Raw genomic sequence first — 144,179 nt, forward strand, 5'->3', positions numbered from 1 at the left:
GGGGAGGCAAGCATGCTAATGGCCCCCATAGGTGACATGTTGATGATAATTAAATATTTCATTGTTGAAAATTTTAGGTGTAATGGTTGTCATAAAGCTAAAGACTCAGAACCTCTTGCTTAGAGCAAGGATTTTCACAGTCTGTTGAGATGATAATAAAAGGAAATGCTGATTCCCCATTTTTTGTATTACAAAATCTGTTTTCACCCTATGTAAAATTCAGAGATCCCTGAGTGTTCTAATGCTTCGAAGAACACACATTTTTGTAATTTTGAAAGAATGATGGAGCAGAAGCATCTGTTTTTCTATAAAAAATGGCATCACAGACACTTGAAAGGACATGGTACTAATGTTAAACTTGGCTACTGTTAGTTGATATCATAAGTAATACATAACATGCCTAAACATGCCTAATAAATATGCCTAAATATACGGGCATAAACACTAAATGCTGACATGCATTTAATGATCAATAATTACCGTGATGAATTGACAGAGAAATTATCTGACAAACTTTCCCCACCCTGGCCCCACCCAGTGATTTTGGGTCTGCAAAATCCAGAATTCTGTCTCAACATATTAGGAAGTCACCAGATTGGGAAAGTTGGGTTTAACATATATTATTAGGCTATAATCCTATATAAATTTATATTTGATATATAATAATAAATCATAAAATCATAAAATATTTGATGTGGATTTGATGACAACAAAATACATACATCAAGGCTTCTTAAGCTTTGCAATACTCTGCCCCCGTGAATAAAATGAATGATTTCCTTGGGTTGAAGATTGGCCAAGAAATAAATATGCCATTGACTCAGAAAACACAGCTGATCCAGAATGTAGCTGCATGAATAGTTATGAGTGTACTCTACAACTATGTACTCAGTACACCCACGTGATACCTCTGCTGTGCAAGCTACAGTGGTTACCACTTGGTTTCTGGATGCAATTCAAGATGTTGGTGATCATCTACGGAGCTTATTTATGGAACCACCTTTCCCCAGTCATCTCTACCTGTCTTGTAAGGGTCATGATGGCTATGCTGTAGGTCCTGTCAATTAAACAGTGCCATCCTGTGGGACCCTGGAGGTGTGCCTTCTCTGTTGTCATTTCTGCCCCCAGAATACCATTCCTAATTTGTTTTTGGTTTTTTTTCACCCCAACTTTGCTGTCTTGTAGAAAACCTTTGAAAGCTTGCCTTTTCAAAAGGCTGGAGCAGGGCAATTTGTGATCCTACTGGATGGATGGTGCATGGCTGGAATGTTCTTGTTTGTATATTTCCCCAATATACTACTTTTCTATTATTGTGATGTTTTCAACTGTATGCTACCTTCAGGTTTTTGATATGGCAGACATAAACATTTAATAAATTATTATTAATAGTATTGGTATGGGCTTTGAAAAAGAATACAGTTGACTGAGCTCACATAACAAACTACAGAGCACAATGGCTGGATTTGCACTGTAGACCAACCAAAAGCCAAACAAGCTACAATATTGCTTAGTGCAGTTCCCAAGCAGTGATAACTATTGCTACTGGAAAAGGAAAAGTACTTGGAGCTGGTCAATGGCTCTTTTTCTATGGACGGTAAACACTTAGTGTTTGCTTCTCAATTTCTGCCTTCTGTCCTCAGCAACTTTTGGCAAAACTTACAGTATAACTATAATTTATGGTTTCTGAGAGTTTTGGCTTCTAGCTATTTACATTCATTATGTGCTAAATACCACAGGAGGTTGAAATGTTAATAAAAAAGCTAATTGTCCTTCACTAATCTAATGGAACAACAAAATGTCAGACATGTAAACTTTTCCGCAGGAAGCCTGTAAAAATTGAGAATTCCAAGAGTGATGTGGCAAAGCTTATGGAGAGTTCTGTGTATTTATGACCCATTTCAATCAAATAGAAGATTAAAAAAGAATATAAATATCACTGTTTGTAATGTTGGGGTACAAGCTGGGGGACTAGCACAGCTGAGCATGAATACAGGGGAGATTATTCAGTGCTCCTGTTTGAAATAGCTAATGCAAATGTTAAGAATTATTGACTTAGATTTTTTCACTTACAATAACATACGTGTTTGTTTAAATGCAGCATAGCTTTGCTCCTATGGTTTAAAGTGTGCCCTTCCAACCCATTATTATTTTTGGGTAACAAACACTTCAGTTTCCCAAAAATATACTTCCTTTCCCAAAAGTATACTTCCTCTTCTTCAATCTGATAGAAGTTTAGAAAATTGTTTTTGTTGGCTGACTTTATTTTATATCACTTGTATGTGCCCTTTTCACCAGGCTCCAAGTTGCTTACAACAATGCCTTTATCACTTATGGTGTGGAAGGATGCCAATCCCCACCCCACCCCAGGCTACATCTCCTTTAAGTCCCTGGCTGTCTGTTTCCTCATCTGAAAAAGTCTAACTTCAAGGGAGGAATTCAATCCATCTGTCTTCCTTTGGGATTTAACTGAAACGTGAATCTGTATGAACATACGATTCGATACTAAAAGAACAATAAAACATGTATTTGTCCATGTCTTAACTGTGCTAAGTTTATTACAATCCATGAATCTTTTTTAGAGTTTTAATTTGAGATGGATCACTTTGAACAGATAGTAATTCAGTCTGTAAAATCTAGACCACCATGTCCAAAGATGTCTGTGAATGTTACATGTCACTTAACAATCTTTGGCACTGAAGATTTCATACTGAAAGACAATCTACATAGATTCCTATATCTGCAAATATAAGTTGACTGAGATTCAGAGAGAGGCTGTCAATGTAACCTGCATGCCCGAGTGAAGATTCACAATCTTCATCCCCATGAGTGAGAGGTGGCCCTTCTTCATGAATACAGATCATCTTGTTCTTCTCTCTGTTGGATACTACAAAGATTTTATATTTTTTAAAACAAAGGAAGAAAGTCCATGGGAAAAGGCTGGGTATCTATCTGCCAATGGCATCTAATAAGTGGTTAGAATCTCCCAGAAACTACAGAAGTCCAGAAAACTGAAGTAGGAAGCTTCTGTTTCTATAACACTAGGTAAATACATGAAAGCCAGTTTGGTGTAATAGTTAAGGCACAAGGCTAGAAACCAGGAGAGTGTGAGTTCTAGTCCTCCCTTAGACATGCAGGCAGCTTGGTGACCTTGGGCCAGTCACTCACTGTCTTTGCCATAGGAACTGGAGGCAGTGGCAAACCACTTCTGAAAATCTTGCCAACAAAACTGCAGGGACGAGTCCTGGTAATCAAGACTGGCTTGAAGAGCACATACACACAAAAAACGGTATATACATTTGAGCTATGTGTCTCATTTCTGTTTGTTTTGTGGTGATATGTTTCATCTTCTTTATCTATAAGTACAATTTATGAGATTGGACATTTAATTTCAGACTTCCTTCATACTTAAACTGCATCCATGGAGAGAGAGAGAGAGAGCACGAGAGAGAGAGGGAGGGAGAGAGGGAGAGAGAGAGAGAGATCCTTTAAAAACCGGTGACTTGTAATATTTTGAACTTTCTATTATTTTAGAGGTTTTGGCCAGAGAGCTTTTCATCTGTAGCAGCTCAGTGCCACACTATGGTCTATCTTGTACATTGTATTTTCTTTGGGATTGATCTGACATGATCTGATATGTGCTTTGTAATTATCTCCTTCACATTGCATGTCTGAATTTATTAATTTTAATACTTAAAATTTTAAAAAGGTGCTTTTTATCTTATTTAAATTATAAAGTTTGATTTTGTTTACCTCTTGTGAGATAGAATTAACTCTCAAGAGATAAAGAGGGGAAGGAAGGACAAAATCCTCTAGTTACCGTGACTCTGCTCCATATAGTGGCAGTATTGAAATTATTTCACCTTTTGCATTTTGATATTTTGATCATCAGAAAGAGAGCCCTAATCTCTCTTGCATATTGGGGTTAGAGACTGGATGCCTGGTGAGGGCCTCCTGAGGACAGGTGGTAGCAATAAGAACTACCAAGCCACTACAAAAGTAGGAGATGGACCTGAAGATATGAAAACCATAGATCTTCTGTGAGAGGATATTTGTGAGCAAGTATTCACAGAGATTCAGAGATGGGCTAAATCTTTGTGTAACTTATTGGTTCTGGCTTATTGTGTGATATAGTTATTGCTCACTATGGCTTGTTTAGTAAATCATAGTTAAACAATGGGTTAGTAGAATATGCTAATCAGCATTCCTGTCCTCATTGATTTAAACTATGTACTACTAAAACTCTCATGTCTGTAACCTTCACCTGGGTGAAACAGTGCGTCATAGGGCAACAATTTTTGAACCAAGGTATCTCAAATGGGCTAACTTACAGAATGTGTCCAAAATCTGGGATCCATTACTCCCATCAGATTGAAATTTGGGAAATTTGTTGCCACTTCAGTACTACTGTGGTGCTGTACTGCTGTGGACAGCCCACATCACATGATCATCATGGGCGTATCCCCAACCTCTTTCCCACCTCTCTCTGTCCCCTGCACCGAATCAGCTGGTGGTAAGGCCCAACAGACAAGTAGCAATTGGCTGCTTTGGAAACAAGTCAGAAATCTGAAATCTCTTAACTGTGGTTAGCATTGAGGGAAGGAGAAGGGAGTGACTTGGATGCCTGCTGGTGGGGTAGGGCTGGCTGGGGGATGCTGGCAGTCAGTAGATGAGCCCTCTTCCTCCCTCAAGGGAGGGGGCCCTTGGGGACACGCCGAAATGGGGAGCAGGGGTACAGTTGTCCTCACAGTCTGCAGTCCGTTTGTTCCAACTCCCCCCAGCAAAGTAGCAGGCAGTTCTTCAGGTCAGCCAAGGAGGAGGAAGAGGCTTCATTGGGGCTCTCCTGAGGGTCATAAGGGGAGGGCAAATGGCACAAGCCTATATTATATGTAGGAAGGAAGGGAAGGAGGGTTCTGACATTCCTTGCCAGCTTCCCACAAGCCAAGTCAATAGGGAAGCCGGCAGCAAGTTGTAAGTTGCTCACACTCTCACTGCTTTTTTGTCCTTGGTCATTCTGTTTTGCTGTTTAGGTAAGGAAATATCTCTGAAACAATGACTCAGTGGGTCATAGGTTATCTAGTACATTCTAAGATCTTTGCTCACCAGTATTCCCCATCAAGGGGGAAAAAAAAATTCTGTGACAATGATTCTTAAGATAGATGAATTTAATTGAAATATTTTTTCTTGGTGGTATGTACTGTACCTTACTTTAGAAAGAGGGTTTGAATGTCTTCAGTCTCAGCTAGCTCTCCCTAATATTTTTACCCTTAATAATATCCTTATTATTTTTCCTTAAAATTCTTAAGGAAAAGCATGTTTTGGTGTTGTAAATCAATTGTTTTTAATGTTTTTAATGATTTTAACAGTTTTGCTTTCTCACTTTTAAAAACAAATATCATCTAAGAGCCTCATATTTGTATAGCCTTCTTAGAACAAACGCCATATAATCTATTTTCTAAATCTTGCTAGTAGCGCCTGTCGTACCCCATAATTATTTATTCAGTCAGCAGATGGTCGTTCATCTTCCTTGAGCTTGCTTTGTATTTCATATGAAACATGCTTTTGTTGTTGTTGTAACAAATTTTATTAATCAGTAAAATTGGAGTAGCTTCCAGATATTCTGTTGTGCCCCCATTCTCTGTAACAGTATCCCCCCCCCCCAGAGATAAGGATGGTGCTCTCTCTCTTGGGGTTCTGGAAAGCTTTGAAAACCTTGCTTTGGTCCCAGGCCTGGGGTTGATGTTTCTTATTTGTATTAGGCCCATTTTGTTTTGTCAATCTTGTTGTTTATTAGATCATTTTAGTCTGGGTTGTCCATCTGATTTAATGTTTTTAGCTGTTTTTATGTGTTTTTCTAGTTTTGTATGCTACCCAGAGTCCATTGGAGTTGGGTAACTAATAAATTTAAATAAACAGTAATAATATTGATGGCAGGGATTGGAACAAGAAAGTTCCCCTTTATTTAGTAAGGGAGATAAGATGAGCCAGCTGAAGGATCTTAACCAAAAGATTCTCCCAAAGTAACTCATACAATCAACAAAGTCATATGCCAGTGCCTTATGGTTTTAGGAAGAAAAAAAAAATCAACATCTGTGTTTAAGTTAAAACATGTGCCCTAATCCCGTAATTTTCTTGTCCTTGTTCAGACAAATCTTGATCTCATTTTGTTCTTTGGAAAAATAGTGGTGACAACTTTAAAATAATTGGCAGTTTCTGAAGTTTCCTGTCTTTTCTTGGGAGTCTCAAGCAGTTAAATCTTAAATATGGAGCTGGTATATTTGAACTCTAGTACACTTGCAAGCAGCTGGACATTAACTCAAACTGCTGTATCCCTTTGTTGCTTCATGAATGTGCTTGAGTTTGCCACATGCTGCCATAAATATATTCAGGATAAACATTCTGTTAGCCACTTTAAGAATTTGGTTTGTTTGTTTAAAGAGAAGGAACTGAATGTTAGGGTCAGTTCTCTTTCAGAAACCAGTGCAGCTCAGTAGATTCAGTGTATGAAGCAGTCAAAGTTAAACACTTGCCAATTTCTGAGATTCCAACGAACACCCTTTATTTAAATCAACTACTTTGATAACTTTGGTTGTAGAAAAGACTCCTATACAAATAGTTCAGCTGCAGCCACATGCTGAATGTCTTAGTCCTCATGGAAAGACATTTTGCCTATCTTTTTTGACTTCAGGTTAAAAATTAAGCACAACACATACTATAAAGACAGACTGTATGTTTAATGTAGCATTTCTCTACACCTGCTTGATCCTGGTCCACGGGAAGGCTTTAAACTTTGGTCAGATTCTGCGCCACACAATCTCTTCTTGTGGGAAGGTGCTTTAGCACAATATGGCAATTGCTATGTTTGTGGCATTCAAAGGCAGCACACCTGGTACAGTTAAACAAGGTAGCAGCAGTAAGAAAATGTGCAATGGCTAACTTTAAAAATAGAACACTATAAATTAGACTTTTGACATTGCATCTTTGAAATATTTTTAAAAGGCTGACTGTACATTTATAACAGCAATAAAAGGCAATGACTTGGTTCATCAGAATATAATTGCCAGCAAGCCAGAACTTGTTTACTAGCAGTCTTTCTCTTTCAGACTTACCTGATCACCCATGCTTTTAAAATAGAATTAAGGTCTTTCTTAAATCCAATCAACATGAACCAGATATTAAAACTGCCACTTGAGGGAGCCAGATGTTGATCTTTGAGTCTCCTGCAATGAATTACTTGCCCCAAGACAACTTGCATGTCGGTTATAAGTTCTGACTTTTAGCTTTTTGCTGTCTATCCTTGGAAAACAGGAACTTCTTCATAAAGAATCTCCTGTTTCTTCTGTAAAAGAACAGGCTGAAACTTAATTAAAGAGACCATCCCCCAATCCATGATAATACCTACCCGTAATGATCAAGTGTTTTAAAAAAGGAGGGATATGACTATAAAATGGTAATCATTTGCCTGGAATGTGCTCATGTTTTCCAAAGTATGTATGCATGTATACACATATATATGCACATATTGCTTGCAACACTGAATATATATGTATGTATGTATGTACATGTATGTATGTATAGATAGAACACACACACATGGATCTTGTAAGCTGGTAACAAGCTTGAGAGAATTCTGAATTCTTATTTTTGTTTGTATTTGATACTGGGCTTCTTTGCAAACATAATAGCCTGCTCACTCATAACACTGAGTTTTTAAAACCATGGTATATTGAATAAACCACTATTTCTGGCTGTGTGTATGTGTTGCTAAAACCCTCATTGTGTTTTATGTGTTTGTCTGTTCATACCTTCAGGTTAGCCCAAACAGTGCATTATACTGCAACAGTTTTTGAATTAAGGTACCTAAAATCCACTAACTTAAAGAATGCATAAAAAATCCAGGACCATTACTCCTGTGGAATTGAAATTTCCATGATGTTCACACTGGTTTTATTCTCAAAGTTGGCCATTGCAGTGTCCCTGTGGTCGTGTGGTCATGATTTCTGATGCTCCCTGACAACTTCTCACAAGCAATGTCAATGGGGAAGCCAGCAGGAAGTCGCCCACCTATGGTCATTCTGTTTATCTATTTAGGTAAGTAAATATTGCCTTATTACTGAAGTTCATTTGCCACAATAATTTTTCTGTTTGTGATATATACTCTTAGATGAACATGGGACCGTCCAGCACTGGGATAAAAAAAATATGGTTAACCTAAAATTTAATGTTCATTCTGGTCACATCAGACTGCACTACCTTCCTGTCAAAGAATGTGTGTGTGTATATATATCCACATGCATATGTGCATATATATCTATATGCAGATATAGGTGTGTGTGTGTGTGTATGTGTAATAAAAACTGTAGTGGGGATAACAATAATTAACAATAATTAAGCCTGAACAGCCACAATATGTTTTAGTGTAAAGTGTGAATCCAGTTAATACAATGTCACTTCCAAAAGCATGGGGGACTTATTTTTTGTGCAAATCACCACTTGATTACTTCACTGATGTTCAAACTGTTTAGCCTTGATTAAATCTCTCATGTCACATTTCTGGATCATCTCAAAGGGCATCCCACATACAAACTAAAAGATACCAGTGCATAGATAACTGCATCTATGTTCTATATGTCCAAGCAGACAGAGATGTAGCAGGGAAACAACATAAACTAGCAAAAAGAAAGAAGTCCTTTGAACTTTTAATAGTGGTGGTGGATCCAAGAGCATCTCTAAGCTATAAACTTGTTCCTTCAGTGGCTGAGCATTCTTTCCTTGTCACTTACCAATAGTAAGAGTCACTTACTATCAGTATTTTTGTCTGATCTAAACTGAGCTTTAGCTTGTAAGTTGTCAGAAAATCAAGTATTATGGAAAGTAACAGTGTAGGAAGGCACCATATGATTTTGCTCATTAGTTTCATGCATACATTGAACAATTTAGGGATCAGGAGGAAATCCTGAAGGACTTGAAGTAGAAGATACAATACAGTCACTTCCTGGAAATAGCTATCTGAGTATGAGTGAAATCACTGTAATTTCATTCATGATCAATTTGGACAGCTGTTCCAGAGGTTTACCCTGGTAACATAAACTACAAGGACACCGACAAGATGGAACTCCTCCTACTCCTCTCCCAACATTCCACAATGTGACAGAGCTGTTTGGTTTTCAAATTGAGGCCAATTGAAAAGACCCAGAAGCTCAGAGTCATTCAAAAGAGATTGCTTCTTTTAAGAGATTCTTTGTTACATACTTGAGCACCTTACTCAAGGGGGAAACATTCACCACTAACATGTACCTGTTGATCTCTCCAGGTTTAGTAAAAAGTTTTATGGAGGCTGGACCACTTCCTCTGTTTTTAAAAAGAGGACTTTGTCTTGGATTCATGCAGAATAAGGACTGAATGTGTTGACATATCAGCCTAAATCCTACTAAGTTTCTTGTCCTTAACTGAATGAAAATAGCCTTTCCAATTTGAGGATTTCCAAAACAGCAACAAAAGATGCACTTCTGTCCTATTACCATTATTCTTATTATTTTTGGTGGGGGAACCACAAAACGACAACATTTGAAAACAGTTGCTGCAATCGTTTTTGTAAACAGGAAAGAATCTTCAATACTTTTAAGGGGGTTTCATTCGCTTCTCCTTTTGGAAATTTGTTTTTTGGGGGAGGGATGGGAAGTTACAATTTTGTATGAAGAAGGAATAAATCCCAAAGATTCCTAGGCAAAAAGCCTGCAGAGTTTTAGAAAGCTAGGTACAGAGGACAAAGAGTCACAATGAATGAAAAACCAGACAACTTTGTTGATGCCTGCTCCTGGAGGGGCCAAAATCATAGAAAGTTCATTCCAACAGAAACAGAGTGGATATAGGGTTTATGTTGGTAGATATGAACCCACAGTAACAAGCAAGATGCAGAATGACTTGGCTACCCAACTTTTTAAAACAAGCATTTTATCTCCCTTTTCAGATTTCATCCTGTTGTTGTGTTGCTGTTGTGTGCCTTTTCTGCTCCTGTGAGAATAACCTAACAAAGATGACTGAATAGTCCTGCATTATATTCCTTCAATCTCATTCACCCTCCCAAAATGCTGTCCTTGCCCAGATTAGCAGTTGACAGAAACATTTAAATTTCTCTTCAGTATAATATTGGCAGTTCTTCCCCCTGGAGTGTTTAATGCATCATTTTAATGATCTCATTCTCTAGCTTTTGCTAGACCATGGACTAAATGTTGAGCAAATAAGTCTTTCTGGACATAAGAATAGCCTTCCAGTCAATCCTATTGGAAAACGTTTGCTGCAAAAACTACATTCTATATTTGCATCCTTCTTTTTACAGTTTGCAAACAGTGCTTATGCAAGACATATTTTACTGCTTCTCCATACCATTGTTATATAGTATATTCCAGAGAAAGAGATCTTGAACTTTGGTTAGTCAAGAAAAGCTGACAAGACATTTAAAGAAATATCTTGGTAGGTGCAGAGGTAACAGAAATCAAACTGTTCCTCTACGGTAGCTTTTGGATCTCCAGATGTTGTTGGATTACAATTCCCTTCATAATCTAGGGACTGAAGATTGGAAAAGGCAGATCTCAGTTATTGAACGTTCTTACAGGTTGTCTGATAGCAAGCTACAGTATATTATACAATTTGAGATGCTATCAGACTACACTGATCAATGAAACACAGTAAAGTGTATAACTGAGTTGTACAGACATAAAACAAGAGCTAAGAATGTAGTCAGGACAAGTAACCCAAGCCACTGATTACATACAGGCATATTTAAAATAGACAGATGTAAGCAGTTCATAAATTATTATTTTTTAAATTCTAAAACATTTCTCCACTTTACAGAAATGAGATACTGAGGTAGAATCTAGTGCCAAGGACAATGCCTTTCATTCACTTGTAGATCATTCAGGGATGTGATACAAGCTATAGAAGCAACTTGCATATGCATTAAACTTTCAAGGAATTAAGTATGTTAGAAATGGTATGGACACATTTGTTCCAGTAGGCACAAACACTGAAGGAAACCAGAGTTACACCCACACATATTCAAAACTGCAGGGCTTTGGTGACCAGCTGTTACTATTCCTTAATGCAGTTAGTAACTTCTCTTCCTCCAGGCACCCACCACACTCCTCCTCCTCCTCTTTCTCATAGCAATTCTTTGGACCTCTCAGGTGGGCTGATGAGTAAACAAATTAACTGGCCACTTGGCTCAGGCAGAGAAGTCTGGCTTGAATTTTGTGGTGTTGTTACATCTCACTCAAGTGGCCTTTCCTGGTGATCAACTGGAACAGCCAGACTCATTCAAGGCATTTTGCTGACTGAAATACAAATGGTGCCCTCTTCCTTGGCAGATTATATGGATACAGAAGACAAAAGATTCTATGGACACTGCTTTCCCCTCTTTGGCAGATTGCTACTTAACATCTTTTGTCTGAGATGACTACTCTATTCTGCCTAATGCCACCCCCTGACTGTCTCCTCCTCCTCACTATCCCTACTTACCATCATCTCACTGGAAGCAGGTAGGCAAGGACTAAGCACTAACATAGGCCATTACCATTTCTTTTCAATTCTGCGTGTCTAAAATACACTTATGGTTTCATAGCCCAGTCCATGATACATGAGAGCATATGTACACATTTAAAAAAAAAAAAAAAGCAGTGTTCTTGGGTTATTCTCCCTTTCACTCTTATCTCTTTTCATCTATCTTCTCAGAGATAGCACAGATTGACTTACTGGTGTTAATGACTGTAACTGTTTCCTTTGCAGGCATTTTAATCTTCTGGCACTTAGATGAGTCTGGGTGCAACCTGATCCAGAGAAATCTCAAAATTCCTAGCAAAGACTAGACTAGACTAGATGTCCTGGGAATATTCCATTAGATAAAGCGATACCAGCAACAGCAGCCTGCAAATGCAGCTAAAAAAATCACAACTCTTTTTCCTTTGCCATTCTTCACTATTCCTTACTATTCTTTATGACTCATCATTCTCTGCAACCAGCACCTAACCTGAACTGCAGAGATCTTCATTTTAATTTCTATTGTATTGTAAGTCTGCCACCTCTCAGCTAGTGCTCGCTATAAAATAGTAAATGTTTTGGATTGTCAGAAAACATTGCAATGGTATGAGAAGCTGCCTATTAAATGGGATTAAAATATATATTTCTCATGAGAACAGACTGAGCAACATTGCAATAGGTCCTTTCATCTAAAAGGTCTGCTCTTGTTCAGGTTTTCAGGTGGTTGCTCTCTTGAAGTAGAGCATTCTTCCCATGCTTTCATTCTCCTTCTCCTTTTATATCATACAGTATTCCATGTTTACTTTGGGAAAAGATCCACCTCAAAAAACAAAAAAATTAAAAAAAAACTTTTTTCTGCATTCTTTGGAGTTCCAGTGAAGAATATTGATGGCTAATACCCAAACCTTATTTTTCAGTGGATCTATCTTTCTACTGACAGCTTTTAGGGTTGATTAATAGGGAAAGGAACTAGAAGGAGTGGAGAAAAATGGGCTTCTCCAACTTCCATTCAACAGTTAAAGGAACTAGAGGTTAAAAAAGGAAAGACACACTTGATCAGCTTGGCCAAAACTCAGTTGGCTGACAAATCTCCTCTTACTGAAGATTGAGAATAGACTTGTATGACTTGCGAGGTGTGAAGCCCAAGGCAACATTGCAAAGAAGTTTCGTAGCCTACAGCAGAGTGTCAGTTCTACAGAGTTTGTGACCTGCCTGATAAAGTAAAAAGCAACCCAAACAGCTGGATTCTGCCAAGCCCTTGACAAGCTGTAGATGGCAGGTGGAGTGCATTTAGCTTGATCATTCACACAAAGCTTCTAATTTGACTAATGGAGCATGCGAGGGGAGCAAAAAAAGTGTTTCCGGCCATTTAATTTTTTAAAAGGCCTTTTTAGGAAGCAAAATATGTATGCTGTTATTCTTTAACTGTAATACAAGCCCCAGGAAAGCCAAACAGGATAATCTGAAAATTAATGGTCTGTGCTATAATTAATAAAGTGCAAAGGGGCTACTTAAAGTCATACAAGGTTATTCATATTATTTGTGAAATAAATATCCGGTGATAAAAATCTGTTGGAAACTTTTCCTTTATAGAATATTGGGTTTTATCATTCTCTCCCCACCTAAAGGTTTGATGAATGAAAATGGTGTCCCCGCCTAGATATTAAGGTTCACATTTAATTGTGCTGGTACCCATATACAGAATTAGCCTGGACATATCAGGATTTGGGACAGGTATCCACTTAACATTGCTAGATTCAGTTTGGCAAGTAGTACAAGTACACTAGAAGAGCTTAGGTTGGAATCATTGTCTCCCCTCCGACCCTCAAGAAATATTTACAAAAAAGAAGGAACTGAATAGTATTCCCTTCTCAGCACTGGACTAACACATGTGACCTTCTGACTACTAATAAGAGCAATCCAGCAATAGAAAATACAGAAAGTTTGTCTAGTAAGGAAATGCCAGATATTTGGAGACATATCCACAAATAGCGTACTGGGGCAGAACAGATATACTTTGAACAATACCAAGAGGAAGTATGCATGTCAGACGAAGAGGGAAGCAGAACATTTTGTATTTTGCATGTTCAAAATCACTCAGAAGAGAGTAATGGATACCCAGGTATTGGTCATGAATTCATAATTAGGCAATCATCCCAATCTTGTTCATTCTGATTACCAGCAAAATATAGAGAAAAAAGGCTTAGGATGATGATGAGAAATTAATGGCAAGCTAAAGCATTATTAGATTTCTGGGAACCAGGGTCTGGTTATTGCTATGCAATCTTCTGTGACGGCTTGAATGTCTCTTCCCAATCACTAATGTTTCGTGAGAGCCTGAAATTTTACAGTCTCATACAAGCACTTTCTGGGTGTGCAAGCCAATATAAGGAAAAGAGGAGAGCTTTGGGTCTAGAAGTATGGAATTGGTCAGGATGGGGGAATAGTGTTAGGAGGGGATCACAAACAAAAGTCAAAGCATTAAATTCCAAAGTGTAAGTATTTTCAGACTACTTTCTATTTTGAAGTAATCCACAGACAGTTTGCAGCAAAGCATGGCCTGTTTCTATCTTCTTTGTTCTTCCCTGAAGGTCTTCCCTCTGGAACAAGAGAGTTGAGTATCCAGTTTCCAAGCAAGTACATGTAAATCATTCTAAGTGCTGTTTCTTCAGTCTACTTTGTTGTACCTTTTCTACATTCCTCTAAAAATTAAGACCTAAAAGAACCATGGATGTTTTGAGCCTCAGTGATATTACATGATAATATTACATTGAATGTATTACCACTGCTATTTTACTTCATCTGATAGCTTTCTGTCAATGGCTGGGTGGGTTTTCCAGCCAAAATAAAAAGGTAAACTCTCCCTCAAGTCACACTTGACTCGATGATCTCATGGATGTGTTCATGTAGCTCTCTTGGCAACATATGAAAATAGTTTGTCACTGCCTTCTTCTGAGATGTCTTTTCAAATTCCCAATCTAGCCTATGGCTCCGGGATTTGTTGGTGCCCTTCATCTAAGTACTGGGCTTTGGGGAGTCAGTCAGGGTCATCTAGAAGCTGCCACATACAGCAAAATCATACTGGTGTATGTGGCAGTGTACATACACTTATGAAAAGTGTAGGTTAATTGTCCCATCTGATCTTCCCTTTCTGCTCAAATCTCACACTCAGTTACATAGTGAAGCCTTGTGCACCATTAGTTTGCATGCAGATCACCTATTCATATATTGCACTCAAATTCCAGCAAAGCATTATATTACTATATCTTCTTCAACTGAACCCAACTTGCTTTATTTGTGGGATAGAGAATTATGGATGCAATAGTTTAAAGGATTGAAACTCCATGGCATCAGTAGTTGAGCTTTGCTTCATGCTTTGCTTCATGTTTCTCTGTGGTTATTGATTAAATCACAGTGGCTGATTTCATGTTGCTCACTAAAACATATGCTGCGGTCTACAATCTACAGAATGGAATAATGATACAATAATTGGGTTCACACGATGTGTTAAGATTAAACCAAACAATGCATCTTAACATGATGGGAAACAAAGATTCCCCGTCAATTTTATTAGGGAATAAAGTACGTATACAGTATGAACAACCTTCATTTTACTTCATATTGCAGAACTGTTTAGAACACTGCATCACTTTCTCTGGAAAAAGCCTGTAAATATGCAACCTTGTCTTCAGTAAGTAACTTAAACAATCACGCAAGCAAGCTTTCCTTTCTGAAATTCATGCTGAATATGACAGCAAGCAGAGAATTTCCGTATTCCTTTCAAATGCCTGAAGGAAGCCTGTAGTCATCCCTAAAACCATTCAAGTACAAATTTTATTCTCCAAAATGTTTTGTTCTCCTTTCTGATCCCAGGCCTCATTTTCCCCCATGTTGCTCCTAACCCTCAATTCTGAAGTACGATTTATAAGGCTTGGTTCTCATAGCTTAGCAGGATCCAGTGCCTATGTCCAAACAAACCATGTAGTGGATTAAGGCAATGTCCCAATAACACGCTAAACTGTACAAACTACTCAATCCCATTTTAGCGTCTTCTAACATATTGTGTGTCACAGAAAGTGGCAGTCATTAGGTGATTCGAGCTAATCTCAAGCAAGGAAACAAACAGCACTGAAACCTGGCTATTGCTTGGATTGGAGACTATCAGGAAATCCCTGAGCAAAAGGTTAGACAGAATAAAATAAGATAAAATAAAATAACCTCCCAGAAGGCAGACAAAAAGATCTAAAAACTCTAGGAAAACTTTGCATAAACTTAAATTCAATAGCTATTAGGAATATTCAGGGATTTCCCCACATAGACAGTTTATAAAGGATACTGCCATTTTTCCAAGTCAGTGAATTTATTACATCAATAAATATTTAATCCAAAATGAGGGCCATATGCTCAACAGAAGACATTTCTTGTGTTTTGCCTTTCAGATACATGTTATACAACTAAACCCATCTGTTCCTTTTGAAAGAAGTGAGTCAGAGCAGGAATCAGCTGATGGTTGTGGTTGCTTAATCCTTTTCCTACCCACCACGTTATTGGCACAACTGGTTGCATAATATACGAATAGAATAGGCATATGTGAATGCAAACCAATATCGTAGTGACCCCGGGCTTCACTGGGAAGGGGAGGAAGTATGTGCCCTGGCAGTTTTACGGTCTTCCTGAGAGTGGCAAAGGTCAACTTGTGACATAAATCAGAATTGCTTAAGACCCTGTTATGCATGAGGGAACTTGGTCTAGTTCTCACACTGAGAGGTGGCTTTGGGCCAGTTGTGCTGACACTGTAATGGGAAATCCCCAGTTTGTTGCTTAGACCAGCATTAAGACATCCATGCGGTCTTGAGCAACTTAATCCCAGTCAAGTCTGTAAAAACTTAAAAGGCAAATGAGGTCCACAGTGTGGCACTGGACTCAGAAATCGTGGATCATAAAAGAAATCATGGATGACTCTTAATCCAGTGTTATTATATTCATATTGTTGAGAAGATCTGTCAGACACTACAGGTTTTTTAAGTGGTGGCCCCATCACTAATGCAATTCCCTCCTTCAGGAAGTACATCTGACTTGCTCAAAAGTATGCATAAAGATGGAAAGATTTGGCATAACCCACAATGGAGGAATGGTTGGTGAATATGATGGAACTTGCTGAGACGACCAAATTGGCTTCTTTGATCAGAGAAAAGACAATATCTATGTTCATTGTTGACTGGAAACCCCTTGTGTACTTTTTGTGTAAAACAGAAAAAAAGTGAACTTATGATTTATGGTTTTGATGATTAGACAGGATAGATTATAGAAAGAAGAGAGTCATGTTGTAATTATAGAGTATGAGGTAAATTTATAATTGTACTTATGATCCTGTAAAGAAGATTGGAAACTACATCTTTGCATTTTTCTTTCTTTTCTATTTTTCCTTTACTTTTTTTCCTTTTCTTGCACTTTTTGCTTTCCTTCTGATTTCTTTCCCTTTCTTTTCTTCTTCTTACTTTATATGAGCTTGTATTAGTTTTTGTCTTCCTTTTTAAGATGTTTAATAACATTTAATAAAATTACATTTTAAAAAAAGTACATCTGACTTGCTCATTGTCTGCTTTTAAATGGAAGACTTGGTTAAAAGAGTGAAATAAGGAAGTGCACTAGCAACACTGTTATTCAGTTTATTTATCAGTGATACTGTCTAAGCCTTGAGCAGAGAAAACTTTTTCCTAGTGAAGGTGGGAAAAAGGAATTTATCAGTACTTCTTTATTATACACGTCTTTGTAGATTGTTATGGGCATTAGACAGTTATGGATCTACAAATTCCTTAATTTTAAATGCTGAAAAGATAACTGTGGTGGTAACTGGGGAGAAAATTACATAAATGGAGAGTAGGGGAACATGCTATAGAACAGGTTCACTCATATCAACACATGGGAATTCTTTTTATGGCTTCAACTGATTGGTATTCTCATTATAGGCTCTCCCAAATAAAAAATTTATTGATTGTTGGTTGGAATAATACAGTTTTGGCATACAAGTTTTGGCATCAAATCCCTCCAGTTGTAACTCTTGAAAAACAAGCCAGTTCCTTATTTTTTGCATGCAAAAGAGATATGGGGGACTTCTACCTCTTATGACTTGAACTTTTCCAAAACAAGCTTCTTAGAGCTATTTTATTTTAACCTTGGGTAAAATACTCATTTTACCAGATATTTTTCCCAGACCTAATTTTGTTTTTCAAATGATGTTGGTTTCTATTGAGAATAAGGTATTAAACAACTGACATAGACAAGTAATGAATTATATATGGTCCAATAAAAGGTCAGGGATTAAAGTCATGAACCTGCAGGATTCAAAGAAATGAGGTGGCCTAATGGCTCCGAAACTCAGATTGTATTATCATGCCAGATGTCTACCATGGATTTCAGTATGGATTGTATTTCCTTATCATTCCATCACCACAATGGAAAGGGCAGGCCTTTCAGAGGAGCTGCATAGATCTATTTGGGTTAATACCAGTGGTGTGCTTAAGCTGGCTTGCACCTGCTCATGAGAGCCAATTGTTAAATTTTCTGGGATTTTGTGCTGTATGGCTGACAGCAGAGGTGAGCCTCTACGCCTAGTGCACCAATCAGCTGTTCTGCAGCTAGTGGAGAGATGCGGCAGCGACAATGGAGCTGGCAGAGCCAGTACTTGATCATTTAGCAGCACATCATTGGTTGATAGGCACAGAAATAAACAATTTTTCAAAAGACTACGTAATATTAAGTAACTTATGGAATGTTTAGGATCAATGCAGGAAAAGAATAAGTCCAGATTTTTCCTCTCTTGCATTATTACTGAATGTCTGTTTTTATGACAAGGAAGCAACCAAGAAATGTGCTCATTGGAGAGACAACAAGTTGTTCACATTACAAGACTGTATTATTAACAGGACAAAATTAAATTCTTCTGAGTCTCTTTTTACACAGTGCCCTTCCACACTTAATTGGTTTCAATACTTTCAAATAACCAGCACAATAACAAAAGAATTTTGGAAACAAGGGGGAATATTGAGAAACTTCACTAAAATTGAAATCTTGTAATTCATAATACTGAACATTTGATGGGTACAATTTATAAGTTATTAGTAAAGTATAACTCAGAACCTAAACAAGTCAAAAATTATATGATCAAATGGATATAGAATTTAAATATAGTTATAGGGATGTACCAGTTCAATTTACATTGAACGTTATACTTAGAATTGATATAAAATGTTTTATTACTGGTACATTATTCTAGTAATTGCTAAAATGAGTAGTTCATTTTCTGCAAAATACTGGAAACGCAATGAGCTGGTTTCTACTTCCATATGTGGTGGCAATGTTGCAAAGCTCAGAAATACTGGAAAATAATTAACCATAGAATGGAACAAAATTTGAAAGTTCACAATTCCATTTCATTCTGAGATCTTTTTTATTAAACTTCACTAAACCTTTTTCAAAATATAATGAACTGGCATGATATATGTTAACAGTTGCAGGAATTCTATTTACTTTCTGTAGAAATGATCTTTGATCCTCCCTATGAAAAAATACTCAACAAAATTGTGGGAATATGCTTCAATGTCTTAAATAATGTTATATTTAAAAAGGAAATGTGGTGTACAATTCAATCTTATTCAGAAACCATTTTTAGACTACAGCTTTACAGATGGAATTGTGCCACATCCAAAATTTGAGTTCTAGAGTTTATACTTTAATTTGATACATAATATACATATTATCTACATTATTCTCTTAATGTAGTATTCATTACTATAGTTTTTTCTTTTCTTCTCTTATTGACTTCAATTGTATTAACCAAATATTTTAAAAATTCAGTAGAGGCATGTTTTGACTAGAAATTTGGTATGAAATGCCTTATAGCACTTCAAGTTTTTATATGTGTAGAAGAATATATTAACCATGCGCTATTTTATATTTGTTGGTTATTTATGATTTGATGGATATCTGCTCTATTTCGTTGTATATTTTTTTAAGTACATGTATCATTTGATTTTTTGTATATTTTTAAACTTTAAATTGTATTAGTACTATAACTTTTTCCTTTCACTTTGAATATCATAATATCTAGTTTGTAAAAATAAATAAAATAAAATGGAAAAAAAAACTATTTTAGGTGTACCTAAGGACACACCTATCTCCTTTCTGCATGCAGAAACTGATACATACCCAGTTAAAGCCAAAATAATTGTTAGGGTCTTTAATCATTGGGTTAGGCTTCTTTCATTACCTGATTCCCAATGTGCCTTTGGGAACAAATGAGATCCCTCATTTCATCTTATACTTGTTGGTTTACAAACTTTACCAATCCTTTGGCTTTTTACCATATTTTCTTCTGAATTCAAATAACAAAAATGATAATCATCTATTTTAAAACAGGATTTTGGATGGTTTTCCTCAAAGGAATCTTTCTACAGTTTCACAAAATAACATAGCCTCTGGGTCTGTACTCAATAAAACTGGAATCAAATGTACTATTCAAGGTGTATAATAGAGAGGTACTCACCAGACTATGGTTTCAACAAATGTTGTCAGCTACAACAGAGAGCTGATTCCTTAAAATACTATATAATATGCATTTCTGCCCATGCTCCAATTAAAACTATAGAAAATCTTTCATGCTCTTGAATGAAAAGTAATGCTTCCAATATTTTAAGTCACCAACTAATGGCAGTACTGATGTGCTAGCTCTGATCTATTCTTTATCATCTATTTTTTCACTTCATTTGGTAGGAAATTGCTGTGAGGAAATGTTGTATTGCTATTGTTTATGAAATGGAAGTCTGCAGTGAGTACTCAGTGAGCTTTAAGTAACATTTGAAATTTTGACTGCCAATGGAGTCTCTCCATTTGAAATTCACCATTGAATGCAGGTTGTTTATGGTGCTGACTGTGCAGACGTGAATACTGTACATCGATGGCCAAAAAATGTAAAGACGATTAACCATGAAGAACTGATTTGTGTGACTGAGAACAAAGTGGACTGCCTGTGACAACAAGTGATGAATTTCACATGAAAAAGTCTGATAAATTGATTAAGGGCAACTGGTGGATCATTCAAAGGGAAATTGCTATCAAGCTTGGCATTGCACAGAAATGGGTGGATCACATTATTGATCTTCTTCTATATCAGAAGATTTGTACCAGGTGGGTTTCTTGCATGCTGACAGCAGAGATGAAAGTTTCAAGAGTTGGAATTTGCCAAGCTATGAGAATGAAAATGAGAAATTTCTTGATAGCCATGACAGTTGACAAAACATGGACGCATCACTATGACCCAGCAATGAAGCATCAATCCACGGAATATCATCACTAAACTTCACCTGAAAAATAAATAAATTACCCAGGCTTCAGCAGGAAAACTCATGTTTTTGGCTTTTTAGGAACTCAGAATGTCGCATGGATTTGAACCTGGCATCATTATCAATTCAGAGTGCTACACTGCAACACTCAAAATTATGAAACAGTAATTAAGGAGAATTTGGAACATAAGAAGGATTTTTTTCTATAATATGACAGCGTTAGGCCTCATAAGTCACCCAAGAGGCAGTTGTGAAGTTGGATCTTACCATCTTATCCCACCCACCAGACTTTGTACTGTGTGACTTCCACCTTTTCTCAAAATTGAAGGAATACCTTCATGGGCATCTGATTCAAATGAAGAAGTGGGAGATAGATGATATACTGACTCTCATGTTTTGTTTCCATCTCTCCCAGATGATGATAGAGACTCGAGATACTAAGATACCTTTTCTTGATTCCTGGGCAAACTAAAGTAGTACTATGTAAGGTGAAAAGGGGAATAATTTGGGGATATACCCTGCTGACAGGAATCTTAACATTCTCGTGGAGAATTACCACCCAAAAGCTCTCATGGTGTGGGGATACTCAGTGTAAAAAAGTCTCCTTAGGGAATAATGGGGCTGGACAAGTATGTCATTCTCCCCCATTTTCTGGGGAAAGCAAGCAGCGACAGGAAGGAGCTACTTTGCCCCCTATGTAATTCATGGGGGGAAAAAAAAACTGGACTCCCTCAAAAGGATGTTATAGGTTTTCCCTTCCCTTCCCTTCCCTTCCCTTCCCTTCCCTTCCCTTCCCTTCCCTTCCCTTCCCTTCCCTTCCCTTCCCTTCCCTTCCTGGAGCCTCTCATTTATAAAGGGAACGTTTTCTCTCCATTCTCATTGACTAAAAAGACAGGTTTTCATATCAGATCTTAAGACTGGTTAGAATACCAGCGGGACTTTAAATTGCATTTTTCTTACTGAATAACTAACTCAAAGTGAATCTGGAATAAATCAAGAACATATTTTTTTCTATTCTCTTGTATGCAGATGATTTAATTTTGGGAAACCCAGAGGAGGAAGACACAGAAAAATGACACATTCAGCCTTTTCCCAGAGAACCAGTACTATGTTGTCTCAGAGGACTCTCATTTCAAGGAAAACTTAGAGCTTGGGACAGACAGTGAGGGTGTCAGGAAATTGTCATTGGTTGAATGAATCAGAAAGTTGAGAAAACCCTTCAGGAAACTTTGTAGAGAACTGAAGCCAATAAAGGCAGCTTCATGCTCAGCCCAGGCACTGTTTAGCCCTAGAAACCTTGGGGTCAAACTAAGTGATATGAAAACCAGTGCCCATCTGAGAAATGAGATCCTCTTGAGTAAAAGCCTGCAGAGAACTTGGGGTTCTCAGGAGTACAGAATTTTTCAGGGCCTTAGGACTTATTATCCTCAATATATATTGGAGTTTGTCTTCCCTAGGACAGTACTCATCTGAGAAAAAGTATACTTCTTGAAGACTTCCTCGGCAGGGCTTTTCAGTGCCAAACTACTGATTATGTCAGGTTCAGCCCAAGAAACTCCATGAGACGGTTCTGGAATTGCTTAGTTACTTTATTAGCTTGCACCTGCTAGACAGAATCTCGCCAGACTACAGTAACTCTAACTCCCAAAGTCTGCAACTAAACACTACGAATTCCTTAGGGTAGTGCCAGTCTCATCCTCTGCTTTCACATGCTCAGGCTGTGGGCTGAGGAGATGCTTCTTCCTATGACCTTGAACCTCCTCATCCAAGTCCTCCATCACAGATTACTTCCTTATTTATTATATTTTGGTCTTTCCTTTCTTGCTACCCATTCTTCAGTCCAAGACAAAATCCATGCCTTTTTGAGAAAGAGAATTCCCCATTAACAAATGCCTCCTCATGACTATGAAATCTCTGTGGCTTCCAGCCTGGAGTGGATTGTGAGAACTCCAGTTTCATAATCTCCAGTGTCACACTGCTGGTTTTCACTGATTGTCTTTTGGACTTGCCTTTCTAGTTGCTGGTTATTCAGCTAGATTTCTTGTGTTTGACTGTAGGCTTCATTTGGACTCTCTTTCTGTTACTCCATTGGGTTTGACTATGGATTTCATGATGGAACCTAGTGCAGTTTCATTTCAATTAGGTCATGTGTAATCATATGACCTGACAAGTTATGCATCACTGCAGGGCATGGAAGCATCAAAGAGGGTTCCCTGTAATATATGAGCAGAGAAAAAGGAGATCAAATTGCCTTCAAAAGTGCCTTGACAACGTCCAATGTGTTTCAGGCACTTGGTTCTTTTTCAAGGTATCTGTAACTGAAAATGCAATCAATCAATCAATAAAATGCAGACTTACTAACATGGAGGAGTCTTCTTAACCAGAATAATTAAAACCAGTATAAGAATTATGTAACACTTATTAGAAAGCAAATGTACCCCAAGCAGAAAAGATGCCAGCTGGATAGATTTTTTTTCTATTCCATGGTATGCTAAGCAATTTAGAGAACTGCACGTGCCAAGAATAACTCAACATGTATGAGTGTTGTGTAGTTATTTGGTTAATTCTAATTTCTGTCATCGTGAATGTATTGCTGATTTTTATTATGGTATCATCTATAGTCATTATTAGATCCAAGATTCAGTATAAGCATTTTAGAGCATAAATGGCTGATGACTGAGAAAAGTTTGCAGGAGGCAGAAAAATGAGGTAAAAAAGTTGTAAAGGTAGGAACTATGTAGACAACTGGCATTAGCCAGAAACCTGAACATCAGAATTGATAGGAAGACTCTAAGTTAGTTACTAAAAGGGAACCCTGATGTTTCTAAGAAAATATCTTTTAATTTGTAAACTAAGTAACTCTTCATATCCTGAGAGAAGACTTCACTACTGCATGACAGAATACTGTAAGAATATCAATAGGGAGTATTACATTTTACAGTATTTAATAAATTGAGTTGTACTAAATTTGACTCAGACTTGGGTTGTTCAATATCCCACTCCAAGGATTCAATAGTGCAGAACTGGCTGTTCTGATCTGTGTGGGCACTGGGATGGGTGGTTGGGTAAAGTCATCTAAATAGACTTGCATCTTCATTTTACATGTAGATGCAAGTTTCATGCCTAACACAGTGCCATCTTTGCAGATTGAAAATGGAAAAAGCTGCCCAATTTTGGTTTTTCTTCTAAATTGTCTAATGAGATGTTTTTGTATATTAAGTAGGTAAAGGAAAAGACTCCCTTGAGGCAAGTTTGACATCTAGGGATATGGGCAACAGTAGGGAAGTGGCTGGCCCTTGCCTTCATTCAACCCTACTGACAAAGTCCATGCAGTTTCCCTGAAAACTTTATGGGAACATTGTTTTTTTAAAAAGGCTCATCCTAGTGCTGCCTCCTACTAAACAGTTTTATGTTTATTGACTGGAACTGGCAGTCAATGATTGATTGACCAGTGATTACACATTAAGGATAATGAATATTAATTACCCAGCACACGTAGTCTTAGAAGGAGTTTGCTTCTACACATCCTTCAGCTGAAAATTGCAACTCATATTTATACCTTCATGTCCTGGAAAGCTACTTTATGTCTTCTTTGTATATCTCAACCGATCTGCTGCAATATAAATCACTTGGAAGCTGCTGCAAAGGGGTGTAGACTTTGGGGAGAACAACCCTGTCCTCCTCCCAGGCCAAGGGAAGAGGCAGTTTTACATAGAAACAGGGAACTAGAGATGTTGGAAAAGGAATCTGGCATATTTATGGCCTTCCTGGAACCTGGCACCTTCCAGATAAGGAGTTCTATCACTGCTGTGTTTAGGGACTGCATTATACTTTCTTTTACAACTGATCTGTGCTGATTAAGAACTACAATTCAACACATCAGGAAATGCTGCACTAGATTGTATATGGACTGTAGGTATTATCAGTTATTATCAAAATGAAGCCAGAGAAACACACTAATTCAAATCCTCCCTTGAGCATAATTAATCTTAAGCAGGTCATATATCTTAGCCAACCTACTTCACACGACTGTTGGAAGAAGAGCATGGAGAGGAGATAAGACAAAGGATGTAAACTATTCTGCATTCTGCAGGATAATATTATAGCTCATAAATGTCATTCAGGCCTCAGAAACAGGACAGACTTCATACTTCTGTAGTAAACTTTGTTTCTGACAAGAACCTCAATCCACCTGGAGGAATGAATAATTATCTGCTTATCTGGGATCACCTGCATGCAACTTTATGGCTGTGAATCAAGATTCTGACAAACTAAGTTACATTTCAAAATGTATAAACAACTGGAAGTTAAGGGTCATCCTCAAGAATTGCTTGTCCTGAGCTAGAATAGCCAGTAACCATGTCTCAAGCCCAGGAACATACAATGTCATCCCATTGTGAAGTCAGTGTCCAGCTGTCTTTTCTTTTTCCACTTCAGATTAGGGTTTTCTGAGATCTGCTGACATGTACTGTGTCATGTACAATTTGCATGTATGGTTTGCATTCTGGGTCTTATTTTCTTGTAGGCAAATGCCTCTGCTCCATTTGCTACTGTGTACTGTAGCAGGAACATCCTTTCTTCTCTGGTCATTGATCACTGTCCTCCGTGGCCATTCCATTCTAGACTGTTGAAACATATTTCCCCTGTTTTGTATTACAGCTTCACCAATGGACCAGTGAAAGGCTGGGCTTTTTAAAAGAAGTTCACCCATGGAATGGTGAAAGGCTGAACACTTTGGTTAAAAAATTTAAAACAGATTTGCTGATAAACAGTAAAATGGTGTACCTATTATTGTTGTGGCTCCTCCTCCTCCTCCCCAAATTGAAATGTATTCTGCCAGTTTCCCCTTCTAGGCCAAGAGATAGGAAGAATGATAAACATTAAAAAAAAACACCAATATGGTTCATCAGTGGATGCACAAGACAAGGAGGTTTCATGTAAGAGGGGGAGTCAATTGAAGAGGGTTTGTACAAGGTATCTATCAATAGAAACCTCATATCCTGAGAGACCTGCCCAAATAAAAGAGTGTTAGGTTAAAAAAGGAGGGAATCCACCAATAAGGGAGTGGTGAACATGGTCTGGACAGAGCATCTAGCATCTCTGGAGCCCAAGCTGAAGAATGGGTTGAAAATATTTCTTAAGCCAGCTTAATTTCCAGCTAGTTTATGCACAGGAATCAAGTTGCAGTGCCAGAAGCCTGCTGAGGACTGGGTCTGAGTGCTAGAGAGGGCTATTCCTAAGATTCTTATATGTTGGAGATTTTAACTCTCCTTTTTTGATACTGAGTGGGAGACAGGCTGGCTTAAACCCTATACATATAATATTCAAATATCTTATTTTATGCAACCACCTAGCATATATTAGATGCTGTTAAGACATTGCCTCAATTAGCTTAAGTTACGTTCAGGAGATTTAAAAAAATATATTAAAGGAATTATTTTTTCCCCTCTAGTCTTTTAGCTTCAGCAGAGCAGATCTCTTAAAAGCTTATAAAGTCCTACATTTAAGAGGAATCCACTTACCTGACAATAAACACATTTTCTTTTTCATATATAAACTATTATTTTCATACTGTCTCGCTCCAAGTTGGGGATGCCCCCTTTTCCTGGAATAGTAATTTCAGGAAGTCTCCCTTTATTATTATAGGAAGTAATAAAAATATTTTCGTGAACTGGCTTATATGGCCGCGTCCCAGAAAACATGTCTGTCTTTCATTTCCTTTGAAAAAGATTCTCCACCATCTGTCTTAATTCCAATGCTGAATTGTTTTCGTAATGCATTTTTTTCTGTTGCTTGATGTACATCTTGTCTGCTTCTTCAAAGTTTTCTGGATAAATAATTTAAACATGTTCACACAACTACACCAGCCACAGCTGGTGGTAACTGTGAATAAGCTACTCATTGGTCCAGGACCAGGCAACAGAAATGCACAAGTCCACTTGATGTTTTACTGCTGTTTTTGCTAGTATTCCGTCACATTGAGGGGCGGGGGCTGACCAGCTTGCACTTTTCTTTTCCATTTAGAAAAAAGTAAATATTTCACTGAGCAAAAAGCTGAGCCTCTATCTACACCTGTGTCACTGTTTTACATTCCTTGTGCTCAGAGTGGGTAAGCAGGGTAAACTCATGCCACAGCTGGAGTAGCCTCACTTTGCAGCTGTCTCTGTGACAGGATGGAAGGGAGGCTGGAAGGGAGGCTAAACCTCAGATTAATCCTTCAAGCTGGCACATGCCAACCAGAGTTTAGCATAGTAAATGTTTACAAACTGTAGGTACAGGTTGTGATAAAGGTGTTATAATTTGGCCTATGGTCCCTGTTTTAAACATCTTGCTAGGCCTAATTCCTTCCTTCCTTCCTTCCTTCCTTCCTTCCTTCCTTCCTTCCTTCCTTCCTTCCTTCCTTCCTTCCTTCCTTCCTTCCTTCCTTCCATTTAGAGGCCACATGACTCCAGATGACTCTGGGCAACTTACATTAAAAAAAATAAATAAAAAAGGAACAGATCATAAATGTTGATAGACTGCACCTTTTGTTCAAGAGCTCAAGGTGGTTGTTTGGTATTCCTTTGTCCCATTTGCCCCCACAACAACCACCCTGTGAGACAGGCTCAGATGAAAGAATGACTGGCCCAAAGTCACCCAGGGATCTTCCATGGCTGAACGTATACTTGAATCTAGGTCTCCCCAGTGCTAGTCCAGCATCTTAACCAGTGCATCATACTAGCTTAATGAGTTATACAAAGGCACTCTTGTTTGTCTGTCTTCCCAGATATTTAATCTCAAGACAGTTCACACTGTAATAAGCAATGGTTCACTTAACAGTAGTTTACTGAGTAAACTAGAACAGCTATGTTTATACAATATATGTGGTACAGTGTTTTAAGATGTTGGACTAGAGTGAGGAGACCAGGTTCTAGTCCACTTTCAGTCATGGGAGCTTCCTGGGACAGTTGAGGCCAGTCATTCTCTCTCAGCCAACCTACCCCATATGGTGGTTTATTTTCAGGGGAAAAATAGGAAGATAGAGTGCTATGTATGCTGCCTTGAGCTCCTCAATGAAGAGGAGGTTATCAATTAATAAATAAATAAACCAAATAACATTACGGCACTGGGGAAGAATTGTTCCCTAGGTTCAAGCAATGGAGACCAGACCCTTTGTTTGGAGTCAGATCTTTACTGAATACACAGAGGGGGGTGGGTGGGTAAGCAGCAGCTCTACCTATGTAGCAGAAGATGAAAATGTTTTATATGCACAGAATCAGGCAACAAGCTCGTGATCTATGGAAGTTCTAAAAAGTGAAAGTTTTCCACAGGGGCTGATGCAATTCATCCTGTATCCTTATCACTTGTCCTTGCTTCCATCCGTCAGCTAGCCAGTTCAAGCCACATCCTGTTTTTTCCTGATAATAGCAACTGCAGCAGCACTTGGGAGGAGAGAAAGAGGGGGCGGGGGGAGCACAACCTTGCTTAGACTATCTATAGTCATTCTTCCTTCAATGGTTTAGCATGATGACATGGTAGATCCTGAAGTTCTAATAAAAAAAATACAAATAAAGTCTGATAAATTCAAGTTTTCTTTCCATTTTCTGGCAGATGGGATGTAAATCTGATTTTTGAATTTCCAGTCTGGGGATACTGGATATATTATCATTTATATTCTTGGAGGACTGTCTTGGACTGGGGATGTGTCAGAGAGCCTGTTCTTCTCAGAGCAATGGACTAATTTAGAAATAGGTTTCTGCCAACCCAATTATCTTATAATGGATAACATTTTCTTACCAAGACTTCATTTATGGTATTTATTTAATGCAATTTAGTCTCCAACTGACTCTGGGCAGCTCACAAGATATTACCATAAAAAAACCCAAAACAAACCAAGATGGGATCCAGTCACTATAAACAATTATTAAGGGTCACCCAAGAAGGGGCCCCATCCATCTCAACAATCAGGTCTTCAAGGCTTTATGGAAGGCACATGGATTTGGGTAGCAATCTCATTCCAAGGGGCAGGTGCCACAACAGAGAAAGCATGCTTCCTGGATCCTGATAAATGACACTGTTTAACTGAAGGGACCCAGCATGTGCCCATTCTGCTGGCATGTACCAGCCAGGCAGAAACTATGGGAGATAGGCAGTCCCTCAAACAATTCCAGCAGATACCAATGTAATTCTACCTGCAGAAATGCTCATAATTACATAATTCCTAGCAATTCCCTCCTGCTACTCAGACATTAATTTTTGAAGGAATATTTATTGGGGGGGAAAGTGAGGGAGATATGAATTGAGCAGGAGCCATTGTAAGTGATATGCTCCTGACCACGAGCCGACTGCAGAAAGAATACTTAGTCATTAAATAACATTTCCCAAGAAAATTTCCACCATATAGTTTATCTTCAATACACAGATAGCCCAGCTATCAGTGAATGCTAACAGTTGATACTGTATTTGAAGTAAAAGCTAGATTAAGAAATATATGGAAACAGAAAAGCCTACTTCTATCTAAACTACATACTGGAGGATAGAGACAGAACTGTGGGAGCACAGAGACTAATTTAACTACCATTAAATTCATGTTACAGATGCTGGGTCAGTGTGTGAAGATTCTCATCTGTCTCTTCCCATTTGCCCTACTGGGCAAAAGTGCTCATTGTTGCAAAGAGATGCTGCAAACTCCTAAAAACAAAACAAAAATACTGTACAAATAAATGATTTTAATTTTTAAAATGTCTGTTCTTTAAGAACTAGTTTTATCTCCTGGTCTAAGACCCATTTCCCCCTTTATATCTACTATAGTTGAATTCTGTCTAATATAGTGTTTGGGTATTTTTTCTTCTTCTTCTTCCCAAAATACACATAAGATCATTTCCATTTAGCTCAGAGGAACCTGGGACCCTTCAGATGGGGATTTCAATTCCCATCACCCTCAGCACATATGGCAAAGGAACAAGATGCTGGAAAATATAATCTAAGATCTGGTCACCTGGTTTAACCTGGCCCTATGCATCGTTGCTGTCGTCGGTTTTCGCGATGAGGAAACTAAGTTGTGACGAGTAACCGAGATCAGCCACTGGGGTGTTTTCCCCTGGATATTTTCCTTACTTGAAACGCTGTTCCATGCTCTATTGCGCTAATGCTCTATTGCGCTAATGCTCTATTGCGCTAACAGGCTGTGCCTTCAAATGCTCACGTAGAAGCTAATCCCATTGCCTACATTGGAGGGAAAAAAGGGACTCCAGAGCAAATATACTTGCCGATATCCTGGTCGGCTTTTTCCTGCGGCTGTCGCAGCAGGTCGCTTTTCCGACCTCTTCCACGTGCGTTTCATCTACCGCTAGCCGTCGTCCACGCGTGAGTGACCTTAGCAAAGCGCAGTTCAATTTTGAGCGCCTCCTTAAATCACTGGACCAGCTGACTCCCCAACTCCGCCCACTCGGCTCCGCTTGCGAATGAAAACTTTCCAGCCCAGTTCGGCCGAAAAGAGGAAGGTGCGAGGGGGCGGAGGGCAATCCAAAGAAGAATCTGGTCTTTTAGGATCGTGAGGTGCGCCATCCTCGAAGCAGCTAACGCGCACCGTCGACCTTGTAAGCCGTACGCCCAGCGTGCTTTATTATAGTGAGAAAGGTTGGGAGAGAGCGGGGAGGCTTCTAGGAGGATGGGACGGGAAGACCCCAGAGAGTGACCGTGTTAGCTGGTGGAATAAGGAAGCCGTTTGCTCATTACTTAGAAACGAAAAGGTGCTCTCTTTGCACGGCTGAAAAACCAAACTGCTCCTTCTTGCCAACTTGCTGCCGTCGGAGCGTCTGTAAAACTGAACAGGCGGGGTTCGTTTGGAGACGAGGAGAAAGAGGGCTTTTGTGCCAGGAGTAGTTGCGACATGTTAGTGTATTTGCGTAGCTTATTTTGACTGGGTGGGAAAAAAGATTGCATGAGTGGTGATACTGCCGCTCTTACGGAACTGAGAAGAATCCGCGGAGTCTCCCTTTCAGCGTTCCGGGTTTAGATGATTTCCCACGTGGTTGACCGTCTAGGGAGTAAAGATTCCTGTTGGTAAGAACCGTAGGTAACTGAATACAAGCCCTTGCAAGCCATTTTTCCATCTGCCAGGACTGCTTTTAAGGAAATATTCTTGGGAGAGAGACGGCGTGGCACTGTTCGTTGGAGTAACTGCTGAGCAGAAGCCGATAATGTGGTCGTGTTGAGGACAGGAGCTGAAGAACCAGCGTAGACGCAGGACTTATTAGATGAGACAGTAAACATGTTCAAATGCAAACAAAGGAACAAGGGTTAGAATCCTTAAAAGATTCTTATACCTGGGACTAAATTCTGTTGAACATAACAGTAAGAAGTATGGATGGGACTGATGTATGTCTTTGTATGTAGATTGGTTGATATTTCTCCCTGCTTAATCAAGGATCAATGTAATTAGTGGACAATTTATTTGTTCTTTTCCTCAGTTTATCTGTGACCCTGGCATTTCACTTGTCTTTTCTACTTCTTGATAAAACTGCTCTTAATCTATTATTAGGGGAAGGTAGTGTATGAAATGGTTGAGTTATACTTTAGTCAAATGCATTCAAGTCTTAAGTTGCTTATAGTTATGTCAAAGACCAGGTAGATTACAGGACACTTAATACAAGAGTGGGGAAACCTTTGGAATTGGGGAAGGAAGTCATGGGTGTTCACAAAATGGCCATCGTGATGGACTTGACGTGACACAAAGCATCAATTTGCCAGAAGGCAAAGTAAGAAGGTTGATTCCTACCATTCTCCTCTCTCCAGGTTATTTTTAAAAAATGTATTATTAGACTTATTTATTTTTATGTCTTCAAGTCAGTGTTGACTCCTGGCGACGGCCTGGACAAGTCCCTGGAGTTTTCTTGGCAAGGTTTTTCAGAAGTGGCTTGCCATTGGCTTCTTCCTAGAGCTGAGAGAGAGTGACTGGCCCAAGGTCACCCAGCTGGCTTTGTGCCAAAGGTGAGAGTAGAACTCTCAGTCTCCCAGTTTAACCACTACAGCAAACTGGCTCATTAGACTGATATCCCACCTTAATTTGTACAACTCAAGGCAACATACACAATACTCCTGCCTCCTATTTTCCTTACAACAATAACTCTGTGAAGTGGATTGGGCTGAGAGAAAGTGACTGGTCCAAAGTCCCCTAGCCAGCTTTCGTCCTGAGGTGGGGCTAGAACTCATGGTCTCCCAATTTCTAGTGTGGCACCTGAACCATTGCACCAAACTAGCTTTTCATTTACTTTTGCTTTTTTTTCTGGGCAGGTGTGCACACTTGTAGGTTCATTACTTCATTATTTTCTAAGAATGGGTATAGGTCCCCTGTAAGCTGCTGGTTTTGCTTCCCACTTACTTATTTTGTAGTTACACTAACTTCCTATGGGAAAACTATAGGGCATAGCAAATGCCTTGGAGGACCCTGTCAAGATTCAAGAAGATCCAAGCTGAAATAAAGGGCAGAAACCAGCAAGATGAATTTCAATAGGGACAAATGCAAATTCTAGCATTTGGGTAGGAGAGAAAAAGGCATGAGTTTAGGGCAGCGGCAGTAGCAATACAGTACATGCAAAAAGGATCTGAGGATCCTGGTGGACTGTAAGCTGAACATGAGTTAACAGTATGATGTAGGTGAAAAAGTAAAGCCAAAAAAATAAAATAAAATGCAAGACTACATTAATAGAAGAAATGTGTTAAGATAACTGTTCCTTGCATTGGTTAGACTGCATCTTGAATATTGCATCCAGTTTTCAGCATCTTATTTTAGGAAGGACACTGACAAGCTGGAATGAAAGAGTGCAAACATAATGATTCAAGACTTGGAAAGAAAAAAACTTATGAGGAACAGTTGGATGTATTGAGCTAAAGGTGTGGGTTTTCCTATGCAAATGAGTATGTTTCAATTAGCATATTCCTCACAATATCTGTGATATGAGGGAAGAAGACACTACTTCTCAAGTTTTTAGAATAATCACCTGGAAAGTAAGCATCATACCACTTTGAAATTGCAAAATTGTCTCCAGTGGAAAATTTTATGAGAAAACTGTGACCTAAAAGACTTCACATATGACATTTCTATATTGGTTGTGTTTAGCCTGGGGATGAGAAGATTGCAGGAACAAATGATAGCTGTCTTAAGGTATCTGAAAGGCCAGATACTTTAAGACAGCTGTCATGTAGAAGATGGTGCAGAATTGCTTGGTTCTTCCAGAAGATAGGGCAAAAGTCGGTAGGTTAAAATGAACAAGATGTGTTCATAGAACATCGGGAAAAATGTCCTAATGGTAAGAGCTATTCAGCAATGGAACAGAATGCCTCAGGTGGTGATGGACAGTCCTTCACTGAAGGTGTTCAAACACAGGTTGGATGGCTGGACAAGGAATTGGTCTAGATGATCTTCAGTATCCTTTCCAATCTTTATATTCTGTGGTTCTCTGACAGAGACATCAAAGGTATTTATGGACACCATATTTCTTGCCCTGGCTTAAAGTGTCGGAGTTGAAAATGTGTATGGTGTGTGTGTATGTAGTTATGTGTATATAAATTTATATTTGTATTTAAAATTTAGATACCTCCCATCTCACGAAAAAGTGACTCTGGGCGGTTCACAATAAAACAGCAATAAACATTAATTAAAATACAATAAAAACAATATAAAATAGAATAAAAATAGAATAAAACCAAACACATATGCAAATAATATCTTCCAAGATGTTGATGATCCATGGGTGTGGAGAAGCAATCAATAAACCTAACAGGGCTAAGCAACCTCCCCAAGAAGGAAGAATCTTCCTTCCCCTCTCCTTCCCATCATTTTCTGAATTTTGCTACTTAAAACTCATGGTACATTGGGGAACACAGTCGTATGCAAGGAAAAGAAGGTAGAGGTTATTCCAAACTTTTCTGTCCTGTTCAATCACTCTGGCCATTGTGGGTTAGGGATTCTAATGCTGTTCTGTCTGGTTGGTGATGCAAGATGGGAAGTAAGTCACAAAACGAATGGCACTTCATCCTTGCATTCACTTACCTGTGTGCTCTCTTTCTGAATTTAAAGTTTTGGGCCTCTAGTAGCTCAGTCCTTCATACAACCCAATCAAGAAAGGGTCAGAGAACAAGATACTGTCTTCTTTTACCATACCATTCTCTGGCTGGACCTGCTAACCCCATTCCTCCTGTGCTGCATTATCAAAGAGAAAGGATGAGTGAGGTGCAGAGCGTGGAGGCAATTATCACTTGTCTATCCTGCCTCTCTGAGTGGCACAGATGAAGATTGAATTCCATAGGCCGAAGCCCTGCTGTTGGGTTACCAGGAGGTGGAATTCAGATGAAAGTGAACAAGTAACTGCTCCTGCCATGGCCACCTCTGCTGCTTTTGCTCACTCCTTAACCCTCCTTAACTCCCCCACCCAGCAGTTCGGCATACAGGGATGGTGTACCATTCCAGGTGAGAATCCAGAGCTTGAGCAAGAGAGAATCTTCCTCTTTGCTTGCTTTATTGCCCCAAGAAGCAAGCAGCACCTGTAGGTTGAGGCAGAGGAACCAGTGATTGTTTTGGGCAGGAACGGCTACTGCTTCCTCAAAACTATTCAGTACAGGGATTCGGCTATTGTTAGTAACTCCTTCTTTTGATTGCTCCTCGTCCGCCTCCCTTCTTAAACTCCAGTCTTTTTGGAAAATGCACCAGAAGGAACTGGTCTTAATTCAGGGGGAATGAATGAAACAGGGCAGGCCATCATGTTTGCCTGCTCATTTTCTCACTAAGGGCTCTGGAGGATTGAGTTAGATAGACCCAATCTTATGACCATGGCATCCAAAAGGAGTCTGCAGATAAGCAAGAAGGAAGTGTCTTCTCCTTGTTTGACCAATCATTTATTTTGCACTACCCACAGCACTTCTTAAATTTCTCCAGTATGTAACATTGTGGTCCCGATTCCACCTATTATGGCATGTAGGGAGGATGATCAAGAAAGGTAGGAGCTACTGCTACTTTGTCTTGCTTTTGAGAATTAGATGGAAGTTGGGAAGTTCTTTTTGCTTGATTCTTTTCCAGCAGATATTGCAAGGGAGGGGCAATGACCAATTTACGTGAGCATTAAAGATATCCTTGAATAAAGCTTGGCTTTTGGAATGGACACAGTTTTCTAGGCACCAGTTTGGAAGTGGTTTGCTAATGCTTTCTCCAGGATGTTTTTTGACTTATGAGACTAGAGGTATTTTATTATGTTTCCCTGAAAGGTAGCCTGTCCGGGCGACAAATGATATTGGCTTCAGATTGAATAGTTGGATAAAGCAGTCATTATGAATAGTACTCATGCCACAGCTTTTGAACTGCCTGAGGTTGTCCATGCAGCTAACTACACAGTGTGTAAAGTTATGTATCTTTTATATCATCTTCAAATCTCTTAGGGCAGGAAAGGACATTCTGGGGGAATGTTAACCCCATTATAGTGCCAGTGCAGAGTCAGATGCAGAAATAGTACTTGAAAACAAGACTCAGTATAAGTAGGGAGAGAATTTAACTCTTTTCCTATCTGTTGGTTCTTCCTTACAAATGGTCCTTCCCTGACTGGGGTGTTAGACCAGAAGTGAATTTTTAATGGCTGGCAGTTGCTCTTGGAAAGAACGTTTTGCAGTGGAGGTTAGCCTAATGTAAGAAGGGTTGAGGGCACTCCCTACGGATATCTGGTCTCTCTTTTCTGCAAATACAGATTTAGGAAACTGATTTCCCAAGAGAATGTTCATTCATCTTCTGTCTCCTATTGTCCAATCAACAGGAAGACAGGAAGGTTATCTTGATTGGGGGAGACTGTTCTTTTAAACAATGGCAAGCAGAACAATTGTTCTTTTAAACGATGGCAAGCAGAACAAGGAAGGGCTGGTGTGTTGTGGTAGATTCCTACAATAGTGTATCAGTTCTTCTTGCCTTGATAAAGACCTGTTTCTGTTGGAATTATGCTGTAGTGGGGATGGAGATAGAGTAGGAATATATATCTACATGGCAGGGTAAAACTGGTTTAACAATGACTGTCTCTACCGTGGGAATGGTAGAACCAAAGTATTGTTAATGCAGTGGTAGACATCAAATGAGTAAGATTCACAAATGAATTAAATCAGTTTACCCTATTAAGTAAATGTGGTGAAGTGCAAGTAGTCTCTTAAAAGATTGTTGCTTGTAACCAATCCATTCACAACTTTACTTATTTGGTTATGTTTGATTTATATGAATTACTAATAATCTATTTTTATTCTTGAGGAATCCTGGCAACTGCACTTCCATTTTGAAACTGTTTTTGTGTCAGTTGTGTGTCCCAACACTTGAGCACTACCTTGAAATAGTTAATGGTGAAAGATAAAGAGAAGTAATGACTTCACTTAAGCAAGAGTCTTCAAAATTTCCTTGTGTGAAAATCATACTTAAAAAAAAAAAAGGCAGATTCTCACTTCAAACAACTTTGTTGATACTTTCTTACAAAGAACTCTTGATGTTAAAACAACTGTTCCCAGATTCTGAATTTTCATCAAATTATTCTTCCTTCTAAGAATCAAAGTAAATTTTAAATGTATTCAAATAGGGCTGTGTAAATAGTTAATTGTAAACCCCTGCTAAGGCTAAACTGGTATAAAGCTGATTCTAGTTGTAATGTAGATTTCCTGTGGCAGAGGTTGAAGGAACAAGCTCTCCCAGTTCACCCTAATTTATAAATTCCCCCAGGAGGTGCTACCCTGAAATCTGTTCTAGGGCTTCAGCTGTAAATCTGAATATTCTCTAATAAACAGATAAATCTGTTATTGTTAAATGTCTATTTCATCTTTGATTGAATAAAGAAAGTATAATTATAACAACGTAATGGTGCAAACAAATTAATATTTCGACTGTATATAGATATTAAAAAGCATAATCTGAAAATTTACAATAAGGCAATCCATATACAATACAACATTTAAGATCTATATTAAAAGCCTTACCTTCTGTAAAGCCAAATGATAATTCACTGTAGCTGAATAACAGATGCTCTTGTAATGAATGAGTGTTGTGCTATGAGGCAAGGTCATGATGATCAGTTTGATTCCTTGCTGTAATAAACCTATTAACTAGGAGAACGTCCCATTGAAGTCATTCTGTTGTAATTCCAACCACAGGATGGTGTAGACAGTTCTTTGCAATATTTAAAATATATTTCAATCTATTCATTAGATCCACTGCATTGAAAAGTGTTAGACTTGATTATCTGAACAATAAAAAGTAGTTTGCAAATGTGATATATATATATTGTGCAAGTCTTTGCTAATTGGATAATGGGTAGACTTTCATCTGATAATATTTTGACCATTCTGGCAAGTTCAGCAACAACTATTAGGCCAAGCTAGATATAGTATTCCAGGTGAAACAGGCTTCTTTAATTTTTGATTTAATTTTGCTGATACAAAAGTATTTTAAAAAGCCTTTAAAATGGAGAGAATGGGAAGGCTACAACCATTATCATATTTACTGAAAAATGTGGTCCCCAGAGTAGCTGGGAGTCAGGTGGCATATAAATGGAATAAATTATTATCATTATCATGTTCTTGAAGAAAGCATAGGGAAAGGACATTTGTTTATTTGGAGGGTCCCCACATTTTCCCAAAGTTTATTTAGTGGTCCTTGTTTTCAGAAAGTTTGACAAACACTGTTCTACTGAACTGCATGTTCACTCAATGGGAACAGAAGCGTCTTCGGTGTGGGTGTTGGTATTTAACTATAAAGAGCAACTTTAAAGTTAAAAAAAATGGCTCCTTTCTCCCAAGCAGTACAGGTAATAATGTTTTAAGTTTGTACATGATTTTCATTTTCTGGTTAGTTCTGTCCAGAAATACTTTTCATCTTAGGTATGAATTCTATGCTAACTATAAACAAACCATTGATAGATGATTGATAGCCACATAGCTGGTAGGGTGGGGGACAAATCAATGTTAGTGAAAGACTGAGTAGGTACTACCAGTTATTATGGTGAAGTATGATATAGGAACACTCTTATATTGTGTAGCTTATGGCTTTGAACTGTAAGGATTTGATAAGGCTTTTGTTCTCCAGTGATAAATATTTGCATTAGGTGCAAAAAAGAAAAAGAAAAAAGCAGATCCAACTATTAATATACTGCCTGCTTTTCCTAGTCAGAATTTATTTATTTATTTATTTATTTATTTATTTATTTATTTATTTATTTCCTGGAATTTTGCCGTAACAATAGCATAGTTGTCTAGAATAAGGTTATTTTCCAGAAGTGGAATTACCCATCTAGCAGCTCCCCAGGTCAAAATCCAAATATGAATCCTATCTCGGAATGACCTATGGGAAATTCTGCCTGTCTCAGGGAGATGTATAACTTGTATTGAAGGATGAAAGTTTGAAATCTCTCTGGAATCCCATCATGCTTATCTAGCCAGGAAACCAGCCTGCTGCCTCGGTGAGGTAGTTAATCTGGGTAGCTAGCTGGTTCTGATCCTGCTCTATTTGGTCCTTATACTAGATCAAGTTGGTATTGATCTGTTTACTGGTCAACAACCTGGCAAGACGATTGGTTTGCCACGGTTTTGGTCTAGAAACTGGAAATTAAGTTTCCTCACATGTAGTGAGAGTAGTGAGTCACTGGAATTAACTGTCAGGCTTCTCCCGCTAGGCTAGATAGGAACCAGTTAAGCAGACCCATGAGTATCCAGGAAATTTTGATAAGTAGTTTTATTGTGGAAAAGCCATTATGAAGGAATTCCAATGGCTGCTGTTGTATCAAAAGCAAAACCTATTTATAATGAAATCAGTGTTCATATTCTTGTATCTCCCTCTCTTTTGTGGTCTATGCAACTCCCGGCTGGATTCTTTCGGGCAGGACACTGATTTTCAGGTTTCTCAGTTTGGTAAGGCAGGGTTCCTCAACCTTGGCCACTTGAAGATGTGTGGACTTCAACTCCCAGAATTCCCCAGCCAGCCAGGGAATTCCCAGGCTGGCTGGGGAATTCTGGGAGTTGAAGTCCACACATCTTCAAGTGGTCAAGGTTGAGGAACACTGTGGTAAAGGATAGCTCTGATACTTTACTGTTTTCCTCTGACTGGGAGAACAACTCTCATACAGGGAACATTTATGACCAATAGGCACACATGGAATTTTGATAATTTGTGAAGATTCTTACAAAAAGCTATTGTTGTGGGCACCACAAACCTTAAAATACTCATTTCATGGAATCATAGATTGTAAGGTCTGGAAGTGATCTTTAAGACCACCCTGTCCAGTGCAGGAGTCCACTATTATAGCATCCCTGGCAGTTGGCGATTCATGTTTATTTATGTATTTATATGCCACCTGTCTCATGTATAAGTGACTCTAGGCAGCTTACAAGTAAAAAAGAAAGCTATAAAAATCTTTACAAAATATGTCCTATCTGCGCCAACTTTCTGCATGATGACCCCTCAGATACTACTATCAGATTTGTCTTTCTTTCTTCAAGCTAAACACTTTCAATGTATCCAACTGTTTTTTATGTATTATTCCTTCCATTTTTCTTTTCATCTTGGTTGCCCTCCTCTGGACACTCTCAGGATTGTCAATATTGTTCCTAAAATGGAGAACAAAACTGGATGCAGTATTCTAAATATTACTTGACCAATGAGGAATAGAAGGGAACCTTTCTTTGATGGGAGGCAGATTGGTGAGATTGCTCCCTGACACTTTCTCTAGCTCAAGATGCTCCCTGCCATCCTTGACTAAGCATGCATATCTCCCAAAGGTCTGGCACTCCTATTTCCATCCTTAGCCACAAATGAAGGAAAGGGCTGAAAACATTTGGTAATATGGGATACTATGATTTGGAGGGATGCGGTGGCGCAGCGGCTTAATGATGCTGAAAGTTGCTGGCCAGAAATGGCTGACGCTTCGGCAGTTCGAGTCCAGCCTTCGCGCTAAACAGGGTGAGCTCCTGTTTCCTCCCCAGCTCCTATCAACCCAACAGGTCGAAAACTCACGTGAGTAGATAAATGGGTACTCTCACTCATTCCTCACGGTGGGAGGAAAAATGCTGGCAGCGCCTTGCACAGGAGTCGGGAGCAGCTGCCGGTAAGTGTGAAACCGCGCTCGCCCGAAAAGGGCGCGAAGCAACGGAAACCCCGCCTCCTGCGCTCACCAGCTGGGCTCTGCTCTAGGAAGGAGGCTCTGGCAAACCACTTCTGAAAACAATTGCCTTGAAAACTGCAAAGGACTCGTCCAAAGCAGTCACTGCAGAGTCGGTAACGACTGAGCACAGACAAAAAAAAAAATGACTTGAGCCCTCACTCCTTTAGGACCACCTTCAGGCATTATCTGCCTGCCCTACATGATCTAGTAGGATGAGGACGCTCCAGGTATTCACCTGAAGAGAGATTGAGGAGCTGGAACCTAGAGAATAACACATTCAGCAGTAGCCCTCCCTCAATGGAACAGGTCCCCCCAAGCTCAGATGTGCATTTCGCAGAATGATGAAAACCGTCTTCTTCAGGAGGACATTCAAATCTGCTTGACAGTAAGAAAAGCTTGTAGTAATAATTTTTATTAATAGAATTTACTATTTAAGGAGATTGGTTTTATGAGTTTTATATAGACATGTTTCTTGTAACTCATCTAGAGTGGTGGGAATAGGTGGCATATAAATATGGGTAAATAAATCAATATCATCACATAGCTTTCTGCAGCTATTTTGGAGGCCCCTGGACTTTCAAATGATGCCCACTCCTGATTTTTAAGGAGGTATTCAATGCATTCTCAGAAATAAAATGGTGTAATTCTTTGACTGGGGAAAAAAAAGACAAAGTAGGCAAGGATGTCAGGAAGCACCATGGGCTAGAGAAAGTGGCAGGGAACATCCTAAGCAGATTGCTGCCTAAGCCTATTCTGTATTGGCCAGACAGTATCTGGAATATTGCATTCAATTTTGGGTACCCCCATTCCCATCCTTCAGTGCCCTGAATCAACCTTTTAGAAAGTTTTGTTTCTAGAGCCTCTTGCTCCTGTTCCCACTGTTTAGCCCATAGTAGGCCACAGTAGGGGCAAAACCTGGAGGATTAAGGTAAAGAATGAAAGCAGGAACTTCTCATTCCCATTCTTACTCTCAGCTGTGATTTAAAAAAATGTAAAAATCACAGTATCAAATTGAAACCATTTGGCTCTTGAAGTTTGACAGTAGCTACTGCAGGCACTGGAGAACCACAAGTGGAAGACTGGAGTGTGCTTGCAGTTCAGAGATTATCCATTGTTCTTTAAATAAAGATTATGCTTGAGGCTAATGCTTGCTTTACAGCATGTGGTGTCCAATTTATTCATTTCAATTAACGTGATTAGAATAGCATTTGAAAATAATTGAAGTCGGGTGGATCAGGTGGACTGGTGGCATCAAGGGTAGTGCCAAAGGCGGTAGCCAAGTTTAAGTTTCTGTTTATGCATCTTGCACAACTATTCCAACTGCTTGTAAGATTACTTCTCCCAGTGCACAAACCCAGGCTTCTGAAGCTACTATATATTCTCTCTGCTGTGTGCTTCTGACCCAATAGCTGAGCAAAAATTCTGTTTTCTCATGATAAATTTGTTTTGGAGTAAAGAATGTGCAGGAAAGGGGCTTAAGTAATTGCCAATGGTAGAAATTGTGATTTTTTTCTTTCCTTAACATGTTAGAACTGGAACAATTTGCCCTTACAGGTGCAATAAAAGGACAGATCAGACTTCACTGAATCCATACTAGTTTTCGTTAAACAAAGATAAGATAATTGGGCCTGTTCACCCCTCCTCAAAATGGTATTTTCAGAATAACTATTCCATATCTCTGTTCTTGAGAATGTATGCCAGTTACCCAGACAAAGCTTTATGTAGTCAGCTCATTTAAGACAGAAGAGGGGAAAAAATGCTTGTGTTCAGCAGGAAGGAACAGCCACCATGTCACCCATAAATAGCTTAACATAGGGATTGGCAGTTTTTTCTGATGCCAGATACTATTCATCATCTCAAAAAATTAAAATTGTAATTTAATTAAAATTTAAAGTGATCAGATTTCATTGATCTTGTCATCGTGCTATTTTGACCATTTTGTAAAGTATTTATTTATTTTCCCAGGCTCCATAGATTACCTCAATGGGTGTGCATTAATGTCTTCTGGTTAAAGACTCTTCCTAAAGTGCTTTGCAGTGCCCTACAACCCTTAGTGATTTAATCACTCCAAGCAACTAAAGAAGAAAGAGTGGGTGGCTTGAATGAGATATTCAGGGACAATAAGGATATATGTCCTTGTTATGATCAGTGGAGGAAATGGATGCTACATAGTTCTGTTAACTGCCCCATAGGCATTAACCATTCCTTTTGCCAACTCTGCAAATAAAATATATACATATTTATTCATAAAAGTGTGGGTCCCTTTTGCACAGTTACCAAAAACTGCAACCTGTCACAAGCTGGATAACTTGTGTGGTGGGAATTTACTATGGACTGTCCTCATGGAAGTCAAGAGATTTTCCTACCTAACCTTCCTGCCATTGCAATAGTTGGGCAACTGAGCCTATGAGTTCTAATCAATCTTAACTATTGCCACCACTGATCTCTTTCTTCTACAGAGTAGGATGTTCTTGCTAACAGTTAGATTGCTTATGTTGCAAGTTTGTTTTGATATTGTAGTTACATAACTAATTAATTTGTTGGACGTATATATTACTGTTTTTCTTTTAATGTGTTTCTATGTACTTCTTTTTGAAAGATGCAATAGCATCATTAAAAAATGTTGCCAGTAGACGTTAAATATATTTCCAGTGAAGCCGTGTACTGAAACTGGTTGCTTCGAAGAAAAAAGTATGTTTTTTATGAGATCCACTTTGGTGTAGTGTTTAAGGTGCTGGCCTAGAAACCAGACTGTGAGTTCTAGGCCTTCCTTAGGTATGAAAACCTGCTGGGTGATTTTAGGCCAGTCCCTCTCTCTCAGTCCAATCCACTTCACAGGGTGGTTGTTGTGGGAAAAAAAGGAAGCAGGAGAATTAGGTAAGTTGCATGGTGGGATAAATAATAATAGTAATAATTATAATAGTAATAATTATGCAATAATAAATCTGGGCCTCAAATGCACATTTATGCCTTGGCTGCTGAGTTCTTGGTGTTGAAGTCAGTATTAGCTGCTAAATGCTTTTATAGCCAAGCAGGACTTTATTGATTTTCCTGTTTTGTACAAATCAGTGATAAAAAGTGATAATTCTATTCTCTTTATTCAGCATGTATCTTATTCAGAATTTCTGGGAACATTCACCTCTGTTGGATGACCCATGTTTGATGGTCTTTATGTATCATTTAATGGCTAGATTACATACTTACAATTTTCTCCCTAAAAAGTATAAGTATGATTCAACTTTGAGGTTAAAACCAGAATCTGTCAGAAAGGGTGGGGAGCCTCCTCTTTCCAAATTTAGAATTGCTATACCGCTTTGTCACAGTATTTCCTTGAAATCAGAGGGTAATGACTTAAGCCATCCTAAATAATCCATACATTGATTGCTCCTGTTTCCTTTTTTGGGGGGAGGTTGGGAAGAGGAGGTTTTATCAAAGATTTGATTCAAATCTGCCAGAAGAATAAGGTGGGATCCAAAGAGCTATTTAGTGGCGTTCAAGGGCATGACTTTTTTTGAATAGCAATTTCTAGTGTCCAGCTCCTTCTCGAAAGCTCTTTGTTTCAAAAACAATTGTGTCACATGGTTTTAAGGAGCTGTTTCTCAAAGATGTATAGACCCTGTTGGATGGTTATCTGAAGCCAAATAGTGTACCATCCTTTTAATTTTTGCCAATTCAGTAGTCCTTTTTGTGCATTTTTTTCTTAAGATTCAGATAGGAAAATTAATAGTTTCCAAACTGCCCTTAAAACCAATTTGAATTAGTATTTGTTTGCCTTCCCAACTTGAAGCCCTCTAAATGCCCTTTGCATAGCATCCATGCTGCTTATGGATGATCTTGTATTCTAACTGATCTGTAGGATACCAGATGGAGAGCCTTGGGGACCAAATGCAAAGGAAGGCATTGCATATTTAGTACAAAAAAGGGGAATTTTAACCAATTTAGCTCATTACCTAGAAATTAGAATATATATACATATATACATATACATATACATATATATATAGCTTTCCAATTCTTAAAACACATCTTACATCTTTTCAACTTGCTGCAGTACTCATGTCTAAAAAGAAGGAAGATATAGCTTAAGAAATGGAGATATCCACTAAGTGGAATATCTAATCAGATCATATATTTCAACAGACCGTTTTTCTGGGAAGGACATTTAAAATCTTTTCACAAGATTTTAATTGTGTAATACCCTGTAATGTGAGAAACGTTGAATTATTTTTGACCCTGTTAAATGGTTATCACTTCACACTGGCAGTCATGACTTGTATGACCAGTTAGACTGCATAGCTCTCATTCTTAATGAAAAATGTAATCAGGTAACTTTAAAGGTTTTGTTTTGTTAAAGCTGTAAACAGTTTGCACCAAGTATACAAGGTTGTCTTTCAGATGTATGGAACTCCCTTTCACTTTTTTTTGGGGGGGGTGTTTTTAGGGCAGACAAGAAAAATGAGATCTACATTGAATATATGTTGACTTCTGAGCTTGGTGGATCACAGCTATGCAATGGTTTCTTCAAAGGAACATAATTTTTTTCTTTAGGCAGACCCAGACACTTGTTCCATCTGGTCTGAAGTGTCTGTACTGAGTGACAGCAGTTCTCCAGACATAAGTTTCTGAGCTCCATCTAGATCTCAGAGATTGAAGATCCACGTAGCCAATGCAAATACATGAATAATTCATGCTCAAGCAGCCCCACTCTACCCTCTCTAGCTTCATTGTGATATCAGTGAAGAGCCCCAAATACAGTGCAACTGTGTCATTGCAGAATTTTCCAGCTATGACCCATGTTTCCATACAGTCCCATAACTCTTAGGGTTCCACATTTATTGGCAACTCCTGAATGGGGCTGTTCTGTGGAAATTCATGGCTCATCTTGTTCACATAATGTATGTGTGTTAATTTACAATCTGCAGCAGCTTTGTCTGCATTGAATGCTGGTGCTGCCATCTTGATTGCTTACCAGATGTTTAAAGTCTTCTGACAAGGTCAGCATCATGCTTAGCAGTCATTGAAGCAATGCCTGCCTCTTGTTGGTAATAGTGTCATTTTAAGCAGCTGTGTAGGCAGATGATGAAGTAATAAATCTCTCTCCCTCCTTCCCATTTATACATTAAGTGTAAAAGTTGGTCCCATATAAAAACACAGTAATGGCTTATATTTTAATTCTGATCATTTACACATATTAACCACACATGGCTAATTTTTTTCTTCGGTGATGATTTCTGTGAACAGGAGTGTGACATAGTCAGCTACTAAAATGTGTCTGCTTATTGTTTTATTTAGTCTGAAGCTCTATTCCCACTTAGCAGGGAGTAAGTCTCAGTGAGTTTAGTAGATGTGTACAGGGGTACACAATTATTTTGAATATTTATTTCTAAAATGCTTGCATTGCTTTTCATTGAACTGTTTCAAGTGAAATGTGAACATGACAAATTTACTCAAATATACCCAATGTTAAAAAAACAAACAAACAAACTTAGACAAGTTAGTAACCAGTGCAGATATCTCAAAACAGGGATATATAATCATGTGAACCTGAACCTCCTTATCAATAGGCAAGAGTATTTGCTGCTAGCTAGGGCTTTGGAACTTGGAGAGCACATTGTACAGTATTGTAAATATGGATTCTAGATGCATGAAAATCTCTTAATGTGATTCCATGTGCAGAGCAGGTGTATTCATAGAACGTAAGTCTATTGAAGTTCGCGCTGTAATGCGTTTTGCTTATTAGATGGCGTTTATTAGTGCTACTCCAGCCTTTTTATAATTACATATGTATTTTTCCAGAAATATTTGTTATGCAGTGTTTTGTATCTGTAGTCCTTCAGTTAAGACTGTTTTCTTGACATGATTCATCACTGAATGTATCTTCTTGCATCATAATATTGAGCATCAAAGATAGACACTGATGGGAACTATTCCACATTTACATTTTTGAAATCCTGTAAGGAATTATTGATGTTACTCTGACATCATGGAGTTTGCTCCCATAATATTCCAAAATGATTGGTACTTGCATCACTTTGGATAATTTCTCCAATCTTTGCTCAATAGATGTAGTCATGTAAAATGACATACATAATAAGTAGAAGCCTCAACACTACTGTCCTGTCTGCCTGCCTCCCCCCCCCTTTTTTTTTCTCCCTTGGTTTACTCATTTATATGAAATACCAGGACTTTTGTTGCTACAGAAACCTGTAGCAGTTTAGGATAGAAGTTGTCAGTCCATGTTATCATCATTCCATATTAGCAGGGGTGAAGACAATCATGAATACCCTGAAAATGATCTTGAGTGTTTGGGGAATGAAAGAGTGATAATGTGAAAGTGCCCCTATTCACCATTAAAATAAGCCCATTGGAAACTATAGGATAAAGTCATGGCTACTGTAATTAAGTGGCTCTAATTTAGTTGTGGCAAATTCTAGATCCAATTTACTGTAAAGATGTATTTCCATGGCTTCAGTTTATTACTGGGACAATGTAAAAAATAATTAACATTTTTTTTTCATAAATGGGATATTTTCTAAATGGGTTTTTTTTTTTATAGTTTCCTATTTTTCCTTATGGGTGAGACTTAATACTACTTAGAGGAAATAACATGGACTTTCCATTTATTATATCAATTGTCACTAACTGACTGTACATCGCATGTACAAATACCAAATTATACTTCTAATGTCAGTGCTGAATCATGATCTCCAGACACTTTGAAAATATATGACGTCTAACAACCTTTCTTCTTTTGTTTTTAGTCAAACTGCAAAGCAAAAAGTGTTTATTTAAACTTGTGATGATTAGTCATCACTGGCATAACACTTTTGAACTGGAGAATTTTTCAATGATTATTTTGTTCTCATGCTGGCTTTGTGAGCTAGACAGCTGAATTCTCAGTTGGACATCAGGAAGAATTTCTGAATGGCCCTTTTCTAACTTTATCCATCAGACCTAAAAGGAAAAAGTTCTGGCTTCAACTGAATATTAATCTTTAAAATACTCTGTATCAATGTATGTATTTGAATCCAATTTTTTTTAGCTTTTTTACATGCCTACCAAGCATGATAAAATGTCCCTTCATGTAGTTCACATTTCCAACATACATTGGAAATATCTTTCTAATACATTTCCAAATACATTTGAAAGAGCCATGGAAGATTATTTCTGTATATGATTACTACTGCACGATTACTATATGCACAAAGATGGAAAGATTTGGGCATTACCCACCATGGAGGATTGGTTGGTGAAATTGACAGAACTTACTGAAAGGGACAAACTGACTTCTTTGACTGGAGAAAGGTCGTTTTTGACATTCATCAATGACTGGAAACCTGTTATGAAATTTTTGCATTAGAAAGAAAATGATTTTGTGACTTATGATTTTGATGATTAGAAAGAATAAGCTATAGAAAGAAAGGAATTATGATGAAATGTTAGATTTGATTAGAACTGCCAAGAGGAAGATTGAAGCCACTATCTCTCTATATGTGTATGTGTATGTGTATGTGTGTGTGTACTCATTCATTCATTCATTCATTCATTCATTCATTCATTCATTCATTCATGTTTTCTGTTCTTTTCTGTTCTTTTACTTTCTTCTATCTTTCTTTGCCTTGCCTTGCCTTGCCTTGCCTTGCCTTTCCATTTTTCTTTTTCACATTTATTTTACTATATTCTCTTTTTCTTTTCTTTGGATGCATTTCTTATCTCTGTAAACCTTTTAATAATGTTTTTTTTTTTAAAGGAAGAATTTCTGAATGGTAAGATTTGATTGAAAATGGATTAGACTGCCTCAGCATGTGGTGGAGTCTCCTTTAGTCCTTTTCTTTCACTTTTTTCCTTCTATGTCTGTTATTTTCCTGAGATTGATTGATTAGATTTAGGAGCCACCTGATTCCCCAATGACTCTGGGTGGCCTACTATAAACAAGGAAACAATAAAAACAGTGGAAAGAACCTAAGCATCCAGACAGACAGACAGGATTTTAAAGATTTGTGGAACATCATCAGAATGGGAGCTAAACATATCTCTGGGGGCTATTCAGATAACTGGCCATATGCCATGAAGGGATTTATAAGTGATAACCAGCAACTTCCCCAACTTGAATTGTACCAGAAGCTCACTGCTAGCTAGTGAAGCTTGAGGAGCTGTGGTGACACATGGGCATACCAAGGCATGCCCACATTGCCTGTGCTGCTACAATCTGGATCAAGTGCGACTTCTGAGTGGTCATTGAGGCCAGCCCCAGGTAGAATGCATTACAGTAGTCCAAGCGTGAGGTGACTTGGGCATGAGTGACAGTCTGAAGGGCAACGGGAACGGATATAATTGGCACGCTGGATGAAACTTTGTAAAACTCCTCTTGACTTCAGCTGCAATGAGCTCTCTAGTCCCCAGATCTGCAAGGCTCAAAAACCCAGAGCTACTCAGTCTAGGCAGGATTGCGCCTGAATCTGTTTCTCCCCATCCAGACCCATCCAGCCTCCAGACCAGTGTTTCTCAAGCTTGGCTGGCTGGGGAATTCTGGGAGTTGAAGTCCACCCAGCTTAAAGGAGCCAAGATTGAGAAACACTGCTCCAGACTCTGGAACAAGGTATTTGACAACAACACTTGGCTGGCATGGGGTTGAGAAGTATAGTTGGGTATCATCCACATATTGACAATAACAGACCCTGAGTAACAGATTACCTCACCCTGTGGTTTCATGTAGATGTTAACCAGGAGGGGAAACAGCATCAAACCCTGAGGTACCCCACAGGTGAGGGGATGTGGCATGACACCTCTCCCCCATCAACACTGACTGGAACCAACTGCTGAGAGCCACTGCAACACAGTGCCCCCAACAATTAACTCCACAGCTGGTCCAGAAAGATACTGTGATCAATGGTATTGAAAGCCACAGAGAGATTAAAGAGCACCAAGATGGAGTACCAACCCCCATCTTGGCTCTGCCAGAGGTCATCAGCAAGCACGACTAATGCTGTCTCCATACTGAATCCCAGCTGAAATGGATCCAGATAATCAGCTTCCAGTGGGTCCTCATCAGGCTCAATAATGCTTTGACTTGTGAGGTTAAGAGATCATGATATTTTATCTAGAGATGCCAGTTGCACTCTCTTAGCCCATGATGTCAGGCTTGGATGACAAGCTGATTGGTAAATTCCTGTTGCAACTAATGGATCAACATTCAGTTGATCCCAAAAAAATAGACCCTGCACCCGCAGGAAAATGCTAAGAAGGAAAAAAAAAAAAAACGGTTACAGAATAGGATAGATATTTTTGTGTGTGTTATTTTACAGCCATTTAAAGAAAGTGGAAATTCACATTGGAGGCTGTCCTGTGAACAACCATTACATCTACAAGAGGTAGCATAATTCTTATCCTATCCCAGACTCAGCCACTGAATCTAGAATGTCCAGTATAGATCCATACCAGCAGATTATGGTAAGTAGGTATTTTTTTAAAAAAAATTTATTTTGATTGCCCAGGATAATTATTTCAATTATGGTCATAATTTCATGATCTGCATGTTTTGAAATATACAGATAGGAATAATTTTTTAAAAAAGAAAGAAAAAATAATTGAAGGGCACTGAGTTAAAAAAGTTCATATTGACTGCTAGAAGGACTAGAAATTCTATAAAAAGGAAACTGTACTGACTGCATTATGGAATTGATTCTGAAAACCTGTAGGAAATTAAATCATTTAGATACTAGAGCTGACAGTATGCAAACATTCCAGGATCCTGGAAGGACTTCTTGCCATTCACACTGCAAAGATGCTCCAACTCCTAACAAAAGACAAGATATACTTGTTAGAAAGCTGGCAAATCATGTTCTCTATTTTGGCAAGGACCAAAGAAGATTAAATTATTGGGGCTCATTTGAAATAAACAACTATGGTCAGATTCAGGTATCAAATTTTCCCAATCTACAAGCTACGCTTGGGAGATCAGAAGCATATCAAATTTTTCTAGTCTTCCACTTCCTCTGTCTTCCCTTCAGGGAAGGCAGGTTTATATTCCCTTCTATGGTTTGCTGTGGGTATCTGAATCAGGCATCTTGGAATTTGTCAAGATGTCCCAAGTAAACTCATCCTGAATCCTGGTTGCTTATTTATTTCTTTGAGTGTTTGGAGCTAATGTTGTTTATAGCTGACCCAAAATTATAGCAAGCTGTGGTTATAGCAAACTACTGAAAGGAGCCATGCCAGAGAAAGAAGGAAGCAGCAAAAGAAATATCCTGATTGAACTTTTGATTCCTTATGCATCCTTTATATCTGATGATTACAACCTTTTCCACAAGGTCGCAATCATTGCATATTTTTAAGTGCAACAACAGCTGGTGCTTACAGAACAGTATGGCTGTTCCACTTTGGTAAACCCTTTGTCTATGCCTCCTCTTGATTAACGTTACCCAGAGCTGCTCCTGCCTATGTCGCTCAACTCTAGCAAAGGAAATTCTTCCAGTTACTAAATTAAATCATCAACATTCATAAATAGTATATCTTTGAATATACTTATGCAAGGGCCAAATTATAGAAGAAAGCCATTTTTTCACACTGCAGTTGACAACCCATTCCAGAATGTTAAAATATTTAGGAGACCAGCAATTTATCAAAGCCTATAAATTCAGTGTGAAGTTTCCCCCAGACAGTTATCTTGTTGCATATTTGCCTGGGGCTCCCCATGGCAAATGTGTAAATTCCCATTATATATGAATGAGTTTTTAAAAGCCTAGATTGTCTACCATATTAATTGTTCTGTATCTTTGCTTTTGGCTCAAAGAGAAAGAGAATATCCTAAATTGGATGATGGATGAAATAATCAAGATATATACAGTATGTCTCCTAACAGTGATTTGATTCTTAACTTGAAAGAAAGACGTCACATTTTCCTTCTTATCCTTGATAGAGAAGCACCTTCCTCTAAGGTTACACAGTATGCAAACCTAAAATTTAAGTGATTATTCCATGTTACATTTTTGTTTCTAAAATTATAATTCCTGATAAATATTACTTTTAAGTTGCTAAAGTACAATAAAATGCATGTAATTCATATAAAATAAGGAACACCAAAACATCAAGCATGTCAAAACTTCAATAAATATATACAATAAATTCCACTGAGTATGTGTGAGAAAGAGGTAACTGGGAAAATCCCTTCCAGATCTTTTGGACTTCAGTTTCTATCAATTCCATTCAGCAGAATAACTGGCAATGAATTGAAAGAGTTGTAGCTTTAGATGTCTGATGAGTGCTAGGTTCTCTATCCTTGCTGGACAGTGTTAATATTTCATTCTGGCCAATTTTGTCTCACATCTCTCTTCTCTCCCTTTATGTTTTGCTCAGCTGCACAACTATTTGTATCTCTTGAAAGTTGATGCTGACCTTGTTCATTACTGGTCCATTTTATTTATTTTGTTTCTTTAATATATACGCTAGTTTTGAGTATACTTTGGAATACAGGTAGTCCTCGCTTAGCAAGCATAATTGGGACTGGCAACTCTGTTGCTAAGTGCCACAGTCGCTAAGCGGTAAATCATGTGACCGACTTATGACCTTAATTCCCATTTGGTTATTAAGTGAAACACTGTGGTTGTTAAGTGAGACATCACATGACTGCAACTTGCAGTTTTACTTCCTTCTTTAAATATAATCTTAATTAAAAGTTTTAAGAACAATAAGAACTACTGCAAACTAAATTAGAACAGAGAAAATTTAAAAAAGAAATAACAGAAAAAGCTAAAAGTGCAATAAGAAAAGGAAATAGAAGAAAATAGAAAAAACGAATAAGGTATAAAGAAAGAATAAGATATAAAGAAAGATGTAAAGACATAAAGAAGCTTCCAATATTCTTCACAGCAGTTATAAGTACAATTGTATTTTAACCTCTCTCTCTAAAGCAGGTTTCTCAACTTTGGGAATTTTAAGACATGTGGTCTTCAACTCCCAGAATTCCCTAGCCGGCATATTCTGGCTGGGGAATTCTGGAAGTTGAAGTCCACATGTCTTAAAATTCCCAAAGTTGAGAAACCCTGCTCTAAAGTTACATCATGACTCTTTTCTTTCTATAATCTATCCTGGCTAATCATCAAAACAATACATCACAAATTCATTTTTTTCATTTTTACACAAAAAGTCCAATTTTACTTCTGAGTTCACCATTAACTCTGCTTGTCAGAAGCTGGTTGTGAAGTACAGAAATGGTAATTATGTGATGCAGGACACTGCGACAGTTGTAAATGTGCATGAGTTGTGAAACACACAAATGGCAATCATGTGACCATGGGATGCTACAATGGTTGTAAATGCAAAGATTGGTAGCAAAGCTGTTTTTTTACACTGTTGTAATTTCAGATGGTCGCTAAATGAGGCAGGAAGTAAGCGAGGACTACCTGTACACACAGATCATGCAGAAATCCATGCACTAAGAACTAATCTTGTTTGCTGTCCTATTGATAGCAGATTTGGTGATAATATTCCTATTAGTAGGAATGATAACCACCAGATTAATCTTCTTTGATAAAGAGCTTAAAGTCAGGAGTTCACCACCATGCATCCCCTTGTTTTGATAGCTCCTTTCAGCAGTTCATATTTGCGGGGCTTTCTGAGTAATCCCTGGAAAAAAAACAAACATTTTTTTTTCTGTGGCTGGTGTGGATCTTCCAGGCTGTGTGGCCGTGTTCTGGAAGTTTTGTTTCCTAACATTTCGCCAGCATCTGTGACCGGCATCTTTAGAGAGAACTGCTCCTGTCTGTGCTCCTGCTCTCTGAAGATGCCAGTCACAGATGCTGGCGAAACGTTAGGAAACAAAACTTCCAGAACACGGCCACACAGCCCGGAAGACCCACACCAGCCATCGTATGCCGGCCGTGAAAGCCTTCGACAATATTTTTGTTCCTTTAAAAAGGTCTATACTTAATAACCTCACCTTGAATATTTATTAGTTTCTCAAGTCCCTTAATCTATGGCAACAAGTGAAACACCTACCAAGTAAACTGGATGAATAATTTTTAATGTGATACTCTCCCCCCCACCCCCACTATTTGTGAATTGTGAATTAGCTAAGAGTTTTGGCTGAGTTCTGGCTGCTTAAGTTCATACATGAGGGAAACAACACTTACTGTAAAAATTATCACGTACGCTCAAATACACAAGTTTTCTACATAAAAATTCCTATTCCCATGATAGTAGTCCAAAAAAATAAAAAAAATAAAGCTTGAATTGTATCCAGATTCTTTGGAAATGGTTGACAAAACATGCTCAGGCATGCTACCAAGTCCTTCATCATCACGTTCTTCTAAAAATACTCTTCACTTTCTTGGAATGTTCCTTTATTTGCAATGCGGGTTTGACTCTTCTGGCAGTCATATCCTTCTGAGACAACTAACAGTTCTCATAAAGCAATTCACTAGCAATGTTGAATGATGTAGTAAGTTTTTTTTCTTTTTTACCTCTTTTTATTTGGGATTTGAGTTAGTGGGGCAAACGGAATGGAAGTGGAATATTGCAAGTTGTGATGACTAAAATAATAATTGCCTTGTTAAAGAGTGACATAAGCTGTGACTGCCATCTCCTGGATAAAGGGTCCAAGTCGGAAGTATAATAATACAGGTTTCCCTTGCTTTATGCAGATTTACTATTATACAATTCATCGTTTTCATCCAAGAATTCTCTTTATACAAAAATAATTTGCCATTATATGATTGGTTTTGGAAACATGCCAGGACTTCTTCCCACCAAACCTGTTTGAACATTTTCCTGCCAAAACCTCTTTCTGTCCTCACACAAGCAGTGTGGTGATTGTAGTTGTACATGGAAAAAAGGATTTAAAAGAAAAAGAAGCAGAAGAAGCAGTTGTAAGAAGAATGGCAATAAAAGCATTTACTGGATGTAATCTGGAACATCTCGTAATTGTCCAAAGAGGACCAGATTTTTTTTTTTTTTTGCACGTTAATATGTCCAGTTATGCAGGTAGATTAAGCTCATGGATCTCCAACATTCATTAATAGGTGGGATCATGCTGTCGAGCAAATTACTGCAGTATATTTTGAAGTGTAGTGACTCTTTTCCCCCAGAGCAATCCAATAATGTTTTTGCATTTCTTATGAGTCTCTCAGCAATCCCTTCCTGAAGCAATTGCACTGTTCGGATCTGTTCAGATTGTTATCATCAGCCGAGAGGGCAAGATCTTACATGAATTTTTTTTACTGTTTGGATTTGGTCCTGTCACTGAACAAAATCCAAAGAGCCAACAGAGGGATATTTTATTTCTTTGTTTCTGTCCGTGATAATTTTGCCCAGGGCTGTTCTTAGAAAGAAAATTGGTAAATTCTTGTTTGATTCCCTCAACTATTCTGGACTGAGTTGGCAGAAGGATCAGGGTTGCTGTGTATGATCTCAGCCCATGTACCCTTTCATACTCAGTCATTCAGCCTTACTGGTTGTTGCAACAGCTGACTTTTTTGCATAATATATATATAAAAATATATATAAATATATATATAAAATATAGTCATATCCATTCATTTCCAAGCACAGTTTAAAATGTTGGTGCAAGCATTGTAACTCTACAGGATCCAGGTAGTGGAATGAATGCTTATTTTCATAGCAACATTTGTCATGCTAAGGTCCTGCCAGTGGTGATTGTGAGAGACAAATCTTTCTGACTTACAAACCTCATTCAAGAAATGTCCTTTCCAGAATAGGCTGCTTTGCACCAATTTGATTATCTTTTCAATATCATTAAACATTAAATATCATTAAACATTAAAAAAAGCTGTTTAATAGTCTTTGTCCAGTCATTACATTTTTGTTTATTTTGTATTTGGCCCTGTTTTCCAAATGGACATAAAATCTATTTGGAATATATCAATATAACATAAACTATTTTGAGTATATCAATATAATATAATAGAAACATTAATATAACTATGTAATGTAACTATAATAAATAGTAAATGGTGTGATTAAAAATAGTTGAGTCAATAATAGGCTACCTATCTGGTGATTTATCAGTTGATTGTTATTTATCATTTTCAAACCAATTTATATAGCCGCCCATATCACCACAGGTGACTGGGCATACAATAAAGCTAAAAACAGTCAATAAATACATTAAAAATATAAAAATCAAAATGGAACAGAGAATAAAAGGATGTTAAAAATAAGAGAGCCACCTCACTAATTTGCAAGGCTTGGACGATTACTAAATGTCTATTGAAGCAGAACACACTTCCTTTATTTCAGGGTTTCTCTCCAGGTCTCCCTAGATATAGTGGAATATATTTGCTATTCAGGCATTGATGGGAGGGTTGCTTCAACTTAAAAAGTTGGAGAAGGTAGCTTTCTTGCTTTGCATAGAAATGGCAAGGGTCAGTTTGGGTGCATACTAGATTGAAGCAAGCAGTGGACGAGTCAACAATATATGGGGTCACCTATTTGCTATCTTTCTCACACATGCACTCTCTCTTCCTTTGCCTCTTCCCCCAAAGCCAAGTACCTGGGTACAGATAGATTATTTTTGCTTCTTAATCTAAACATTGCATGTAAAGACTTTTCAAATTAGGCAGAAGGTAAAGGACATTAGGGTGAATTTTATTTTATTTATTTATTTTATTTATTAAATTTCTCACCCACCCATCTCCCCCCGATGGGGGAACTCTGGGCAACTCACAACAAACATTAAAAACATAAATATATATAAATACATAAAACATTGATTAAAATGAAAATCAATTGAATATCTTAGAATATGTCTAGAACCTCTACGCTCCATCAGCCTGGAGTGATTGATGGACAAGGGGTTTTTGGCACAGGACATGCTATTGAAAAAGTCACCCAAAGCTGCAAAGTTGGAAAATCACTGCTTTGAAGTCCATATAGACATCCTTTGTCTATATGGACTTCTTTGGGTATGTGTGTGTTGCATTTGGTGATATTTAGGTCGAACTGTATTTTCCTATGGGGGGAGAATGCCTGCAAATGTACCTAAAAGGCTCTTGTAAAATCAGTATCAATTTCTATACAGTGCTCTTGCTGACTAATGACATATTTGAACAGTACCTGTGTTTGAAGGGGAGGAGTGTTAATATGATGAAACTCAAACTCAGATACAAAGACCAAAAAAAAAAAAAAAATCTCAGATGAATAGGAGTGGCAGCAGTCAGCTGAGCTCAGTGTAACCTATTGATCTGAATTTTCAGCAAAGCTGAAGATAAAATAAGCTTACAATACAAAATGCTGTGCGTTCCGGTGTGTACTTAATTTTCTTTTGGGGAAAAAGGGGGAATTGTGGGCTAGCTGAAAACTAGCTAAAGAGCTGTTATTTTTCTATTGTGTGTAATTCTTTTGCTTCCTAATCAATTATTGTTTGACATCTAGGTGGAACATCAGTATTCACACAAATTTACCGTGACTGTTAAGCAAGCTAAGAATGTCACCAAGGGTGCTTTTGGAGATATGTGTAAGTACCACTTTAGAATTGTTTGTATTGTATTTTTTTTTCCTTTTCCATTCTTACCACATGAAAGAGTTAGAGATGTGTTTTCTTCAGATTTGACTAATTTTCAAATTAATTCAACGTTTTTGAAGCAGAGGGAGAGGAAAGTCACTTTAGGAAGATGGCAGTTAAGTTCTATTTTTCCTTCGTAGAAAAAGGCTTATAAGAGTTGTGCAAAGATTCTCACCATCATCATCTTTCCTCTTAGAATGGTCATGTGACCATGCAGTGTTGTGTGTTGCATGTTAAGCTGATCATGAAGAAAGATGATGGAGGCAGCCAACTCTGATGTCATCCAGAGTGCAAGCAAATCCTTCTCATAGAGTATCAGTGGGGGAAAAGGGAGGTCAACTTACTTGGTTGATGACCAATGGGTTTCATTTTTTTGCACTTGGAGCAATATGAAAGGTTACAATCAACATCTTTAATCTTAAGATGATCATCTGACCACGCATTCTTGTGCGGTGACACACAATCATTTAAAGAGGTATTAAGATGGCAGTGATGATACTACATTTTTTATTCATGAACAGATGCACCAAAATCCAGAATTGCCTAATCTGCTACTTGGCAGGCTTGGTATTCCAAAGGAAACATTATATGAAAATTTTAGTTACCACTTTTTTTCAAGGAAATTAAAAAGAAATATATTTAGAACAGTAAACCTTTATAGTAAACTTGTATAGTAAACCTTCCATTAAGAAAGGAATATATTACAATTTTTTCTAATTGTCGCATTGGAAAAAATGTGATGGATGTTTCTTTATGCCAAATTATGGTCAGTGAGACATTTGGAATCCTGAACTGAAAATCATATTCGGGACCTGGGTACAACCAGTTTGTGGCAGCTAACAACACAAACCAACAACAGTACCAATAAGCCCCCAATTACAAGAATATAATTAAATCTGCAAAATATAAGCTAGAATCTCTCAATAACAACAGTGTCAAAGGACACAACTTCAGAAGGACAAAATCAAAGCACCATTCACCAAATAAGAATCCTAACAGGGGAAGCTAGACTGTAAAAACAGTTATCACTTAACTAAAGGTGGACAAAATCCAAGTGCCATTGAAGATGATTTGAACTTCAGGTTCAGCATATACCAATCACAACACACATCTCTCTTGTTGCCAAGAAAACTACATAGACATGCCCATATAATCACCAGCAGTTGAGCTTCTCTTGAGGGACTTCATATTGTTTCCTAGTGTCTGGCTCTGTCTTTTGAGGTACAGGAGATGCATTAAAGTGATATAATAGCACAATTAAAGTGAATATAATAGCAATGCAGTCTATTTTGCAGTTGTTTATAGGGAAATATTCAGCTGAGGTGTGGTGGAAAGAATTTTCCCTGTGGACATTGATGAAATTTTGGATTCATCCTTTTTGCTCTATCATTTGATTCACATTTCTGATTTTAGGAGAAGTTATCTAAAGAGTTGCCTTTTTCCTGTGTTATTCCTCCTGATTTTTTTTGTGTTTTTTTGTGTTTTTGCTTTCTAAATCTTGTCTGTAAAAAGCACATTCAATGAAAGCACGTTAGAGATTTTTCCTCTTATTGCCTCACTTTCATCAAGCCCATAATACATTTTTTCCTGAGCATTCCTCAGTTCTGTTATTAACAAATTGCCTTAACCCCCATTGCAGTTAGTAGCTTAATTAGAAGATTATTTAGAAGCCTAATTAGAATATTCTACTAATGCCTTTTGTTTTCTTTTTCAAAAATACACGTTTAGTTCTGATCTAACAAAAGTGAATGTTAGGAATTTTAAAAGAAGTGTTGCTTTGTACTGAGTCTGGGGACTATGGAAGCTGAAACTGTCCATTAAAACATGCATTTCCCGTTCAATTAACTATTCATCAAACCATCAATCTCTATACAGCTTGCTGAAACTGATTACATCATGTTTTCTTAAGCGCTAAGGTTGCAAAATTGACTAGAGATCAGAATTTGATTGCACGTTTACTTTTAAGTATGTTTAGCTGCAGTCCTCTAGTCCTGTAGTGCAGTATGTTTTTATTATAGAAATACGTTTTTAATTGTTATGTATATAATAAAATTCAAATAGGTACCTGATTAAAAAGGTATTCCTAAGAGTAGAATGGTTCTATGATAGTGTAATTCAACAAGCCAAATAAAAATAAGATCCAATTTTACTGTATACTTATGTAAAAACATGAATATGCTCTACTGTTCAAGCTTTGAGCAAACAGGGTATTGATTAGCCTGGCATCACTGTTCATAAGAAGGTGTGAATGTAGAAAAGGGAGAACAAAATGTCTACTAAATAAAATCACTATGCTGAAAACTATTTAAAATGTACTGTAAAGCTGTATCAAAAAGTCAGAAGAATGGTGTATATAATGGACATATAAAGCACCTTAGCTTTGACCTTTCCAGTATATAGACTGAACACTTAAAAAGTTCTAGACTCCCTAAAATATGGATGGATTGATTGTAATTCCACGCCTTCCTTACAACAGAAAAAACCAGTGGATTTCTAGCATTTACTGTATGCCTGGAAGCTCCCATAGTAGTTATCTGGCAGGAAAAAAAAAGTTGAAATTCTGCTGAGTCATCAAAGCAAAACTGAAAGTAGAAGTAGAATCTTCAACCGCGGAAGTAGAATGTTCTTCAAGAGTAGTACTTGTGAACTCTTAAAATTAATGCATAATATTCTGCTCAATAAATCAACACCTTTTCTAAATGCTTTCCTATTCCTACTCAGCAGTACTTGAGCCTATTCCAAAAAGGATAAACTTCTGACTTTTGGTGACTTATATTGCTGATCACTCTTATGGGGGAGTTTTCATTCTGGAAGTAAGAAACCTTGTGTGAGACAGAAAGCTAATAAAGACACTGTATTCTGCTACATCACAATCTGTGCCATGACTGTAGCATCTTTTATCATTAATGTCTGCTTTCCCTACATTAGCCTTATCTGCTGCCACTTCAAAGCTGGTCCAGCACAATCTCTTCCCAGTTAAATATTACGTGTCCTAAATATCTGGGAAACCAACCAACACTCAGGGGAAGGCAGGAGCCCTGTACATGGCAGTGGCTCCTACTTTCTTCTCCCTGCAAGCAGAGATGACAGCAAAACATGAATGTTCTTTCAGATGGGCTTGAGTTATGCCAACTCCAAGATTTTCAGGGAGTGGATCTTTTGAACCAAGTAATACAGATGATATTACTAGGGATGGAAGGTGTCTCCATTTGGCACACAATTTTCTATGCCTGGGATTGGCTTTCTCAGAAATGATGAAGGCATTCAACCAAGCTTGGAAATGCTGGTTCATACTTTGTGGGTGGTAAAAAGGCTTAATGATTAAACAAGCAAGTTTGCTGTTTGGACATAGGATAAACTTACCCATCACTGACTGAGATGAATGAAACTATCAGAGTGACTGCATGTATCTGTGAAGTCCTCTATTGGAGTTCCCCACCTGATGATCTCCTGATACACAGTACTTAGACAGTCCTACGTTGAGAGCAGATGCTTATGCTTGTCTGCCGAAGGGATAAGTCATTGCTTTATAATATCACATAAATATTTTGATTAGTATACAGACTATATTTAGAATGTTTGCTCTGGATTATGCTTAATAGATGGATGCATTTTTGGAGCTATTTACTGGCTGACTCACTTTACCTTAGAGTGCTTAGTTGTTTTGCCCTGGCTGAACAAAGCTAATCAGATTATGGTTGCATGAAGCTGATGACTTCTTTATGTTATTGGAACAGTAGTATAACTTAAATACATGTGCGTGCCTTGTCCAGAAATTCTTTCTTGCTTCATAATACAGCAGCAGAGAGATTTTGGTCTCCTTACCAGGAGCTCATGTAAGCATCCTGTAGTTGGGCAGAGGTTAATCAGAATCCTGGCCTTTATCAGGAACCCTGGAAGCCACTAAGAAGAGCAAGGGAATTGATTTGTTTGTTTGTGACCCTTCACTAAGCTCACTAGACTTATCATTTATGCCATTTCTTTTGCAGTTGTAATAGGAGGTAGTTTAACTGTTCCTCTTCTACAAACTTACCAACCTCTTTTGACCCGTTTACTACCAGTGAGGTTTTGCTGTACTGCGTGAGAAATTTTCCCTTGGAGGTCTATATCAAGATATTGGATCTCCTCAGCCAGTACATTTGGGGCCTAGAGTTATATCCTTAACACTGTCTGATGGATTTGCAAATCAGCAAGCTGGATGCTCAGTTTTATACGGTAGCTGTTTAGGAATCAATTCTTAAACACCACGAGGTTTGTAAGGATTCAATTTAGGGAATCTGACTGAATGGTTGACCTACAGGTTTTCAGAAAAGCTACTACTGATATCTGCATGTTCTAATTTTATTACAGTGGACACTCCTGACCCCTATGTGGAGCTGTTTATTCCCACAGCACCAGACAGCAGGAAGAGAACAAACTACATCAATAACAATGTGAATCCTGAGTGGAATGAAACTTTTGAGATAATTTTGGATCCTAACCAGGAAAATATTCTGGAGGTACTAGTACAAATATGTATAGGCATAGAGACCCACAGATGTGGATACTATGTAAAAATACTAAATGCAACATCACAATAGGCAGGGTAATCCAGCAACAATGTCCCTAAACTACTTCCTTGCTTACAAAGGTGGTATGTTTAGATTTTGCTGTATCACTTTCTATTATAAATGAAAGCTCATTTAATGAAACGTTTCCACACTGAAATTCATGTGTATATACACTGAATATCAGTCTAAGGCCTCTAGGTTGATATCTGCTTTTCTACCTAGCATGAATTTGTATTTAATCACATCAGTCCCCTTTTGCAGTCTAAAGTGATATAGTCCAAATTTCAAGGAGACCTAGACCTGGGCTTGAGTGCACAGAGAGGAAGGCATTCGGACATTGCTGTGGAGGTTGGAAAGAAGAAATTAAACTGGGGAATCTAAGAAGAGGGTAACTTGGGCAAAATGCTCTCTCAGAACCTTTTCTACTATTGTAAAATAACACTGACCAAAAATATGAGGATAAGATAAGATAAGAAAATCCTGTGAGCAGAGATTTGGAAACTTGGTACGTCTGAACCCACCCTCTTTTGATAAAGTGCTTTGATAATTATAAAATACTGTGAGGAGTAGTAGGAATCACAGAGCTAAGATTCTAGTGCTTGAGGCCCCAAAAGATCAAATGCTTTCAAATATAGATAGACCAGAAAGTTCCAATATGAATTTCTCATTTCAAAAATAGTCGCTTCATTGCAGCTGGACTAGATCCTTCTGAATGTCAGACTGTCTTGAAATGGGCTTTCTAATATTTATTTCTCCCTTCCTAAGTAAATATGCCCTTTTGAGAAAGGATAAAGGCAAGTTCGCAGTAAGGACAGTGTTTAAAAGAGAGTTGAAGTCTTGTTGGTTTTTCTTTCACCAGAAATTATTTTTTTCAGCTTGATTAGTAATGCAGAATATGACATTTTGTTTGCCTTCTGAACAGAATGGCCAGTTATTGTCAATACCAGTTTGTCCATCCTAATTTACTAATGGGTATACTGACTGAGTCCATTCATCCCAAAGAACCGGTTGCTATCCTAACGTTAGGGATTCATTACAGGGAGCTTGGATAAAGAGACCAAGAAATGTATATATGACATAGAAACAAAGGAGGAGATAATAATAAATAATTTTAAAGGATAATAAAACTACAAAAGAAGTTTTTCAGTGTGTCATGTGCCATCCTTCAATGTAATTGTTTTGCCCTACCTGATAAAGGTTTACAGCTTTTCTAATTAAGAAAGTAAAAACATATTGCTTTGTTAACCTGAGTTGAAAGAAGGTGGTAAGAAAATGTGTTTTCAGATTTTTAACCAATACAGTGAATGTTGAAAATTAACTTAAGATTATGGTAACTAAGCCATCATATTTTCTTGATTTTTAAAAGTCTTGTTTGCCTTTATCTAAGATGTGAATGATTCACTTTAAGTATATATATATTTCAGATCACTCTTATGGATGCAAATTATGTGATGGATGAGACTATTGGTACAGCAACCTTTCCCATTTCATCTCTGAAAATTGGGGAGAAGAAAGAAGTTCCATTCATCATTAATAAAGTAAGTTTCAAGATTCCATTGATAGCATGTTCAGTTTCACTGTTGGTGGCAAAGCGGTCACCTTCCAGTGTTATACAGTAGAGGATCTAAAATGTATCTAACAGCTGTATAGAAACGGTGTCCGTTAGTTCTGTAAATTAGACTGGTACTGAAAATGATGGGATCTGTTGAAATTACATGGATTACCAAATGATGACTGATGTGTTGAGAATATGAGTCAACCACTTCTTTTATTTCATTATTTGAAGCTTTTCTAAGGGTGCTAAATCTTAATATTGTGTATACAGGAACTTTTACGTGGGTGAAACCACTGCCGTCTTAAAATGAAATTTATTTTGCAGTCCAATTCACACAGCTGCATGCATAACACATACAGTACAGGTAGCTGAAGCTTGTAATGAGCCATCCATGAGAAGCTGTAAGCCTTGTTTAAACTTAGATAGATTTTGCTATACCAGCTTTCTTAATCCTTCAGTTCTAGTGTTAGGACTTGATTCTTGTTCATATACTGATTGAACGACATCCAGCCTTTTCATAACTGGGTTATCACTTGCTGAATCTGGTATTTGTTCAATTTTGGATAATTCTTTGAAAAATGAAATTGATTTGAAAACATTCCTGTCAAGCTTTTCTACTCCCTGGTCTTGATATTTTGCATAAATCTGGATTTTAATTCCTTTTTAGATATGAATTAGATGTGTTACTTTCAGTTTTTCCTCTCAGTTCCTCTCAGTAAAACATATATAGATCACTTCCCTGATACAATTGCTATGATTATGTAATATGGCAGTGTTATTTATTATGCGCACCATAGGTAAAAGTTAGCATTTCAAAGAAATTGTATCACATTGGTTAGAAGAGGATAAGCATTGGGAAATTGAAGTGTAATTGCAATACTTTTATACTGATAGTTCTATTCCTTCTCTTTGGAAAATCTGTTGATTTCTTCCAGTGTCTTCTAGAAAGTATAAGATGTATCTCCTTCCTTCCTTCCTTCCTTCCTTCCTTCCTTCCTTCCTTCCTTCCTTCCTTCCTTCCTTCCTTCCTTCCTTCCTTCCTTCCTTCCTTCCTTCCTTCCTTGCCTGGGAAGATAGGAAAAAAATTCTGCACTAATATAAACAGAAAGCAGTATTAATGTTAGGTGAGGCTCCTTTGTTTATAAGATAATATAAGATCACAAGTTTTTTGACAAAAATCGTGATGTGATTATAACATTGTTTGTTTAGGTCACAGAAGTCATACTGGAGGTATTTCTTGAAGTTTGGTAAGTAATCTTGGTGTGCAAAAAGTCAATATAAGTCGATAATTGCAGAAATGATAGCACAGAGATGTTTCTCTTTTTTGTGCAATTATGATATATAAAAAGTAGCATAAAGATCTATTAAACTACAATAACATAGAGTTGAGAATTTCAAATAGGCAGTGGACATGCTTCAGCATTCTCTTATTGATCTCAGAGTAAGGTATTGATGTAGTTAAGTCCTATATATGTTTACTTTGCAGTCCTGCATTTTGTCTTATCTGTAGCTATGTTCCACTGAATTCCACTGGCCTTCTTCTAAGTAAATATATATCAACAAGCATGATTAATACCCTCTTGGTACTATGACCTGGCCTGAAACCTGACTGCAGTGGATCCAGATCATCCACTTCCTCCAAGCCCTTTGGAGCTGCCATATTAAACATGCTATACTTCAATTATTATTAAACCATCATTTAAGTGCCATTATAGAGAGTCCATGCTTGAGCAGGACTTTATTGGCAGGAAATTTAAAGGGAGTAAATTGTTTGCTTGTTTGTAGTTCAAGCAGTAGTTTTAGGACCAAACTTGTTTTTTGCTCAACAGCTCTTCAACAGACCTCCGTTTCAGCATGGCTCTATGTGATGAAGAGAAGGCTTTCCGACAGCAGCGGAAAAATAAAGTAATGCATCATCTGAACAAATTCCTGGGAGCCGATTTGACCTCCAGTCGTGATGTAAGTTTGGATGGCTCATAAACAGTGGTCCTTAGCTAGTTAGACCCCAGAATGTTTCAGAGTTAATTTACTGTTGCATTAGCTTTTTTACTGTAACTACAAGCCCTATTTCATGTTGCAGCTTTCTGTAATTTCTTGTCTTCATGTGCTTTCATCAGCAGTCCACCTTAGTCTTCTCAAAACCTGGAATAACTCTTAAAGTTCTCATTTCACTCAACTGCATGTCAATTTAAGACTTTGACTTTTCATCTTAAGTAAAACCCTTGTCTTAGGGTTCCTTATCTAAAATCTTAGAACCCTTATCAGGTTCTAAGCCTAGTGCTATGCATGCTAAGAATTAGTTTGCTAACACATGTATGTAACATAAGAATCAGAGCTCTGTTTCTTAGTGAACATTGTACAGAACAGACAGGGGTCTGATATGAAGGTATAAATACTTTATGCATTAACCAGTATCTATGTTATCTCCATATTGGAAGTCTTGAAGTAAAAGTAGAAGAGATTATTTCTGACTATTCATGCATAATGCAGAGGGAGACAGTAATAATGCACTACATGCTACATCTGTACAGTGCTCCAATTTTTAAAATGGTGAGGAGAGATAACAAAGGCGTTTACAGATTAGTATTTTCTTGCCTACCGGTTTCTTCCTACAAAAACTTCAAAGCTGATCTCTCTGAAGAGTATTAAATACAGATTAGTTCTTGCAAATGTGTGTTGAAACCTGAATGAAGGGAAGAACAAGCCTAGGGTTGTGTTCAGGGATGAAGAAATGATGGATTTGGAGGCGGGGGGACTGTTCTGTTATATTGTATTATTTTTGTTATGTTACCATGACTATATAATGTCTTACTTGTGTTGCACGGTAAATATCTTAGAAAACATCTATGTTGTATGTTTTTCCAGGTGCCAGTGATTGCAATCTTGGGATCTGGAGGCGGATTTCGAGCCACTGTGGGATTTTCTGGAGTAATGAAAGCACTTTATGAATCTGGAATTTTAGACTGTGCAACATATATCGCTGGTTTATCTGGATCCACATGGCAAGTCTGCTTTTTTTAAAAAACCTTTTTTTATCCTAATGGATAATATAATAACTTCCCCCTGACCTTACTCTTTTTATGTCTATTTCCTTAGCCATTGATTCTGCGGCCAGATTGCAGAAATGTTTAAAAGAAGGAATTCAGCTTTTGGTTAGTGGCTGATTGTAACCCCTTCTAGTTCTTTGGTTTGGTGATTTTAAAATCTTCCTGAATTAATGAAAGCTTGCAACTTAGGTTTTTAATGTTTTCAGTACACTTCTTGAGGAAATTGAAACCTATATTAATCCATTAGTATAGTGTATAGTTCACTAATCAGCTGGAATCATCTGCAGGAAAATGTCAGTATAGCTCAAGACAGCTATAAATGTACTGAAATTAAAATATCACTTAATAGCATGAAAGCAACCATACTGTTTCTTAGGACTGCATCCTTAAGAGGATTGGATTCAATTGACTTCTAAAACTAGTAGTTCTTGTAGCCATAAAGTCAACCAGGTTCACAATCTCTTAAAGATGGCATTTTCCAATGGATTTTTGTTTGACGGGATAGCTCTGGAGTAAAGTTCCCTTACTGCTTGAAGAACAATCCAGATTCAATCTCCTGGTGGTTTAGGTCATATTGTCAGAATTCAAAAAAGACCCCAAAGAGCCACAGCAAGCATCTGAGTTCTGGGCTAGGTGGTCAAGTAGGACTAGGTAGGCAACTTTAATTTATTATATTATATTATATTGTTTTGTTTTGTTTCTTTGTATGTTTTCATACTTTGTATTGATAGCTATTGTAAATGGCAAAGAGTTTCTTTAGTTGTGACAAGGATAAATCTGATGAACTTAATATTTTCATGTTGTAAAGGCTAAATAGGCTGCATTGCTAGATGAAAATTTTGTCAGTTTTTCAGAATAAACTTAATCAAAATAAACTTAAAAGAAATGCCATATTTTTTTAAGGATTATTTTGAGGATAAATAAATATACCTTAAAATCTTGCTGCCACCTAACCAAAATGATAAAATTAGAATTTTTAAATTGAAAAAGCATATTATCTTAAACATGGGGATTAGAAAAATATATATTCTGTCTCTCACTTAATCAGAGGACTAAGTACTTATAAACAATTAGAATTTCATTCAATATCAACAAATTACGTATTATGGATATAAGTTATTTTAGATAATATGGATATATGTAAAGGTGCAGAACTTTGTAATTTACAGAATGATAGTTTGCTTTTTCACAAGGTTCACCACTGTCTTGTGTCTCCTCTTCTATCCACCACCACTACTGGTTGAAGATCTTGTGATCATCATGGGTAAATTTGCCCCAAAATAATGTCTTGGTTTGATTTACAGGTACATGTCGACCCTGTATTCTCATTCAGATTTCCCAGTGAAAGGGCCAAAGGAGATAAATGATGAGTTGAGGAATAGTATTAGTCACAATCCATTGAAACTACTTACACCCCAGAAAGTGAAGCGATACATTGAAGCGCTGTGGAAAAAGAAGAGGTCTGGGCAGCCTGTGACATTTACAGATATCTTTGGAATGTTGATAGGAGAAACACTGATTCAAAATGTAAGCATTGGTCAAAACATTTGGGGAAGCTGTTTAAATCTTTGGTGCATAATATTTAGCAATATCATTGTGCCTTCCCTCCTTCCCTTGGCTTCCTCATTCAGTTGTCTACAGGTGTGTGTATATGCATGTGAAAATACAGCTTGATGTAATAGAAATTAGTGACTGTAGTAGAAACCATGGACAGTAGTGAAAGAACTTCACTTTAATCACAATTAAAGCCATGGTTTGAATTCAAGGTATAACTTCAGCATAACCTAATGCAGATGTGGGTGATGGATATTGGGTTGGGCTTAGCTTCTTGATCTCCCAGAAAGCTGCAGAAGTTGCCCAGGGACATTGCCAGAAGTACTAGATTTACTTGAGGAGTTTGGAGTAGAATTAAAGGAGGAAGTGGGAATATCCTCCACGCAGAGGCAACTTATTCCTGTTTTCACCCTTACTTTGATTTCTTTTTTAAACTCTAAAATCATACAGCCAAAATGTTAGTCAGCTTGCCCCTGAATTTCAACAGAATGATTTTGATCCATTTTTTTAGGGGAGCTTAAAAGTGGAAATGGGAATTATTTATGCTCAGAGGCCTTTCATTCCCATTCTCATCCTTATTTTTACCCGGGGGGTCGGGGGTAGCGTTGCTGAAATTCAGCCATTTTGCTGCTGAATTGTGGTGGCACAATCAGGGTGCAGGGAAGGGCTGGGGGACTGCAAATAGCCTACAGGCCACAATTTGCTAACCCCTTGCTTAGTATACTGTGGTTTTCAAGTTTATGGCACGATCACCTCTCACTTGGACTTAGTGCAGTGAAGTGAACTGGAATTGCCCTTGAAAACTGCTTGGAAGCCACAATGCAATGCCTTGAATAGTTATAGGAGCATCTTGGAAGGTTTGCCTAGTCTTTATTAAAAGATTGTTAATTCACAATTTCCCTGTGAATTAATAGTAGAGTAATTCTGTTACATTTTGTGTGTGTGTTCAGCTGGTTTATGACCATAATAAACTAATCTGAACTGAACTAACTTTTTTATGTTTTTAAAAAATTAAAACAGTTTTGTAAAAGCTGTATCAGCTTCAGTTCAAATATTAAACTAATTTTGTCTCCTTTTTGCAGAGAATGGATGTCACTTTATCTGATATGAAAGAAAAAATCAACAAAGCACAGTCAGCTTTGCCACTTTTTACATGTCTCCATGTTAAACCCGATGTGTCAGAACTGATGTTTGCAGGTCAGTGTTCTCATCATCTGGATGATTTCAACCTTGCTATTTATTTATTTAAGACCAGCCTATTCCAGAATGACTCTGGGTGACTTATAAAAGAATAAAAGAAACAATAATAGATAGGAAGAAAGCCATGAATGTCCAGACAAAACAAATTACCTAAAACACACCATCAGGGGCTCAGCAACCACCATACTCCAGGGTTTGGGAGAAGAATCTCTATTTTAAGGACTTCCAGACCCCATTTGTAGGGGAGGGAGCCACATGAATTTCTAGGGAGATGCTATTCCAGAGGGCAGGCACAGCAACAGAGGAGGCATGCTTCTTGGATCCCAATAGATGGGATTGTTTAATAGATGGTAGGTAGATAGTATACCAGCTGTGTCTGATCTTACCAGATGAGCAGAAACCATGGAAGATGGGCCTCAGATAATCTGGGCCTATTTGTAGATAATAACTAGCATCTTGAATTGCACCTGGAAACTCACTGGCTACCAGCGCAACCTGTGGAGCAATGGTTATCACACAGGCTTATGCCAATCATTGCCTGCACCACTGTCTTTTGGATCACTCGAAGTTTCCAGATGTTCTTCAAGGCCGGCCCCATGTAGACTGCATAATGGGATGATGGTATGAGTAACTATCTGAAGGGCCTCCCAATGTAGGAATGGACACAATTGGCACACAGGATGAAGCTGTGCAAAGGCCCTCTTGGCTATAACTGCCACCTTCTTTTCAAGTCCAAGATGACCCCCAGATTGCACACTAGTCTTGAATGAGGAAGTGCAGCCCCTTCCAAAATTAAAGATGGAAGGTCCCCAGATGTAGAACCCCCCCAAATCCGCTTAGTCTGTTTCTTCTCATCCAAATCTGCACAGCCTACAGGCATCATGACAGGACATTGACAGCTGTCTTGGGGTTGAGATGTATAACTGGGAATCATCAGCATATCGATGACTTCACCCAATGGTTTTGTATAAATGTTAACCAGAAGGTGAGAGAGCTTTGAACCCTGAAGCACCCCACAGATGAGGGGCCAAGAGCATGACCCTCCCCCCAATCAATGCTTCTTGGAACCAGCCACAGAGAAAGGAGGAGAACTACTATAATATGGTACCCTCCTGTGCCCAATCCCCACAGCTGATCCAGAAGGATACTGTGATCTGAAAGCCACTGAGAGGTCAAAAAGGACAAGGTTGGATGTACCCATTCCCATCCTGGTTCTTCCAAAGGTTATCAACAAAGGGAAAGGTGTGGGGAAATCAGAAGTCTGAACCTGTAGCAAACTTCTGCATGTAAGCTATGCCTTTGTGGTAGGTTAAGTCATATCTCATTTGTTTGTTCTAACCGTTGTTTATTGCTGCTTTCAGATTGGGTGGAATTCAGTCCCTATGAGATTGGAATGGCTAAATATGGGACCTTCATGACTCCCAATTTGTTTGACAGCAAATTTTTTATGGGGACAGTAGTGAAAAAATACAAAGAGAACCCTCTGCATTTCTTAATGGGTAAGTAATTGATTAAATAATGTCAGAAAGTCATTAATGCCCAAGCATGTAAAATGGTGCTTTCTGCTCATTTTTTAAGATAAATAGTAGCATTTTTTTTCCTGAAAACCCAATAACAAAATGATACAAAATTTATAGAAAATGCAATATAATGGCTATAATCATGTACACCTTTTATCTATTTTGTGTGGTGGTTTCTTAGATTATATATAATCCTTTTAACAAATTCTGCTGGATAGATTCTGCTGTATAACCCAGTGTTTTTATCACATAGTTAAAGAGGGTGCATAAAGACTTAAAAAGATAGCTTACCAATAAGAACCAAGCTAAGCTTTCAGCTGCTTTTTTACCTGTGTGGTATTATGGAATGGCAGAAGATTCAATCATGTCAGAAGTATAGCAAAAACAATTGTCTATATTACTCCTAGGAATGTTTGGTATGGACAAAAAAGATTTGGAGTACTTGGTTGACTTTTTCCAAAAGCCTTTGTGGTTATAGTAGATCATATAGTAGGAGCTAGAAAAATGTATCTCTCTCTGCTGCCATCTAGTGGTGTGGACCTTTGCAGCCCAAACATGGTAGCCCAACACACAGTGAAAGTATGTATGAATCACCCTTGACTTTTCTAGTCCTATGAATGAACTCTGGTATTACAGCTGGGTCAACAGAAAGTTTCTATCCAGTGTAAGACTTCATGGTCTGTGTTCTCCTGAGATCTCTTTTAGTGTAATAATGGATATTTTTTAAATTAAGAAATACTATCAATCATCTAAATACTATAGGAACATAAAAAAATATTTTACTTGTTTTCAGGGATTTGGGGAAGTGCATTTGCTATACTGTTCAACAGAGTGCTTGGGGTTTCTAACTGTCACAATAATGGACCGACAATGGAAGAAGAACTAGGTATTGTAATAAAAGTTGGAGTGTGTTTATAGAGGGAATAAAATGAATGAAAATTCTACGTGTGTGTGTGTGTATGTGTGTATTTCTGTTTTGTTTTTTTGCTGGCTCTCAAATACATTGAATCTAAGTGTTTTTGCAGTTTTTAATTTCCAAAATGTGGTGTTGCTCTGGACCATGAGTGCCAGTATGCTCTCTGACTATCTTTTGGTGCTTGCCAGGTTCTCTATCCTGTGTCTTTTTATATTTGTTAAAAAAAATAATTAAGCAAATGTAAAGTTGGCATGCTGAGAAGCAAAGCCCCACCCTCCAACATCATCTGTTTCCCAGGATGCCTCTTGGCTCCAAAGGAAATCATATAGAGAGATTGCTGCCGTATAAGTGCTTTGCTTGGAAGTGTCCCACTTGACCACTAGAAAAGGCAAAAGTAAGTAGGGGTGGTACAGAGTGCCTATAGTGCACCCTAACCTGCGGGGGTGGAGGGTAGAGGTGATGGAGATAGTCATCTGTTAAAGAAGTACTTTGTATCTGTCCATGTCTCCCAGGACAGCCAGACTGTGAATGCTGAGTTCTTCTCAGAAGCTTTGCAGCTTTGTTCACCATATGCGCTTATCAGTGCAAAAAGGCTTGGTGACCTTGTGCTAATTTTAAAAGGAGCTTAGACAAATTCATGGACTTTACTAGTTATGGTTGTGATAGCTATAAGCAACCTGGATGCCCATCTTCTTCCAGGAGTATGGAGTATCACTAGGAGAGAATATTGCCTTTATGTCCTGTGTCAGAAGAGCTTTCCTGAAGCATCTGGCTGTATATTTACTGAGAACAATGCTTGATTAGCGGAACCCAGAGTTTTATTAGTTTGTTCATTCTGCTTGGGGTAAAAACTTCATATTGCTTATTTCTCATGCAGCTTATGTTAGAGAATGTTATTTGTCCCCCCTCATGAATCAAACTAAAGAATAAGTAAAGAATAATCAAACTGAAAGATAAAATTGCTGTAACAAGGTGGTTTTTACAGATGGCTGGATCCATGGGTTTAGCCATCTCTAAGACTTGTTCCAGGCAAAGCATGAGCAATCTTGGGAAGAAAAATTGCAATCGCTCCTCTGATTCACTTGTAACTCCCTCTGAAGTCATGATCCACAGGTTTCAGAACCCCGTATAATTTATGCTATGTTATATTATTATTATCAGCCCAAATCAATTCACTGTAGAATGGAAGCCTTTCATTAAAGATTATGGAACATAATCTACCATGCTGGGCCAGCATGGGTTGGTAGATGTTTTTCAACTTCCTAGTCTAGGGCTGAGAGAAAGTAACTTGCCCAAAGTCACCTAGTTAGTTTCCATTCCTGATGAACGATTAGAACCTGGGTCTCCCCTTTCTTAGTCCAGCACTTTAACCACTGCACCTCTCTGGCTGTCTGCATGACAAGACATGATATGATATTGCATTACATTATATAAAAATTAACATAGAATTTTAAATGGAAGAGTTGCTACAATGGATAAGACCAAAACATCAGAGGATAATGCAAAGGTGTTTAAAACAAACAAACAAACAAACAAAAAACAACCTCAGTGAACCAGTTTTAAGACTGAAAGATCTGGAATACTAAAAAAAAGTTTCATCTAATTCTAAATAGACCACAAAGAATGCAGGAGGTGAGCCTCTTTCATGAGCTGTCACTGAAAACTTCCTCACCGTAGTAGTCATCCATGTCACTCCTTTATCTACTCATAGTTGACAGCCCTTGTTTAGTCTGTGGTGTCTTCTACAGAGACCCATCATTTCCCCCTCCTGCCCCAGGGCAGTTGCCAGGCTTTGGAAAGAATGTGGGTGAGAAAAATGTATCTACTTTACGTGCACATCTTTTTGGCTGGCATGTAGTACCACATATCCTACAGGAAAAATCAATTTCTTCCTAGGAGATTAGATAATGAAATTGGGAGCAACTAAAGTAAATGGCTAGTTGGTAGCAGCTGTTTGCCTATACATTAAAACAGGTGAATTTGTACTTTATTCAAGGGAACCAGTCGAAATACACATTGCATTCCTGGCTCCTGTAAAGTCAATGGAGAAATATAGAGTCTTTCAGAAGCATTAAGACTTGCGCGCAAATGGATAAAACATAGTTCCAAAAACTAAAATCATGTTTAATCTTATTGATTTCATTGGCTTTGATATGGTTAACTCTTGTATTATTTAAAAACTGGATCTGTTTCTCTGTTTCCTTTTTAAGTCATTCAGGGAGGCACGGGGTTGGTTGGTTGGTTGGTATGTGCTCATTCTGTCATGACTCTTTGAATGCCTGATATTTTGTCCTTAGAGTACTATATGGTATTAGTCAGATAGTCCTTAAACCAGAATCAGTATTAATGTAGAGCTGAAAGAAAAATATGTGCATTTGCCACAAGATAACCCTGATACTGATCTATAGACATGCACTCAGATGGCCATTGCGTGAGAGCATGACTCTTGTAAAAGTCACCATAGTCAACTGTACTTTTAAGGAAGTGGTCTACTTGTTTTCCAAAATGCAAACCACTCCCAATTAAACATTTACTTGTGAAATAAGAAAAAGAACTACTGAAGAGTCAGCTAATCTAATTTGAAACTCTTTCATAAAGGACTTTGGAGAATAATATCTGTTCTTGATAAGAAAAATAAGATCCCCCTCCCCTTTTATTTTCCCATATACAAATATACTTTGGAAATCCATTTCTAAGGAGGAAAAATATTGGAGTAGTCTAGAAACCCAAGTGGTTCATACTAAGACATTTTTGAAACCATTTGGAATGTTTTTAGTATGTCAGATTGTGTTGGATATTCATTTTGGATATCATAAACCATAATCCTAAGCCGTGAATGGGTTCTAGAGCCACTCTCCTCACTCACTAGCTTCCAAGTCTCAGTGCATTGTAATAGGATTCTCACTGCATTTAAAATGCCAAGCTCTGATTTAATATTGGATAACTAACTGGAGCACTCAAACATATCCCAGTACAATTTGGTATAAGTAGGTGCAGTGTAGAAAGAGTTGGGAACAGAAGCAGTGTTTTAGAGATGTGTGTTTTTTTCTCAGCTGCTGTTCTGAGCTTGATCCCTATGTTAACAAAGCTTGTCTTCCTTTTGAATCGCTCGCCCACTTGGTGTAGGGTCCTCCCCCCCCAGCCCCCATATTAAGGCTTCTATGAAGGCTTTAGTGCAGTGTTTCTCAACCTTGGCAACTTTAAGATCTGTGGACTTCAATTTCCAAAATTCCTCAGCTAGCATGTTGGCTGGGGGAATTCTGGGAATTGAAGTCCACTGATCTTGACGTTGTCAGGGTTGAGAAATACTGGCTTAGTGGGTTTAGCGGGAAACAGCTTGCTTGCATCTGAAGATGTAATGATACATTGCAGTGATGATGTGGGATCCAGCAGTGAGGAACTAGTTTTATGCCAGTATCTATACTAGGGAAGTGATTATAGAATTGGGCCTTGATGTAATTCCAGGAGATTAGTTTGAGGGATTCAGAAAACAGGAAATTTTCTTCTAGGAAGCTAGATTGGAAGTTTTTTCAGCTTTAAGAATTGTGAGTCTCCTTTTTCCAGCTTGCCTGCTTCTAAGTACATCAATAGAACCCTGACCCACCCTGGGGATCAAATTACATATTGCGTTGAATATAAAAGAAAAAAATAGAGGAGAAGCTTCTTTATCGCAAGTGATAAATCCAGTCTAAATGAGACCCACCAGGCATGGAGAGGGAAGTCTTTCTCCTTCCAGCCTAGAGTCTTTTTCCACAGGAAATAGCTGTGAGACTTAAGCTCTTCTCCCTGTGTACCCTTGTCCTGCTCCAAGTCATGATCTCACAGGCTTACTTTTAAGTAACCTAAAAGTTACTTTTTTGACATAATATATATTTTGATCGTCTGTGAAAAGAAAAAATAAAGCTACATTAATTGCCATTATTACATTGGGAGCATGCAGAGTAAGGAGAATTGTATGTACATCAAAAGTTTGTTTATTTCTTACATTATATTGGGTTTTGCTTTTGTCTAAGACAATGAGTTTGGCTCAAGTAAAAGAAAAACAGGGTGTTTTCCAAGGGTGTTTCCTTTGATTTTAATAATAATAATAATTAGTTAAATCAGATAGGGAAAAGAGCAAGAGGAAGCCACTGTCAGGGGACAAGAAAATAGTTTCATAAATTATGAATTTCTTCCTTAATCTCTTTTATCAGAGGGTGGCATGACCTTGGAAAAAAATGAGTGCCTCCAACTTTTACTTAGCCATTATTTATGGAGATGGGAAATCTTTTGGAATAAAATAAATAAAAAACCCAAGCTAACTTAAAAAAAAAAAAAAAAAGGAAAATATCACAGTGACTTTGTCTCCTTCAAAGCACCTCTATAGGGAAGTTAAGCTAGACACACTCTTCAAGTTTTCCATTAAAACCCCTAAGGCAGCACAGGGCAACTGCCTTTGCTCAAACTGCCGCCATGTTCCTTTGACCAGTATCCATTGGATGGCCCACAGAAGGAGCTCATTCTCTCTGTGTTTACCAGAATGGAAGACACCTGCAGTGAAGAAATACTCCGATTGACCGCCTTCCCCCCCAATATTCCATATGTTTTCTAATGTCTTCCATTTCTCTGTTTTTATTCAATATTTAAAGTATCAAAATATTACTTTGCTTGTTTTCACAGAAAATATCAGGTTGCGACAGATTGTAAGCAATGATTCAGATAGTGATGATGAATCACAGGGGCCAAAAGGTAAGAAAGGTTACCAATCATGACACTGCCTACAAAATATTTTTATGGACAGCGCCTTACCAAAGAAAGGCATAAGAAGAAGACAGAAATAAAACTATCTGTTAATTATATGTACTTTCCCCCATTAAACATTTCCAGATGCTTCATAAAATTTTCTTTTTCTTTTTTTAATCAAAGACAGTTGTTTAAATATTCAGGTGATATACCAGATTACAAAAGTGTAGGTTAAAAATATCAGAATGATGCTTATCATTTATATTGTACTTTAAGATATTGAAATCTTTTTGCATTTGTTGTCATCTTGTAACAATCTGCAGGGTAGCTCAGCATTGCCATTCCCATTCCCGCACTGAGCCTCAGTGTGACCTCCTTGAGCGCAGATAGTAAGTTCAAGTGAGAACAGTGGTGTGCTGCTAAATGTTTAAGGACTGCCTCTGCTGACTCCATGGCTGTGCTGCCTGTTGCAAAACAGCTGATTGTTGCACTAGGTGTTCAGGTTCAGCTCTGCTCTGAACCTGCTCACAAAATTGAAGAAAATTTAACAATTGGCTCTCGTGAGCCAGCTCTAGGACACCCCAGGGTGAAAAGCTATTCATCTGGAAGCATGCAGATGCAATGGTCCCTCTTTTCTTTAAAAGAACAATAAATATTGTAAGAACCTCTTTTTACAATTAAATAATATGTTAATAAAATATTTGTCTTTGAAGTTGCTTCCAGATGAGGCTTTTGTTGTGGAATTATCCTGTGGTGTTATTTGACAGTTCAAATGCTATCATCCTTCACGTGGCACTTCCTAGTTTTATCAGTTTCCTCTTCTGATCTTTTTGTTGTTCCTGTTCTTATGAGGACAAAAGTGCTCTGGATCAGGGTTCCTCAGCTCGCCCAACTCCATTTAAAATAAAAGGAATTTTTTTAAAAAATTGAAGTTTTAAGAAGAACTTTCATCCCAAGTTTCTGTTCATTTAAAAATTCATCAACACAGTTTAAGAGATAAGCACTGATACAATAAGCATTGGTCACATGCAAGTAAGTGCCCCACTTAGTCCATTTGAAGAATGGGGCTTCAGGCATACATATAGAGAAATCCACAATATTTGGATCTTATTGACTTCCCCAGTATTTTTGTGCATCTTTGGCTGCTGTTGCTCCTCACCAGGATTCCTGATGACTCTTTACCAGTTAAACATGGATCTAGAATGTTGTAGCAGCAAAAACACGCTCATAATGGAGGGCATTTGGAATGAAAAACCTGCTGGCACATCCCTTTTCCTCCTAACCCTCCATTTCTCTGTTTTAATTTGCATTCTCTGGAAGTTGCTTTCTTAAAGACCAGCAGCAACAGCAGCCAGAACAAGAGGAACAGAAATCCATGAAGCGTATTTTGCATGTCATGTACCGTATGCCCTTCAGATGCTGCCTTTCTACCAACATCTTCTTTCTGAGGCAGTTTTATTAAAATATTAATTCTTAAAAAGTTATTTCGGCGTATCAGTATATTACGTGCTGATGTCCTTTCTTCTCACCTTCTCAAACAGGCTCAGAAAACCCTCATGCTGACAAAACTCATGAACAGACCAGCCAGGAAAGCTGGGTTCAGAGGATGTTTATGGCACTGGTGGGCGACAGCGCCCTTTTCACCACCCGAGAGGGGCGTGCTGGCAAAGTCCACAATTTCATGTTGGGTTTGAATCTCAATACTTGCTATCCATTTTCCCCCCTGGTTGGTATCAACACTCAAGAATCTGTGGAGGATGATGAAATGGATACTGCTGTAGCAGGTGAAAATGCATATATTTCTTCATTCTGCTTCTCTGATCAGTAGGACGGGATAGATAAACTGCACTGGTAAAATGTAAAGCAATCTTTTTTGAGCCTTGCTTCCAAATATACTTGAAGATTTGTGCATGGCGGAGGCCTCACAAAACCCATTTCACTCACTCCATAGCACACTCCTTGCTCTTGGATTTGTCATAACTCTTCTCAGGCTCACTGGTTGGAACAGAGCAGAAGCTACATAGGCACTTGACACACAGCTAGATAATAATCTTTATTGCCTACTGGAATGAAGCCACTTTAAGCAGTTGACTGCCCTTTGTTAACAGGATAGTGCAGACCCCTTTTATATCGGCTGCAGTTTAAATCCAGCATTTCTTTTTACCTGCCTTTCTCAGAGCTTAACTGACACCTTGCTTTATGCTCCTCAGGCTTGGGGCTAGAGGGCAGTTGACAGTTGACATGATCAGCATTCTCACTCTGGGAACCTCTAGCTCTTAACATAATTTTGACATTTCCTTATCTTGTCTTACATGGACTTGGTTGACAATCTGATGTTAGGGGTCAGATTCAAATAGTGTTTTGGAGGCAGGAAGATAGCTTTAGCTGTCTACAAACCTTGAAAATTACGATTAGGGAAAAACAGGGAGTAGAGAAGGAATGTTCTCATGAGAGTGAGTGCATAAGGCTATACTTCTAATTGTTAAGCTATTGTTTGGCATTATATCAAAATCAAACCAAATGACAGCGGTGCTTTATGCTCTGGAATATAACACTTATGTGTATGGGTTTTTAAAAATATTTCAGAGTTTATTTTATTAAAGATATTCAATAATTTAATTTAATTTCTAAAATGGCTCCTAAATAATTAAAATCGTAGTAAATATTTTAAATATTTGAAGGGAAAAGTCAAAAGAAGTGGACAGGGTCCTTGGAGCTATAAGCGCAGCCACCTTTATGTTAGATCCATGCCTCTCCTGGTTGGTGAAGGCCTGCATGTGGGTGTATCTGTGTGGTGGTTCATACCTCTCTGAGGGGGTATTTCCATCAGCTGTGAAAGAGGTAGTGATGCACCCATTCCTCAAGAGACCATCCTTGGATCCAGCCAAACAAATAACTCTTGTTCAGTCTTCAATCTTCCCTTTCTAGGGAAGGTTGTTGAGAAGGTGGTTGGCTTCCAGCTCCAGAGGCCCTGGAGGAAGAGGATTATCTGGACCCTTTCCACTCAGGATTCAGATTGGGGTATAATACTGAGATGGCTTTCGTCGTGCTTGCTGGAGACCTGTGGTGAGCTAGAGATAAGGTGGTGCATCTATCTTCACTCCTTGATCTCTTGGTGACCTTAGATAGTCACCTTAGAATCATAGTATTCTTTTGGAATGGCTGAGGGAGCTGGGACTGAGAGGCACTGTTTTGTGGAGGTTCTCCTTTCTCCTAAGCCAATTCCAATCAGTGTTGGTGGGAGGGGAGCAGTAAAGCCTTAGGCCCCTACTTTATAGGGTGCCTCAGCGCTCCTCTCTACCCCTTCCTTTTCAGTATCTACATGAAGCTGCTGGGTGGGGTCATCTGTTGCTACAAGGTAAGGTATCATCAGTTTGTGATGCTGCTCAGTTATAGAACTATGCTCCCAGCTATGAAGCTGCCAAGGTTGTCCCCTGGTGTCTGGCAGCTGTGAGTGTCTGGATTGGGAAGAGCAGGTTGCAATAAAACTCTGCCAAGATTGAGTGGTTAAGAGTCCTGAGTCCCCTGGATTGGGAACTGGAGTGTTTCTATCTTTGGTTATGGATGGGGTGGCACCGCCTTATTCAGCCTTGGTGCACAACCTGGGGTTTTTCCTGGAATCATAGCTTCTGCTCAGAGAGCAGGTGGCAGCTGTGGCCAGTAAGGACTTTGTACAACTGCATCTTGTGTGCCAGTTGCACCTATTCCTGAACTAGGAGACCCTGCTCGTGGTCATTCCTGCGCTAGTCACCTCATGATTGGACTAGTGCAACCCATCCTATATGGGGCTCCCCTTGAAGATCATCCAGAAGCCTCAGTTGGTTCAGCATGCAGCAGTGCAGATAATGATGGCTGAAGCTCATTATGCCCATGTAACAGCACTGTTGATCATTAGCGGGAAACTGCTTGAAAACATTCCTAGTTCAAACCTGAAGTTGAACCAAGCCCTCAATCGCTCATCCTTCATGGCTGTAGGAAGGAGGCAAAAGAAATTTATTGTGGATGTATTTAAGTGCCAAATACTGTGTCTGCAAAAGTTGACTCTGTCATAGCCTACGTAGCAATACAGTATGCTGGCATCTGTCAGTCTCTGCTGGAAGCAGTAATACAAAGCAATGTGTATTTTTAAAAGCTACTGTATATACAAAATCAGTTTGTATTCGAAAAAAAAAACACATTAAAGAATGTATTAGTATTATATGCACTAAACTTAAAGTGCATATTAGAAAACATTGCATAAAAAAGTAGCACAGCATGTAATATGCATAATGAGAGGTAAAATCTTTCATTAGATGTAGACACAGAAAGTACATATTGCCGGTGTGTGTCCCAAATCTTATAACAATAATTGAGAGTTTTCTGGTGGGTCTGTTTTTTCCCCCAACCATTGGTTGAAAAACTTGCCAGAATGGAATGTGGGATCATCCAAGAATATTTTGGTAATCTATAGGCATAGTCGATGCAAGATGGAGATATTTGATCTAGCAAACACCTTTCCAAAATGTTTTGCCAGATATATATAGTCACTTTAACCTGGACCTGCTAATTTTTCCTTTTACCCCCCTCCTGTTTTGGCTCCCAACACATGAACTTTTCTGGTATGTCTTTGGCTTACCATACAATGTGGCCCTGCCTCCCCCCTCTGCCACTCCCAAACTTGTCTTTGGTCATGTTTGCATAAATGACAATGAATATATTCACTCCTCCTAGTTACTGGAAGCTGGGTAGTACATGCAATAAGAAACACTGGATTGCAGTTCACCAATTTTCTCATTTATTTATTTGCAGTAAAATTGCTTAAGTGTAAATGGAGACTAAGTAATCTGGATATATAGTTTATGAACATTCTGATACCATCTCTTTCATACTTAGAACTCTTGCTTTGTAAAATAACCCCCTTCCTCTCAAATTATCTTTTCTTTGGAGGGCTGTTAGTTAAGATGGAACTATAAATCATACCTAAATGTTTAAAAAGTTAAAATAGCACACATTTGAAAAGCGTTTGAGTATTAATGCTTCTTTTTAAATCTCTGACTCCTGATACCCATCTGTACTCTGAAAGTAACGCTTATGCATGTAGTTGTTTACAGACTGTATAAAAGTGGATGCCTAACTTAGGAACATACTGAAGATCATAGGTGAAAATACATGGAATGATGACTTTAAATTTTAAGATGGGCTTTTACAAAACTTTGGGTGTTCATTCTGGCAAAGCAGGATTTTCTCCTCTTTTATTCCATTCCTCTCATGGTCCACACAGAATATATTCCAGAGGTGCTGTTGTGTGATGGGTTGTTTGCATAACAACTGTTTATAAGTTATGCATCATGTTTCATGAAGCCTATTGACAGTCCTGTGCTAGTCCATTGGTACCTCTCTTTTCTATTCTTTTTTTTGCCTTTGAGTTCAGAGCAAAATTTATTTTGAGTGGTACCTCTTTGCCTGTCTCCTTCTAGGGCTGGTTTATATATGCATGTCTTCTAGATTTTTTTACATCAAGCAATGGCTTAGAAGTGTGAGTGGACCAAGACAGGTCTAATTCTCTAATTTTCCTATCAGTTCACATCATTTCATTCTTAATCATTTTAATGTAGTTGGTTATACATTCACTTTTCTAGTGCTTTAGCATTTGTTTTTCATTCCTTTTTAAAAACAATTGTCCAAAGCATTCAGGTTTTTTGTTATTAGAACACTGTCTGCTAGAAATGATCATGGCCTTGAATTGACATAAACTAGATTTAGATGCACTGTCCTTTTCTTTGTTTTATCCCACATGTTTAATTTCCTTTACTTACTACTTATTGTTCTCTGCTCTTTGCATAATGTTGCTTATCCAAAAAAGGAAATAGCAAGATGGTATGCATGTATCATATGTACTTATGCTATGTGGACTCTCAGCAATTCTGTAGTTTAAGCATATTTTTCTCATAAGATTAGGCCAAAGTTTAATAGTCTTATGAATGAAGGGTTCATTCAGTAGGTTATTTCCCAACATGATGTATTCAGAAAGTCCTTAAGACAAGTTTGAAGGCAGTAGCCCCTTCTTGCCATCTCTTTGTTTTTTTATCACTGTATTCCATACTTCGTGTGGAACCCCCCCCCCCTCTTTTTTCTGTCTTCAATATAATATAAGAATATCTATATTCAAAGTCTGTTGGAGTGGGCAGCCATAACAAATAACAGCAGCAACGACAGCAATAATAATTTACTTCCTCGTGAGATGGGCAGTGTCCAAATTTGAATGAATGAATGAATGAATAAATAAATAAATAAATCCGTTTCACCAAGTGAGCTATAGAAAAATGGAGGATTGGTGTATTTTTAAAAAATGTTACTATAGTGCTCTCTCGGTATACTGTATGTACAGAAACATGAAAATAGCCCCATTGGATCAAGCAAACACCCTTTTTAGTTTGTTGTTTCTCGCAATGGCCTACCAGATGCCCCCAGAGTACTCATAAGCAGGGAGTGAAACATCTCTCTTTCCTGCTTGTATTCCTACAGCTCCTTTTTATTAGAGGGAATGCATTTATCTGGATGCAAGGGATTTCCTAGTTGTTGTTTTTTATTCTTTTTATTTGATGTAAGCTGCTGGGAGTCGTTTTAGAGTCAGATGGCCTCTGAATCTCAGAAATAAATAAACTGATATTGGAGGCATGCCGCCCCAAGCTGCAGGCAAACGTGAGCTTTCAAGATTCATAATTCTTGCAATACTTTTCTTCCAAGTTACCCAATTCCCTTTTAAAGACATCCACGTTGGTGGCTATCACCACATCTTGTGGCAATAAATTCAAAAAAATTATTCATTCTGTGAAAAAGTTATTTCTTAGATCTGTTCTAAATTTCCTTCACATGAGATTATTGGATGACCCCTGGCCCTAATGATTTGAGAGAAGGGGGGGGAACCCTCTAGTTTCTCCATGCCACACATACATCTCAGTGATGCTCCCCTCATTCATTTCCAAGACCTCAAATATTCTAGCTTGCTTTCTTAGAAGCCACCTGATTATATTGATTCCCCTCTTCTATATTGCATTTGCCATTTGATTGGCCTTTTACCCCTTTTAAAGAAATCTTTCTGGATCTGGTCACAATTTCCTTGAACAGTTCACAATTCATCTACAAACATGGCTAGCTCATTGCTTCCTTAAAATAATTCATGAACAAACTAAAAAGCACAGTCCTGACACAGATCTTTGAGAATTCTACTCCTTACTACCTCCATTAAGAAAGCTATTCATTCATCTGTATTCTTTGTTTTAGGTTTTTAACCACGTAGCAATCCCCCCCAAAATAGAACCTCTTATTCCCATGGCTGTTTATTTTACTCAAGAGTCTTTGATGAGGAATTTTGTCAAAGTCTTTATTGATAGTCTCAAAAAACTCTCAACATTTGGGGAGACAAGCTGTATGTTTGCAGAATCCATTCTGATTTTCTTCCAGCAAATTTTATTATAATTCTCTCATGTTGCTCTATGTATCTGGCTATTTTTTCTTAATTTATGATTTCTATCATTTTGCCTGGTAAGCTGGCCAGCCTGTAATTTGCAAAATTTCCCCTGGTTTGTTAGTTTTCTTAATTGGTGTCACACCGACTACCTTCTAGTCCTCAGAACTGAGCCTGATTTGAATAACGGTTGCATTTTTTGGTTGTTTTTTGGCTAGGAGTTGGCAATTTCATATTTGAATCCTTTAAGAACTCTTAAGGGGATGCCATCAGGTTCTAGTGATTTGTAACTCTGTAATCTCTCAAGAAAGTCTAGAATATCTTTTGTTATTTATTTCAGTTTACTTCCCTGAGAAAGTCAGGTATCCTGTAACTTCTGTGGTGGGTATGGGAGTGGTGTGTGTGCATGTCAATATTTGTAGGAATATGAGATGAGGGTGGATATTTTTTATATATTAATATATTGTTATATATTTTATAATATTACATAGAGTTTTGATGGAGGGCTGACATTTGATTTTTAGATGGTTTTATATTTAAAGTCTACCTTTCATCTGGGAGCTCAAGGTGTTGCATATAGCAGGAGCTTTCTCTTCATTTTGTCCTCCCAACAATTCTGGGCTGAAATAGCTGCTCTCTGAATTTGTCTCCTAAGCTACTTCATGTGAAAGGGGGTTGAGTTTTGTACCCTCTATTCATTAATAAGTTCTCATTCAAGCACAGACTCAGAGTAAAAAAGTTCATTCTACATGTTCTGGCTTTCCTTAAAGGCAGTTTTGGAAAGAAAACATCTCTGTTTCTCACATAGTCTTGGTTTAGTTCCGTATTTTTGGAAGAGAGGATGTAATATTTCTGATAAACAGCTTGCACATATTGAAGCTGCAGCTGGAAATAAGAAATGGAATCATGTTGGAATAATCTGAACCAAATGTCTGGTTTTCCATGCCAAATTTGTATTTACAATAAAACGCACAGATGTACATTTGTCCTTAGATGTTACTTTTGTCTATCAACATGCAATTTTGTTCTTCATCGTCTAGTAAAGCTCTACAAAAGTAATAGAAACAATAGAGTGAGAAAGATGAAGTTACGCCTTGGAAGAAAATAAACTCTAGCATTAGAGAATGGCCCATAAGAAACTTGATTTAATACAGAAGTCCCTTGTCCCATCCCCCCACCCTGGGATTGGTTGCTTTTGTTGTAATTCAGTATATTTATGTTCTATTTTATTCAGGGCAATATTTTCTTGACTATTTTCATGAAACATCATATAGTTCCTTAATCAGATTCTAAAACTTGTTCACCGACATTTAAAATATATTGGCCCAATTTGGACAATAATCTTTGGCTTCCAAGAGAAGGAAAAGGTGTGTGGTCCCTTCCCGCTTCCCTTGCCTAACACTTTGTGGCTTTTTTTCTGGCTTGTATGAAATTAGAATTCCTCATTACTTTCAAACCAGGAAATTCTGGCGTAACATCTATTAACAAATCAAGATACCCAGTTCATATGGAAAGAAAACTCTGGCTTAACCCAAACCATTAATAAAACTTCAGAGTGAAGCATTATGGGAAGGACTAGGGATTAGCACTTGGTCTCAGGGCTTTGTTCAATTTACTATACCATATTTGAGGGTTGACCAAGTCAAGCCATTAAGGATTTACTTTGATAATGTTAAGGCTGTGGATTACCCTGAATAAACATTGGGTAATTCCACTGGATTATTATGCCATGCCTTATAGCATTCAGTGCTTCAAACAGCCAAATGGCTTTAGTTTTTTATAACAGCGATAGCAAATGTTCGTTTCATGCAGCTATGTTGTCTTTCATGCACATTTTCCTGCTTGTACTAATCTACATTCCACCATTTAGATGTGTTACTTTTGAAGAGAAAGTATAACTGACTGGGATTTTGTCTTCTCAGTTGCCGCAGGCACAAATCATGTGATCCACTGCATTTATACCCCATCCACCTTTGCCCAGGGGCTCAAAAGAGTTCTCTCTCCCCCTTCTTCACCCCCTGATCCTCAAAGAATCACTATAAGGTAATTTAGTCTGAAAGATATTGACTGGTTTCAAGGCATACAATGAATGTGGGTTCTACTTTCAACAGTCTAACCACTAACCACACTGGGGGGACGGGTAGTGAGTCCATGAGACTAAAGGAAAATACCACTAACCTATAACTTGGGTTATGTGTGAATCAATGCCCCACCCCACCTTCTCCCCACCAACACATTAGATTTACCATTGTAAATATCCTGAACTGGTTACAATGTTTGTCTAAAAGTATATAATAACTTGCTTTTATTTAAACCAGATATGTGAAACTTTCAAGCATTTTTAGATTTGAAACATGAGAATTTGATTTGGAAAATGGTATTAATCCCTGACATCATTACCTCACTTTTCCTAGATCCTGATGAATTTGAAAGGATATACGAGCCTCTGGATGTAAAGAGTAAAAAAATTCATGTTGTGGACAGTGGACTTACTTTTAATTTGCCATATCCACTTATCTTAAGACCACAGCGAGGAGTTGATCTTATTATCTCATTTGATTTTTCTGCTCGCCCCAGTGATTCCAGTCCTCCTTTTAAGGTGAGTAACCTAGTCCAGTTATGGACCTGAACTGAAAATATACATCAGTCTAGATTTTAAGTCTGTAAGTCTTCCAAACAACCAGGTCTTGGTAGTGGTTTAGGGGTTGGACCAGATTCATGAAAGGTCAACATTCAAGCTCCCACTGAGCCATATAGACAGAAAAATCAAATGAGCAAAATATTATACATTTGAGAAAATATTTGGCACAAAGATAACACAATAGATACTTAAGAATAATGTCATGGCTTTTGGGAAACGTGGAAAGAATGTAAAAATGGGAATTGAGCCATAATTTGTCGACATAATTTGTAAATTACAGAGGAACTGCTTTTGTGACGCAGGAAATTTTATGACCCTTTTGTTTTATGGAGATCCACCCTTTTATAGTCAATGAAATTTTACATTGTCTTTGAACCCTTTTACAATTGCAACCATGCCAAACTCCATGCTTTTTTTCCCTCAAAAAAAGCTACTGGTGAACTAATAATTCTAGTAATAAACTAGAATGTGGGATTCTGCATGGTAACATTCCCAAATTTTTCCATTTGAAACCTTGGATTATGCAATTCCCCCCCCCCCCCCACTAACTGTATGGACACAGCATTTTCCTTACAGGCTACTATGAGGGAAAAAGAAATAGGAACTTTCTCTACTCTCTTGCAGTTTGAAGAGCACCACCGCATTTCTGCTCATGTGCTAGGATCTTGAAAAACAATGAAGACTAGGACTTATATTATCTGATAGCTAGCTAATCACAAACAGCTGTTGAAGGACCATCCAATATTGTACCAAATGGCCATTATTTAGAGTCTGATATCCTTTAGTTTTCACAGAGGAAGTACTAAGAGATTCAGCTGTTAAACAGATGCCGCTAGAATTTTTATTTTTACTAACATGAGGAAGAAGAGAGAGAGAGAAACAAACCTTATACCTGCTGGTCATTGATTGCTTGATTTTTAAAATGTATTAATAAAATACAATCATGATGCTCTACTAATAGAAAGGAAATATGAAATTAGATTGTAGGGTTCTAAGGCAGAACCATTTTACACTGTAGTGTGAGATTGTTTCCCCAACTCATTATTTTCAAAGTACAAAGAATTAAATGAGTGCCCAAAGAATAAACAAGATGACGTTTTATTGCATTTCCCTTTCTCAATGTGTTCTTAATTGAAACAAAGAAACACCTGATATGATGATGACAGGAAATGGGGTATGTTTCACTAGAGAAAAAGTATACATAAGTCAGCAGAAAGCTGCCATTTTTATGGTGCTTCACATTCCTCATATCTCTTTTAATGTTCACAACAACAACAAAAGATTGCTGTGATATCCACCCTTAATCAGTGTTGAATGGAAATGGCTATATTAGATTTGAACATAGAAGTATTACATGAACTACATTTGTGTTAATTTTCCTAGGAAGGGGGATGAACCACTTTAGTTTTGCTGGAAGCTCTGAAAACTAATGCAAGGGGGAAAAAAACAAAACGATGACAGTGTCTCTTCATCACTACCTTTAACCTTTGCCTTTTGATGTTTGACAAAATTAAGTTTCCAAAATTAAGCACTTGTCTCTATGAGAGTCCCTTAATTTTGGCCTTCTGCATCTTCCCATGCACATGATAACTGAGGCAAATTATTTTGTTGGCCAAGCTACAATGCAAGAGATTGCTGTTATTTTGATTTCCGGTTTTTCTGCAGTGAGAAACTACCATAAACTCCTAAAAAACAGGAAGTCTATAGAGTACAAGGATTACTGTTAGCAAAATGCTCTTCCATGCTATCTGTTCTGTTTTTGTAAAAAATATTTTATTTAGAATTTTACAAAGCAATACAAATATAAACACTGAAAAGAAAAATAAGAAAAAAATAGGAAAGAAGAAAAAAGAAAATGAAAAAAGAAAGAAAATATAAAATGTTGACTTCCTCCCTTCTTTCTACTGAGTAACATCTTACTCTGTCCCCTTCCTCTTTAACCCTTTCTAATCCCCAAATCATCAGTCTTCTTTCAGCAAAAAGCCCATATAAGACTTCCAGTCTTTTTAAAAAGCCTGTATTGTTTTTTCCCTGGCCAAACCGGTCTGCTTTGCCATTTGCACAAGCTCTGTCACTTTCATAATCCAATCCTCTACTGTGGGTATCCGTGGTATCTGTTCTGAAGGCCAAAACAATGGGATTTTGGAGATACGGGAATATGTTTCATAACCAGCAAAGGCAAGTGCAGGGGAACTTTGTTTTGAACGAGAAAGATGACACTATGTGGTTTCCAATTACAGATGTAACCAAAGCAATTGTTTTTCCTCTGGGTAGGATATGTACTTGTATTATATGTTCTTGTACATCTTGCCCAGCTGAGAAATCCATGTGGTAGAAAGGATTAAACATTATCACTTAGTGCAATGTGAAAGTCAAACCATTATGTTGCAATGGAGCTTTTAATAGAAGATTATTCTCTTTTTCTCGCTACTATACATGATCATAGCAGTTTGTTCCCTTCTTATGTTCCTTTTGATGATGCCTGTGTTTTGAAAAAATATGAAGTTTGGCTTTCTTTCCAGGAAATTTTACTTGCTGAAAAATGGGCCAAAATGAACAACCTTCCTTTCCCGAAAATAGACCCACATGTGTTTGATCGTGAAGGGTTAAAAGAGTGCTACGTCTTCAAGCCCAAAAATCCTGCATCTGAAATAGATTGTCCCACGATTATTCACTTTGTTTTGGCCAATATCAACTTCAGAGATTACAAAGCACCAGGTCAGTAGCAGAAAACCACCACCACAACAACATAGTCTAAAAATCAGCTCCTTGTAAGATAAACCTTTCTCTGTACATACAGTATTTACTCATTATCGTATGCTTTTTATTTTATTTTTTTGCACTGGATTTTCTCTCCCTTTTTTTGTCTTTCTTTTTGGACACTACAATGTAAGGGAAAGAGGAAGGCTTTTGCAGCTGGTGTTTATATTCCCCTTGCTTTTTCCAAAAAAAAAAAAAAAAATTCAATGGGCAACAAATTTCAAATATGAGAAATTATTCCTTATTAGCTTGTCAGCTTATTTGGATCAGGAAGGGCAACCTAATGTAAATAAAGTCACATTTTTGCAAACACCACAATTGCACTCTAGATTTGGATTTCTTGCCTGCTTGAGGGAAACACTTAAGAACAATCTTGCCTTTTTTACAATCTTAAGATAATTAAAAAAAAAATTGCCTGAAAATTTCTAATCATACTTATGGCATTATGTGGCTACCCAGCTCATTATCTTCAGTTTTTACCCCAAAACATCTTGTTTGGCACCCAGCCATAAAAAAAATTGCCCGGTCTAGATATAGATTATATAGTCTATGCCAACTTTGTCAAGTTTTGTACAGCAGTGAAAATCCATAAACCACTGGTGCTGCATTATTATATCAGTATTTTACATGGTTTTTATTTACTTTTTAAGATAATTGTTATACTGTTGGCATTCAATTGTTATTTCATTCAGTATGTTTCTTGCTTATAAACTTTGCAGCAAACTTGGATGCCATCTTTAAGATTCTGAAGCGGATTAGCCAAAATTTCATATGAAACAGTATCAGAGATTCTGTAAGAGTCATTAGCATTTCACTGACTTTGCTGAAACCATAGACCAGGTTGTTTATTCCTAGTAACACTATCAGTGTGCCTAGATCCTTAAAGAGTGACAGGAGGAGGAGGAGCATACAAGGGAAATTTGCTTGTTTGTTTGTTTTACAGCTACTAAATATTGAATTGTTAGCATTCTACACCCCTTAGCTGAATTATTTGGTCTTAAAATGTCTGCTATTTTGCTGTCTAATTATAGGTGTTCTAAGAGAAACTCAAGAAGAGAAGGACTTTGCTGACTTTGATATTTTTGATGATCCTGACACACCTTTCTCCACCTTCAACTTCCAGTATTCAAATGAGGCTTTCAACAGGTTGCATGATCTGATGGAGTTCAATACTCTGAACAACTTAGAGGTACGTATAAGGTACAAGTTGCTGTTATACAGGAAAGTTTTAGATGCTTTATTGAAATGAATTCAATGACTCTCAGGGCACTTCCTCCTATCTTGATAATTTTTATTAAATGACTAAAAAACTGCCTTCGGCTTTCAAAAGTAGAAAGAAAATGGGTCCGGATAACAAAACAAAAATGTATGTGTTAAATAATACAGTCAGTACACTTGTAGAGGTCCTGTTATAACTTTCTCCCGTGTAATGGGACCAACTTCAATATCAGCAAAAAAACAAAACAAAAAAAAAACCCTCCGTTTCCATATTCTGATTTGGAGAGCAATTGATGGGAAAAGAAAATCATTAAACATGGAAAGATGAGAGTACAATGAATGACCATCGTGGCTGGTGGGTATTGCAGCAAAATGGGTTTATTGGGAAAAAGTGATAATTTCTTCAACTATGGGAGACAAGGAAGGAAGGGTATATTAATTGGAAGAGCCCAAGCTCTTGTTGCTGCTTTGAGTGAAGTGGCATAGTCATGTCACTTGTTTCTGCTCTAGAGTCCTATTAATTGTTCTCCAGCAGAGCTTATGTTATGAAAGAAGGCTGAGAGGAGCTTTCTTCAGTGAGTGCTGTGGGAGAAACCTTCTCTTGTAGCACTGGCTGAGAGATCTCCCAGGCAAGATGGCTCCGAAATGGTAGGAATCCCCCAATTTGTGGTGGAGATGCTAGTTCCAAAGCCGCCTTGCTGTTCCCAGAGCTTTGACTAGTAGATTTGGAGAAAGGTAAACTGGGGGCATTGCCTCACTTACCACATATTGACCAACTATGGCACCTTGGACCAAAATACAGTAGGCGGTAATAGCCACTAACTTCAAAATCTGTTAATCTCAAGATTCAGTGTAACCTCCAAGATAGGGGCAAGAGCCCTTCAAATATCAGTTATGGGGGAGAAGCAAGTGGGGATGCATATGGAGACATCCGGTTGGCCTCTGTGAGAAATAAAATGCTGGACTAAGATCAGCCTTTGCCTGATCCAGCAGGGCTATTGTTAGTTTATGTTCACATGTCCTTCTGGCCAGCACTTCTCTAAGTGATCCAGAAATGCTGCCTCCTTCCAGGAATGGTTGGCGAACATTCTTGCATGTCATGCCCAAGGGAGGCAGGTTAATACTGCCTTTCCCATTGACCTCCCTTCAATAGTAGCCAAAACTCTTGACCACTCATGTCCTGAGGAAGGCATATTGGCAGCGGTACTTGCCCATGCTCCTCTAACACTAAATGGCCAGGAACTATGGCCAACAGTTGTTGAGGGAGGCAGGGGACAAGTAATGCAGTGTTTCTGACTCACCTTCTCTGGGATAGTCTGCTCAGGCATTTTGGTTCAGAGTAGGAGGTATACCATCCTTTTACTGGGCCCTCATGTGCTGAAAGTCTGCCAGACTGGCTTTCTTCACTAAATGCCATGTGCTGAAGCAAGCCCAACTTGGAGCTCCCTAGCAAATGCCAAGCATTTATTTATGCATTTATTTTGAATATTTCTATGGCTGCCCAACACATGTAATCACAATCCCGGGCAGTGTATAGCTACAGCATTACATTTCAGTGCTGCTGACTCTGGAGGTCCCTCCCACTTGTCATATCCCAGATCCTCCAAACCTGGAAGCATTTTGGCCAGTGATGGCAGTGAGAAGGCTGAGAAGAATTGTCCCCTATCACATGGCGTGCTTTCAGGCTAGGCAATTTTGGCTAATGTGGGAATGCCTGCAGTGTGTGCTGAACCCATATGCCATGTACAGAAGCCTGAGAGGAGCCTTCCCTGAGATCACTGGCCTGAAGCATTTTGAGGCCACCTGAATCACTTTGCCTAGGTGAAGTGGTAGCCTCTTTGCTTTGGTAAAGTTAATCAGGTTGCCTCTAATGTCCCTAACTGCATTGGATCAGCTTCACTAGATCTCCTTTACACTGTCATAGAGAAGACCAATAAAAGCCCACATTGTGATGGCGAAGTTGCTCCAATCCTAAACACTAGTACAGAATTTTCCTACTTCCTGAAGAAAAAAGCATGTAACTGTGAAGACAGAGGGATTTTAAAGGTAACCCTCCCCAATATTTTGTTGAAGGTCACCAATAGTCCAGGATTGTATAAGCTTCTCTTGAGACTGGCTAATAGTTGTCTTTTCTGTTTTTATACCAAGCAACAGCTTTCACCAATTGTCCTATTCTCACATGAAAATAAATTATGTACATGAAGTCCAAGTGACACAGAGATCAACATCATTAGAACTTAATTCTGTTTTGCAAACCACAGCATTCTTAGTAGGTCTTGTTGCATTGACAGGAGCTGTGTCATCTGCACAGTGCTGCTGAAGCAGAGCTTTTGTTCAGATGAGCTACACTTGTTATTTCTTCAACAGCTTGGGAAAGTAGATGAGTAGGAAGAAGTGATTTCCAATTTTAAATAATTGGCAGATCCTTTATTCAGTGGGGACATAGTACAGAATAATTAAGTTAAAAAATGCTATATATTGAGAATAGCGCCTTCTTTATTTGCCTTCAGTAATCTAGGCTAGGAATTTGAAAGCTTAAACAAGGAAATCCTTCTATAAGATCGTTCTTTGCTGATGTATAAAGTTTAGGTAAATGAGGGGTGTGTTTTTTTCCCATAGAAAAGGCTTTTAGCAGCATATTTTTAAATGGGAATGATTCAAGTTCTTATATTTTTGCTTTCTCCTAAAAAGAAACAGGCAAGAACCTTGAATTGGCTTTTTATTGATTGCTTCTTAATATGTCTATCACCCCAAACTATGAATGATTTTATTTCAGAGTGATGCAGACAGATTCTTAGGGAGGATATTGCCCTGGCATACGATTGCCATCTCAGCCTAATGCCTTCCAAATGTGTTGTACCTCAATTCCAGCAGTCTCCAACCAGCATGAACATGGACTATGTGGACTGGGAATTGTGGAGCTAAGATCTAACTCAGGCTGGCAAAGGCTGGGACATAGCTTATCCTCATCTGAACATACGCTTGCTTGTGGAGCTGCTTGTGTGTGTGTGTGTGTGTGTGTGTGTGTGTATATAGGGTTTTTTATTTTTATTTTTTAATTATTTTCCAACCCAACAGATGTTGGAAATAAATTGTGCAAATGGGGGTCAGAATTCTGAAAGTCTCTAAAAAACAGAATGGAAGGGGATCACAGTTGGGGCAGCAGGAGAAGCAGGCAAAGAAGGACTGAATTTGAAAATGGGCTAGATCTCTCTTGAGGCTGAAAGCATTCTCCCAAAGCATTTCTATGGGAAAAGCAGTTGGCAACAATTTGGAATACTGCCTACTGCTCCACTCCTCAGCCCCTCCCACATGGTGATGTGATCCATATTATATTCGGCCTGCTTTCCCTATCTTGTTTGTCCTAGAAGCTATGCTCAAGCATGTATCATAGTATTATTTTCACATTGTATTCTAAGCTTGTTCTTCACTATTCTGAATACGGTGAAGCCTTCTTTTACGAGATCTTGTTGCAGTAGACTTCTCATGCAGCACGCCAACTTTCTGCTGTTTGCATGATAATGCCATCATGCAAATAATAATCTGCATCATTTGTGTCATTTGCATAATGATGTCATCACATTTTATTTGCATAGGGACTCCAGCACACAAAGATATTATTCAAGTAATGCAAATCCCTGTGATGCCCATCTCTGACTAAACAGACATTTAACATACTCCCCCAAGATTCTTTCCCTGAATTAATCCATTAAATCAGGTTAAACTGGTAGATTTTTTAAAGCACCTCATTTTCCACCTTTTCCCTTTACCTTGCACTGACTTTAGCCTCACTGTCTCATTACTGCATTATCTCCAGAAAGCCATTTTGCTCTGGTTAGGATGTGAGCCAAACTCTTAAACCTAGTAGGATATTTTCATATACACAATAGTCAGGCTGGCCATGAATTTACATTTTATGCTTTATTGACAAAGGCAGAGCTTCTAGTTAATGTATATTGGTCAAAAATACATGGCGAACTCCCTGTCCAGAATGCAGACACTAGTTTATTTATAGGAAAAACAAAAAATTGGATAATGTTTCAGTGAAGAGAAAAAGGAAGGCACATGACTTCCATATGCGTAGACGGTGACAACATGTTTGTAATGTTTAACATTTTGTAAGTCCCCCCTCCAAAAACCCTAATATAGAGGGGTTTGTTGTGCAGCGTGCAGCAATACTCCCAGGAAATTTTGCCCAGGAAAAAATACACATCAGCATGAGAGTTACAGAAGGCAATGTCCATATCTTGTTCTCCAAAGAAAGCCAGCCAGAAAATATATACTATCTGGTGTTTATTGATAAAAAATGCAAAACTCCATAAAACACAAGTTTCATACAAAATATAGGAAAAAACACTTCTTCTCATGTATTTTAGCATCCAAGACCTATCTACTACACAAGCTTAACAAAGTCTCTAGCCAAAAACTCTCAGAGAAGAGGTACACTACTTGGTTATTAGTTACAACTACATAACCCATAAAAACTGACTACATGGTGGCTAAAACTCTACTAAAACTCTACTGAGAGGCTGGGCATATAGTCCTCCCATTATATTGCCACTCCTTGAATAACTAGCATACACACGCCAATAGGTGGCAGTATCTGTGCAAACACACAAATCACACCGTTTCTCTAGACTAAACATTGTTGTGAAGATAACGAGATGAACTTCTTCCCATGAGAAACTCCTAACAGAGTTGATGCATGTTGAATAAAATGGAACTTGAAGTTGAGTCTAAGCTCTCTTTCACAAAACAGAAAAATTGGGGACTGATTAGATGGAGAAGCTGGGAAACTTAGTTTATGGATGTGTGCCTGAACAAAACCACAGTCTTAATTTGCAAAATAGAGTTGAAACTTACTTTCTGCTAGATATTTTAGTAAACAAAATGCATTGCTTTTCCTGCAGAGGTCCTAACTGTTGGTTATATTACGATTAAAAGATGCCATCTAGTGGTTAAGTTTCATTTTCCTTTAAAAAGAATCCACTGCATACAAATTAAAAACAAAAAGCATCAGTTATAAAAACATACATCCCAAATGCTCATTTAATATTTCCATAAAAGTCTTTGCACACATTCTCCTATCTTATAGTCTCCTGAGTTCAGCAAAGAATGATTCTAGATGAAAATGGATTCCTGGAAGTCAAAGTTCCGTGCACATAATGTTTGAAAGGAAGATAGAATCTCAGAAAAAGATGCACAAGATCAGCACACAGGGGCTGGATTATCCTGTCCATCGCTTGGGGGGAATAAGTCCAGTCCTACCTTGCTTTAAAGGGCTGCATGTGCAGGAATTCTTGCTGCTGTGTTTATGTGCTTATGAAGTTTTGCTGTTATCTTTGGATCATGGCTAGAATCTGTCGTCTTTCTGAAGAATGCTACCCTGGTATATACAGTGGAACCTCGGGTTACGAACGCTTCTGTTCACGAACTTTTCGGGTGACAACCAGCTCCGGCTACAAAAGTTTGCTTCGGTTTGCGAACTCCGCCTCGGGTTACGAACAGGATCCGTGGCCATTTTCCCTCCCGTGACACAGTCCGCGGCCATTTTTACGCCCCTGACACGTGGTCCGCGGCCATTTTTCCGCCCCTGACACGTGGTCCGCGGCCATTTTCCGCCCCTGACACGTGGTCCGTGGCCATTTTCCGCCCCTGACACGTGGTCCGTGGCCATTTTTCCGCCCCTGACACGTGGTCCCCGGCCATTTCCACCCCTGACACGTGGTCCGCGGCCATTTTCCGCCCCTGACACGTGGTCCGTGGCCATTTTTCCGCCCCTGACACGTCCGTGGCCATTTTTCTGCCCGTGACACGTGGTCCACAGCCATTTTTCCGCCCCTGACACGTGATCCGCGGCCATTTTTCCACCCCTGACACGTGGTCCCCGGCCATTTTTCCACCCCTGACACGTCCGTGGCCATTTTTCTGCCCGTGACACGTGGTCCACTGCCATTTTTCTGCCCCTGACACGTGATCCGCAGCCATTTTTCTGCCCGTGACATGTGGTCCCCGGCCATTTTCCGCCCCTGACACGTGGTCCGCGGCCATTTTTCTGCCCGTGACACGTGGTCCACGGCCATTTTTCCGCCCCTGACACGTGATCCGCAGCCATTTTTCCACCCCTGACACGTGGTCCGCGGCCATTTTTCTGCCCGTGACACATGGTCCCCGGCCATTTTTCCACCCCTGACATGTGGTCCCCGGCCATTTTTCCACCCCTGACATGTGGTCCCTGGCCATTTTCTGCCCCGACACGTGGTCCCCGGCCATTTTCCGCCCCTGACATGTGGTCCGTGGTCATTTTTCCACCCCGACACGTGATCCGCTGCCATTTTTCCACACCTGACACATGGTCCACGGTCATTTTTCCGCCCCAACACGTGGTCCGCGGTCATTTTTCCGCCCCTGACACGTGATCCGCGGCCATTTTTCCGCCCCTGACACGTGGTCCCCGGCCATTTTTCCACCCCTGACACGTGGTCCGCAGTCATTTTTCCGCCCCTGACACGTGGTCCGCGGTCATTTTTCCGCCCCTGACACGTGATCCGCGGCCATTTTTCCACCCCTGACACGTGGTCCGCGGCCATTTTTACACACCTGACACGTGGTCGTAGGGAGGGGGACTCTCCCTCCAAGCAATAGCCGCCTCCCTGTCCTCCACACCAGAACGGATTAATGGTAATTACATTGAACCTTATGGGAAAATTTGCTTCGGGTCGCGACCAATTCGGGTCGTGACCAGAGTCACGGAACAAATTAAGTTCGTAAACCGAGGTTCCACTGTAATAAAAAGTGCTCTGTCTGAAGCTCTTCTCTTTTTTATTTCAGACAGTAGGAGATTACAGCATTATATATATAATGGCTTGGGGGGGTGTACACACACACATACTGCAGTATTTGAGATTCAAAGACAAAAACGGTGCTTTGGATTGTCCATGTGCACAGCATTTGTCAGCTATAATACATATAGGGGAAATGTATGTGTGTTTGTGTATTTATATGTGTGCACACAAATGTACACAGAGAGAACTGGGTCATTATATTTGCATCAGAAATCATTTCTTTAAAATAATGCAATTGATCTTTAGTTCATTTAGTGTAACAAGTTTACACTGCAAATCTGATAGATACAGTAGATAGATACCTCTTCAGAAGCAAATTCCGCTGAGTTTAATGGAGCTTATTCCTCTGTAAACAGGCAGGGGATTTAGGGCTGCAAATTTAGATAATTTTTAAAATTTGTATCTTGTTGTTTACTAGTGGGAGAAAAAAAAAAGTAAAATAAAATTACAAAACAAAATGACATTGTTTCCTTTGTTTAACACTGATGCTTACATAAGTTGGCAACTGAAAATGCAGGTTATTCTATCAGCACTAGTACAATTTTGATGCTATTTTGCTTCTTTCTTTGCAGGTAATCAAGGAAGCGATAGCAGACAGTATTGAGTATAGAAGGCAGAACCCATCGCGCTGTTCTGTATCCCTCAGCAGTGTTGAAGCAAGGAGATACTTCAACAAAGCTAAAAGCAATAATCATACATAAGGACAAATGACTGCCAGCCTTGCTCCTCAGAACCAAGAATCGTTTCATTGTCCAAACAGACTTTAGGCAGAAGAAGATCACTGGGAATGAATCATTACAAAATAAAGGAATCCAATTGCATCCAGTCACTTGGATTGAGATGGGCAGCGATAGAAATTGCATAAATAAATTGATAATCATGATGATGATGATGATGATCATGATGATGATAGCAGGTTTATTTACAGTTAGAGACCAAGTAACAAGTATGCATAAATTACAAAATAAGACAGTAAGGTGAAAATAAAAAGAACCAAGTAAAATACATAATACAATAAAGTTCAAAAACATCACAGTAGATAATAACGTTAAAATAAAATAAAAAGTTGATTAATTTGTTTTTTCTTCAGATCATATAAATCTTCTGACCCAGTTATTCTTGCATATATACTCTTTCTCCTCATCCTTTTAAAACACTTCTCCCCAACGAGGTCCCCCCCCCCAAAATTTATTGATTTATTTATGACACTGGGAGTTGTAATCCTAGCACACTTAGAGGCTCTGAGTTGGGCAACTGTTGTTTTAACAATACTCTCATTTTTGGTTTAAGCATTCTGAAAATACTTTAAAAGCTAAGTTTATAAAAGTGCTGGTTTTCATTCCAGGCTTTGTTTTGTTTTAATGGTTTGAAATATCTTCTTTCAGCCATTATCATTATATATATATGTGTGTGTGAATGTTGAATTATTTTCTGGTTGTGTTAATGCTGTATTCTAAGTAAATTGTTTCATGAAAGTATATTCTTCCCAGTCAATGATATGAAAATATTTGTATCACTGTGAATGGATGAGTGTTAAAAATCTAAATCCATCTCCATGATCCATTGATTTAATAACATCAAGAACATAATGAGCAGGATAATAATATTGCTTGGTTTTTATTTCTGTTTTGTTGAATTTTTATATAATTGAACATAGTAGACCCTTGATTTTCTTTAACTTAGTTAAAAGACAGGATCCTTTTAAAGAACATGTGCTTCTCTTTTTTTAAGTAAAGTTGTACATTCTATAAAGGGACTTGAACTGTCACAAAAAGGAGGGGTTTCCTTTCCCAGTTATGGACATGTTCACAGGTATTTATATTGCCAACTGAGCCCTGAAAAAGTAGGAAGCCATTCTGCAGAAAACTACTTTTTGCAAACCACTAGGTGCCTTTAAGCACTACAGATGCCTTTCCCCTTCCATCACACTCCTGTTCCACGCAACCATCTATCATAGTTGCCATCTGTACATAATTCTAAACCACAATGGGGGTTCATTGTTTTGAGCTTAACCTGATCCATGAATCTCCCCTTACGATAAAGCAATATGTGAGGCTGTCTGAGTTTGTTGGACATCTCTGGTTTGGCATTATGTGTGAACCAAGCCATGAAGTCATCTCTCTCTATTTAATTTGTGGAATGTTTGGGGCGTTTTAGAGCCAAACTGTTGCCTGTCCTTTCCAGCTCATGCTCCCATCCCTTCTCCTGGTTCCTTGGCACTTGTAGTTATTTTCCCATCCAAGTAACAAGCAGGAATATCCAGATGTGCCCTCTTCTAAAACATCATTGCTCTTCATGGATAGACTGCACCGTCTATTTTAGTTATGGAGTCCCTCCTCCTTAAACAAAACAGAAAATCCCTTTATATTTTACTTGCTGGTTTCTGCTTACGATTGTAAATCCTGAAAGGTTGGGCTGTGCTAGTGCTTGGTATCTAAAGAATTAAACCTGGATGAGCAATTCAGTCCAGTACCAGGAAAAATATAGATTAAATGCTACAAAACGACATTACCAATGGGTATATCTTTCCGTGCCTTCAAGTAGTTTTTGATTCCTGGTGACTGCCTGGACAAGTCCCTGCCATTTTCTTGGCAAGGTTTTTCAAAAGTGGTTTGCCATTGCCTCCTTCCAAGGGCCAAGAGAAAGTGACTGGCCCAAGGTCACCCTGCTGGCTTTGTGCCTAAGTGGGACTAGAACTCATGAACTCTTGGTTTCTAGCCTGGTGCCTTAACCATTATGCCAAGCTGGCTCACATATCTTAGAGAACAAGCTATATCCACTTAACCAGAAATTTAACACATAATTACTCCTTTTGTATGTACTCCTCATTGGGAACTGTTAAAAATCTCTCCCAAATCAGAGCTAATTTGTTCTTTCTCCTTTGCTTCATTCACCAAAGAGCACCAACTGACTACCCACAAGAGTCCTTACGGCTTCTGTCTTCCCTTAGAATGTTTTCCACCTCCCTTCCTGCACAAAAGAGAATTTTAAACCCTTCCAATGGCCAGCCGTTACAAGGGCAATTGAAGCATAGTTCATGCATACCTCCAATGACATATTTACTGTCTGAAGTGTTTTGTCTAAGTGCTGGGAGCACGAGAAAGCTAACTGCATTGCTTTTGCCTGGAATGTTGTAAGTGATCTCATATTTGGGCAATATACATTCTAAGAATAATAAGACACCCTTTGCCAAGTTGAAGCAGTTTTCAATGGCAACCATTGCAAATATGTATGATCAGACCTTCCCTGCATTAATTGGAACAAAGGATCAATTGAATGCTCATGCTTTAGAGCTTTGTTTTCAAGGTAGATTGAAAGAGTTAGTTTTCCCCAAGAGTTAATCCAGTTATTTCCATGGTCGATCATGATTTCACTTTATCAGAAAGTTCATGGTGACCCACATACAGCTGGTTTGCTCTTTAACTGGTCTTTCCTTCATACTCCCATTGTTTCTGGGAAAGTTTTCAGCATGTTTTTGCTAGAAATTTATTTCTAGTTGTCTTCTTTGTTTTGCAAACCAATAGCATCTGGTTCTGCAAAAAAAGGATAGATTCACATTGCTTTTTTTCCTTTCACTTGCTTTAGTTGTTACATATTTTTAGATGGTTTCTAATAATAGCGCACCTAACGTATCTGACAAAACACTGAAAGTTCTGTGGTTCAGAGGAAATATTATCCATATTACTTTAATGACCATATTCAGGGATTCTTAATAGGTGGTCTGAATTCAGCCATAGTTTTTAACATTTGGATTTCTTTACTGCTAACAAATATTTCAATGGCATTCCCCAACCAGTGGGGTGATTTTTGTTGATTTATGCTAATTTTGTATTGTTTATCCTTGTGGAATAACCCATTTTAGTTAAATTGGTCTGCAGAAGACTTAAATCGCTCTATCTTAATTGCTAATTACAAATCTAGAACAAGAAAATGAAATACCGTAAGCCTGCTCTGTTCTGGGAAAATCTGATGCTGTATAAATAGAATGATTTAGTACCAGTAATCTGATTTTTGTATTATATTCTCTATAGTATATATAAAAAGTTACAATACTTTCCCATTTTCAAAGACTTAATTGTTTATTCAATAGATGCTGCATTTTTAAAATAATTATTTCATTTTTAATTTTTAAAGCTTAAAGAGTTTTTCATAGTTGCTTACTTCATTTACTAACTATTCCATCATCCTATTATTAAGAGTTTAGTAAAATACCTATCATACTGATTAATCTGTTTTATGACAGCATGAATTAGATGTTTATAATCATGACAGGAAAATAACACGATTTGTATTTTTAAAAATATTTTTCTGTGAAACAAAGGAGGTAGTACAATCTTATTTTTAATATATGTATTTTAAATTAAAACCATCAACGTGTTATTCATTTTTCTTTTGCTTAGAATTATTAAATAAAGAAGAATTGTCACTTGTATATATAATGACATTTTATACCCCTCTTTTCTGATACTTGGAATATCTTCTGTTCTGTCCCATGACATTATTGTTTAATGTCTTAATTTTGTTACTGTGTGGTTACACTATAGACTATTAAATTTATTGTTTCACATTTCTATCAGCATTTGTACTGTTTTATAGTGTAAACAGAATGTTGGTTCACTTGAAACCATGGTTTAGAAATATGTATGCTCAACCCATTCCCTTTCTCATCACTTCAGAGAGATTGGCTGTTACCTTTTCTCTCCCCTGGTTTTGATGTTGGACGTGCATTGCATATAGTAGCAGGACCATATAGAATGGGAGGAAACTGGTAAGGACCATTATGAGGCTCCAATTCCATTATGAGGTAAGTAGTGATGTAAAAAAATTGTTCTGCCAACTGGTCTTGGAGCAATCTGACCTTTCATCCCCATAGGGATAAACATTAGCCACCAGTCCAACTGGTGGTTGTCCTTTCCAGATAGATAGATAGATTAGATTAGATTAGATTAGATTAGATTAGATTAGATTAGATTAGATTAGATTAGATTGACAGACAGACAGACAGACAGACAGATAGATAGATAGATAGATAGATAGATAGATCAGAGAACTGCACTTCATTTAATGTATATTAAGGATTGTATATATGCAAGGAAGCCATACATTCCTATCCATGAATTTAATATCTTAAAATACTAAAGAGACAAAAAGATGGGTGGGATTCAGGCCTGAGTTTAGAACTGAGAGTGCATTGCTTGGTTTTGTGGGTGACCTGGGGTGGCAACTGGCTGTGGGGCATATCACCCTCCCAGTCTTGCTAGACTGCTTTGTAGTATACAATGCCATTAATCTCACTAATCCTCTAGACTGTCTGTGAGGATTGGAAGTGGGGACATTGTCCTGAGGCAGTTCAGTGGGGGATGGCACAGTCACAAGAGGGGTTGAGCCCACAGGCACTCTGCTGTGGGTGTCACAGGATTTGACAATCCCCACTTACTGTCTATGAGAGCCAGTTTGCTGAGATGGCTAAGGCAGCAGGCTAGAAACGAGACCATGAGTTCTAGTCCCACCTTAGGCACAAAGCCAGTTGGGTGACCTTGGGCCAGTCATTCTCTCTCAGCCCTAGGAAGTAGGCAATGGTAAACAACTTCTGAAAAAATCTTGCCAAGAAAACTGCAGGGACTTGTCCGGGCAGTCGCCAGGAGTCAACACTGACTCAGAGGCATTAAACAAACAAAAACCTTACTGTCTACTATCTATGTGAAACCACTGGAAGAGATAACCCAAAGCTTGATTAGACAGCAGCAAATAGATTGATTTTGTTTTGTAATGAAGCTTTGCTTTAAACCTAACTGGGAATTGTTAGCTCCTTACAGCCTTAGGATTGAAGTGTTCTAAAAGTCTAAATAAATACATCTCATAATAAATATTCATGGGCAGAGTAATCTGGTGATGAATTATATAATGAAATGGAATACTGTGGGAACTGCTTTATATAAGCCTGCATTTACTGAAAGATTTATCCAAGTCCTCTGTGACAATGAATATCTAAGTTCTGTTGGCCATCATAATGCCTCTTGTTTGAAGCTTGAAAATAACACATAGTTATATATTTAAATTTCCAGCTTGATGGACTTTGCCATGAAATGTGACATAACTTGCACTGATTCTCTTAGGCAAAATGTTAACATTTTAGTCGATGTATCACTGACCTCTCCAAATAGCCATATACTATTAAATTTAGATTTTTTTAAAATTGCACAGTTGCTTTTTATCTAAGGTACTTCTGCAATTCCTTCAATATTCTCACAAAGATATCCACATGTAAGCTCTGGTAAATTGATTAATCACTGCTTTGAAACAATCAAAGCAATTTAACCAGATGACAATTCCAGTTATTTATTCATTTAAATAGTGTTAATCAATACAGTTGGATCTTATCCCAGTCATAGGTAGAATATATCTACTGAAATCACAGAAGTCCCATCAGTGTGAGTGGGTTTTCTCTGCTAAATCTGGATCCAACCCAATGTATAAAAGCATCTGACTTTCCTTCAATTCAGCTTTTCTTCCCCCCTGCCCCGCCCCCAAGGCCTCTCCCATGTAATCCTGTTTTACAGTACAAAGGCACACCTGTTGTTTTGTTTTTTGCTTTTTAAAAGACTGTTCCTTTGTAATTCCACCAAGGATCATTAAGAAGTTGGGCTTAGCCCCTAGACAATTTCTGATTTGCTGGTTAGACCCAGGTTGTCATAGATGGGCAAAGCAGCAGTCTCTCCAGAGAAGCTGGATGTCTCTTATACCATGCATTTCATGGAGGATAAGTTCTCAGAAGACAGGGAATGAAACAGAAAAGCCTGCCTACATATATCCAGCCAGGAGGCTCTCTCCAATCAACCCTTATGTAATAAATGTGCTGAAAGCAAAGAGCTTGTTCAACAATTACTGCCTTTTCTTTTCCCAAGAAACACCTTCTTAAGATTATAGCTTTTATTAGTACAGAAGGAAAAACCTGATTTAAGCCTTCACATTTATACAACTACCTCTTGTATTTCAGGATTGGCACAAAGTTTGAGTGTTTTGTATTTCTAAGCTTTGGACTGGAAAATCCAAAGCACCTTCCTTTCTAGTTTTTGTGACTGAAGTTAGAAGTGTGGATCAGAAAAGATAAGAATTCTCCAGCTAGATAGACTATAGTAAATTAGAAAAACTAGCCCAAAGCTGCTGTTATTAGACCAGGATGATTCAGTTTCTATGCACGTGGCCAAATTTTGCTACACTGGTTGTAAAACCAGACACACTTGGATTGCATCAATGATCTTGCGGTAAAGTATGTTGTTTTATTTGGTTTTATCTGCTGTTAACTTGTTGAATTCTGGTCAGTGACTGCAATAAAGGTTAATACAGTACAGCCTGATTAGTGGCAGCCTATTGTAAATAATTTTTTCTTGGGGAATCCTTGGAAGGAGTTTTGGTTTTTTAAAATTTATTCCCTTATCCCGATTTGTAACAGCATACAACACATATAATCATCTTATGTATAAATGATACTACAGTAGTTGTTAGCTATTGTTAATTCATTCTGGAAAAAGGAACTATAGAACTGCTGACCCAGGTTACATAAACATGTTTCCCATCTTTGCTTACGCAGCACAGTAACAAGGAGACATTTCCTAAAGCTCTTGGAATTTGCCCCTTGTATCCATTTAACTTTAATTGCATGAGAACTTTCGTCTGTTGATTTGGCAGATAGAAGTTAGGCTTTTCGCACGCTAAGATGTTAAAACATACATTCATGCATCCCTTAGAGTTTGGTATATCTATATGACTAAATTTGCTACTGCTGAAATTAGATTATAAAATGATATTGTTGAATGTTGTGGGCCCCACATCAGATGGAATTAATGATACAATCCAGCTTTTTCAAAGTCTTTGAATGACCTTGATTTGCTTAGGAGGATTGATGTCTGACTGTTATCTTAAAAATCAAAGGAAGCAGGCCTTAAACTGCTGGGAAGCAAGTGTAGAAGGTGATCATGGGGCTGTCCTTGAAGACCATCTGGAAATTACAACTGGTCCAGAATGTGATAGTAAGCAGTTCTGGGTGCTCCACAATTTGCCCATATTACACTGCTGCTATGTGAACTGAACTGGCTTCCAGTTTCTTTGTGGGTACAACTAAAGGTGCTGGTTATCACCTTTAAAATGTTAAATGGCATGGGGCCAGATTACTTGCAGGACTACTTCTCCTTGAGAGTATCTGCCCATCCCACCGGTCAGATAGGGTGGGCATGTTCCAAGTCCCTTCCCTAAACCCACTTGGCTCTTAAATTCTTACAGCTGTTCTGGCATTTAGTTGCTTCCCAGTTTGTTCCTCTGGGAAATATTTGCTATAGTTCCTACTTATTTCCATTATAATAGATTCCTGGAATATATAACAATATCAGGCAAAGTGGTCAGCTTCCATTCTAGTCTCTGCCTGCTGTATGGCTCATACATTGGGATGTTTTGTTTTGTTTTTGGCTTGTGTACTGTGAATCAAGCCATTATGGGTAATAAATAATATTTTGGAGCTCAATATTATGTGTGAAGTAGTGTGAACTATTTGTTCATGGTTTAAAATCAACTATGGCTTAGTGCAATGTACAGATTTGACTGGGCTGAGGTTCTCAAAACCTACTTTCCCCTTCTCCTATTCAAATCCTCTTTGCAGAAAGTGTTTTTAGGTATTCCAGTCAAAGAAATCAAGACACCATTAGTTGTCGTCTCAATCTGGTTTTCACTGAGGTGACAAACCTTGAGCTGGTCAATACTGTGTTAGACTGCTAGTATATGATATAATGGAATCAGTTTCCATACTTCCCCCCGTCCCCCCAGTTAAAAGATAATATTAGAAAGCATCTCTAATGGACTCTTCTTTCAGATATCATTCTTTTCTTTACGATAGGGGGGTCTTTCGTGTAATCTGTCTAAGGTGATCTATGCCAGACAAAGTTTTGCTGCAACAGGAGGAAGAAAATTACGATGCAGATCATATGCGGAAGAAAAATTGACTCCTTATCCTTAAAAAGATTCCAGGATAGACTGAAGGAAGAGAATCTTTACCATGGTAAGCCATATTTTTATTTTAATCATTGTTTACTGAATAAGCCATAGTGGTCTGCTTCACACATAGTGTTAAGACAACATATGGTTAAATTCACATGTCACAGAATCAGGTTGTGTTCCCACAACACAAGGAATTACAAAGGTTGTTTAACACACACAAGAATAATTTTCCTACCATCACATATTTTGTATCATTTGAACCCCAAATGGCTACCAAGGAATTGGACTTTTTATTTTAGCATGTAGTCCTAATATGTAATTTCTTTCTGATTCAGTAGGATATGTGGATCCTTTACACAATGCGTGGAGCCAGCTTCAGAAAAATTCTCAGCTACTTTGGCAGACACAGGGTTGGTTTAGGTACATACTATGTGGAACTGGAGAAAATAAGATCAGACACAGAGACTTACTAGTAGTGATCTGAATGAGTGCAGTGTCCCAATTTCCATTTCTCTCATGTCAGCAATTTTCTATTGAAACAAAAGAAATCAAAACTGTAGCTTGGATACTTCAGTTGATGATTCCATTTTTCCATATTGGCACACCCATAGTTTCATTCCAAATGAAGCCATTCCAAATGTGTCAACTTACCCATAGAAAGCAGTTAGATGTGACCTGCAAGGAGCTAAAGGCTGTGACCATGTTTCTTGCAGAGTCAAAGAAGACAAGAGTTCCATCTGAATCTGAAATAAACTGATAAACTAATAAAAACAGGTTTGAGTTTGGATCAAAAATAAGACCACTGTTGGAACTGACCAAACTCTATCACCCCATTTCCCACAATGACCAACCTGATGAATCTCAAAAGCTCACAGAGGAAGGTTGATGCAGCTAGTTTTGAACCACATCTCCCAGTTCATAGACCTAGCCACTGTATCACAGTAAAGGAACTTGCTGTTTCCAGAACTTTGAACTGCTAAAATTTCTTTGCTGTAACTACAAAAGAGAGGCACATTGCCTCATCGGTTTAAGAAGCGTAGGAATCGAATGAAAACTGAGTTTGGAAATACTATTGATAGATTGAAAATCAAAATTAAAACAGATTCATCCAGTTTGGCCCTAGAATTAGAATCAGGTAGATATATGAGTTCCTCTACAATTCTTGTATGTAATACGTGTATAATCTTCTATACCTCCATTTCTGGCACAAATTCATTGTAACTTCGAGAACTGGAAATGCCAGAATAAAGGATATCAGTTGGTAGCGATAGGAGAAACTCAGCCGGGTATTATAGACAAGACAGGACGGTACCTGCAGATAAAGCCCTTTCAAGGCCAGCACCACTTTCAGAAATCCTTTTGCGGAGTGTGCAGGAAAGACTATGCAGAATTCTCCAAATTCTGGCATGTGCCTCCTTCTGAACTATGATTGGACCATGTAGCATCCGCAAAGGGGATGAAGGGGGAGGGACCAAACTGACAAAAGCAGCGGTGAGCAGTTGTGATCTAAGCAATGCTACACACATGCTCAAAAGGGGCGGAGCTTGTAGTGTAATGGCAGGATGCTGTTTGTGTCATTTTGGCAAAAACAGGAAGCCTCTGTGGACACCCATGATTGGCTCCCTCTTTTTTTACTTCTTTGAAAAAGTATTTAGATTTTCTACAGCTGTATAGGATTTTCAGCTTGGACTTCTGTGCTAATTCCAATGTTTTATTTTAATGTTTTAAATGTCAGTTTAATTCTTTTGTTTTATCACTTGCAGTTGCTTAGCAGAAAATTGGTATAAATATATAAATAGAGAGGCCCAAAGTCTGATTCAGTTTCCCCTGGCCCAGAACTGATGTTATGTTTAACAACTGACCCTTGTGTAGAACGATTGGTATCCTTGAAATGCTAAATACTTTTAGGAAAAAATCAAAGCACCTAAGGAAATGTTGGTCTAGACATTTGGCATCATAGAAAGGCAGACTGCAAGTAATTGGTGCTTATCAAATTATTTGTGTGATACTGTTAGACAGATCTTTAAACCATGCATAGAACTGATGTAAGAAATTGCAGGGTGGCCACACGGTGGGGTCTTAGTAAAGCAGCTGGAATGTGAACATCTAAGCTGTATGGTGACAAAGGTTGCTTAATATCTGCTGAGCATCTGCAGGCAATCTTTGGGCTCAGAATGGAATCTGAGGAAGATATTCCACTATTATACATTTCTATTGTTTTACCATAAAGTTTATCTCTTCATCTTCACCCTTCATCTTGGTTTCTTAACCTCAGAAGAGTCAATGTTCATGATTAATAAAGTGGAAAATATGCAAGACTCATCATTTCCTAACAAAGTGGCTGCCTCCCTCAGCAGATTAGAAGCATCATGAAATGGCAGTAAAGTTATTTACCTTGTTTAATTTTTGTGCCAAGACTGAGGAGAGGTGCCTTATGGGATTTTCTACCTTATGAGCCAAGAGAAAGTAGTTGACGGAGTTCTAAGCATTTTAATCTGAGTCTGTATGTGTGTACATGTGCAGGGATGGGGGTATAGAATAGCCTTGCTGCTTAGGAACAACTCTATATCATGAAACTAGATGATGGCATGAAAGGAAAGGATTACTGTTGATCCTCAAGAAAAAGAGATCAATAAGCTTCCAATAACCTTCATTTTCACAGTAAACTGAAAACAGTGTGAACCTGCTATAAAGGCATAGCTTGAACCACTTGTATTTCCTTAATGACCTATTGAATGACATGCCAAAATTTGTCCTCCAATTTCCTGAACATGTTCTTTCTTTGCGAATGAGGCTTATTTTAAATCTCATTGTCAGAATGCTTTAGAATTACTTTTGGCATTCCTCATAGGGCGCTTATAACAATGGCATTCAGCCAGGTAAATGAAATAAAATTCATAGTGATGATCAGGATTATTGATGGAAATGTCAGTCATCCAAAGTAGATATTTCCCCCTGTTTTGTCATGTACTGATATTACATTATTTTTGAATGATCCATAACGCACTATTTAAGAAACATCAGTTTTTCCAGTTACCAGCAAGTGCTCACATTCTACTTAAAAGAAACTGTAGCAGGTATATTCACAATTCATGTCAATCTTACTAACAGCAGCTAAATATTGCACAACATTTGAAGCATAAAAGTACCTAAACATAGAGTTGGATATAGAAAAATAAGGGGATAAATACTGCTTGTAAAATTGACTTATTTTCCTAAAGGTTAACAGAATTCAGATAAGGGCAACTTGTACAAACAAATTATACAATTTTTAGAATTTTATGTCTGAAAACAGGAAAGTCATGTGGATTTTTTTTTCTTGTGTTAAAGTTCTTATTGTCATTTACTTATATTCTGGATTTTCCTTATCTTTTATTTCTATATCTACCTATTGTATTCTTTTTAATAAAGGAAAACAAAACCACTAAGTATGCAGGCAAGATTAAAAAAAAATTTAAACTTATCTTGCTGAGAGATGACTAGGGGAGCTGGTTTTATTTATTTATTTTCCTCTGTTGCACTTCTTTCCACTACTCTGCAGTCTTGTAATATCTTCCCTTGAGATGTGGTCAAGAAACATGAAAATCTGCAGACCCCCATAGAGATGATTGCACCCAAATTACAGGCTGTTCATGTACAATTTCCAGACCCCCTTCTAAACAGGAAAGTGCCAGAAGTCCACATGCTAGCTGAGATAATTTCACCAACATGTTCTTCTGGAGGTGGAGAATCAAAATAAGTTATTTTCCATCAAATTGATTGAGAATGGTTGACACAAAATTCAGCTTAGCATTAGTTTAGACAGAATAGCCAGATGGAGTGAACAAATGCCAGGGACTATATATTTCTGAGCCCTCATAATTCAGTAGTAGGACAGGATTCTTTTGATGCTAAGAGCTATGAAGGGAACCTCATGATATTTGGCAGGGGCCATCACTTGGTGGAACATAGAGTCAATTTTTGTGGAGCATGAGTAAATATATATAATCCAGAAAGGTGCAGTTGAGTTTGGAAATAAATCTGTTGAAAACTGGTAGGTGTTTGCAAAAGTATGGCAGTTAACTTGTGTCTTAGGAGCTGGTTGCATAGGACTGTGGCAGGAAGAAGGTTAGCAGCAAAGGACATAGGAACCTTGGATTATCTGGTGAATAGAGATAAATATCACAGGCAGAGATAGGGGGCTTTGGTAGATATCACAGACCCAGTAAGGAAATCAGGATATAGAAGGGAGGGAGTTTGCACCCAAGAGCTGGAAGGGAAGACATGAAATATAGAGTTTGGGAAAGATATAAAAGCTGTGGATCTGTGGGGGGCATGAGACAGGCACAGACAGATGCACACAGCTAGATGTGATCATAAGGCAGAAAGGAGCAAAGAAGTACAACTTGAAGGCAAGTCTAGGAAAAAGAAAAGGGAATGGTTAGTATAATAGAAAAGCAGCCAAAGGTGATAAAAAGAATAATAGAAAAGGTTCTAAGTTAAGGGAGAAAGCTTACTCATAAGTAAGAGGTAAAAGGGAGAAAGCACAAGTTTGTTTGTTTTTTTTTCCTCCCTGCAAGCACTGTGCTCAACTGGCATTCCAGTCTCTGTAGCTAACAAGGGAAGAGGAACAGCTGAGGGATGCAAAGATTTGGGTGATCAGTTGGCATGCTTGGCCAAGGTAGATAGGGAGGCTGACAAATTTCACCAGCAAGGGAATTGACAAGTGAATTTGGTTTTGTGAAGATCATGGCATATAGAGCCAGAGAAGGATAAACAGAATGAATTCAACGAGCTAGGACAGAGGAGGTAAAAGAAGGACTGAACAGCCAGTAGGGGATTGAGATAGCCTGCTATGTGAGACTTCCTCAGAAACAGATATAGCTGTGAGCATCTCTCTCAAGGTACATTTCAAAAGTATTGTTTTTTTTAAATGTGTGGCACTTTTAAGGAGACTGCTCTGAGCAAGCCTCTCTGTAGGATGCAGGACGACTTCTCCCACTAAGTTTGATAAATTAATGTTTTTATTCTTGTACTTATGTAATACTCTCTGCATATTGTTGTTGTTTTCCTAATGGAGGTAGTAAAGCTGTTACTGTCTAATTATACTGAGAAATGGGGCTTCTCTTTTCATTGGGTGCCCCAGAAAGGATGGAAATAGCCCCTTAAAAGCCCCTCTGGTAGTAGACTTGTTTAAAGTGAATTGAATAAGAGCTGAAAGTCCTTGGATTCCCTAAAGTTTAAAAAGAGCTTAATATTAGGGCTGATAAAGGAGGATATTTGCTTTCAGGGGTGTCTGCAGGTTATGGTAAAAAAAGTGAAGGTGGCTACCATAACAGTGCAACACACATAAAAGACAGGCAGCACTTTGATCACACCATCATGGCCACCATCTTAATTTTTGGCCATACTCTATGGACACTACTGTAAACACCCTGAAAATTCTTGTGGAAGCCATTTTAAGAAAGAAGAGTGGACAAATGCAAAAGAGGCAATGGGTGTTTCTTCACCAGGGGTGGATTTACATGTGGTACTATACTAAACCAGAATGAACTTGGCTTGTTTGTTTGAGGATTAGCATGTCCTGTGAATCCAACCATTGTGGCTTATAATGATTTCCTTAAATTTATTTATTATTTTCAAAACGTGTATAGTGTTCTGAGTGGCTTGTGCCTCTCTCAAATTACAATTTAAATAAAATAGTGATTTCAAAGGACAGTAAATAAAGCAGTGATTTAAAAAGATGATATATAAACAGCAAACACATAGACAATAGGCAAAGATAGCTTCATGGTGGCATACAGAATTGAAATATTAATCTATTGAAAGTCCAGGGAGGAAAAAAAAGTTTTAGCCTTGTGCTGGAAAATTAATAAAATAAGGACTACATATGTCCAAGTGCATGGGGCATTCAAGAACTGGGGAGTGACCACCAAGAAGATCTGCTCCTGGGTGGTCACTCATGATATCTCAGCACTTAGAAGGGCAGCCTAGAACAGGTCTCAGAAGGAAGTTATCAGCTTATGAAGTAGGAATATATGGAAAGAGGTATTCCTTCAAATCCTGTAATCCCAAGCCATGAAAGCTTTATAGATTAATTTTGAATGAATTAACCATGATTTATGGCTTAGTGTACTTGTGAACCCAGTTAATTGAGATTTAATAAACCATGCTTAAACCAGTTATGTTTTAGCATTCAGATACTCAAGGCAAAAACACAAGAAGTTATGTAAGGGTCTTTCAGTGACAGAGTGAAAAAAGAAAAATTGTGTCTTTCCTGGAATCTGTTACTTGTAAATAAATCAATATGCTTGTTCTGAAGGGGCTTCATCTTCTGAAGCATGAGGAATACAACATTATTGTTGTAAGTGTGGCTATTTATGATGTTAAGCCTCAAGCTTTTGGGTACTGATGATTTGATTTCTAAAGCAAAATCAGATTAAAGAAGCAAAATTGTAGATAACATCTGTTCTCCTCACATATAATTGAGTGTGCATCAATTAATTACAGTCACTTCTCCAGATGTTCATGGAAATTAATTTACTTAGAGTTTCCTAACGTCTTGTAGGTCCTCACTTCTCTGCAAGGAAGATTACTTTTTCTGCCTACATTATTTTTTTTATGCATGAAAATTGTGTTTGCTATCATGATTGAAGAACGTAGCTATTCTGCTTGAAAAAATGTTGCCAGTTCTAATTGCCTATGGTGTGTATATAGTGCAAAATGGATTTGTATGTGTTTTATGTATAATAGAATGCATGTGGTTTTCATGCTTTTCCATAAATTGCAGTGAACTCTGAGAAGGAAAGAAATGTCATGTGTGAAAGAGCCCTGAAAAGATAAGATACATTGCAGTAAAACTAGAGGCTATTTTAAACATCAGTTTTTTTAAAAAACTGAATCTTTCTATTGTGCTTGATCTGAATTTTGCTGCCAAATAGATATCTCTAATTTTCCAGTTTTAGAACTTCTATGATAATACAATTATTCTACTGGTTTATACTTAGCTCAGTGTTGTCCAAACTTGGCCACTTTAAGATGAGTGGACTTCAACTCCCAGAATTCCCCAGCCAGCATTCTGGGAGTTGAAGTCCACTCATCTTAAAGTGGCCAAGTTTGGACAACACTGACTTAGTTCATATCCTATGCAATAGCTCCCAGGCCTATTAAAAATGTTTGTGTTTGCCTGGTCTAACTTATTTTGAGGTTCCACAAAAGGCAGATCCTTAGTTTGGTGCCATGAGAATCAAGGAGGATTGTTAGCAAGACCATGGACAAGACTCACAGGAAATCAACATTTAGATACCCAGATGATCACCTACAATAGTGGGAAACAGGAGGCAAAGACGTTGAATGGGATTCTCACAAAGAAGCTTTGTAAGATTTCCTATCTAAGATATTTTTGTTGAATTACTTGCTTCAGAATAAGTTAGTAAATCAAATACCATTCTCTTGACTGAGGCCATGATGCAATAGTAGCAATTTTAGAATGACTAATTTGGAGGAAGCAAACAAATGTGAATCACGGGAGAATGGATTTATCTATACCTTAAATACTAAGACAGAATAATTAATGTTGATAATTTATCTTATTAGCCTGTAACCATTACAGGAAGCATTTTGGTGACAATCTTCTTCAGATCACTCTGTCTTCTGAAGTTAGTATCCCCTGGCCCAGAAACTAAGGGATTAGTCTGATTCTAACTTCCTGATTGTACTAGCTTCTGGAAAAATTCATTCAGAAAAATGAATGCGATTTCTTTAAAAGTAGAAGCCTTTTAAAAGAATCAGTTCAGTTATGACTTCTGGGGAAATAATGGTGAACTGAAGATGGCTCTGCTGAGAGTGGAGCTGATGACTGCAGTGGAATGAGGAGCTGGGGAATAGACTGGCTTCTTGGAATTCCTCTCTGGACAAGGAGATAACTTGGGATTGCCCACACATGCTCCAGACAGCAGCTCCTCATGAGGATACTATAAGACAGCAGTCTCCAGCAGGTTTAGAGCTCTGTGATCTGAGGGATTGCCATCTTTGCTCAAGCCACAGTTGGTGCTTTTCAAAAGGGCTCTGGATTTGCATACTTCATTTCTTAATCACTTCTGGAAATTGCTTGTTAGCTTTTTTTAGATATTAAGAACCTTCAGACAGACAAGTTTCATTATACTGGTAAGTTTCCTTCAACCCTTGGTGAAAGAGGTTTTATGCAAGTTTATGGACTTAAAAAATTCTTACTTTGGAATAAGCAGCAAAGGGTGATTAGTTCATTTATAACTTTCCAAAACACTGATTTTGGAAAGTTATAAATGGACTAAGGGGCCAGATGGATTTGAAATAAGATTTTGAAACTGGTTACAAGAATTCTTCCTGTGGGCTGTTTAGAATTCTATAAAAATATATCTATGATTAATTAATTAATTAATTAGATTTCTATAGCCATCCATCTCAACAAGTGACTTTGGACTCTTAATTTTGAAAGTAAGTATAAGAAACCTTCCTGTGGGAAAATGCTGTTGATTGAGGAAAACAAAACAAAACAAAACAAAACAAAACATGATAAGATGGGACTTTGAAGGTTGGACACTAGAAGGAACCAGAAAGAACTGAAGATTATAATTAAAGGAGAAAAGACCCACTAATACAGAATGGAGCAAAATGGTCTAACTTTGGAAAAATTCAATGATCTTTGAGAACAATGCATATAAAAAGTTGGTTTATTTGATCAAGATTAAAATATATATGTTGTTGTTTCTGGAAACTCCTATTGGATTTTTGCTGACCAGGACTGAATGACGAGGCTTTAAAGATTTGTTTATAGACAAGAGATGAGATATTTTGTTGTATTTTTAGAGAAAGTGATAAGTTATTGTGTTAAAAGGAAAGGAAAGGAATATAAAGTTGGCTTTTATTTGAGTGAGGTTAAAATATATGTTATTTCTAGTAATTCTTAATGGACGTTTGCTGATTAGGATGGAATTATGAGGCTTTAAGAATTTGTTTATAGAGAAGAGATGAAATATGGGAAGAAGAGATCTTTTATGGTAGTGTCAGAGAAGGTGATAAGTTACTGAAATTGTACTTGTGATGAAGGGGGAAATCATTTCTTTATATATCTCTTTTTTTCTTTACCATATTTTTTCTTTCTTTTTTCTTTTGTTCTCTGCACTTTTTATTTTTTTCTTTTTACTCATTTTCCTTGGTTTTTCTGAGTTATTTATCTTTTATCTTTAAACTTTAATAAAAATTATTATCAAAAATAATCAGTTCAAGCTGTAATACTGTAATATATTATGTCTATATTGTCTTACACTTTGCTGTTGGGGAATTGGGATGTGAGAAATATTTTAAGAGAACATCAACTCATTCTTGCAATCCATAGTTATCATCCACAGGAGAGCTTTCAGCATGGGTCACATAAGAGAAAGTCTCATCCAGTTCTTTTAATCAAATAACTGTAACCAAAAGATGATTGCTATAATGCATAAGAAAGTCATCTTGCCAGAAACCTTGAACTGGCAGGTATGAGAAAGTTTACAACAAGGCCAAGACTAGGTCTCCAGATTGAACTATAACAAACAATGCAGTCATTTGGGATAGTTTCTTATATTATTTTATTTAACACTGTGTCAAAAATTTCTTCTGTATTTTTAATACACCCTGCATACAATTTGATGCAAAAAAAAAATGTTCTTGCTTTTATTTCATTTATTTATCTTTGAGGAAAACATTTAGGGGATATTCTCATCAAAGAAAGCTGTGGTGATTGGGTAAAGGAACTGCCAAGCAAAACATGGAAGCTTAATTTTGGGCTTCCAAGGGAGGTATGGCAAGCTGAAGATGGCTTGGTGAAAGCTTAGCTGACGACTGTGGCAAAGACCAAGGAACTGGTGAGTAGAACAATTCCTTGGAATCTCTCTGGATAAGGGGAGGATGGGAGATCACCCACATGCTCAGGGTGGCTGCTCCATGCAAGGAGACCACAGGGCAGTGGTTTTCTGTGGGTTTGGGTGCTGGAAGACAAAGGGATTAGCCACCTTGCTCCATGGTGCAGCCTTTTAAAGGACAATAAATGTGCAAACCTCACTTTCTAATCACTTTCATAAATTGCTCATTAACTTCTTCTAAGCTATTAGAGAACTTTGGAATGACAAGTTTGAAAATGCCAGGTGAGTCTCCCTTCAATCCTGAATGAAAGAAAATTTTAATTATAAACTTAAAAAATTAAAGAATCTGAAATAAACAGCAAAAAACTAAATAACATTTTGATCTTAGAAAGTTATAACTGGACTAAGGATGCAGATAAAATTGGAATATTGAGGCTTTTACAATAAGATTTTGGAATTAATTATAAAGAACAAACAGCTCCCTGTAGGAAATAGTTCCTGTCTTGTTTTTTAACAAGACACAACAAAGGTGTGTCTTTACAAGACACAACAAAGGTGAGCAATTTCATGATTTCAAAAACTGGACATTAGAAGGGACTAAAGTTTTTAGGTAGAGGAAGGATATACAGGCCTGTAAAATGATGCAAAATGTTATGACAATGAAAATACTGAAGGAGACTTTTGAAAAATGGAATCAGAAAATAGTAGCCACAATATCAACAATATCAGTAATTATGTCTGCTTCTATGGATAGACTATGTCCAAAAGATGTTGTTGAAGAAATGACTGATGTAGAACAAATTTTATTTGACAGGATAGAGATGGTATTGAAAGTGGATTTACAACTGACAGGCCAAGAGAATGATTTAGAAAAGGATGTTTCATTGGATCTACAAAGGAAACTGGCTGAGGTTTTAAAATTTAAAAGGGAAACACAAATGACAAACCAAGAGAGTGACCTGGATAATTTTTTCCTATTGGATTTACAAAAAGAGGCTTGTTAAAGCCTTGAAGAACTCTATGCGATGAGACAAAGAAGAAATGAAGAGAAATCAAATTCTATGACAATATTTGAGTGAACTAAAGATTAAGACTGTTAGAAGTAAAAGGAAGGAATATAAAGTTGGTTTATTTGATTAAGGTTAAAACAAGATATGTTGTTACTTCCAGTAACCCTTTATGGACTTTCTGTTGACACCAGGACTGAAAAGATGATGTTTCATGGATTTATTTATAGATGAGATGGAATATGGGATGAAGAGATAAATGTTTGTAACCTTAGGGGGGTTGAAGAGTCACTAAATTTGTTTATACTTGTGATAAAGGTTGGAAGTCACTTTATATATTTCTTTTCTCTTTATAATATTCTTACTTTTCTCTTCTCTCTCTCTCTCTCTCTTCTTTTTTCTTTTCACTTTTTATTCATTTTATTCTCTTTTCTTTAAGTTTAGTTTGTATTAGATTTTACTATTATAATTATTTTAGATTTTACTATTTTCTATCTCTCTCTCTCTCTAATCGGTTGCTTAATTTTAAAGATAATAAGAAAATGACTCCCAAGAGGATGTGTGATAGGAGGCATAAACTTCTTCACCTACTCTGTACTGTTTTGAGTGTCCTCTCAAACTCCAATGAAATCAAAGGGGAACATTTCATTAGGGATTGTTCAGATGAGGAACTCTGAGTAGCCAAGGAGGCTGCAAAGTAGTGAAGATATATGTACTGAAAAAAAAAAGAAAGAAACCAGTAATACTTGTCATCTTGAACTGTAAACTAAGATCAAACATATTATTCAAAGCAACTCTAAAGAAACTTTGAAGACTCCTGAACTGGGGGGCAAAAACAAAAGGCACTTTTGTGCAGAAAAAAAGTTTTAGCAAATTAGAAGTCAGATTTTGGCACAGTATTAATTTCATCTGTCAAGATTATAGCCTATCTCAAGAAACATCATTATAGAGAGGCAGGTTTCAAAGAGAAATGTTACAAACTTTATGCCCAAGTTGCAGGGAAAAAGGTCCTTTCTTATATAGATGGGCCCTGTCCTGAAGAGTAATATGGAATTAATTTTGCAATAAATGATTGAGAGGAGATTGATGATACCACATTTTAAATGTTTGGCTATTGATCTCCTTACACATGATTTCTGTCTTATATTTCATAAGACTTTGATATAAGAGCAAAGAAATAAGACCATTTCCTGCTGGTGGTCCAAAACTTGATAGACTGTTTTCATCTGACTTTACACACATCACAAGTGACATTCTCACAGGAGTCTAGCTAAGCAAAACAGCTAGCTGAGCCAGTTCAGTAGCAAAATGCCAAGAGGAAGTTGCTATATGATAAATGAAAAAACATGGTCCTTCACATTCCTTGTTGGCAGACACTTACATTTGGTGAAGTCATGAAGGGAAACCTTTAGTGATTTAGGGCCAGGGAGACAAAAGTAATTGAGGAGGATTGGGTGTGGATGGGGGCAAGATGCAAAGTTTTAAGATCTGCTGAAGATTTTAAAAATGAGTATTTATACTTTTTACATATGGAAAGTTTCTTTTTTGGTTTGAAATATATAAATTATGGACAAGCCATTCTTTTGAAAGCTTGGGTTTGTCATAAACAGAACTAGATCAGTTGTCACCAGCTTATTACAGCATATTAATTTTAACTTCAAGTTACCTGTATAGTCCAAGGAACTAAAGTCTTGGACCAGGGGCTTCAGGTGAGAAGTTGGGCTAGGAATCTTTCTATATCACTTGATAGCCCTAAGTTTGTGCTCTGTGTTGCATTGCTGAGCCAACATCACAGCAGATGACCCTGGTAAGAGAGATTATTTTATTCCCAAAAGGTAAACTGTAATGGGCCATATCTGTTGGATATAGATATGATCTGTGCAGTGTAGGAGCATTCTTTAAGATAGGAATCTACCCTGACCAATAGTAATAAAGCAGGTTTATAATTTTAACAGGAGGAAGGGTTTATTTAAGGAAACACATGATGGAGATGGATGGGACATCTATCATGCAGAGAGATAAAGAGTGAGTCCTGTTTGTGTGCTTAGGAACAATTGCAGAAGGAAGACCCTAAGATGAGTAATCTGACCAAAAGAAAAAAGAAAAAAGAACAGACAGAGTGCAAGGCAAAGAGGGCCAGAGAGTCCCTCAGAGTGCTTTAGAGTTAGAGAGTTAGCAATCTCTAACTCTGAAGCATGTTGTTCTCAGTAAGGTGCAAATTACTGAAATGTCAATGCTACAGAAGTCACACTCCCAACAATGTCACATGCTCATTTGTCATGTATATAAAAACTGGTATCCAAAACTATGGGAAGAGTGAATGTTAAACATAAAGCATCCATTATTGGATTTATTATCCTAATGAACTAACATGCATGCACTATGCTGTTAAAAAAAATCAGGAAAAAGAAAATTCCTTTTAGACTCAGTAAATAGAAATTGTCTTGGCCATCAGTTTTCTGTGCCAGAAAAGGAAAATGTAGAACATTTATAATCTCTCTAATGTCTATTCATTTGTTAAAAAAAGAAAAGATATTAATCAGTTAATTCAACATTTTAATTTCTAAACACCATGCAAGAAACATTTATTATATTATAAAAGGCTTCTACCAGCCATGTATTGTTTAGGCCAATTTATCCTGTGAATAAGTCCTGGTAGCCTTTGAATAGTGTTATTTGCAGCGAGCTCTGCTAAGACATAATGAGCTAATCAACTAATCAAGAATTAGAATTCAATTAGGACCAAGTTCAAAAAATAACATGCAAATCTTGTTACAAAACAATGGGAACATTTTAAAGGTTTGTGTCCTGCATTCATGAGGATATTGACACGCACATGTACACATACCCTAGCAAAACATGAGAAACAAAACACCAAACCTATTTGTCTGCAAGAGCTTTATACCAGGGACTGGCAAACCACAGCCTGTATGCAGCCCCCAAGACACAGTGTGTGTTCTCCACAACCTCCTCATATTGCACTGTGGAATGCTGGCAACAAAACTGCTAAGTTTCAGTGACATACTTCTCTAAGTTTTATGTTTTCCACTAACAAAGAAAGGTTAAAAATAGATATAGGTAGTCCTCACTTAACAATCACAACAGGAACTGGAAATTGTTCATTAAGCAGGGCAGTCATTAACTGAGTTACCATGTGACCAGACCCAATTTTATGACCATTTTTACAATTGTCATTAAGTGAATGATGTGGTCATTAACCAAATCCAGCTTCCCCAATGGAGGTGTTTTGCCAGAATTTGCTTAATGACCATGTGATTTTCTTAATGACCATGTAATTCACTTGATGACCATCATAAAAAGCTTGCAAATTGTGATCATGTGACTGTGGGAGGCGGTGCAATGGTTTGTGATGGTCGTAAGTGCAAGTACAGGTCATAAAGCACTTTTTCTGAGGCCGTTGTAACTTTGAACTGTAGTTAAACCAATGGTTGTTAAGTGAGGACTACCTGTATTAAGTTTCCTGAAGTCTTGATTCACCTATTTCGTACATAAATCTTGCCTAACCACACCAAGCAGAAAAGCTCCTGAATTATTAGATCACATCTTTGGGCATGCTGTCTTGAGCCACTGGATGCTGATATAAGTCATGAAATCTGGCCTCCAAACCAAAAAATGTTGCCCACCCCTATCAGATCATGGCTTGCAAGACTTCTTGTTCTTTGGTCCACAGCATTGTTCATTACAATGTGAGGATCAGTCTAAAGCTGAATTTTGACTAGTTTTTAAATGCTAGAAAAATCATATTCTTGTATTTCATATCCATCTCTAACATACTTGCTTTTGGGGATTTGACTGGCTGATATAAGGAACAGTAAAGGGTTACTGTTATGGCTCTTCCTTCTTTCCACTTTAGTACTGTTATTGACCCATTTCTGTTTCTTTAGCTGTCTTGGTCCTAAAGCCTTGCCAAGTTCAAACACATTTGTTTAGTTTATTCCCAGTTAGCTGTGGGTAAGCAAGTATATTATATCAAAATGACAGCTTGTCTCCTGAGCTTAAATTTCTAGCATAGTTTATTTTTATTTGTGAAAGCTCTTTCTGGTTTGTTCCCCAAGGTTAAAAAATATTTTTACAGAAAAGTTAATAGAGGTTTTTGTTTTCGTTTTTAGGAAAGATGTGCATATCCTGCTAGTCATATTCTTGGATTGAATTTTCTAAGACATGTTTTAAAAAAAACAAAACACTGAAGATTTTTGAAATTGGAGGAAAAGTATTAATGCCTAATATCTTTTTTTCCACCTAGAAGTTTAAATGGCATGAATGAAGAACAATAAACGTTTAGAGTTCAAAGTAATAGCAAAACTATACAAAATATTGGAAATGCTTTTTGTTTTCTTCTAAATCTGAATGTCAGGTGAAAAAGTGAAACAAACGTGAAAATAAAAGGAGAACTTCCAAGTATAAAAATTGAGCAATGGTTTTGAATCACTGGATATACTCCAGTAGAGTAGAAACTCTGCCAAAAAAGGAGATTTGAAATTGTAATATCTGAAGTTGGTTAGCTGTTATTGATGGGAGGTTGGTCCCATAATATGCAGTCTTACACAAGAACCAACAATGTAAACTTTATCCAAACTAACAGAAGTGGACAAAGTGTCAGAAAGAGAAGTTTAGGCAGAAGTGCTATAGGACCACATTAAAACCAAGGGACCTCATCTAATGTATTGTCAAAGGCTTTCACGGCCGGCATACAATGGCTGGTGTGGGTCTTCTGGGCTGTGTGGCCGTGGTCTTGAAGTCTTGTTTCCTAACGTTTCGCCAGCACCTGTGACCGGCATCTTCAGAGTGCAGGAGCACAGACAGGAGCAGTTCTCTCTGTGCCCAGGGTGAAGTGACCCTTCTGTGGGTATTTATAGAGATCTGGGGTTGGGGGGGGGGGTTGGGTTACTGAGTGGCTGCTTGTTTTGGAGTCAGTATCTGTGTGTATTTTCCTGGGGATTAGGCAGGGTTTTTTCTTCTACTGAATTGTTAACGAGGGGCTGCTGGGGGTGATTAGCAAGTTCATTGTGTGAACTGTTCACATGTCCTGGTGGTTGAGCTGAGTTCGTTGACCTTTTGCAGGCTGTATTTTTCAGGATTGGTAGCCAGGTTTTGTTGATTTTTAGACTCTCCTCTTTTTTATTGAAACTGTGCTGGTGTTTGTGAATCTCAATGGCTTCCCGGTATAGCCTGGTATAGTGGCTGTTGGTGTTGTCCAACATCATCATCCTGCCGGCTGACAAGGGCAACGCCACAGTAATTATGAAAACAGATGAATACAAAGACAAAGTTAGAGAACTACTAGACCCCACCACATACAGAAAACTAAAACGGGATCCGACCAGCAAAATCATGAAACAAACCAACACCCTGACGAGGAACTCCTCCCTTCACCCCAACGCACTTCAACGCATATGCAAGACAGAAGCCCTTACACCCAGACTATACGGACTCCCCAAAATCCACAAAGACTCGATCCCACTCAGACCCATCGTAAGCGCCATTGGCTCCCCGACATATGAATTATCCAAACATCTGGCCACCCTTCTACAGACCCACGTGGGACAGACTCCAGCCCATAACAGAGACTCAGGACATTTCATCGAGAAAATCAGCACCCTGAAACTCAACCCCACAGACAAACTGGTCAGCTTTGACGTGGTCTCCCTGTTCACTAAGGTACCAGTGAGGGACACCCTGGCACTCATCAAACAGATCTTTCCAGAAGACATCACAGCCTTATTTCAGCACTGCCTAACAACCAGTTACTTCCTATGGGACAATGAGTACTATGAACAGATGGACGGTGTCGCCATGGGAAGCCCCCTGAGCCCAGTCGTAGCAAATTTCTACATGGAACATTTTGAAAAACGGGCTTTAGAAACCGCACCCGTTACCCCAACAGTCTGGTTCCGATTTGTGGATGACACCTTCGCAATTTGGAGTCAGGATGAAGAAGACCTACAGAAGTTCCTGAACCACCTAAACAGCATCCACCCCAATATACAATTCACCATGGAAAAAGAAGTGGATGGCCAAATTCCATTTCTAGACACGTTGGTCATACGCAAACCAGACCTCAAATTAGGACACAAAGTCTACAGAAAACCCACCCACACAGACCGGTACCTACACAAAAACTCCAACCACCACCCACGTCAGAAAAGAGGCATTATCTAAACCCTCATGGATCGTGCCAATCGGATCTGCGAAACCCAATTCCTAAACTCTGAACTTAACCACCTTAATTGGGTCCTACAAGCGAATGGCTACTCCAAGAATGAAATAAAAAGAGCCATCAAACCAAGAAAGCAACATGCGACTGAAGAAGAAAAACAGCCACCCACCAATAAAGTATTTCTGCCCTATATCAAAGGGGTCACAGACCGCATGGGAAAACTGATGGAAAAACACAACTTCCAAACAATCTTCAGACCCACCAGAAAAGTACAAGAAGTGCTAAAATCAGCAAAAGACAAAAGGGATCCCCTCACCGCTGCAGGAGTATACCGCATACCATGCAGTTGCGGACAAGTATACATCGGGACCACAAAACGCAGCATCCATACCAGGATAAAAGAACACGAAAGACACTGCAGACTACAGCAACCAGAAAAATCTGCAGTAGCTGAACATGCTCTCAAGCACACTGGACACAAAATCCTATTTGAAAACACAGAGATACTGGACAACACCAACAGCCACTATACCAGGCTATACCGGGAAGCCATTGAGATTCACAAACACCAGCACAGTTTCAATAAAAAAGAGGAGAGTCTAAAAATCAACAAAACCTGGCTACCAATCCTGAAAAATACAGCCTGCAAAAGGTCAACGAACTCAGCTCAACCACCAGGACATGTGAACAGTTCACACAATGAACTTGCTAATCACCCCCAGCAGCCCCTCGTTAACAATTCAGTAGAAGAAAAAACCCTGCCTAATCCCCAGGAAAATACACACAGATACTGACTCCAAAACAAGCAGCCACTCAGTAACACCCCCCCCCAGATCTCTATAAATACCCACAGAAGGGTCACTTCACCCTGGGCACAGAGAGAACTGCTCCTGTCTGTGCTCCTGCACTCTGAAGATGCCGGTCGCAGGTGCTGGCGAAACGTTAGGAAACAAGACTTCAAGACCACGGCCACACAGCCCGGAAGACCCACACCAGCCATCGGACCTCATCTAAGTCGTCATGGAAAAACGGGCCTTTTGAGGAAGAGAAATAATGACACACCACTATCAAGAGGCCATTACAAGCATTTAGGTCAGATAGATTTATAAACACATACAGTGACATTTAATGTAATGGGTTACACCCCATAACATAAGATATAGGGATTATTATACTGCATTGGCTAGGATTTATGGGAACTTTACATCCATACACACCTAAGAGAGTTATATATGCATGTTAGATTCCCATAAACTGGATTCCTTTCCTTTAAAGCACTGTTTCTTAAAGTGTGGTCCTAAAACCCTGGGAGTCCACCAAGCTGCTCTCAGGGATCTGCAAAATCAAAAATATTTGCCAGCCTATATTGAAAAATATGGCAACATTGAAATCCCATCAATTGTGAGAAACTGTAATGGCAGCGAATACATCAGTTTTAATTTTTAATATGGTAAATATCAAGAAATATAACCCATACAAACCAAAGCTCTTTTGGGGTCCTCCATCATTTTTAAAAGTGTGAAGAGGTCCTGAGAGAAAAAAGTTTAAGATGCACTGCTTTGGAGGACTGTAAGTGGAAATTTCAGTTAGTGCCACTAGATGTCAGCATAATCATGCAGAAATTTCATTCTGTAAAATTATTTTTCTCTTTTGACTTTTCTTGGCTTCAAATGCCTTCCACCCACGATGGCCTCAAAAATAATGTTTGCTTTTCTTTTATATTGTTGGTACCTTATGTAGAAAATCCACAGCTCTCTAAAGGAAACAATGGACAAAGTATGAGTTCGTTCCATTTCCCACAAACCTAGAAATGTGCTTCTCTTTTGGAGCAAGTCCAATGACGGCATCATTTAGGGGGTATTTTATAATTTGCTTCCTAGGTTGTTGTTGCTGTTGTTGTGGCTGTTGTTGTGGTTAACGGAATGATCGAAAAATATTGTAATAGAAGTGGTGTCCATAGACAGGAAATAGCCTTAAATCTGAAACTAGTAATTTATTATGGATTGCTGCATTTTAAATAATGCTGGGCAGTTATTTGGGAGATTCTTTAGTCCCTACCAAACAGACTTTTTTTTTTCACCCTCTTTCACAAGGGAGTAGAAGAATTTCTTTAAAAATTCTCAGAAGCAGAGTGGTAGGTAGGGGAGAAGAGGAGAGGTAAGGTTTTTAAAAAATAAATAAATAAATAAAATGGCCAAGTATGTGTATATGTTTGTGTGTGCTCCTTCTGCCAGCCTGTGGGTCTCCCTTTTTCATTCCCTTTCTAAGCTGAAAACCGCCCATGACATTCAGATCTAATATCTGCAGTCCTAGGAATACCCAGGTGTAATATTTAAGACAACTGTCTTTCCTGCCATCCACACTGTGAAGTTTCCTTTCCACTTTTCTTTCTTTTTAATTATTAAACAAACAAAACCTCAAGACTGAAACTAAAAAAAGACAGAGTTAAAGCCAAGGAAAGAGAACCAAATGAAAAAAAAGAATAGAAAAATTTATGTGTAATGTGCATCTCGTATGCAGGTGTGTTATATCACTTAGGCAACCGTTGGATCACCTTTGGGGTCATCACTCCAAAACGGCTGAGCTGAGCGAGAGAAAGAAAGATGAGCAAGAGCTACTGAGGTTCCTGAAATGGAGGCTGCAGTGGCACACTGTTTTCTGTGGTTGCAGGGTTGGGCTGCTCCAAGGAAGGGGCTGGGGCTGGGGGCCTGGGAGTTGCCAGAATTAGAAAAAGCTTGTGAGAGCAGAGAGGGAATCACCCCATCACTAGCCCTATTCAAAGCTAAAACAAGCATGCTAAATGGCTACCGAGCCAGTTTGGTGTAGGCATCAGGTTATAAACTAGAAGATGGTGAGGTCTAGTTCCCCCTTAGGCCCGAAGCCAGCTGGGTGACCAGTCCCTCTTTCTCCACCCTAGGAAGGAGGCAATGGTGAACCGGTTCCAAAACCTTGCCAAGAAAGTGGAAGGGACTTGTCCAGGCAGTCACCAGGAGTCAACACTGACTTAAAAGATATACTCATGTGTGTGTGTGTAGAGGGAGGGAAGGAGGGAGGGAGAGAAGGGCAGCTAAGTTTTACCCCCAAAGAATAAAGTCCACGATACCTTTGTACCACACTGGACAATCAACTTTTATATAGGGCAGCACTCTTGCCTGCAAGAAATATTGTAATCTATCAAAGCTATTTCAATGAGTTTTTCTCCTAGTCCAGCCAAGACATTAAGCCTAGCCATGAAATATCAGAAGAGCTATGATTTACTGCTGAGCTCTGATTGGAAGATCCTGACAGCTTGTTGCCCACTGTGACACCCATTCCTGTGGGAGAAGAGCCATCCCCAAGATATCAACGAATAAAATGAGGTCTGTCACCCTTTTTATTTGTTGAGCAAATGACTAATGCCTTTCTCTAGGATCAAAACAAATGGCAACCCAATAGACTCATAAGTCCATATGATGAACCAGATGGCCCAGCAGGTGACAATCTACAAGGATTGGCATATTAATCCCAGCTCAAGACCCTGCAGTTTTTGCTGGAGCAGCTGGAGCCTCATGATCTGAATAACTGCCTCCCTGCCTGATGAATATGCTGGAAGTCCCGAGCACATTGACTTTATTCCTCAGTCAGTGTGAACTATATATTATTTAGATGAGACAAGTTGATGTCGTCCTTACCAACCAACAAATAGCCTCATGACTAAGGGAGATATTGTAAAAAGAGCCTTTTCTGCTGCAGCGCCCGCCCTATGGAACATCCTGCCTCCTGAGGTCTGGTGTGCCCCCTCCCTCATGGCCTTCAGGAAAGGTATTAAATCCTGGCTTTGCCAGAAGGCCTGGGGGCCAGAGGGGGGCCCGCACCTGTGGAGATGGCTGGTGGGATGATGGGTTGCCCCCCCGCCAGCATCTTACAGGTTTTTATAGGGCCAAAATTAGAGGAGGTTTTTTAGGGTATTTGTAATACGTTTTTTAATTATTTATAGTTTTTAGCCATCTTGGAGAGAATTGTATTTTTTCTTTTTTATTGTGAGCTGCCCAGAGTCACCCGTGGGGGAGATGGGCGGCATACAAGCCGAATAAATAAATAAATAAATAAATAAACAAACAACTCCTCCATTACGCAACAACCCAGAATTTGTTAACCAAACTAAGTTCTGTGGCTTGCCTGAGAGCTAACTTTGAGGATTCAGTGAAGCAAATGGCTGCCAACTATGCAATCTGTCACCTACACAGGGTAACATTTGGCATGGCAGGGTGCTGCTGAGTTTCAGCTGTTCATTCAGGGTGTGGGCTGTAATGAAAGTGACTTAACTGACCAGTTCAAAGAGAGGCTGTCAAATGAGATATGGGATGAGGTCATTCACCAAGGCATTCCAGAGACCATGGCAGCTACGGCACTGATAGAAAACTTGAGGAATTGCAGCAGGATACAGGTGGGAAGGGAAAACACTATTTTTTTTTTCATTCCCTTCTTCTTCTTTTAATTCACACATCTGATACTTTGGAAGTTAAACCCATTAGTTGGGAGAAAGCAACACACTGTTATCTGGCTGTGAAAAGTTTTACTGAAACACACAAAGCCTATGTCTGTGTCTGTGGAGAACCTGGCTGCTACATATGGTAGTGTTCTACTAAGACCTACCCCTGTTCTGAAACATCAGCAAAAAATCATATAGGGGAGGGGACATTTTGAGAAAAGATGCCATAAATTTTCCACCTCTGAGTTGCTGTGAAATGAGATGATCCTGGTTCCCAGATGCTGAAGCAATCAGAAATTAAATGGAGCTCAAACTTTCAGAGTTATGTATCAACATTTACTCATTTTGTAACCCTAGAGTCCCAGAATGGCACGGAGATATAACTGCAGGCCTTGATAGATTCTGGTGCCCTGAGTAATTTCATTGAACTCTCCATCATGTACAACTGTGTTCCATCCACCCAGTTGATGTAACCTCATCCCATTTCATTCTCTGCACTACTGAGATAGTTCGTTTCTACATTCAACAAGTTTTCCAGGACCATGGTATACCCAAGCACCTGATTTCTGACAGAAACCAAAATGGGAATACTGAACAACTCGGTTCATGTCTCTACTCAGTTACTGCCATTCCAGGCTGCCAAATCCCTCCCAATCCCACCTCTCCTCCCTCTAAATTTCCAACTTTTGTTAGAAAATTATTATGGGTAATTTCTAATTTTGTTTGCATCCCACAAACTCCAAATTAATCCTTATATCCACATCAGACCTAGCACACATGTCACTCAATTCAGCTTTCACCAATATAGCTTTAAACATCAGCAAACTCAAATAGAGTTAATTGGCAAAATAGGACAAAAAACAGGCAAAAGCAGGGAGAGAGAGAGACATGAACAAGAGGCAAGAGATAAAAAGAGCCCAGGACTTAATTTCAACAATCTATACTTTTATAAAAAAGCCCAGGAGTTTCCAGAGTCATTGGGAACAATACTCTGGATAATTAGCACAGATAGTCTTCTGGTTATTCCAGGTTTCACCCTTTTATATACATACAACAGCAGCATAATAGAGATGAAAGGTAGGACACCAGATGATCCTCCTCCTATTCTTCAGCAGGAAAGAAATAATTTGGTGAATGAGGATAATGTTTCCAACAACTTTAAGCTGCTCAATGACTCCTTGTGGGTCAGATAGATCGCACCAAGGCTGTCTAAAAAGACTTGTTGATCACCATCATCAGGAAGGCTCTTCTATCTCTGCTGGATAACACAGTTGGCTTTCTACTAGATTTCTCACCTAATAAATTTGAAGGCTATCTTAGAAGGGAGAAGAGGGAGAATTTATGATTGAGTATATTTTGGACTTTCAGTGCAGGAGGGAGAGACTGGAAAATTTAAACTATTGGAAGGATTACTAAATGTAGAAAGCTCCTGATAATATCCACCTCCTCACCATCTTTGACCAATCAAAACTGCCTAGGTAGCCATGCAATAATGGTTCTGCACCCACCAGCAGTTCTGATTTTGAGAAAAAAGATGGGAAGAAGGACATTCGCACCATGGATGGGAGAAATATAGAGACTACTCCACTTGAAAAGGAGAGGGGGAATACTTCCTCATGTGGTAATAGCAGAAAAGAGGCTTTTCTCTTCTGCTGTCCCCATCAGGAAGAGGGAGGAGTGGAGAGTTCTGAAATGAAGCAATTCCTGACAAAGAAGAAATGGAGATGAAAGGACAGAGGTAATCCTGTCTACCCATCCACAACCAGAAAGAAGGAGGGAAAAGCACTGAGACTTCAGAGTGGGGGAGAGAGAAAAATTGAGGGTAATGCAAGAGGAGAGATTGGTGAAGCAAGAACCTTGCTAGAGTGGATCCCAGGCTAGAGGTGGCCATCAGAGTCACCTAAGTGTCCCTTAATTTAGAAGGGTGTCCCTTAATTTAGAAGCCTTGAGTTTAAGCTCCTCCCTGAGAATATATAAAAGTCCCTAAGATCTTCATACTACAGTATCTTGAGAATACAGAGCAGACAGTCTTTAGGAATAGACGGACTGCTCTTTACCTGTATTATTCCTTCTTGTCTGAGAAGAAGGCTGCTACTCTTTAGAAGAGGATGTAGATATATTCCTGATATGTATCAGAGTTTGTGGAAATTTAGTTTGCTCAGTTAATGCTTTGACAGTACTAGAAATACTAGCCTAAATACTGCAAGGAAAAATCCGGGTGGGCTAAGAAATTAAAGGTTTACTGTAAATCTTTCTGGGTTCTGTTTTGGTCTTATTATTTATTACCTTTTTCTGATTTTCTGTTTTTGAAGGTTGGGTTAAGAATTTATTGGATAAGCAAGAAAACTTTATGGAAAAGTTTATGATGAGAAAGGAATTTGTTTATTAAGTAAGGGTGTTTAAAGAAACATGTTGGGGTCTCCTTAATAAAATGATATAGCAATGGGCAACTATTAATAGTTATTATGGCAAGTAGGATTAATTATATATCAAAAACTAATATTATGCCAGTTGCTATACAGATGAAGAATGGACACAGACCCATGCTCTGATAGTGTCTTATTCTGTTGGCTGTATCCCTGTGGGATTGAGAGACAGAGGGCAAGGAAGAGTAGAGGGCAAAACAAAAACAAAATCAATCAATCAATCAATCAATCTATGATGCAATAAAACAACCTCCTCTTCAGAGTGCTTTTTTAAAGAAAATGTTCAACTATGGTAACCTCTAGGGGCTTATAGCCCTAAATTGCTTAGATTCAGAATATTAAGAAGGGAAATGAATCTTCCTTTTGATGACACAGTCTTTAAAATTATTGAAAAACTGTCTCTTCATCCATCAGCTGAGCATTGGCCAAGGGTCAAAATACAGCTCAAGGGTCCTGTGTATGTGAGATGTCTATTTGGTGGCTGAGCTTAATTTTTTTCCTAGAAACTTACTTGAAGCTAAAGACAAGAATTAACAGCTTTCAGGCTCCGTCAGCCTTTTAGGGTTGTTCTAATGTTATTTTAATGGTGTTGGGTGGGAATTATAGTTTGGGAATATTTTGATTTTACACTGATTATTTTGTAAATTGCTCAGAAGCAATAGGAGTGGGTGATATAAAAAAACTTGTCAATACATACATACTGTGATTGTTTGATGGGTGTAGCTGTTTTCCCTAGGATTTATTTCTTGATTTTAAAAGTTGCAGGATGGAGCAATATTTTGTGATGGATCAGGATGGAAATCCAATTAAAAACATATGCCAGTAAATCACTAGTTAAGGAAAGAAAGAGCTTCCCCTCTCTCATTATTGTCATGGGAAATAAGATTCATTTCTTTGGAAACAGAAATAGAATTCCTATTCTAGCAAGTTCAGCCCACTGCTTCACCTAGGGAGACCAAGAGATAGCAGAATGAAAAATGACAAATGCAAGTGGACAAGAACATCAAGTGAGGGAAGGAATGGAGCTGGGAGAAAAGAGATGCATAAATAAGGAACTGCTGGAGATTCTGTTAGGGAAATATGTGAAGATGTGTTTACATTTTGCAAAAAGTTATTTACTTTTACAGGAGAGTCTGTTTGACTCCCTCTTCCTCTGCTGTGAGAAAATCTTTCCACATTAATTTGTGTGCTCTTGTCAGTCTGCTATGAAACCCCATATGCTCAATAGGGGTTCCCCCCACCATGGTGTTTTCTCGGTTGATGGAGTAGGATAGCTAGCGTGCCTCAGGTTTTAGCTTTGCTTTGCTTTGCTTTGCTTTGCTTTGCTTTGCTATTTATTTATTTATTTATTTATTTATTTATTTATTTATTTATTTGATGCATATGGCCACCGATCTCACAAATGTGCCTCCAGACAGCTAATGACACATTAAAAACAATACAATCCCCATTTCTCCGAGTATCAGCAAAGCCCATGCTCACATAGAGGTGCACTTCCTTGCTACTGTATAGTATAAAAAAAAAAATCTATCTTAATAACAGTCTGTCTTTTCTGGAAGTCTTTTCATAATAGGCAACACCCTCTTACAATGATAACTAAAGCTACTATTGCCTCATAGAATGCCATTTGTTTTGTAAAAAGCCAGACCTACCATGGTAGCCATTCTGTGAAAGGCCCATGAGATACTTTCAACATTCCAGAGATATCCATTGGCACAAGCCTTTGCCTATTCCTGACTTATTTCCTCCTTCCAAATGGTCATAATAGACTAGTCCCAACATTTCATCTCAAAATATAAAGCTATCCCCTCAAGATTTACTAATGAAAGCAGCCTTAATTCAAAGAAATAATTGTTCTGCATGTAAGGACAACGGGACAGCTGTTTGTAATGATAAATCAAAATTCTTACTTAATTATAGCTACACACACACACACACACACACACACACACACTAGACAACCCATGACCCATTGCATCATCATTTCAGAGATATTTCCTTACCTAAACAAAGAAACAGAATGACCAAGGGCAAAAAAGCAGTGGGAGTGGGAGTGACTTACGACTTGCTGCCAGCTTCCCCATTGACTTTGCTTGTGGAAAGCTGGCAGAGAGCATCAGAAATCTCCCTCCCCCCCCTCCCTCTTCCTCCCTTCCTCTCTCTTGCCTCCCTCCCTCCCTCTTCCTTCCTTGCTTCCTCCCTCCCTTGCTTCCTGGCTACATATAATATAGGCTTGCACCACTTGCCATCCCCTCATGACCCTCAGGGGAGCCCCAATGAAGCCTCCTCCTCCTTCTCTTCCATCTCAGCTGACCAGTGGAACTGCCTGCCAGTTTGCTGAGGTGAGGTGGAACAAAAGGAGCCATGGACTGTGAAGAAAACTGCACCCCCGGTCCCCATACTGGTGTGCCCCCAAGGCCCCCTTCCTCAAGGGAGGAAGAGAGCTCACCCTTCAACCACCAGCACCCCCCCCCAGCCAACCCTATCTCACCAGCAGGCATCCAAGTCGCTCCCTCATCCTTCCCTCAAGACCAACTGCCATTAAGAGATTTCAACTGTCTGCCTCATTTCCAAAGCAGCCAATTGCCACTCACCCATTGGGCCTTGCTGCTAGCCACTTGGGCGCAGGGGACAGAGGAAGGTGGGGCCTGGGCTGACCATGGCACAGCAGCAGCACAGCAGTGCTGAAGCAGCCACAAATTTCCCAAATTTCAATCCCACAGGAGTCATGGGTCCTGGATTTTAGACACATTCTGTAAGTTAGCCCATTTGAGGCACCTTGGTTCAAAAATTGTTGCCTTATGATGCACTGTTTTGCCCAATTGAAGGTTATAGACACAAGAGTTTTAGTAGTGTGTGTGTGTGTCTAATTTTTCTTAAAAATTTTTTTAAAAGAAAGATAAAAACTAATGAAAACTAATGAAGGAAGGAAGGAAGGAAGGAAGGGAGGGAGGGAGGGAGGGAGGGAGGGAGGAAGGAAGGAAGGAAGGAAGGAAGGAAGGAAGGAAGGAAGGAAGGAAGGAAGGAAGGAAGGAAGGAGAAAGCTAAAAGTACAAGAAAGGAGGGGGGAAAAAAAGAAGAAAAACAGAAAAGAAAGAAAAAAGGTAGAAAGAAGTAGCCTCCAAACTTCTTTACAGCAATTATAAGTACAATTATAAGTTTACCTTTTACTCTGTGGTTACAACATAACTCTCTTCTTTCTATATCCTGTCTAATAATCAAAACCATAAATCATAAGTTCATTTCCAGTCAGCAATAAATGTTCAATTATAACAATTCCTTTGAATGTTTAATGTTTAATTTATCAAAGTTGTATGGTGCCAATTCATTTTAACTCAATGGTAGGTTATAACAATGTTAGTTGGTTTCCATATGAAATAGTTCAGGGCATTCAGCAATTCTTTGTTTATTTTCTTCATCTGCGTCCAAAGAGATAAAACTTGTTTATAATTGAATATTGCCTAACCTTTTGGGGATCATTGGATATACGATGTGTTTATTCATCCATATACATTTTTTCTAAATTGTACTGATTTAATGTGAAACTATATTAAAAAAAGAAAGAAAATTGAATATGCTTCAGTGGTGTTCAAATAAAAAACATGTAATCTTCCAATGATAAATTGTCTATTTTTAGTTGAAAACTGAGTGGTAATAATTATTATTGATGTCGGCTTTGAAATCTGTTACTGACATTAACTATGTATTAAAAGTTAAAGGAAGGCAGCCTCCACTGAGGACAAAAAAAGCACAAAACCTTTGCAAAGCATGTCAAAAACTGAGATCTGACATATAACTTGGGTAATCTTAAATAGAACTATGGATTTTAAAGTGGTATTAAACCACGTCTTCCTTTTTTTTTCGTTTTGTTTTGTTCCAAACAAAGAAAAAATATTGCATTAAAATATGATAATTCCCTTTCATCACTTACAGATTTTTATATTTTATTTTAATCAAAAAGAGAAAAACAGCGTAGCTGAGCTAGTTATATAATCTTTCAAACTGACTCCAGCATGATGTTTTATTTTTATTTTTTACCATGCATTCAGGATAAAACATGTTTCCCTGATTTGGTTCATTAAACTTTGAAGTTCCATCTTTTGAGACAGTAAAAAAAGGGGAGACAATAAAAGGCCACGTTTTGCAAAATTTGACAAAATAATTATTCTTTGGAGGACATATTCCATTTGAATGAGTTAGCAGAAACAGTCTGTTGTCTCAGTGACTGTCAGATGGAAATAGAGTAGGGATACCTGGTAAAATATAATCCAAAACAAAGGAAAGATAGCTTAAGTAGCTGGTGATTCACTGCATTATAATATAAGAAATGCATCAAACCTGAAATTGATATTCTGCAATTAAGCATCAATAGTGATTATTCATTCATTTTTCTCAAAGCTACAATTCTATATCCCCTGAACTCAATGGAAATGACCTCTGAGTAGACAGGCATAGTACTTTACTCTTATGGTTACAAGCTTTAATTGACTTGAGTATTTAACTAGAATTGTTAGAGTTTGGCGAGAATGTTTTGTCTTTGATACATTTTCGTAATATATGAATGTAAGTATGACTGCGTTATAGGTCATGAAGGATAAAATATGCACAATGGCCCTCAAGCAATGAATTGCTTGTCTCTGTAAATCTGCTTATCCTTCTAGGCATCACTAATTCTCAGCAGATGATAGTATCTAGCCACAGTTGGGACTTGGAAGTTCTGGCCTACTTTGTACATGGATGGGAGACCACCAGAGAATACCAGGGCTCTAAGACAGACTGGGAAATTGAAAAACACTTTTTTTTTTTTTTTTTGGTATTTTTGCCAACAAAACTGTACGGTCATGTCACTAGGAATTGAGCTGGAGTCAGAAGTGCCTTTACTGCTATACTTCCCTCAACATCTCAAACTTATATTGAAGTTTTGATTACATATAAATTTAATCAAAGATGACTGAGCTATGAAAGGTTTCAAAATTGGTTTTATATCATTTACTAACAAGCAAATCATTTTTGTACACAGGTTTTTTTTAAATAGGTATTGTACTTTTCATGTACAACAATATATTTTGAAAAAGGTATTGCATTTTAATGGTATACCTCAAGCTGTTACCTGGAAATGTAGATATACAGAGGTATATACAGGGTTGGGCAAAAAAAGAATTTATTTTCATCTGTGAGGCCATGCACACTGGAAAATGGGAGCTAAAATCCAATAAATCTGCACTTTAGCAAAGGCTGGTTTATATTATACATTCTTTCACATTACTTCTATATCTCAAGGCTATAGAAAATGCATTCATATTCAATTTTCTTTAAAATGAATTGATTAATTGATGCACCTCTTTAAAAGGTGCACAATCGATTGTATGTTTTAAAAGGTTCATAGCCCTGCTGCAATTCTAACCAAACTATTGATTTGTTGCATACATATATGCAGGGACATATTCAAATAAAAGTTAACATTTATCTTCTGAATTGCAGTAGAACCTAAAGGAAATTAAAATTGGATTTTCTTTGTTTATAATCAACACTGTTTTTGCTCCCATAAAGAACAAGGGTAGGCAGTAAATGTGAATAATCAATGGATGCTCTGTCCTGCTTATGATAGGTAATCTGTTTATGATACTTTGGAAGAATGGGCTTTTAGGACTGCTGTGCATGGCCAAGATGATAAAGACAGTTTATTACTGAGAGCTTTTGCTTATAGCTCAGTAGGCAACTATCTAGCCAAATAAATCATATCAAATGGTGGAAGCTTGCATTTCCTAAGGCTGTGCCATCAGTGTCTTCCAGATTATGCCCCTAAATCCTTTTCACTTTATTGTTGCCCAGGCAACTGAAAATTTACAGCACTGGAAAGAAGGGTTGAGATTTCATTTGAACACGTATGAGAATATCATTCTGGGAGATTAAATGAATTGATCCCGTGTTTACCTTGAATGCTTCTCAGCAATGCCTTTAGAAGCAATTCAGGGATGGATATTATCTTACGTATGTATCCCCAAGGGCAGCCACTAGAGGATGATGAGCACATAAAAGGCTGTTACTGAAGGGGTTTCCAAAAAAATAGATCTGAGGAAACAAGGGACTTTGGCAGAATAGAAGAAGTCTGAAGATTGTCCTTGATTGGAGAAGGGCTATGAATTGGACTTTGTCCTAACGGTTAGAAGTAATGAATGGCTTTTATATCTCTTTAGCCCTGCATGTACTGGTATTAAGGATAGAAACAAATATCTGGAAAAGAGGATCAGGATTGCACCAATTATCCTGTTCCCCCACCTATAGATATTATAGTCTTGCTTTTAAAAAACAGAACCAAACAAAAAACTGAGAGCTGCACTTTTTCATGTCTTCACCCTTTACAGGCTACAGTGTCATGCAAACTCCTGCACAAATACTAAAAGCTTATCAATAATTTCAACTGCTATTGTGCACTTTCACACTAATCTTGCAGGAAGGCCAAATCTCAGGAAATGTGATCCACCCCATCTCATGTGATCTTGTGTGAGAATGCCAAAATCCCTGGCAATCTCATAAGATTCCAGCTATTTTATTTATTTTTCAACTAATTTAATTTTGGAGCTTGTGGATGGCATCATGTTGTCAACTTCTAGTCTAATGAATAAAGTGAGGAAGATAAAAATGGATACAATGAGGCTGTCCTAACCTACATCTGAGTTTTTTGTCTGTGCAGAATTCTTTTTGGATAATATCGTTTGTTTTACACAAATCAGGCCTATGTCATACTGCAATTCTCCCACCCCCAAACTCCCTAAAACCACAGAAGGGAAGGGAAGGGAAGGGAAGGGAAGGGAAGGGAAGGGAAGGGAAGGGAAGGGAAGGGAAGGAAAGGAAAGGAAAGGAAAGGAAAGGAAAGGAAAGGAAAGGAAAGGAAAGGAAAGGAAAGGAAAGAGGAATTCTAGCTCTGATTAGTATGTTTAATCAAAATAAAATCTGTGAGGCTATATTCTGACATTTCTTTTTGTTTCTTCAAAAGATGGGTTTAAAACAGAAGGGGAAGGATATATAGAAATCAAAAATCCATATTAAGTTCGGAGATTTTAAAAGCTTTGGCTCTCAACTCAATGGCAAAATGCACTCTAGGTCAAACACACAACTGAAAATACATCACAGCTCAAAACAAAGTTGTTCTTGTCAAGGGACAAAAAGAGATGCATCTCTATCTTTCCATCCCTCTCTTTTTTTCCTTGAAATGCTGTGTTTCACTAAAGAAATTCTACCTGGCAGTGAATAAAATCTTGTTTTATTGTTTTAGAAAACTTGGTATAGGGCAGTTAGAACTGCATAAAAATAACACATATTTGGCAAAATCAATAGGTAGGTAAGTAAGTCTTGTCCAATGGCATGCTTGGCATCCCAAAGATCCCAAATTTAATTGCTACAATGTTGTAAAGAACTGCTGCCAGGATTGGTGATACTGGCCTACATGTACCAACTAGTCACTGGTCTGACTCACTAAAGTAATCTTCATATATTAGGGAAAACTATCTATTAAACAGCCTCATAGAAAAGTAATGTGTGTGTGTTGTGGGGTGGTGGTGGTGGTGGAGGAGATTCTGTTAACTGGAGATATCTTTCGATCTATAGTAGAAAGATCCATCAAATCTTCATATGATAGCAAAGGGTGGTGGCAGTGGTGGTAGCTTTTAAAAATAATTCATTGAGGAATTAAATCAATGTGAAGAGGTGCAGTACTGATACAGATTATTTTATGCTAATCCACAAACTTCTCCTTTTCATATAACAAAAAAAAAAAAAAAAGGAAGACTGCATTTCTTAGAGAGAAAATCTGAAAGAGCCACAACATATTTTACATGGGTAGGTGGGGGACTATTGAAGTATATCTGTCAGCTGCAAATGGTATAATAGCCTCACTCCCAGATGTTTTCATATTCTGCAATGAAGAAGTCTGTCAGGGCACTATTTTCTTTTTATTACAACAATCATGTACATATTAGAGCTTGATTATTATTTGTGTGTGTGTGTGTGTGTGTGTGTGTGTGTATGCCTTTGAGTCAGTGCCGACTCCTGGACAAGTCCCTGCAGCTTTTTTGTCAAGGTTTTTCAGAAGTGGCTTGCCATTGCTTCCTTCCTAGGGCTGAGAGAGAGTGACTGGCCCAAGGTCACCCAGCTGGCTTTGTGCTTCAGGCAGGAATAGAACTCACAGTCTCTTGATTTCTAGCCTAGTGCCTTAACCTCTACACCACACCATCTGTGCTTGATTATTTTAGCATGGTCTATTATTTACAAGAATGGACTTAATTTTTCCTTTCTCTTTGGTCAACTGCTTTCACTTTCACCCTACTTTCTGCTACTATAATGGTAGCTTCTAATAATTCTCAACTCAACACCTGCAAATTTTCAGGAGGTTTAATTTGACTTTGGCTTCTCTCTCTCTCTCTCTCTCTCTTTGCCTCTCCCTATCATAGAGATTATTATGCAGAGTGCAGCTATAAACATGGTTCATGCCAAAAATACACACCAGCATTAGAGAGATTTAAAAGAATGCAATGTCCTTATCTTGTTCTCCAAAGAAATCCAGCCAGAAAATATAAAATATCTGGTTGTTTATTGAGAAAAGTAAAAACAACATAAAATACAAATTTCATGCAAAAACATAGAAAAAATAACTTCTTCTCATACATGTGGCATCCACTACACAAGTTTAACCAAGTCTCTAGCCAAAAACTCTCAGAGAAGAGGTACACTAGTTAGTTATTAGTTACTACTACATAACCCATAAAAACTGATTACATGATGGCTAAAATTCTACTGAGCAGCTGGGCATGTAATCCTCCCGTTTTATTGCCACCCCTTGAGTAACTAGCATACAAATGCCAATAGGTGGCAGTAAATAGCAGTATACGTGCAAACTAATAATAATAACAGCAGCTGGCCTAACTTGTTAGCCATAACAATATATTTTGAAGATAGCGAGATACATTTCTTCCCATGAGAAAGTCCTAACAGAGATCTCCCAAGCTGCAGGTGGCCTTTGCCACTACTGGGTGACTAGTACTGGAATGTGCTCACTTTTGGGATTTCCTGCCCTTTGGGAACTGTAACTGGGGGCAGGACTTCTGGGGATGCCCAAGTTCTATTCCCGCTCCCAACCTCCATTATCACCAGTTGGACTATTGCTGGGTGTTCCTGGCTGGCTGTACTATGCTCAGTTTAGGCTGGGACTGGTGTACGCTCAGCTTTACCAGGCTCCTAGCTAATCCCTAAGTAAGATTCAAGCTATCTGGCTGCTCCCCAACTGGGATCTCTTTTTCTCCAGCTGGACATTTCTGGCTGCTGCTGACTGCCAGTTGATCCCACTTGAACTTCTTACCTTTCCTCTTGCTGTCACTAGTTTTCAGAGCCTGACACCAGTAGCTGAATGGGATTTTTTTCAACTACTAGCTGAAGCCTCTTTTGGGGTCCTCTCCATGCTCCCTGTCCTGGCCAACCTGCCATCCAGACTCCTTGCACTGTTAGTCAAGGTCCTCTCGTTTTTCCATCTGGTCCCCACTTTCTTGACTACCTTTCTTCTTGGTCTTCAACCTTTTCTCCTGGGGCCTTGGAACATAGAGACTTCAGCCTCTTTGGTGGCCTTGGAACACTCACCATCAGAATATAGATGGATATAGCTTTTCCAACTTTTCTTTATCTACAGTACAACAGCCATTTCTGGTTGGCCATCTCACCTTTAAATCTGGCTGGCTTTGCCTCACACCCTGTAACAGGTAGGGCATAAGCATGGGCCAGTTTGCCAGCCATATAACAGGCAGGCCATAAGCCATCAACATTGGCTTCTACATCTTCTCTAGTGATACCATTGAAGACATCTGAGATAATAACCGCAATATTTCTGACACAGGGCCAATAATGCAGTCCTTTCACATTTGAAAAAGAGGATTCTGTCTGCCATTTCCTCTATGGGGGCCATAAGCTGTAACAATCTTAATGTATTTGGATAAAAGCAGTTGAATCATTGGGAGGTCTTTGGACCTGGAAGCAGCTTTGTACTTTCCCATTTCTTACAGACAAAATTATTCCATGATACTGTAGTAGTGAAATGAGGAGAAACATATTTGTATATATACCTAACCCAATCTAATGTTTCCCATGGGCAAGTGATTTACCTTTCATCCAATGACAAAGTGGAGGCAGCAGTTTTGGTATCTGAACCATCTCAGTGGCTTTTATTCATTTTTTTTTTAAATACAAAGTGGCACAGTCAGAATCAGAGCTATCAGTAAACATAAAACATAACCCCCCCTGCACACTTTCATTTTCCATCTCATTTTCCCCCCTGCACATTCATGGGAAAAAGAAAGGGAAAAATGTTAGCAGCTCCTTTTCATCACTGCTCTAGTTTCCTGATCTGTATCTGGAGACCAGAAGAGAAGGTAAATTCCAGATTAACTCTTTCTTCCCAGTTCAGAAAAAATGGGGTACTTTGGTTCAGGCTCTTATGACTTACCTAAACTATGAAGGGTGGGGAGTGTGCAAGAGCATGTATAATGCAACCCTTTGCAGTTTTACTTAAAAGTAAATCCTACATATAGGATAGCCTCACTCTGTTCAATGTGTGATCCTTCATTGATTCTTTATGTACTTATATAAGAAAGAATAGAAAGAAAAGCATAGGCAGTGATGATTTTTTTCACGTTTAAGATAATGTTTGCGATGTCTGTCCCATGGAAACTATTATTTTTAGCCTTTCATAGATGTAACTGATAAGTACAAAGATCAGGTTCAATCAATTTTTTGTTAATTTAGAATCTTATAATTTCAGATGCCCTTGGATAGCACAGCTACTGTATATGTGTGTATGTGTTTACTTTTGGGCTACATCCTATTTTCAGTGCACATTAATGGGCACAACTGAGATACAATCAGACACAGACCAACCCACTTTGTCATGCTTGATTTCTTAGTAATGCAGTGGGTGAAAACCTTTCTGTTTATAGATGTATATATTTTATACATTAATATATAATATATATTAATATATTATATATTATATTATAACATTAATTACAATATATTATATATATTATATATATATAATATACTATATATATATATATATATATATATATATATATATTATAGTTGTATATATTTTTTAACTTTTTCTCTTCCATTTCATATTAATCTGAAGAAAACTAATGCTGTCCATAGTGAAAGACCTGGACATACCTTCAGATTATTGCTATATCTTAAAACACAGCTTTCTGGTTTCATTCTGGATTGTTTTGTCTTAGACTGGGATGAATTCTGTTAGGGCTGTTTCTCCTGCAGTTGGGGAGAGCTATTATACTACTTTTAAAGCACTGTATGATTGTTTCTGGTCCAATGATTTGGATTTTAATCCAAAATTGAAACCAATCAATAATGAAGCCTCAGTGTCATCTTCCCAAAACAAGTGTATCATTTTGAGAGGCAGTGTGGTATATGTTTATCTTATTTATCTAGCAGTTATATATTACTTTTTAGAATGCTTGAAATGCCTTGGATAACATTATCTCCTGTAATTCTTCTTTGTAACATCATGCTGGTTAGGAGTTCTGTAGAAGCAGCCTGCACAATTTTGCGTTGATTTGATCAGCACTAGTAAGGAAAATCCAGCTCTATATTATTCTTTTTACTTTTTTCCCATGGAGCAGTATGGCTAAGATTGCTGTTTTATGCCTGTAAAATGCAGCTTTGAAGTCCATATTGTAGTAGGGACTTTTATTCTTTCCCTATATACCAGCCTTACCCATCCTGATATCATCAACTATATAAGGCTTTACATAGCAAATTGAGAAATTTTTCAATATCTCACCTAGAGTCTTCCATCCATCCATCCATCCATCCATCCATCCATCCATCCATCCATCCATCCATCCATCCCCCTACCCACCTACAGTGGTATATATGCAAGCTTTTCTTCTGAGTAATTTCAGCAAGAATCAAGGCTTAACCAGAGCAAATACGGAGTTCATGAGGCTTGAATGGGGCTCATCTCTGTACCTCTATATGCATGTGTGTATACAAACACATGACATCAGTATAGAATATCCATAACCCTGCTTTTGTTGTGTTTGCTAATCTGGTTCATTAACTTTCCTTGTGTGGGGGGGATGTTTTGTTTGGAGAACTCTGCATGCAATTACTTAATATTACAAAGAACTATGGAAAAGCAGAGAAAACTATCCAAATTTATTTGTGCGTTTGCAATTTTAATCTGCGAAAGCAGACTTTGCAATTATGGCTGCTGAAATTCTCATTTTGTGACTTATATTTAAAGCTACATAATAGGTTCATTTCTGCAAAGAATAGGACTACAGGGATCTCTGCTGCATGGACCAGAAACTGGAGGGTTTGTTTCTTTCATTTTTCTAGGGAATATCAGAGCAGTATGCATTTAACTCTGTGGTTAAGCTTGTTGTACTTCTGTTCAAATACCCTGCAGTAAACACAAATGAATATGATTATTTTTTGCCTTGGGAACCAAGTTATATTTACAGCAATCTCAGTTCTCCAAGTGATGTTCCTTACCCAAAATAGCACTCTTCCATGCAAAAGGGAGAAGGGTTAAGGAAGGGGTACTTTAGGGTTTCTAGAAACTAAGTTAAAAAACCCTCCCAAAAACAGAGACTTCTTCCCCAAACTACCTAATGAAGACTGAATGTATTCTTAGTCTGGAATATTGGCTGAATGTTTTAGAAGGAGGGACAGATTGTTGGGAAATAGAATAATGTCCTCACCAGGAACATTTTATGTTGCACTGTTTCACTGTAGCGCCACCTTGTTAGACTAACTTCCCAAGAATTCTCTAAACTTACCTTGTATTACTGAGACAACTGCTAGAATTGGTCAATGAAACTGAAGCACAGAAAAGGGATCTTTCTCTCTGACAAATCAACAACAGAATTATTGTTTTAATCCAGGCTTGCTTAGTTTATATCCTGTTTGATCTCATAATGACTTGTGTTACCATCAGTCATGGTATTTTCCTGGATTATCTTTGACAGTTAGAAGCACTGTATTATGGTAGTTCTGCTCCTGCTTACAAGAATGGTTTCAGAGAGTGCCTGAGTCTTTAGATCCTGGCAACTGTTTTGTTCCCAATGCTACTTAACATCTTAGTGAAGGCACTGCACGGGTTGATTATTAAGACTTTGGGGGCTGGGTGGCATCAGTATGGTGAAGACACTCAGTCTACATCTCCATAACATCTGAATCAGAAGAGATGTGCATGTTTTAAACTAGTGTCTGGATGCAGTGATAGGATAGATAAGAACCAATAAATTGAGAATGAATCTCGACAAGGTGGAGATTTTGTATAAGGATGGTTCCTAGGTATGGGAAATTCATTGTTTATAAGAGGATTGCACTTTCTTGAAAAGAACCAGTACAGGATTTCTGGATTCTTCTAATTACCACTGTAATTAGAAGACCAGGTGACCTCAGGAGCATCTGTTATCAACTTTGGCTGGTATGTCAATTAGACTGTTTCCTGGACCAGGATGACTAGCCATTGCTGTTCATGCTTAGGTCACGGCAATGAACTCTGTGAACAAAAGTCTACCCTTTTGTGTGGTCCACAAGGTTTAGCTGGTGCAAAATGTCACAGCTACATTACTGAGTGGGGAACTGCTATGTATATTTTACATTTCTATGGAAGCACTGCATTGTCTGACAATTAGCTATCGAGTCGGTTTCGCAGTTTTGCTTATCATATATATTGCTCTAAACAATTTAGGACTAGGGTACATAATGGACCACCTTTGCCATTGCAGATCTGGTTGATTGCTGAGATTGTCCTGGGAGGTCCTGCAGCATTTGCTTAGATCTGTGGAATGATATTTTTTAAAAACTGTGTGTGTTATATTTTATAAACAATTCTGTGATGTAGTTATGTGGGAAGGAATATAAAAATGTACTAATTAATAATAAAGTATATTAACTATATAATACTACCTATTACATAATAATTATAATAGCATCAAGAGCAAGTAGTGACTTAAGAAGCTTCAAGACAGTCCTCCGGTGATATGTCATGTAGAACATATATGTAGAATATTTGAAAACGCCTGTTCTCATTGGGCCAGAGAATAACAAAACATTTTTTTCAGATGGATTAAATGGGTCACCTGTAAGGCTGACCTGTTTTTAACCCCACGACACTGTAGTTTTCTGTTTTTTTCAGCTTATTTCAGTGCAATGCAGCAACCAGTCTCATATCTTCAAATTAAAGTTTGTAGGACTAAACTCTAGACTGAGCAATACAACATTCATGGCTCATTAGCATTTGAATCTCCCTTGCCTAACTGTAACCATTCTGCTAGTCATGACATTATGTCTTAACCTAGTATCTACTATCTGTTGTTTTCTTAAGATTTTTTTTAGCTGTTCTGCCTCTTGTATTCCTGCAGCAATGTCTGGCCTAGCCCAAGAACAATGGTGAAAGTCCAGGTGAGTAAAGTTCCTTTATTTGCTTACACCTTATAGACAGAATCTTGCCAGACTAAATCTATTCTACTGCAACTAGTGGATAAACCCTGGGAGATTCTAGAGAGTGGCTATGCTGAACCTCTTTTGCTTCCCACACTCCCCCTGCAGACTATGTTGTCTTTTCTCTCCTTTCCCCTCCTGGAATACACCCTCTCCTTCCTGATAGCCCTGATCTCTCACAAGCAGCTTCTTCACCACCTCCCTGAATTCGAGGCCCTCT

The 144,179-nt window shown here is 38.2% G+C and overlaps 1 protein-coding gene across 2 annotated transcripts; it reads left to right on the forward strand.

The window, feature by feature from the left end:
• Positions 1-30,328: 30,328 nt before the first annotated feature.
• On the forward strand, positions 30,329-100,243 carry PLA2G4A (phospholipase A2 group IVA). 2 transcript variants are annotated; one of them, XM_088153613.1, is made up of 18 exons: positions 30,329-30,410; positions 49,327-49,471; positions 56,411-56,492; positions 60,891-61,039; positions 62,515-62,628; positions 63,855-63,892; positions 64,475-64,604; positions 65,511-65,647; positions 66,997-67,219; positions 68,329-68,443; positions 69,808-69,945; positions 70,760-70,852; positions 75,542-75,610; positions 77,146-77,388; positions 85,466-85,650; positions 88,215-88,410; positions 89,484-89,641; positions 97,088-100,243. In XM_088153613.1, exons 2-18 carry the CDS (start codon positions 49,439-49,441, stop codon positions 97,214-97,216), a joined length of 2,232 nt encoding a protein of 743 aa, XP_088009739.1. In that variant the 5' UTR covers positions 30,329-30,410; positions 49,327-49,438; the 3' UTR covers positions 97,217-100,243. The 2 variants fall into 2 exon arrangements, with proteins under 2 accessions (XP_088009739.1, XP_088009738.1); XM_088153612.1 differs by having other exon boundaries at positions 30,336-30,451.
• Positions 100,244-144,179: the final 43,936 nt, after the last annotated feature.

The sequence above is a fragment of the Python bivittatus genome, unplaced genomic scaffold, assembly GCF_059951505.1.
Source record: "Python bivittatus isolate LINGU-HERP-01145 unplaced genomic scaffold, Pbiv_v1 ctg000700_np1212, whole genome shotgun sequence".
Classification (NCBI taxonomy): Eukaryota; Metazoa; Chordata; class Lepidosauria; order Squamata; family Pythonidae; genus Python; species Python bivittatus.

Excerpts from the sequence above, each read along its gene's own strand:
- PLA2G4A (XM_088153613.1), top strand. The coding sequence starts at position 49,439 with ATGTCCAGTATAGATCCATACCAGCAGATTATG. Across the intron at positions 65,648-66,996 it reads GGTTTATCTGGATCCACATG|GTACATGTCGACCCTGTATT; the intron begins GCAAGTCTGCTT and ends TTTGATTTACAG. Across the intron at positions 68,444-69,807 it reads GTCAGAACTGATGTTTGCAG|ATTGGGTGGAATTCAGTCCC; the intron begins GTCAGTGTTCTC and ends TGCTGCTTTCAG.